At 42.8% G+C, this 120,491-nt stretch overlaps 2 protein-coding genes across 13 annotated transcripts; both read right to left on the bottom strand.

The window, feature by feature from the left end:
• Positions 1-5,620: 5,620 nt before the first annotated feature.
• Il18r1 (interleukin 18 receptor 1) lies at positions 5,621-39,717 on the bottom strand. Of its 2 annotated transcripts, XM_063266931.1 has the most exons (12): positions 39,682-39,717; positions 39,259-39,362; positions 33,459-33,542; positions 30,484-30,730; positions 26,484-26,649; positions 23,932-24,076; positions 20,986-21,044; positions 18,350-18,474; positions 16,667-16,806; positions 14,764-14,922; positions 10,008-10,166; positions 5,621-8,196 (listed from the first exon to the last, which is right to left on the bottom strand). In XM_063266931.1, the coding sequence occupies exons 3-12, from the start codon at positions 33,514-33,516 to the stop codon at positions 7,841-7,843; spliced, it is 1,614 nt and encodes a 537-aa protein (XP_063123001.1). In that variant the 5' UTR covers positions 33,517-33,542; positions 39,259-39,362; positions 39,682-39,717; the 3' UTR covers positions 5,621-7,840. The 2 variants fall into 2 exon arrangements, with proteins under 2 accessions (XP_063123001.1, NP_001100375.1); NM_001106905.2 differs by lacking the exon at positions 39,682-39,717 and having other exon boundaries at positions 7,395-8,196; positions 18,350-18,470; positions 20,982-21,044; positions 39,151-39,500.
• A 385-nt stretch (positions 39,718-40,102) lies between these two features.
• On the bottom strand, positions 40,103-105,665 carry Il1rl1 (interleukin 1 receptor-like 1). Of its 11 annotated transcripts, none has more exons than XM_039083070.2 (12): positions 105,405-105,665; positions 105,130-105,232; positions 58,326-58,524; positions 57,646-57,856; positions 56,504-56,678; positions 56,232-56,394; positions 54,551-54,619; positions 52,471-52,609; positions 51,495-51,640; positions 48,082-48,228; positions 46,506-46,673; positions 40,103-43,126 (listed from the first exon to the last, which is right to left on the bottom strand). In XM_039083070.2, the coding sequence occupies exons 3-12, from the start codon at positions 58,402-58,404 to the stop codon at positions 42,723-42,725; spliced, it is 1,701 nt and encodes a 566-aa protein (XP_038938998.1). In that variant the 5' UTR covers positions 58,405-58,524; positions 105,130-105,232; positions 105,405-105,665; the 3' UTR covers positions 40,103-42,722.
• Positions 105,666-120,491: the final 14,826 nt, after the last annotated feature.

Genomic DNA, 120,491 nt, shown 5'->3' with positions numbered 1-120,491 from the left:
GCAGAGTATCAGAAATACTGATGTCACTCTGTGTCCCCCACTCTAGTGTCAGGAGTTGACTCTCTCCTATTGGATAGGTCTCAATTTGGGGTGGTCATTGATTGACCTACTCCACTCTATCTTTATCCTAGTGCATCATGTAGGTAGGAAAAATTTGGGGTTGAAGGTTTTGTGGGTGGGTTCAGGTATCCTTCACTCCACTGGAAGTCTCACCTGGCTACAGGAGGGGGACACTTCAGTCTCCATGTCTCCTGCAGCTCGGAGCCTCAGTTAGGGTCAACCCCGTAGCCCTCCTCTGTCATAGGTCTCCAACGAGTCCCAGAGATAACCCCAACTAATTTCCATCTTTCTCCCAACCCCCACATCTTATCCCTCATCCCCAGTGCCCTCCTCATCCCCTCTCCTACCCAGTTCCCTCCATCTATCCACCTCTGACGTCTATTTACTCTTCACACTTCCTCCCTTGGGCCTTCCTTGTTACTTAGTTTCCTTGGGTCTGTGGACTGTAGCATGGTTATCCTGCGTTTGATGGCTAACGTCCACATGTAAGTGAGTCCACACCATAATGTCTTTCAGGGTCAGGGTTACCTCACTAAGATAATATTTTCTAGTTTCATCCATTTTCCTACAAAACTCATAACGTTCTTGCTTTTAATAGCAGAATAATATTCCACTGTGTAGATGTACCACATTTTCTGTATCCACTCTTAAGTTGAAAGATATCTGGGTTGTTTCCAGTTTCTGGCTATTATGAACAAAGCTGCTATAAACATAATCGATCAAGTGTCCCTGTGGTATAGTGTGGATCTTTTGTGTATATGCCGAAAAGTGGTGTAGCTGGGTCTTGGGGTAGAACTATTTCCAACTTAATGAGAAACTCCCAGAGTGATTTCCACAGTGGTTATATGTTTGCACTCCCACCAGCAATAGAGGAGTGTTCCCCTTCCTCCACATCCTTGCCAGCAGGTGCTGTCACCTGAGTTTTTTATCTTAATCATCTGACAAGCGTAAGGTGGAATCTCAGAGTTTTGATTTGCATTTCCCTGATGTCTAAGGACGTCAAACATTTCTTTAAATGCTTGTTGGCCGTCAGAGATTCCTCTGCTGAGAGTTCTCCCTTTAGTTTTTTAAATTGGGTTATTTGCTTTGCTGGTGCCTAAGTTCTTGAGTTCTTTATATATTTTGGATATTAGTCTTCTGTCAGATGAAGGGTTGGTAAAGCTCTCTTCCCACCCTGTGGGCTGTCATTGTGTCCAATAGATGGTGTCCTTTGCCTCGCAAAAGCTTTTCAGGTTCATGAGGTCCCATTTATTAATTGCTGATTTTAGTGCCCTAGTAAAGTTGGAAAAAGTTAATCTCCATCATTCTTTATGATCTGGGAATAAGTATATACAAAAAAAGGAATAAAAGGGAAACGATAAATTCTGGGCAATATTTGAAATTTACAAACACAAATCTTGTCATCTCTAATGTGGAAATTTCTTCCAGCAATGGAAATAAGATTAAACATCTCCACAAAAGTGTTGTCAGAAGGCAAAGGATGGATTCCCATGCATCCTTGTTGAATTGGCAGACAACACAGTCCCTGTTGGGAGCAATAAAGCAATGGAAATTAAATCACATATGCGCGTTTCCTGACACAGCAAGCCTGCATCGTGGACATGATCTGAAAATACTCAAGGAAAATGTCTGTGAAGATGTCTTTGAATAACATTGCCTTTCATAATATAACTAATAAGAGCAAACTACTGAAGGCACTTGGGACCTGGTTGAATAAACTCTGACGTAAGAATGTTCCGGGTATTTGTACCAAATAATGAGAACTATTTTCGTGTCTAATTACAGACTAGTTACTAAAATGGTTTCCAAAAAATTACATTAGGAAAACTCGCTGTAATCTGTGAGTGGTGAGAGACGTAATATCCACGCAAACTCATTTAAAGTATGGGAAATGCTCAAAGCCAGTTTTTAAAGTGTTTTCCTTTTAGGTACAGAGTAAACAAGAGGTAGACAGGAATGAGAAATGAATTCTGCATTAACTTCATTTTGTAGGTCTGAGCTTAAAATAATGCCAATATTTTTTCACATAAAGGAAAATTTTAAGAAACAACCACTAAAAATAAAAACATGAAGAAGGGGTCTAACTATATTGAGTCAAAAAAAAACACTATCAAAAGATGATTTCAAGTGACCATAGGACACACTTGACTTTATCTTTTAATGAGATATTCTTAAAAATGAAAAAAAATACTTAAAAATGTCAAATTGTTTTTGTTAAAAAAACTGCTGTGTAATATAAGTATTAAAATTATTCTGAGGCTATGATATAAACTGTACATTGAAAATGATTAATAATTATATTAATATCATCAAGAACTGGAGTTCTTGATGAGAAGGTTACCAAGGTAAAATGGTGACTAAGTAAAACTTGTAGTCTTAAGTGAAATTGTCCTCAGAGTTGATTTAAGATCTCCTCTCCTCCTTCCTTCTCTCCCTCTCGTCCCCCACTCCTCATGTGTCATGTGTCTGTCCTTCCTTGCTCTGTCTGGTTTAGGAAAACTTGATGAGCTAAGACCCAGTAACCCTAAGGCTGGTTCCTCGACCCTGGATACAGTTTCTCCCTGGCAACACATATGGCTTCACAGAGAAGTGTTTAAGAAAAAGGTCAGAGCAGTTTAGGCCTGTGGTATCTTCTCTTGTCAGGAAACCACAATAAGAGAAGAAGGAAATGATCAAAGTCAGCAGCAATAGCGAAGGACTTAGACACCAACCTGGGACTATCCAAAGATGGACGACTTTTTTTTTTAAGAATTATTTATTTATTTTATGTATGTGAGCACACTGTTGCTATCTTCAGACCAGAAGTGGGCATCAGATCCCATGGCAGATGGTTGTGAGCCACCATGTGGTTGCAGGGAATTGAATTAAAGACCTCTGGAAGAACTGTCAGTGCTCTTAACCACTGAGCCATCTCTCCATTCCAAGATGGACAGCTTGAGTGTCAGCAGATTACTGTTACTTTATAAAATGCTGTATGTAGAAAACACCCGTTTCTTATGATGTGGTATAGCAGTCACACAGATTTCAGAGGCTTCTTTAGCATGTTCCTCTATATTTACTATAGAGGTAAATTATTTTTTTTAAGGCAGGTTTTGGAGATCTCATCGGTCCACAATAGAGATGTCTACAAGCCTTAAACAATTTGCCCACAGGGCCATCCTAGGACCAAGATGCCTTCTAGTAAATCACCAGAAACAAAAAAAGAAGTTAAGCCTAAAGGCATTAATGACTCATGTCCATCCGATTATGGTGGTCATTTCCCAATCATGTTACTAATGTCCAACTGGAGAACACACAAAACCAACGACATGGTAAGAGGCAGTCCTTCAGTGGCTTCCTGTGTATGGAGTGATGGGGATTGGCATCTATGCCCAGAGATTCCTGGCTGCATGCATTTCTTGACAAGATCACCAACTCTGTCATCAGCCCTAGTATTTTGAATGTTTCAGGACATGTGGATAAAATGTTCTGCTAGGGTTGGCTTCTCCATCTCTCTAAGATTGTATTTTTTGACGCCTAAACTATGATCTCTTCAGAAGTATTTTCTCTGGATCTCACTCTGTAGAACAGGCTGGCTTATAGCTCACTACGTAGCCAAGCCTGGCCTCTAACTTATAGCAATCCTCCTTTGTCAGCTTCCCAGGGCGTAAATGAGCAGGCCTGCTTGGATTATCTTTCTCAGTAGAATCTTAGTGGTGAATTCAACACACAATACACAGCTGCAGCTTCAGTGTTTTATGAAGGAGAAAAGGTCGGGTGCGGATACCTGAAGCACAAGGTATGTTCCCCAGATCTGCATCTGCCATTCCTGGATAAGCCCCATGACACCTCTGAAGTACCCAAGACTCTCATGTAAAAGTGCCAAAGCCCATTGACTTACTCATGGTCCGTTACTGAGTACACACATCAAGTTGTAGCAGTTATGTAAGCTACGAGTACTGTTCTCCGAGTTTCTATGTCACCCACCAAAAATAGGTCTCAAAGAAACCTACAAGTTGACTGGAAGCTCCCAGCCTGGGCTCTGACCAATATCACCATGGCATGCAGATGCATTAAGAAGGGCCCCCACCCTTCCCACAGAGCACACATACACCATTTCCTGTTAGCTCTGTGGCTTGGTCACTCTGAAGAACCTCCTTACCTCAGCCCTGACCCACTGTGCTAGAGATCTCACATCCTTAAAAGCTCCTTCTTGAAAATATGACTTCCTCTAGCTTTTGTCTCTTCTTCAGAGCCACACTTCAGGAACTGGCGACTCCCAAAATCCTTCCCAGCAGTCCCCCACCACCACACTGGAGCATTTAAAAGTACAACTCAACCTGGCTTTGGACTCCTTTGCTAATGTTCCCGTTCCGGCACCGTGTCTGTACCTCTCCTCCTCACACTGCTCTGAGTCCCTTGGCAGCCCTCCTGGTTTGCCACTGAGCATTAGGAAAGCGCTTCTCCCCCGTGTATCTTGGGGTACCGTATTCAGTCATGCCTCACCTAGAAGATTCCTCCATCTGCCTTTGTCTTTTTGCCCCAAGCTGAATGGCCAGTCAGGCACCAGGACACTCACCCCCAATCTGAGCTATGCCTACCGCAGCCTGAGTGTATGGAGTAACCAACCACATCCAGTTTGTACTTGAGGACCATTGCACAGGAGGGAATTCACACCTGGTGTTATCAACATGCTCAAAAGCCCATGGCTGGGGAAGGCACAGACCCAGGGTAGACCCAACTACTGTTACCTTGCTGAATGCTGATACTGTCAAACTCCTTCTACATCTCTATGTTTGTGCCAAGACAGACCTGGGCTGCTCTCAACCTTGATTAAAGAAAGGTTTGTTTTGTTTTGTTTTTTGACGTAAGTGGCAGTCATTGCAAAGAAAGATGCATAACAGATCAAAGTTCTGAGAGCAACTGAATCTTAGTGCTCAGCCCTAAGTAAGACACCATTGTTAGCTCCGCCCTATCTCCTGCCAAGGTTCAGGGGGCATCCTGGAAGAGGAGGCAGGAAGATTATAAGAGCTGCTGTGCCGTCTTCTGCACATGACATGGCCGTGACATTCTGAACTCAGAGCGGCGCAAGACCAAACCAGCCAACACTGTAGCATTGATGGGAAAGATGTCATAAGGATTCTAGCGCTAACTGTTGGCAGATGATAGCTCCTGGGGGAGATAGAATCAGCCTTCTTTGTAGATGTGGTTACTAGTTAGTGTTCTCGTGGATGGCCCCTTGCAGCATCTACAGGAAACACTAACTGGACTTAGGTTATTTCAAACCTGAGAGCGATGTTTATGTGGGGAACGTTCTGGGGAACAGGGAAAGGTGGCAGGAAAAATGAGTGTGGATATAATATTTTATTGTATACAAACATGAGGTTCTCAATGAATAAATTATTCAAAAATATACACAGAGTGTAACAGGTGTAACGATAGCTGTCAGAGGGCCGTGTTGAATTTTCCTCATCTCCTTAAAACAGGTGAGAATCAATGTTGAAAACCAGGCACTGCAGTCTTAAAGAAAAAGGATGTCAAGAAGTCTTAGTATGATAAATGAAAAAGACACCAAGAGACATTTCAAATCTAAAGTATGTATTTGGCAAATTTAAGGCAAAATACATTTCATATGAAAAAACTTCACATGTCAAAGCATAAGTAATAAAAGAACGAAGCACGTCTCAAACTCTACAAACTCTCTTCTGAATCTAGGTTCTCACACACAGAACGTAAGACGGTGGTTGAATTTACCTTTCTTTCTCAGTCAGTCAAATAGCACACAAAGTCATGAGCTACAAAAATTACTTGAGAATCCCATTCTTCTTGCTTTTCTTTTTTGTTTTGTTTTGTTTTGTTTTGTTCTAGGACAGTCTCTACTTCAGACTTTCCTAGAACATTCCTGCTTAACCCAGGCATTTGCAAGCCTGCACACAGCTTTGGGCTTCTCTGAATCTTCTTTTCTATGCAAGGTCAGCATACACCCACATGGGCACACACACACACACACACACACACACACACACACACACACACACATAAGCAATTCTCACAGACAGCTACTGTTTTGAACCGTGGAGAAAGCCCCAGTGTGAAGGTTCCCTTTAGAGAAACTAAAGTGTCTTCCAGTGCCCAGAAATGCATATTTCAGCAGAAGGTGGTGTGTGTGTGTGTGTGTGTGTGTGTGTGTGTGTGTGTGTTTCTGTTGGTCTGTGTGTTTGTGCAAGTATATTTGTGGTGTCTGTATGTGTGTGTGTATATGTGTTTGTGTGTTTGTCTATGAATGTGTGTTTCTGTATATATGTTTGTGTATCTAGGATCATATGTGTTTGTGTGTGTGTTTCTGTTTGTGTGTGTGTTTGTATGTTTGTGTGTGTGTATGCTTGTGTTTGAATGTGTGTGTATGTTTGTGTTTGTGTATGTGTATGTTTCTGTGTGTGTGTTTGTGTGTTTTCTCTGTTGCTATGTCTCTCCTCTGTCCTCTCCGTTTGTTGCTCATGTGAAAGCTGTTGCCCTTTGCGGACCCGCTTCCCCGCCTACTCTCTGGCGCTCATTTCCTCCACTGAGCCAGCCATGAGTAAGGACCGGTACTGCTATCAACAGTAAGAGTGCATTTGCAGAGCAGTCCTTAGTCCCCTTGTGTGTATTTATTTTAAACTCTGTGATTTTAGCGATGAGGAAATTGAAGTATGAGAAGTTGGATAAAATTCTAGAGCTCACGATGGAAGCAGAAATCCCAAGATTGTCCATCAAATTTGGCTGCCCCAACCACACGGCCCCCACCACACTGAGACCGCCTGCATGCGAGGGCATTTGAAATGGCTCATAAAAACATCAAGCAATTGTTGTTCGCTTGTTACAGTTTAGCACATCATATGATCCTCCAGATAAACATCCACACAAAGCCAACAAAGGCTTTAAGGCACTAAAGTTGAAAGGCCCACTGAGTTCTCTGAACTTAAAGTTCTGTCTGCCGTGACTGATATCAAGGCTTCCATTTCAAAGGCCTAAGAAAAGGTTGAAGAAATAAGGAAGCTCTGTCTTATCTCTGACTGAGTTTCTAAGAACTACCTTGCAGCACCAAACACCCTGAAGCCAAGTTCCTGGAGCTTTCTCTCACTCAGCCTTCTCTTGTCTGGATCCAGACCTTCCCCTCCCTCCTTCCACCTCCCATGAGAGCCATGTACCCCTGAGAGGCAGTAAAGACTGGTTCATAGAAAATACCTCTGCCCATGCAAAAACCACCAGTTGGAATCCATTGTTGGCTGAAAAATCCTGATGAGGTCCCTTATTTGGGGATAAAATCAGTTTGCCTGCCCACCTCCGTCTTTGCTGAATGGAATAGTGAGAAATGCCAGCTCCGAGGCAGTGGTTCTCAACCTTCCTAATGCTTTGATCCTGTAATACAGTTCATCACGTGGTGGTGACCCCCAAGCATAAAATTATTGCCATTGTTACTTCATAACTGTAATTTAGCTACTGATATGAATCATAGCATAAATCTCTTTGAAGATAGAGGTTTGCAAAAGGGGCCACAACCCACAGGTTGAGACCCACTGCTCTAGGGGAAGGAAGCATAACAAACTGATTTCTCGTGAATCCCCAGGTCTTCTGGGAGTTCAGGATCACAGTCAAGGTTCTGTTTCATCTGTGATGACCCAATGACAAATCTCGTAACTGGGAGTGGGAGGGATATTCACAAAATTCAGTCCTTTGAACCACAGCCACCGCTGTGAAAAGGCACACACACATGACCTCTAGCAGGGCTTCACTTCCCTTTAACACTGAGCTAGTCTGAAGCTCAAGGTGCTGAGAGAACAGGCCGGGCCTCTGATTCTTCTCTCCATGGCTTGACGGCTTTGGCAGGCATCAGGTAAAGAAGATTCTTCCAGAATCGTGATTTCGAAGAGAGTGGCTTGTCAGCCTTCCACCTCAGAACTCTGTAGGACTTGAGGAGTTTCAGCGACGGCGGGAGAAAGGTGATGTTGCTGGCTGGAGTAAACTCGATTAAGATTATTTTAATCTTCCTCTCCACCAGTGCTTGGTGGAGTCCGCTCTCCAGCTCGAGCCTGGATCCATTAGTCATGTAACTCTTGCTGAGGACGATGATTAGCCTCCGGCTTTTCTCTATCAGTGAATGGATCTCATCAACGACAGCTGGGAGGGCAAGGTTTGCATCAGTTCAGAGAACTAAATGGCGGACACAGGAAAAACTATTGCATGCTCTCATTTTATGGTATTTACGGCATTTAACTTTTGGCTGCATTTACCAAGGTTTTCTTTAAAGATAAAACATCTTTTTGAATCTTTTTTTTAGACATCTAGCAAAATAATCATCTTAATAACTATAACGGTGAGCGCTCACTTGGCACTTTAAAGCTTCCTGCGTATTGATTCATTTCGACCCCACAGCATCCTCACAGAAAGGCTCTGTCACCCCCATTTTGACAAAGCACAGGGCAATGCTTGCCTGCAGTCACATAGCTGGGGAGTTACAGACAGACAACCCAGATGAAGTACGCTTTTATCATCACAGACTTGTTCTTCATGTTATGTAGGAAGGTTAAAGATGTAAAATGATAGCTACCTTAGTTGACCCAAAATACTGGTTATTTTAGCCCGGAGGTGGGCTTTCCCCAAATGGCTGGGTAGTAAACACTCCAGGCACATTCTTTCTTCCTACTCAGCAGTTCACAGAGATACTAATGACCACATGTGGCTGTAGTTAGGTAAACATCGTTAGCCATATATGCCAAGCCTTGCTCTGGACCCCAGAGAGTTTAACCAAGCCTAGTCATAATTTGGCAAACGAAAAAAATAAAAACCCTTTACTCTTTTTTAAAACTAGGAACTTAGAAGGAATCGAAGGAAATACAGTAAAATGGTAGTAAAAATATGGGTCCACACTTCGGAAATAATGACATAACTTCTAGAAACCAAGCACACCCGCATGGCCTGTGTATGGCCAGCGTGCTGCACCTTGTAAGAAGTGCTTTACCTCCAATCAGAACTGAACATATGCTTTGCGCTTAGTGCCATTTCACCTTTCGGATTTGTGCCGTGAGGAGGACATAAAGCTATTTCCTGTTTGCTGCCATATTTTCTTTCTGGTTCAATTTAATGCAAGTGTGGCACAATAAATGTGGGACGAATGCATTAATTATGGTGACAGTGATGACTGCTTTTCTTTTCTCTTCTTCCTCTCCTTTTCCCCCTCTCTTCTTTCTCCTCTTCCAGTTTCTCTTCTGCCACCTTCTTATCCCGGTTCTCCTCCTCCTCCTCCTCCTCCTCCTCCTCCTCCTCCTCCTCCTCCTCCTCCTCCTCTTCTTCCTCCTCCTCCTCCCCCTCCTTCTCCTCCTCTTCCTCCTCTTTCTCTTCTTCCTCCTTCTCTACATCTTCTTTCTCCTTTCTTCCTCTCTTCCTCCTTCTCCTTTTCTTCCCCTCTTCCTCCTTCTCCTCTTCTTTCCCCTCTTCCTCCTTTTCCTCCTCTTTCCTCTCTTCTCCTTCCCCCTTCTCTTCCTCATCTTCTTTCTACTTCCCCTCCTCCTCTTTCTCATTAGTTAATTTACTTAACATACACATGTGCCATGTCTATGTGTGTATGTGCACACAGAGGTCAGAGTTGGACCATGAGTGCCTTCCTTTCTTGCTTTCCATGTGGTTTAAGAGGCAGGGTCCCAGAAAGAGAAATGGCTGTGCCTCTCCTTAGGTGTCAGACCTGTGGTAAGAGTGAAGGGGTCAATGTGGAAAGGCTGGAGTTATTTTCTCAATATTTTATTACTGTGTGATAATGAAAAGTTGCTTATCCAGACTGACCTAGTTAACTAGTAACTAGTCATAAACTGACCCAATATCTCCTGACTTAAAGGACTTTGGCCATATGTACCTCCTTAAAGTAAAAAGACAAACAATCATTTCCTTGAAAGAATTATCTTCACTGGCTGGCTGTCCAGGATTCCCTTTCTTACCTCCACCAGGCACCACATCTCTTTCAAATATGCACAACTTATAGCCAAACTGTTTCTCCAGGACCCTGGGTAACGTCTCCACAGCAAAAGTGTACTCTTCTCCATTCTCAGGATGACACTCTCTCAGGTAAGACACAAAGGCATCATATGTTTTACCATCTAGGAGACAAGGCGGACTCTTTTAATTCATGATGATGAAGAAAAAATTAAGTAAAAACCTGTGTCATATAAAGAGAGCAGAATTGTTGATTGTCAAATCCCAGATGCATAACAAGCAACCAATGATCTAAATATTTTTTTAAAGCTTCTGCCTTAAGACTTCCACCAGAGGAGGAAGGAGCGGGGAGGAGACTAATAATCATGATATTAAGGCATGTATAGGGAGCCCAGAAGACCCTCATTCCAGGATTGGGAAGTAAGTTACACCTTCACTCATTCACGTCAGTCAATTCTACCACACCACTACTGGAAGTTTCAGTCTCTAAAGGCCTTTAAAACATAATGTCAAGGCAAAGTAAAATAAAGTAAGAGACTCAAATCAAATCGAGACTATACTCCAGAGCGCAGAAGAAATAGTAAGAGTATTTGGAAGAAGATGCTAGCAACAATGAAAAAAGAGGTCATGGGTTTAGAGGAGAGCAGTGAGAAGCATATGGGAGGGGTTTGAAGTTGTAATTATATTATAATCTAACACACACAAACACACACACACACACACACACACACACACACACACCTCTAGAGTGTCAAATGCCAAGAGGAGAAACCTATGATCCACTGGAAGCTCAGGAGTGATCTTCAAGCGGGCTCCCATTGAATCCTTGATAATGGAGCAACATATAGATGTCTGGGAGAACAACAAAGAGGAAACATGTTGCCTAACCAACAAAGGCAGTTCGTTCTCTGTACCGGGTGAGTAAGCGCATACAGGATTCTCCTTTTGGTTTCGTGCAATCTACTGAAGCGACACATACAACTTGACAGGACTGAAAAGAAGCACATTCACAGATGAAAAAAGGCCTGTGACATGGTCAGAGATGAACAAGAGAGTTTGGCTAGTGAAGAGGAGGGACCTCCTTAGTCAAGCTTTCCCAATAAGAAAAACTTGAGTGATGTCCTGCATAACGTAAGTGGTGCAGATGGGGGAGCAGGGTGGTGGCAGTAGACTAGTTTGTTTTTATCATACAGAAACTTAGATGGCCAAGGAGTCAGATCTGCACCAACTGAATTGAAAGGTAAACCATATTTGGGTTTCCTATTAAAGTAAAATGGGATGGAACAACTCTGGGTCTATCCCTCTATATACTGTGCAGTCAACACCCAATGGCCAGGCCCCATTTCTTTACAATTAAGTTCACAAATCAATGCTTTCTCTCTCTGGCAAAAGCTTGCTCCATTCTACTCACAGTACTCTGTTCTACCAATTTCTTAGGGCCAATTGCTGATATAAAACAACTGGTTTAGCAGAACTGCACGTGTAAGAAAATTTTGATGAAGATTACAGAATCATATGCTCCCCAAATGTAGGAAAGATGGGTGATTATAAAACTAGTTAGTAATGTAGACCGTAACTACTGCCTCTGGGTGATGCTTTTAGATGGCATCTACCTACCTATTGTTCAGGCAACAAAGAATTGAATGTTTGTAAATGGTTTTATCAAGTCACTGACGAACATGGGCATCAATGGGTAAATAAAGCAGAGGATGACAGATTTCTTGCAATCAAGATCTAACTAAGCATGGGAAACAAGGAAAGCAATCTCACATGCATCTAGAGCACATGTAACATGCCTTAGTTCTTATGCATGAAGAACTAGTTCCCAAATACTAACTGACTTCAAGTTCCCTATTTCAAGTAATTATTTTTATGATATAAATCAGCTAATTTTCATCACAATTTATTTTTTTTTAATGTGGATAGTGAGAGGTTTGGTGGAAAAACCTGATTTCCTGATGATTAGTTAATACTTTTGATCTCTAATTAATGATACTATCATTTTATCAGTGGTCATTTAGGATAATAACGAGTAAATTATGTGCATCATTTTGACTGTGTTTTGGTAGTTTTGGGCTTGTCGGTTCTTTTTGTGTTCTGTCAAAACACACAGCATATTGTTAGCTACAGAGTTTTCTTCCCTAGACATATCTTCACCTCTGCCCTTGTCACAGATTGCACCTGTTCATGGAACTCACTTGGAGTGAAGTCACCTAGCCTGTGTTCCTGAACATCTCTGTGCATTGCTATATTAACTGTGATAAGGATGAGTTGGAAAAAAATGACTGGGGCTGGAAAGATGGCTGAGTGAGCTTGAGTTCTTGCTGCTTTGCTGAAAACATGGGTTCAATTCTCAGCATCCATGTGCTGACTGACAGCCATCAGTGGCTTCACTTCCAATCAGATGCCCTCTTCTGCCTTCTGCAGGCTCTTGCACACATGCGGTGCACAAACACACACTCAGGTACACACATGAAATAAAATCGAAGAGTTTAAATAATTTTTTTAGAAAATTTAAACAAAAAAAAACAAGGATGTATAAGTTGGGTCAAACAAAATGGACAAAGGGAGACTATTATGGAAGCTCAGGAGAAAGGTTATTCGATGCCCATTTAAATACAAATATTAGTATTTCTGAGCAGGGACCATGGAGAAAAAGCAATATGTGGACCTTTTACTTCACTGTCTCATATCGTTTCAAAGGAAGGTGACATCCATACAGGCTGAGAGTCATATTCCTGAGCATACTGGCTGTTAATATTAAAGGCTGTAGACATAAAAAAAGATGATGCAGTTCTATTATACTATAATAAAAATGAAATAAGTTTAAAAAAAATCTCAGCGAAGTGTATTGAAGAATCACTTCATAGTATGCAGTTAAGGGATCCTTTGTCGCTATAACCCCAAAACTGGATACCAAAAAAATACATATATATAAAGATATACTTGGGTCTCCCACATAGCCACATCACAGCAAGCAAAGATAATGAGAACATGGCACATTACCTTTCTCAATAAAGATACTGAGGGAACCTCACCTGAGACAGTGTCTGGAAATAAGAGAAAACAGAAAGCGCTGGGCCAGAATGGGCCAGTAGTGGATATGTTGAAAAAGGAGACACACACACAAAAAAAATCAAATATAAAAAAAAGGTTGCTTGTATTTTTAACATCATAAAATGAAATACAAATTAAATCCACTCAGTCTCAGCTCCTCATCTATTAAATGAGCAGGAGTCTGAGAGTGTGTGGGTGAGGGTATAAGGGAAAGTCAATGCCATCCTTTCTATGTAGTAATGTAAACCTTCCAGAAGGAAGGCAATGGGACCACACCTGTCAAAGCCTCCATGGCATTACCAGAGATTCCACTGTGGAGAGCATCTCTGTGGAATTACAGCATGGCTAGAAAGCAATGGATGGATGCCTTCCTTCAGCACAGCATCTCTGTAATAGCACAGAGGCAAGAGTGCAAACACCCACCCATCTGAAGGGGGCATAAAGGGTGATGCTTAGACAGGAGCAAATTACTGGGTATGAGGGCACACACCTGGAAGCCCAGGGTTTGGGAGATGGATCAAAATGATACATAGTCATGGGGAGGCTAGCCTGGGCAACATGAGACTCTATCTCTAAGACAGGCAGACAAGCAGGCAGGCAGACAGACAAGCAGACCAACACACAGACAGACAGACCAATCATCCAACACAGAGACAGACAGGCAGGCAGGCAGACAGACAGACAGACTGACTGACTGACTGACATGCAAGCAGGACCTGAAAGATGAGAGATTTCTTCAGTAACATGAACAGATACATAAGAAATCATAAAGTAAAAAGTGAAAATAATAAAGTAGGGTAACTAAACCAAGAATCAGCTTCTTTAAAGGCATCAAGAAGTAAGAATCCACATTAATGTCAGTGGATGTAATAGCAGGTGGAGACATTGTAGGACTCAGAGATGTGGACAAGACAGGGAAGGTCTCCTGCTTTATATTTACAAATTTCAATTTTGACTTCTATGACATTTTATTCTTTTCTTTCTTTCTTTCTTTTTTTTTTGGGGGGGGGGGACTGAGAACCAAACCCAGAGCCCTGTGCTTACTAGACAAGCGCTCTACCACTGAGCTAGATCCCCAACCCCCCTTTTTTGTCTTTTTCTTTTCATTTTTTTCTATTAAAAATAACAACACACACATACATAAACCACACAGTTAGGTTAACTTCTTCAGAGCATAATAATCTTGAAATTTGAAGATTTGCAGTCACTTTAAAAAACATTGAGAAACATAGGTGTGATGGCCACAAAGAGCTAACGGATCTAGGAGACTGACACAGATGATTTTGTTTCTCCCCAGTGTTCCTCCACATAAATTATTTGACCTCCTTTTTCCCAGGTCAAATGATGAAAAGGATTATAGAAAACTCAACAAAAAACAAACTTTATTGGGTATAAAATGGTGCCTAGAGTGTGTAGTGGTGTGTGTGTGTGTACACACGTAGACGGACAGCACGGGACATGTGAGGAGACAGTTCACAGACATGAAGCACCAGAAGAAACACACCTGAGTAGTCACTAACAAGCACAGACTTGCACATAGCCCGCCTCAGTGTAAGCCACACAGTGTAACTCCTGACTCCAGGCTGGGAAGCAGTCTCAGATTGTTAGCAGCGTCATCCAAATAAAAGGAAGACCAGTGCGTCCTTTACTTGGTGCAGGCATGAAAACATGAGCTAGGACGTCCCTGTCACAGCGGCAGATTACCTGTTAGTGTCTCGTCTCTTTCTGCTACACGTCTATAGAATAAAACCAAATCAACTTTATAAATGATGCACAAAATCACCACGCACACTGCTGCCACAGAGGTGAGAACAACCATGGTTATTCCTCTCATAAAGACATGGCCTTGGATGTCAGGTGTTTCTGCAGAAAAAGTGTGAGAGAAAAAGGAAAATCATGAATCAAAGACTTGTGGCCAGCATTTCCCACCATCGCGTGTGGTGGCTAGTACTTATCCTTCGCTCTGATGTAGGCGTCTGTCTCCCCACTTGCTTCCATATTCCCCCTAGGTCCCCACACTCCTGCTAGTGGTTTAAGTGGGAAGTCTTCTTACTCCAACTAGAAAACATGTGCAAGGCTATCCAAAAACACGACATAGAAGCATGCCATTTCAGGCCATTCGTATCTGTGGAATTTAGATTTCTGAAGCAGTAACATGCTAGGGTGGGGCACAAAGGACTGGATTAAGAATCGCTGCTATCGGATGAGCCAACAGTGTCTTCAACAGGGGCACACTGGACAGAGAGAATCTGGGTTTCCAATACGGCTGCATCAATTGGTTTGTGTTTTAGGAAAAAGAATCCTTGAGGCTTCTAATCCCTAGTCTCGTTATGTGCAAAGTAAAAATTATAAATGAGCCTCCTGCTTAGCTTACAGTTGCTGATGAATGAGACACTCCACAGAGTGTGTGACAATGCTTGACGCACAGCACTTGGGGTTTCGACAAAATTGTAGGTAATATACTCTTCAAAAGAAGAGGTGTGTGCCCCAGATCCATTCAGCTTGTATTCACCACAGATAAACACAAAAGAGGTAAGAGGGATATAAAAAATAGAATAATTCTTAGCAGCCATCCAAGAAAGTTGCTGATGGCTAAACTGTGTCAAAACCTTCTGGGGAGGCAGGAGAGACAATTCAGTGATTAAGAGTACTTGGTGCTCTTGCAGAGGTCCAGGGTTTGGTTCTCAGCATCTACTTGGAGGCTCACAACCATCTGTAACTCCAATTCTAGGGCCAATCTGACTCCTTCTTCTAGCTGAAGTGAACACCAGGCTCATACTCGATATACGTGCTTACCACCCATACCCATAAAATACATTTAAATAAAGCCTTTTAACCCGATATTGTTGTTTAGCTGAGATTAAGTGTTAATCACAGTTTACTCCTCATTTGACCAACAACATTTTATTGATTCACAATATACTAATCTTTGTAATGATTCTAATTTTTCCATAAGCTTACCCAATGCTGCAGCAACTACCTACCTATACCCTGCCTTTTCCCTTTCCTTTTGCTTATTCTCCAAGAGGAAATACTATTGGTGTGGGGATTTCCACATCAAACAGTGTAAGCCTCACTGAAGCTTTTACCCTCCTATATAGCGCACTTTTAAAAGATAGCCTTTCCAGTAAAATCAGTCACTCCATCAAGTGAACAATTATGTATCTTTAATAAGAAAACTTAGAGGTCATACTCTGGCATTCCTACATCTTTGAGAGAGATCTATGAATTCCTGATGCTCCAGAGATGGGAAGATCCTATTCCCCAGGTGACATGCGTGAATTGAGAGGAGCAATGAGAGATGGGAGCTCTGAGGATGTGAGAGGTGTTGAACTGGTATTGAACAGTACCCAAGAAGCAGATCAGGGTGCTTCTGCTTCACAAGTGCACAGACCGCACAACTGACACTCATGTGACAAGAGAGGATGATGGAGGAACTCCCTGTGGGAAGAAAGCAAGTAGATCTAGACCTATGAGCTGAGACTTTTGTCACCTTGCTCTGTAACTTAGGATGGGTCTCTTCACCTATGAAAGCCTGTTGTCAAGACGGGCTGACATCACAGAGAGAGTCAGCGCAGCCGGTCAGGAAGAGCAACGTGTCTCATACCTTTTCTCACCAAGATGAAGCTTTTGGTGTCTGTGGCTTCTTCGTTGGCCACGGTACAATTATATAAAACATTGAGATATTTTTCTGTAACTTTCTGAATTCTCAGGATTTTTGAAGCATGCAATTTGCCTTCAAAAGTCCTGTAACGTTAAGAGAAGATAATTTAGCAACAGGCTTTGCTCATGAGAGGTAAGTCTGCTCAGGAAATGGGAATTTACAAGTTTAAAATATTGAAAGGAAGCTTTGGCCATGTTTCTGTTTCTGGTGTGAATTAAAATTAGTTTCCTGACTTCTCAAAGGAACAACAGAATTCACAGAAAGGCTGGCAGCCAGCTTTCATCTTTCATTGCCCTAAGTGAATCTTGAGCAGCCAGAGTCTACGAAGAGATGTTTAGCTTACAGTCAAAAGGCATGACGCATGCTCTAGCAGGGCCCCTGAGCTATGTCACAGCATGGCGGCAGCATCAGAAAAGGTCTTTTTCTTCCATGCTATAAAGCCATCAGACTTCAATCGCAGGGTCTCCACTCTTGTGGTGGTTTTGAATAAGAATAGCCCCAATAGGCTATTTGTTTGTTGTTAAAGATTTATTTATTTATTTCATGTACTGGGTACACTGTCACTGATTTCAGACACACCAGAAGAGGGCATCGGATTCCTACCTCAGACGGTTGTGAGCCACCATGTGGCTGTCGGGACCTCTGGAAGAGCAGTCGGTGCTCTTAACCAATAGGCTTATAGATTTGAATAATGGGTCACCAGGCAGTGACACTATTTGAAAGAGTTAAGAGACGTGGCCTTGGGGGAAAAAGTGTGTCACTGGGGGTGGGCTTTGAAGTTTCAAAGAGCCTTTTCCAAGCCCAGAGTCTAGCTCTTCCTGTTGCCAGCAGATGTAGCACTCTCAGCTCTTTCTCCAGTACCACCTCTCCCTGCATCTCCCATGCTCCCTGCCAAGAAGATAATGGGCTAAACCTTTGAAATTGTAAGCAAGCCCCAATTCAATGCCTTAAAAAAAAGATGAGTTGGCATGGTCATGATGTCTCTTCACAGCAACAGAACCATGACCAAGACAACTACCCAATCCAGTCAAGCCAAATTTTGAAGGCCTCATTCCTTTAAGGACAGAGTGGGTTTATTCTTCCATTCTCTATACATTCAAAAGATAATGGCACTCAGACTCCTGTAGGAGCACAGGAAATGACAAATCACATCAAAGCTGCATCAACTGGATATTCTCAGAGGTTAAGAGAATGGACTGCGCTTGCAGAAAACCCGCATTTGATACACCATTTTTCCTCTTTCAGAACATTAATAAAAATAAAGCATTTGACACAGTTCTCAAAAATCCAAGAAACTATGATAGCATTTGATTGCCCTTTTATGAGGAGCTTGGTGGCTTTCCTCCAGACTCTGCCTAGCTGGTGCCTTTATAAAACGATGCTAAAAAACGCTCACTAACTTTCTCAGGAAACGTCTTTCTTCAGGCTTAGACAGGTACAGCAAACTTCTGCATGATCGGTCACATTGGAACACAGTAATGATGGTGATAAACAAATTGTAATTATAGTTAAAGCTAGCTGAAACGTCCCCTCAGCCACCCAGGAGCCCAGCCTCTCTTCTGCTGTGCACATATGTGAATTTTACAGCACGCACCACCGCATCTCTTATATGTCACGTGTACACACCATGTTGTCTCGTTCCTGTCTTCATGCACGTTAGGGTCTAAGCTGTCCTCTTTCCTGATGCTCCAATAAAACAGATCATTTCTATTCAGCACAGCACTGCAGTTCAGCTCCACATCTTCTCCTAGGTAGAAGTCGACCGTCTCAGTTTTGAACTTAGAAACTCGGTAGACATTTCAAATATAACCAGTGTGTGGTTAAGTGACTGTGAAATAGCACCACGTTCAGAAAATAAAAATTGAAGAGACGCTTCATTTTAAATTTTTAAAAATTACAGTAACGGAGAAGAGTCTTGTAGTGATGGCTAGCCATTACCAAGTGATTAACTGACTTCTGTTTAAATATTCACCTTAAAATCATTTATTAAAATTTAGGGAGTCGGTGGACTTTCCAATCTTCAAGTGTAGACAGTGCCAAGCCAGTGTCTCTCTTAAACTACCAGAAAAACAAGATAGGTACACTGTACAAACTGATTACATAAAATAAAGGAATTACCACACAGGGGGCACGAACAAGAAATGGTGAAATTAAAGTGTAGTTAGAAAAGGTCACCTCTAGGTAAGTAAACATGGGCAGCCATTTATTGGACTTGAAATAAGCAGGAGTCTCATAAAGCAGAGAGTCCAACTTCTCTGCTTTGCTTGTGGGATGTGGGGGCAGCAGCACAGCTCTTGGGAATCTCAGCGAGGGCTTGGGTAGCATGAGGCTGCAGAGCGTCGCAGATATTTGCAGTGGGACCATAGGAGAGCAAGTGTAGACCAGCCAGGGTGTAAGGGATTCATGGCTCCCTTACAGCCAATAAATGTGGGTATACGTGGGTATATGGGTCAATTAGATAGGTCTATAAATTAAGCATTGGCTGAAAGCAAGAGAAGAGGAAATTTATTTTAAAGCAATTCTTTCTTATACACATTACTTTTATTAAAGACAAAAGCAAACATGCATGCAAATGAGAGGTGCGCTTGTTTGTTTTTATGTAAAGAATTAAACATTGGCTGAATAACTGGTAACTCATGATCTGGAACAGCTTCAATCTTACTTAGAAAGGTTCAAATTTTGGTTTTACAATCATCAAAGCTGAGACAACGTTACACAAATATGTAATACAAAATGGCAGACATGGATCTAGGGACCTTTCAGGAATTCTATCCTGATCCTGAACTAAAATTCCTCCAAACAATTTTGTTAAAAAATAAAATTCAAGTCTGTAACTCAAACAGCCAATTTCAAAAGGAAACACTCTAGCACAGTACAACCCAAGGGTTCACCAATGACAGGAGGGAAACCCCAAAGGCATTGTTTTCTGTCTTTGTTGTTGTTGTTGTTATTTTGTTTTGTTTTCTGTAATTAAGCCATTATGCATCTATAAGGCTACAAGCCTATATATACACAGTAAAGAGACTGAACCTTCTGATGCACACCAGTCTTGATCCTGGGACGAGGTGTTCAGTCCTCTCCCATGGTACACAGGAAGAAGGCATGCCTGTGCATAGTATGCATGTGTGTGTATGTGCATGTGTGCATGTGTGCATGTGTGTATGTGTGCTCAGAACGGAGCACATGGTGAGGTTGTATAAGTCAGTTCCAGTGACTGCTGCTCCTAGAAACATCTTGGCTTCTTTGCGGTTTTGATTTGGAATTTCCTGTCATTGCGTATTCAGAAAGATTTTACTTTTGCCAGATTTTCCATACTGTGGTCTCAACTCACACTCAAAGAAGCTGTGTTCTAGCGGCAAAGGTTTGCAGCCAACAGGAGTACAGAACTCACTCGAACCCCCGCTATTTAAGTGCACGACAGATTGCATATAGCACATCTGCTCTCAGCCAGCCTAGCTGAGTTCTGAGCAGTCTGAGATCATTATGAGTGGTTTGGCCTGTGTGTGAGCTATTCAGTAGATACTGGAAATCAATATTCCTGTACTTTGGTAGGAAAAGCTATCTCCAACCATTCAACCCACTATCTGGTTTAGATATGCAAATTTATTCCATCCGTCCTTGTTTTTATATTTGAAAGAAAGTAATTATACCGAGTCTTAAGAGATGTCTATACCAACAGTTCTCAACCTGCAAGTCATGATCCCTTAGCGATTGAAGGAGACTTTCACAGCGGTTGCCCAAGGCCATCCTTCATGTTAGAGATTTACATTATAACTATAGCAAAATTATGGTTATGAGGTAGCAACAAAATACTTTTATGGTTGGGGTCACCACAACACCAGGACCTGTATTAAAGGGCCACAGCATTAGGAAGGTGGAGAACCACTGCACTAGACAAATCCTACAAGTATAGCTGATTCCAACTGTGGCCAAACCACAGAACAAGATTGAATTATCCCTCCAGAATATCATCACCATTTTTTTTGTGTGTGTTTTGAAAGGTCAATGGAGGAAAAATAGTGGGAGGAAAACCATGGCTGAGCGCGTAGTCTACAAACCATAGACACCCCGCACTGAGTTTTGAACAGAAGTGTCATTTAACTGATCTAAAAGGTTCAACAATGACATGCTTTTCCACACTTTGTGATATTGATCAATAAATATGTAATGAGTTGTATCCAGTGAGCCAGATTTACTCTTGAAAACCCGACAATGGCCCCATATCATAAATTCAGAAAATTCACATTGTAAAACATACCTAGTTCTACACCAACCTTCGCAGACTTTGATCCAAAAATAGCCGGAGTTATTTTACTGTTCCCTGAAAGGAAAACAAAACAAGCAAACAAACAAAAACAAAAATCCATTAGAACTGCCTCGAGTTCCTTGAGGAGACCCGTCCATTGGAATGTGGTCATCCCATGTAACAGAGATTCCAACACTGCATTTCTAGATTATACTTGGTTCTGTTTTCTCTGGTTTAAGTGGCCCAAGAAATGTTAGAGGAACAACTTAAAATAACCAACTTGCCCTTTTTAAACTGTATGCCATTCTCAGTGTTCCATTCCATTCCATCCAAACCAGGACATGACTTATCCCCTGTTCAGTGCATCCTTACATTGTATCCCACCAGCCTAATCACCATGATATCACGGTACTTGTATCCAAATATCCTGCATTCTACATCATGACCACAAAGCATAAACATAGCAACTTTGACAATTTGGCTTCAGCACATTGCTACATTTCATTATTAATTATGTGTTGCTAATCTGTTGCTGTGCCTAATTTATAAACCAGATTTTACTACGGGCACATTTATAAACATAGCATGTATCAGTTTCAGTTCCAACTGTGGTGTCAGGAGCCCCAATAGGTTTTGGGCTTTTTCTACGGGTAACTGCAGTCATTGCTACATATTGGCCTGTGTCATGATCTTATTAACCCCTCATTAACACAGCTTGTATTATGGAACCTTCATAGCCCATTAGCTGTGTGTTTCTATTGCCAAAAGCATCATCCATTTAGAGTCCTTTGAACTCAAATATTGGCTTCTGCTCAGTGAACCTGAAGCCAAAGAAACATCTGGTCCAGGGAGACTGCTGCCAGGTAGTGAGAGAGCCAGATGTTTAGGACGTAGAAGATGGACAGCCAGTCGGAAGCACTTGCCTACTCTACATTGCCTCCCTCTGTCTGTCCTCCTCTCACTGATGGATTTAACAGAATATATCAAGACTAGATGAGCCACGTGAAGTACCCCTCCCAGGAACCAATTCTACTCTTGAGGATGTGGCGTCTCTAGTCCTATCCCTGCCCTGGGTGCCTTACTTGACTCTACCTAACCCTCCTGTACAAACCTGTGGACTCAGTACCATTGCTGTCACTAGTGATTTCTGATCCTAACCTAAAGTATATAAGCCTCTCCATAAATCTCATTATTGTCAAAATGGGTTAGGTGTTACAGGATAGGTTCTTGATTAAAAGGATGAGCCCAGTCCACATTTTCTGTCTCATACATAGTCGTTCACCCTCCAGTCAACTGGAGATCTTCTTCTCAGGGCTGTGGAAGTGATAGTGGATGGCAATGGTTGATGTGCTAGGGTGAGACCTAAGTTTGAATCCCCAAAACCCATGTAACAAGCTAAGCATGTCTGCATGTGCCTGTAACCCCAGCACATGGGGAACAAGGCAGGTAGATCTTGGAAACTCCCTGGTGAGTTAATCCAGTCATATTAGTAAACTCTTGGTTTAGCAAGGAAGGTATCTCCCAGCAATGACAGTGTGATTAGACAGAAAGACATCAGGTGTCCTAAACCACAAAGCACACCATAGATACACACTCATGGGTGGTCCCTTGATCTGGAATTTTCCAGAACTGCCAGTCAAGTAAACTTCTATGGTTTATATATAATTGGTTCAGTCCATGGCACTCTGTTCTAGCAGAAGAATATGGCCAAAAGGATTTTGTAGGTGTGACTACTTAAGGAGTTGGAGTACTTAAGGAGTTGGAGAAAGGGAAGTTAGCTTGTATTGTCCAAGAGGGTATAAATATATCTTCGTAAGAAAGTCAGAAATGTCAGGGTCTAAGGAGCACATATAATGATGAAAGTTGGGCCAGGGAAAGGAGGAGGAAGGAGAAGAAAGAGAAGAGAAGAAGATGAAAAAAAAACCAAAAAGACCAGCAGAGTTGTGCTCTTGGACTTGAGGATAATGTATAATGTAGATAAGATAGACTCTGGATACTGGTAAAAGGCAGAGAAATATATTTCCCTCACATTCTCCAAACTATACAATGCTGTGGAAACCTCAGCTTCAGCCCAGTGAACTTATTCAGACATGTAACCTCCAAACCTCAGATTCAAGGTAAGGTGTGTATTTGTTCAAGACAATGAGTCTTGGGGGGCTTTGCTACAATAGTAACACAGGCGCAGCTATTGAACCATAAGGTGGAGTTCAAAAGAAACACATCAGCCCAACTGAAGTATATCGTCATGCAGTGCAATACTCAGATCCCTGACACCATAGAGTCCTAGGTCTTCGATGGTCCTCTGGGCTCAGGGCAAATTGGGTTATGTGCAAACCTCCCCTCCAACTAGCACATGGTGCCCTTACTCTGTCAGCTGCTGGCTGTTCTCCCAGCATGCTCTGCACCTTCAGGTGCTGTCCCTTCACAATCCAGACTTGGTGAAGTCGTCTACACTTGTCTTTGTATAGTTACATAGCACACCATTGAGCCTCCCTGACAACCCGTTTCATATAGTTACAGCTTTAGTGCCTACTGTCTCTTCAAACCCATATAAAATTTCTTGACTACAGTGTAACTCATGCTTTGGTGAATCCTCTTGTGTCTTTTACCTTATAGCACTAAGTAGATCATATTGAATATAGTTACTCATAAATATTTGTGACCACAATAAATATTTGTTAAGCGAAAACGAAAGTTCAACAAGATTCTGCAATTTACTCAAATTCTAAACAAGAATGAGCTGACTTTCAAGAGATTCACCCATGTAAGCTTCCATTTGCTGCTAAGAAAATGTGTTTTCAGTTTTAGGAGAGCCCAAGATAAAGCTTTTAAACCTAAGATCTCAAGTGGTATTGTATCTCAAACCCTAGGAGGTACCCTCTCCACCCCAAGTAACTTCACAATAAAAGAAAGGACCTGCTTCTCTCATCTGTGTTTGCTTCTTCCGCAAACTTTCTCTTACCTTCAATAACCGTTATATTGACAGTCTTGGTGATGTTGTACTGTTGCCCGTTATGGTGGACAGAAAACACGCAGGAGTAATAACCTTCATCTCCAAACTCGGCATCCTTCAGGATCATTGGGGTTTTGGATATTTCCTTACAGTTCTGATTTTTTTTCAAGGCAAATTAAAATACTTTAGGACACTAAAGGCATCGTAGTTTTAATTGTTCCCATCCCTAATGCTTAAGATCTTTAGGGATAAAGGAAGACACAATAGATAACCAGCAATCCCCAAGTATGTGCCCCAGCCACTCACCCTTGCTTCCACTAGAGCAGTAAAGTGCCTTGTCATCATTGCTACTAATGAAGAGCAGGCCCTTACCACCACTGTTACCCAGTGCTAACACACATATAGAAAGAGAGAGGGAGAGGGACAAACAGAAACAGAGACAGAATACTTAAATAATAAAGTCCCTGTTTGGATAAAGACTACCCATGAAACACACCATTACTGCCTGATACTTCGGCTCCAATTCTGTGTCTAAGGGAAAGGTCAGTGGGACAGAATGACCAGGAGGACTGAGTAGAATTTGTTCGCTCTCTATTCTTGATGTCCTGTGTCAAATTGCACAGATGGACAGATTCATGGGCATACTTCAATCTTTCTCTTTCTCTCTACATGTCATAGTAACCAATAATAACAGTAGCAAAGCCACCATCTACAAACCAGCCCTCAGTCAACCACTGGTAGGTCCTGATCAGTGCAGGAACTATCAGAAAAGGAGATCTGAATGACTAATTTTGACCGTGTGTCTCTGTTCCTCTACATTTCCTAACAAGGAGAGCCTAATGCTTGTAGACTTTGCCTCTTGCTGGCTTCTGCTGGTAGCCTCTGTAGCTAGACCCAGGCAAATGTCTTGCAGAGTGCCCATGTGTACCACATATCTGGGAAGTGTTTCTGAGTATAAGTAGCATTTTAGAAACCTAAGCAGATTCTTTTTAATATATACAAAATGCTTGAGGTCTTCATTTTCAGTTCCAATCAGACCTTTTATGATTCAGCTGCCTTGCACCTGAGGAAGGTCACGAACAGCCCACAGTCTGAGCATGCTTGGTTTTTCTGGTCAGCTGTTCAGCCACAAACAGATGCATCTCCTAAATGTATGCATATCTGTATTGGGGCTTCCTCTAAAACCCAGCAACCAAGACTCCCTAATTTACATGTACTGCAAAATGTGTATATTTAACAGTAAAAGAAGGCAGGTAAACTCAAAACTGAGTCATGTGTTTTGAAAACACTTCGGATAGGAAGCTCCCCTGAAACCCCACACATCAAGACCTTACAGAAAGGCCTATAAGCATGCCCCAAGGAAACCACTGGTGGCTCAGCTTCTGTTCATCTTTTGACAGGGTCAACTGTTCAGGGCTTTCCCTCCCACAGATATGATACAGGTCATGTTGCATATGTGCATGAATGTGAATGTATAAACTATTTTATACATGCTAAACGTGAGACACAGGTGTAAAATGCTACTCTATAGCATCTTTTTAAAGAGCTCTTACAACTCAATAAGGGAAAGGTCCTCCAAGGAAGCAAACAGAAACCATACAGGCTGTCCACAAAAGAAGCTCTATTAGGATGCAGTCCACACACTTAACTTAAGAGTCATTAAGAGAACAACAGGAACATATACCAAGCTTCTGAAATGTTTGATGTCAAATCTTTAACCCTCTGAAAGTATAATTTCTCGTGTTAAGGGAGTGTAACGAAGGTAGGTAGAGAGTTGAACAATCAATTAACCTCTCTCTGGTCCAGTAATCCTACATGTGGGGATTTCTTGAATGATTAATCATATTATTATAATATTAATAATAAATCAGCAGAAGATTTACATAAATATCATCCATTATAGTCTGTAAGTAACAGTAGGACCCAGGACATTTACACCTGTCTAATAACAATAAGGTCAGTTAGTTTCAATTAAGCCCATACAAAATTCAGGCCAGGTTTGAAAGAAGGTTGTTCAAAGAAAGGTATAGATGAATAATCACATCATTTTAGTTAGAAAAAAATAGGCAGGCAGCAGAACACATCACTGCTAAGGACAGAGGTTCATCTGTTAACGAAAGAGGCCCAGCTGAGGGATTTTGCTCTCTTTGTTTTTTTTATTTTCTGTCCCCCAGCTTTATAAAGGAGACTCAAATATTCAGAAAACAGACACACCTGTATTTCAACATTTCAATGGATGCCACAAAATAAAATGAAAAAAATCTAAATCTGCATTCCCAAAACTGGTTGAATTAAATAGAAGGACAATGAAGGAAGATCAGAAGAGAAGAAGCAGTCGCTGTGTACTGGGCACCTACTACAAAGCAGGGAGGCTACAACACTACCCACGCTGCACACATTAGCTCTTTACACAAAGCATGCAGAAAGGTCTCTGACATAGGCCAAGTAAGCCGTGTGGCCTTAGACCCATTGTTTTAGTTGAGGTTGAAATGGTCCAGTCTTCATACTCTCTACATGGAATGCTACTTCCTGATTGAGTGCAGACATTTTCAACGTGTTACCTTATACAGCAACGTGTGGTTGATCAGCTCTCCATAGCTAGGATTTTCACAGGTAATCCACAGAGATTTCTTAACCTCCACATCTCTGTTCGTCACAAGCTTCTCAGAGAAGCAGCTGTGTTTGTTTCTTTTGGTGACATTTAAGGTCCAATTTTGACGATCATTTCTAAGAAACAAAGGTACAGAGAGATTTTATAATGACTGAAGAGATTTCTCAACTACTTCTAATCTTCCAATTTACCATAATTTCTATATGAAGAGATTTAATCATTGATGTGTAAGTTTTTCTCTCTGCCACCCCTTGGTTCAGAGCAGAAAGTTTATAACTGTCGTGGGGTGAAAGATTACACTCCAGTGCAGTCTTTACATACACACACACACACACACACACACACACACACACACACACACACACACACATTATCACAACACCATGTGCATACCATATACATAGCACACATACGTACCAAATAGACACACAGGCAGCCATTTGGTATGGATTAAGGAGGAACTAATGTTTTAAACTTTATCATCAGTGCTGGACAAATTCAGAGATTGTCATACCAGGATAGGAGGATAGTCTTCTGTAAGCAGATCTATAAGCAGCTACCAACCTTGTCTCTTGACAGTGTGTGCATACAGTGTGTGTTCTGTTTCTCAGGGCATGTAAGTAGTTTTCCTTACTACTGAATAAGTTGGAGTTTGGCACAGCCCTTGCACAACTGAGCAAAGGTGAGTTTCAGTAACTCTACTGCAGAAATTGGCCATCTTGAAGATGGTGCTAAATGTCATGTTTTTAAAACAACAGTGTTTTTAAAAGTAAAAACATTTTCAATTGGATGCTTCTTATACTGTGCATGTGACATATGGGTCCACATCCCCAAAGTAGCAGATATATTGCTAAATCGTCCTGTGACCTGGGAAATGGTTTGTAGACCAGGTCCCCTTTACATCTACAAGGAGGTGGACAGAGCAAAGCAAAGTGGTCTATTGCTCAAAGACTCCCACATACTTTACAATGTGTGTATGCAAGGAAAGTTGACCTTACATTCCTGTGAGAAAGCTGAGTCTTAGAATATCCAAACAACTTTCCCGTGTGTGTGTGTGTGTGTGTGTGTGTGTGTGTGTATGTGTGTGTTTGTGTGTTTGTGTGTGTGTGTGTGTTTGTGTGTGTGTGTGTGTGTGTGTGTGAGAGAGAGAGAGAGAGAGAGAGAGAGAGAGAGAGAGAGAGAGAGAGAGAGAGGGATGTTCTAGAGTAAATGCACATCGATTTGGCCCTAAGAGGCAGGATTGGATGGTGTAATACTACATTTTCATACTCCTTGAAGCCTTGTTCTTTACCTTGCAATTCAACATAGAGGCAATCAGTCAGGATTAGGGAGGGTAACAGACTGTCATGCACTACAAAGCAGTGACTAAAGTGGCCATGCACAGCAGAAATACTTGGCCTTGAAAAGAGCTCAGATTCCCATTGGCAGCATCCTCTTCTCTTTTTTTTATTGGATATTATATGTATTTACATTTCAAATGTTATCCCCCTTCCCTCTCCTCTCCTCCCCTCCCCCTCCCCCAGATTCTATGAAGATGCTCACCCTCCCACCCACCCACCCTCTCCCTGGCATCTCCCTACACTGGGGAAGTGAGCCTTCAAGGGACCAAGGAGACTTCTCCTCCTATTGTATATTTTGGTTAGTGGTTTAGCCCCTAGGAGCTTTGGGTGGGGGGTGTGGTTGGTGGATATCGTTGTTCTTCCTCTTGTCAAATCATGTTGGCCTCTACCTCTGCAGTTCTCACTTCCTAACATTCAGCAAATCTTGACAGAGCGCCTGCCATGTGTGGGACCCCCTCGGGAATGTTGAGTCAGGCAATGCTCTGCGCTCCCTGTCCAAGAGCAAGCTCAGAGGCTGGCAGGAAGTTGAGATCAAGAATGTCAAAATATAAGGCCCCCGACTCCCCTGTCACCTATGGCCATGGACCAATGCCACTCTGATTATAATGGCCCCTCTGGCTGGGTGCCGCTTGGGTTTAAGGAGCCCTGCTTAAAGACAGATTGCTCAGTTGTCTAGTACTTGCCGAACATGAACACAGTCTTGGGTTCCACCAGCAGCAACCTAAAGCAAGATGAAAAGGGAAAAAAGGAAAAAAGAGAGGAACGGAGGGAGGGAGGGAGGGAGGGAGGGAGGGAGGGAGGGAGGGAGGAAAGGAAGGATTTAAAAGGAAAGACTTATTTCCTTCTCTCTGGCTCCAATAGAAGCTTTTTGTGTACCAGCCTCAGGCTCCTACCTTCGTGTCTCCACCCCCACTACAGTAAACTCTCTCTTCTGTGTGACTTTCCTTCTCAGCTGATTTTCTTTCCTCTTCATAAGATTTTAATTTTTAGAATTCTGTGTGCACACAAGCATGTGTGTGAACTATCGGTGCTGCCCAGCCCAGAAGACGCCCTGGTGCCTAGAGCTGGGTTCCAAGTGTTTATGAGCCACAGAACGCGGGTGCTGCAAACTGAACTCAGGTCTTCTGCAAGAGAAGCACATTTTCTTAACCACTAAGCTCTCTCTCCTGCCTCCAGTGCTCTCAAAAAACGCTGATCCACCTGCCCAGTGGTGATTTCCTTCTTAAAATGTCATGCAGAAGTCAGGTTCTTCTGCTATTTGAACTGTATGTATCTAAGATGTACGATCTAAATTACGCTCAAAGCCATTGTCTTCAAAGCTTCTTCCTTATCATCGGCTTGTGCTCTTCTGACTTGAGGTCTTCCAACACACTCAGGGGCTGTCTCTGAAATCCTCTGAGCCATTTTATGCTCCGGCCTCCTTGAGTCTTCGTACTGCTTCCTCATATCGCCCCCACCCCTTATTCCGATGGTCTGCCCCTTGCTTACTAATGCAGACTGTGTTAGATGCCCGCTATATCAGAAAAGCAGATAGCGAACACCCCGTCTCCATCTTCTCCCCAGGATGACCATAGATGCCCCCTCCCCCTCAAATGGCTTTTCCCACCCTGTCCAGAATGCCCATGTCTGTAAGTCATGTACATGAAACTATGACAGTGAGGACGGCCCTGTTTCTCTTCTCCATTCACTTTTATCTCGCTCTAGAAAGATCCAGTTGCAATGTACCTTATCTCTCTTAAATACTTCACATAAACTGCACTTTTTTGAAAGAAAAAAAGAAAAACAAGTCCTACAACTTATTTCTGACGCTCAGAAGTTTCTGTGTCTAATAAACAACAATGACCTCATTTTGTGAAAAACCACAGAAGTGAAAAAAGAGGCTTTGCTGTGAAATCTCACTTCTCTTTCTCTAAGGTGGACTGATAATGATCAGGGCTCACTCTAGAATAAAAACAGATTTCTAGAAGAAATCTGCTCCATCTCACAGCTCAGTGACATACCACTGAGCTAACCCTGAGCGTCGTTTATAAGTCAATGTCAAGACTTTAGAAAGGATGTTTACCTACATGTGTGTGCATACATGCGTACATGCATGCTCCCCCTCCCTCTGACTTTGGCTATTACCTTGCAGCTGGTAACAACTATATCTTTACCCCAGCAACTCTGCCTCTTTTTTTTCCAGGAACCTCCAGAAACTAGACTAGGATGTCTCCCCCTAAATCTTCCCCTTTCTCTGAAGCCAGAATTGACCACGTGGGAGGCTGTCCCTGCTGCTCCTGCCTCAGGTGCTGTATCATCTGAAATCCTCACTCTAAACCTGCCTGAATTTGATCTCTACTCATCATCAACAAGAGTCCCCTCAAAGGAAATCTCATTAAACATCCAGTAAAATCACTAAAATAATAATAATAATAATAATAATAATAATAATAAAAAATTCAGAGTGACCAGCTTAATATTTCTCTATAATGAAACATTTGTTTCCTGTTGAAGAGAGAGCAAGAGAGAGAAAAAAATGCATGGGTTATCGGAGCTTAAAAATGTGTTTGACTCTCTAAGCGCAAGGTCAAGAGCCTCGGGAACGATGTTAAAACAAATTGGCTTACTCACCCCACTTGAGAAAAGTACGTTCCCTTGTCCTCCAGCTCAACTGGCCAGAATTCCAAAGCGTGACCATGAAAAGCGATTCTGGGCGAGCTTCTCATGTTCAGCTCTCTGTAGCCATGTGAAGCATTGCCTTTGAACCATCTCATGGTGGCTGTCTCATTGTTATGCATGGGTGCAGACATATCACAGGGCTTCAGATAAAAAGGCTCTCCCTCTACTACGTGAATTTGCGACCGGCGAATGCAACTTTCTGCAGCAGATTAAAACAGGAAAGGGAGATAAAACAGGACAAGGGTGATTTTTCATTGATTCGCTCCCTACACCGGTATGAAAAGCAAGGTCAACGAGAGAGAAAGCTACAAGAAATCTCGGCATCATGCTCCTGTGCTGTCTTTTTTCTGAAGAGAAGACATACTGGAGATAAGACACTTTCAGAAGTGGGGACAAAATGAAGATAGAGCTGACAGCTTCCCCTAGACTGAAAGTTGAAGAGCTTAATCAACCCTCGCTCAAAGGCATTGAGGCCACATCTTCAGAGTACGATGTTTATAACTTACTGTTAAGGAAAGACATAGAAGTCATAGGGTATTCATATTCCCTCAGAATGTCAGCACCATGTCAGACAAGAAACCTGTGTGTACCCCCTCATCTCTATCATAACAGGTCTCATGTCCCTTGTGCCCAAGCAGTCTGTCTACTCAATTCTGGGGAGGTTTGGGATGGACTTCTTGGGTAGCTAAGCCCCCATGGTGGCCTGTTTCCTCATAACTGACCAAGAACTGATGAATATACACCACCCCCTATACAGGATCTCTTTCTCTTCCTGTCCCTCTGTTTCTCAGCTCAGATTCTTTAGCTTTGGAAATGTATCTTTTCCCTTTTTTTCCATCTCCAAAGAATGACCTCCTGTTCTAAATTGAAGTTGTTGAATAGTTCTCAAACCCTCTGGATCTAGAACACCCTTAATCTTCATTTAGAAAAATGCAGTATTTCCTTAAGACCATATACAAAATGTTGCCTCTGTTGTTAGGGTCTATTGTTCAGGGAAACATTTTGGAGGGTGTTAACTTAAAGCTAACCACACCAGAAAAAGGAAGCGGTTCAGATGTCAGATCTACTTCAAAGTTTAATAATGACATTGCGCGTCAGCATCTTCCTGGTGCTTGTAACGTAATCTCTATTCTCCATCTCAGTATCCCAACATACTTGGTCCTAAACAGGCAAAACAAGAGTCTTTAGCACTTCAATAACTTTCCCCGGCGCCTTACAGGGCTCAGGGCTACACTCATACAGTCTATGCGCTCTTCCAAGCCTGGATTCCTCTGCATGTCACCAAGCCTATGAGGTCCAGTCTTTTTCTTACCTGTAGCAGAAGGGAGCTCTATCCTCATTATTATGAAGGGCTCAGCCATACCATGATTACATGATTCATTGTGTATGTGGTGGGGACTTAGATCTTAGAATCTAGGAGACATTTGAAGTGATCCTAGGTTTCCAAGTGCTGATTCATTGAAGGAACAAGCGTGCTACAAATCTAAGTACTTGTACTTTGGTTGATGAATGCATGAGTTCCTTTTTTAGGGATGCCCCCCCCATTTAAAAAGAAAAATAGTGGGTAGCGGGAAGTTAGAAATGTTTAATTATGAGGAACCTCACGTCTCAAAAATACCTTTTCTTGCGTTTAGCATTACAGCCTCACTTTGTTGATGAATATGAAGCTCTGGGTCTTATAAATGAACAGAGGTCAAGGTGCATGGACTGGGTGAGTAACCAGTCCAGTTCTTCCATAGCGAAAGTCAGTGGTTTAAATCGTTCTACACAGACAACTGTGAGAGGCTAGCACACAAGTTAAATGAATTCCACGTACAAAATATTGATGAATAGAGCTATAATTCCTATTCATAAAAGGCATCCTTAAGCCCCCAAAGGAACAGGGAGCTAGAACCTAAGCCCTAGACCTGGCCGGTTGTAGAGCTGGTTCTGTTCTAAGATTATGCTTCATGGTGATCAGGAACAGGTGATAGATGTTTGTCTCTCAAGCATGGAGCACAGAGCACACATCTTGTACTTTGCTGTCTTGCCCAGCAGTCCCTAACGAATCATCTCCTACCAAGAAGAATGAACAGTCTTCAGGATGTGTGTATCACTGCATTGCGTGTCAGATAGTATTCCAACAATGCACGGGTCCATTCATAAGCGTACCTCCAGACTGGATATGTATTATATGAATGCAATAATAATTGATCTCTGTTTTCCTTTCTCAACAATTCTCAAAGTGAAGGATATGGGTCCAAGTATCCCCTTTTGGGTGTAACATTCTGAAGTAAATTAACTGGCTCTCTCCTCCAAGTCCTGTGCAAATATTACTCAGTCATGGCACTTCTCAACAAAGAACTGGACCTTCCAATCCTTTTTCTACTTGGAGAAGATCCCCAGACAAGCACAGCTCATAAACTCTGACACTTGCTTTAGATTCTTTCTAGTCCAACCTTTCTCTCTCTTATTTTTCTAGCACTTGGGTGATTTTTAAGAGTTGGAAAGTATTTTTCTGTCTACTTTCATTTGAACACTATTTTTAAAATGAAGGGATTCTTGCTATCCTCTCTGGGAATGTAAGCTATACAAAACTGTCTAAAACCAGTAAAGAAGACAATTATTTCCTTCCTCTATTTCAAATGGCAGTCAAAGAGAGGTGATAGATGCCCTCTTCATCTAAAGTGTAATTTAGTGCAAAGTCCCTGCCTCTCCATATGTCCTCTGTGCTCCTTTATTTGGTCTGTTCCCAGCTCTCTTCCCCTCCCTACCCCAGGGACAGCAAGTATTTCTCAAACTTCTAAGGTAACATTTGAAGTTGCTAAATGTTAAATAAATTAGGCAACTTCACTAACTGCATTAGCTACAAGTAAAAACTAACCCCCATGATTTCCCTCTAGCTCTCTAAAGAAGTTTATTTGTGAATGTTTATAAAAACCACTTACTCGGGGCACTTTTAACAACGAGAACACAAAGTATCAAGATTAATTCTTCATGATGCATGTTTAGGCTTCTGCTTGCACTGGTCTCTGTAGAGAAAGAGTAATGTAAGGTTAAGCTCATGCCCTCAAACAAACCAATTCTACCTTATAGCACTCTCCGGGCACATAAGAAAAAGCATTCCAGCAATGGCTCATGATTTCTAAAAGAGTCACCAGTGCACCAAACTTTTAGCCACATAGAATTAATAAAATTCAAGGCAATGAATTTTAGCTCCCACAGAACATAATTATTTTTTTTAAATGTATACAATAGGGCCTGATGTCTTTTAACCTAATGCACTACATTTTGCCTTCAGGGGCCAAGCTTAACTCTAGAAAAATATGTGGCTCCACAGATTAAACAGTCCACGACGCAGCGAGCTGTGAGTGGCAGTTCCGTCTGCGTGGGAGTGTACGGGTGTGTTGTGTGTATGTAGGGGGTGTGGTATGTGTAGGTGTGGCATGTGTGTGTTGTGTGTGTGGAGGGGTATGTGTGGTGTGTGTGTGTGTAAGGTGGTATTGCATGTGGTATGTGTGTGTGTGTGTGTGTGTGTGTAGTGTGTGTTTTAGGACGTTGTGGGTGTTAGGGGAGTGTTGTGTGTGTTTTGTATGTGGATGTGTTATCTGTGGCGTGGGTGTGAAGGGTTGTGGGGGTGTTTGTGTATGTGTATGTGAGTAAAGGTGTGTGTGTGTGTGGTGTGTGAGTTTAAAGGTGTGTGTGTATGTGTGTGTGTGTGTGTGTGTGTGAAGGGTTGTGGGGGTGTTTGTGTGTGCGTTTGGGAGGGTGGAGGGGTGGGTGTGGTGGGTGTGGTGTGTGTGTCTGTGTGCGTGTGTGTGTGTGTGTGTGTGAAAGAGAGAGAGAGAGAGAGAGAGAGAGAGAGAGAGAAAGAGAGAGAGAGAGAGAGAAAGGGAGAGAAAACCTTACTTTGACTCACTGTTTCACAGTTTCAGAGATTTCAGAAAGTTTCAAAAGTCTAAGAGTTATGTTGCCCTGCTCAAGAGCAACACTTCCACGAGGCCTGGAGCACTGTCAGTAAAGGAGAGGCATGTGACCCTGGGCACCTGGAGCACTGACTCTAGAGGAGATGCACGTGACCTGGGCACAAGTCAGCATTGGCTCCCCTCTCCCTAGCCTCCCCCACCCCATGTGCTTACTTTAGGGACGACGTGGAGAAAGTAAGTAGCAAGTCCTGTACTTACGATCCTCCTTATAGGACTGTGACCCTAGGGCATTTGCTCTTTCTGCACTGGGCTCTGATCCTACGACAACCCAAGCTTTCTCAACAAGAGCAGAACAGGCATTCAGTCTAAATATTTCACAAATAATCCCTCATCTCCTGTTCAAGGAACCACCTAGCTCTTCCACCCCACTGCCTCAAAGGAACTCTGGGCTCATGGAACACGGAAGGACGTGAAGAGATTGGGTCTGTCAGAAGCACACAAAACGGACTAGAATCCCAGTCTGACGACACTCAGGGAGCTGTGGACCTTGGGCAAAGCATCCCAAGAACTGTTGGCCCATTCCCAAAACACAGAGACTTCCTCCAAAATCACTGAGGGATTGCGGTTTCTAATGTTCATGAATGAAGACGTCTGGGAGCCTTAAAACCTAGAGCAACGCCCCAACAGCCACTCACACCCCATCCTACCTCCTCAACCACAGGAGAAGGTTTATAATAAACCTACCCAAACCACCTACCAGTTTGCAAGGGATGACAGTGAGCAGTGTGAAAACACAAAGGGTATCTGTTCATGGAAAGTACCAACCATTCAAAGCCAAATTAGAATAATGAGCAACTCGAAACTTCCACTGCCCACTCTGATACCTTTATTACCATCTGATTATTTCCGACTTGGGTGGAATACAAAAGTGTGACTTTCCCTGTGTCATCCATTCCTCCATTAAGGCTGCCACAGACTGGCACGATCTCCTTCCTTCCTTCTTTTTTTTTTTTTTCAATTTTAACTTGTAACAAGAAATAAAATCACACAAGCATTCAACATTCTGGTAAGATACAGGTTTCAAAATGAGATGTGTTAAGATCTCCACATATAAAAAAAAAAAATTCCATGCTAACCACACCGCTGCCTGAGTGGAGGTGTGTGGCACTTTGATGTTCTACTGTGCGTCTTCAGTTGTGTATGTGGATTTAAGGAACTGGTGGTTTTTGCATGTAGCAGTTTTAAGGATTGTCAGCGTTCTCTTGTTGAGTTTTTCATTTTGCTTTGCTTTGCTTTGCTGTGATCTTGGAGTGACTTGCTTTTGTACTTTAAGGGTTTTTTTTTAATTTGCAAAGTATTATCTGCCCGACATAGAATATTTATAAAGCAAAAAGTACAAATAAGCAATGTTTCTCACAATGTACCATATTTCCCTGTTCTTATAATTTTTTATCCATTTTTAATAATGAAATGATGTCTCAGTAGTTCACTAATATTGTTCACTGAAGGTTTTCCTACCTTAGACTTTTCTTGGTTCTTGGTAAATTTAATTAATGCTTTGGATCCCTTCACACTCATGCACTGTCACTTACAAACTAAATTCTGTCATATAATAACCCATAACTGTCTTCATTTAGTTCATGGAGTACAACTGCAGGCACCAGGCCGTCTGGATCTGAACCTTGAAGTCTTTTCCTTTACCAGCTTAACAGTCACGGGCAAGCCTCCTGGCCTAGCCATGCTTAGAGTTCTTTATCCATAGGAGGGAATGACAGTTCTGCCTCCCTGAGCTGAGAGGGCAGCTAAAACTGTTCCTGCCTAAGATATCCAGAGAATAATGTCATCTCGATGTTGGCTCTTACCACTCTCCTTACTTCTTATCATTTTATTGGCATTGTGATCTGGAAGGACAGCCGTATTAATGCACCCTGTATGATTAATGCACACTGCCCAGCCACATTCTAGAAATGTCCTGACAACTTCTACCTGCCTCGAGAGTGCAAGACATAAGGCGCTTTCTACCACACCCAGGACAACATGCTGCTCCACCCCACCTTTCAGATCTAGCTAGGCTGTCCATCCTAGTGGAACAGGGCCTCTTGTTTATTTGAATCTGCATTTTCTTTTCATTATAAAGGAGGCAAATTACCACATAACACTAGCTGTTTTATTTCATGATTACCAACTTTTTCATAGCAAGTCATTCTTTCCCAGTTCCCCAATGTCTGGAATTCTACTCAATTGGTTTGGCTTACTTTTAATTTCTCTTTTGGTGTATTAGCACATAGAAAATGTTTGCTCGTGCACACACATCAATAATATTCTGTCTCTGTGTGTGTTTTATTATCTGTGAGTATAGTGTTTCCCTCAAAGGTAACACAATCAGCTATATTCCTTATTTTATGGTTTTCATTCTTACATTTGGCTTATTTATAAATTTATAAACATTTTATTTTCTTCTTTGCCATGAAATATAGTAGTACCTAATTAAACTTCTGCTTCCAAAATAAATACGAATTACTTCTCTGTCCAGTCAAATAGTGCTACCTTTCCTTTGAAGTTGGTTGATATTCACTTACAATGTAAAGGCTCTCCTAGAGCACTCTGGGAGATCTAGCACAGGTGCCTGCCCAGTGGCGAATGTGTGCATGAACACACTTTCTCTCTGTGCTAACCTAGCCATGGCAATTACCACTAACCAGCACGAGCCCCTCTATGTTGGCTTCTTTGCTGAATCATTGAGTGAACCAAATCCACAAAACACATACAGAGGGGAGTCCTGGCTGATCATTCAATTCATTGCACACCTACACCACCTGCAATTTCTCAGAGCATGACATCTTCAAAGGCATAACATGTTTTAACAGGCTTGTTGCCCACTAAACATACACAGGGGGTGGCCTGAGCCCTTGACTCCCCCAAAGTTCCCCCTGACTCCAGGGTGAAAACAGATGGAAAGCCACCAGTTTACAGGTCTTGCCCACACACCCAGAAAATAACATATTGTCTTAGAAACATTCACTCTAGAGTTGACATAATAAATGTAAAATTAATACATGTGCAAGCATATGTGTGTACCCATGAACAGAAAGGATAGTTACAAACTTAGTTACCCAATGACATGAAATTATCTCTAGATTAAAGTAGTTCTCTTCCAAACGTTATGTAATCTTGAGGCATAGAGTGAAGGCCAGATGCAAGGTGACCACTATCTCTGTCCCCAAAGACAAGGGGGCACTTCCAGGATGTCCTTTCAAAGGGTGTCAATGTGGTCATGTCCTGAGGTCCTGAGTTTCTGATTCTGTTCCATCTCCTTTTGGGTCCTCCCCATGAGAAAACTGACCACATTCTAGTAAAAAACAGTTCATCGGAGCACATAGATGCAAGCCCTTTAAAAGCTCCTCAGTAGGTGCTCACACACACACACACACACACACACACACACACACACACACACATTCACTCACACTCATGTGCATACACACAGTTTCTGAGGCTAGGAGAGTAGGAAACAGCCAAGCCCTTGACAGTTGTTTCAGTGACTCACAGGTAAACTTGTCACCTAAGTGTCAGCCACTGCTTAACAAAACATGACCCTGAGGTGAGGTATCCCTAACACTGCTTTGGTGAAAGTCCTGACACCCCATAAGGACACACACACACACACACACACACACACACACACACGTGCTGAGAACTGAGGGCAGGCTAGCAAGCCCTCTCCCACTGAGCTGGGCTCTCCTCCACTCTCCTTTTCACTACAGTGTCTAATGCATAAGTGTTTTACTTCTGGAGAAAGGCAAAACAGCCAGGTTCAACCTGCAAAAATGATCTTGAAGGCATCTATGCACTTCTGTTCTAAGACAAGGGGTGTGCACAGTGGACTTTAAGGAAAGTCTATAAGGAAAGTTGTTGCCACCTCCCAACACTTAGCATAAAAATACCTGCTGCTATTATCTCCCCATTTCCCCCAATGTGCCTGCACAAGCATTGATCTGGACATACAGACCATGTTCCCTACTCTCCTCCAGGACCCAAAGGTCCTTGCCATGTGACACAATGGTTGGCTTTGTCAGATTGCTTGCCTTCCCAGTCAAACCCACCTCACAGCACCCCCACAATTCTTGGACCAGCCTCCACTTCCTACTGTGGCTCCCTGTTCTTCCAGGATGTAATATCTTGAAGCAGATATTCTTGTGACTGTGTTATGCATGGGGGAGGGGGGGCGCTTGTGCATGCATCCGTGCACACACATGCATGTAAACATTCAAGGGAGTTGGAACTATTCCCCCAAATCTGCATAAATCAGTCATTCATTGATGTGATAACCGTGATGTGCCCTGCTAGGATTTCTTACTTCCGGAAGCCCCTTCATTAAGCACAAAAATTTCCGGAATAAGGAAAATCCAATGGAATCTCTAATCTATTACTAGGTAGATGTTCTTAGATAAATCCCTGCATCTTTCTCCCTCGACGTTGTTTATTAAACCTGATGATGTTGCCTGTTTCATTTGTCTTCTGGGGGATTAAGCGACTAGAATACAGCACACTTGAGTGTATTGTCAGCAGAGGGTAAGCGCCGAATAAACCAATTGTTGCTGTGTTTCATCTGTTTATACCTCTCTACAAAGAACCTATGCATTTGTAGTCACTAGTTACACACACACACACACACACACACACACACACACACACACACACAAGCACCACTCACAATTGATTTTGTTTTCAGGATCCTTGCACCCCTGGGAGTGGGTGGTCCCTTCCCCTTGCTCCAGACAGCAGAAGACAGTGAGGACTGGACATCAGAGCCTGCCCTTACCTTCAGAGAGGTGACTCACAATCAGGGCAGGACAGTGGCTTCTCCTTCACTTACATCTGCGGAATTCACCAAGCAGGTGAGACTGAACACCTCCGGGTCCACAACTGTGACACCAGACAGGGAAGGAGAGTATGGTCAGACAGGGCCAGGAGCTTGTTAGAGGGATCAGGCAACCCAAGGAATTATTGAAGAAAATGAAAGAAAAAAGAAAAGCTAGCGATTCCGGGGGTGGGGGATGGGGGAAGGAAGATCGGAACAGTAAGAAGGAAAAGTTAAGTCTTCTGGTGTACACCGCCCGGGATGGGAGGAGCTCCAGTCCTGAGTTTAGAGTTGGGGCACTCAAGTCTGGAGCTTTCAGTTCTGGGAAGCCCTGCGCTCCTGGCAGCAAGCCTGTGCCTGTTTCCTCCGCTGGTCCCCGCTCACCTATGAGCTCCACAGTTCTCAGAGCTAACCTTGACCCCCACCTCCAAGGCGATAGAAAACGCCCCTGGAGCTCTCCTTCCTGGGTCTCAGCTGACTCTTCGGAGCTCCACACCTCCAGGGAGCCACAGCCACCGCCCCTGGCTTCCGGGAACCTGCAGCCCTTCAACTCTACCCACTACGATTCCTTAAAGAACCACCTGCGCCCTGTACATGCTACACCCTTCAGGCAGAGGGCGCTGAGAACCCGCGACTCCAGCTGGGAAGGAGGGAGGAGAGTCCTTAAGACTGCCAAGCTCACAGAGACAACAGTGTCCAAAGGCCAGCACAAGATGCTCAGCTTCCTGAATGGGTGGAAATTCACAATTGGGAAGTAATAGTGAGATTTTAAATTGTTCAAAAGAAACGGAGCCCCAACAGAGAATTTCTGGATTTTTTTTATAATGAGCTAAAATTCTTCAAACACACATGAAAAAAAAAAACACTCAGGGAGTCAATGGCACAATTATTTTTGCCCATTGAAAAAAAGTTTGCTGTACAACAAATATGAAAAGCATAATATTTCTGGGATACATGGAAAACAAGTGTTTAACAAACTTCAACACTCCTACTGCAACTCACAAACTGGACAGTCGAAAGGCTCATTCGCTTCCTAGTCTAATATGGAAATGTCTACAAGCAGCAGCACGGAGAAACGCTTTGCGTTCCTATGACTAGTAACTAAATAACGTCAGCTCAAAGTCAGACAAGCACTCTGAAGACATGGGGGCAGGAGATGGTAGAAATGGGGGAAAGTCCACAGAAGACATTTTTACATGGATCACACTTTGAACCTTTTAAAACATAAAATAAAACTAATATTTTGAGTTTAGCAAAACCATCAGATGCTAGTTCGTTACAAAAAAGTCAATTATCTCTTCCCTTCCTCCTTCTTACTCCTTTTTTTCTTTTTTTTTCTCCTTTTTCCTCCTCTTTCTCCTCATTTTTTGAGACAGGGTTTCTCTGGAAGCTCTGGTGCCCTAGAACTCACTCTATAGACCAGGTTGGACTCAAACTGGCAGAAATCCACCTGCCTCTGCTTCCCAAGTGCTAGGATTAAAGGCATTCGTCACACTGCCCAGCTCAATTACATGCAAATCGTTTAGAATTGCATGCAGAAGAATCTTGAACGAGGACAAATAATAATTTTTGTAGGTCATTTTCAGTGAGTGGAGCAGCAGGAATGAAGGAGTATCTATTCCCAGGACTAAGACTAGGGAGAATTTCATTTTTAGAGGTCTTCATTCAGAATGATCACAGAATATGGTCAAATTCACATGGCTCACGTTGAGACTTCATAATCACAAATACTAATACTAGTACTCATCGAATTCTTTCTGAAATCCAAATACCTCTATTTTCTGTTAGCAAAAGAATCCAGCGTGGTATTGTCTTTCAACAGACCTAAGAAAACTACTATTTGAGGATGTTGAGGAACTTCCTGGCAGCCACAGAGCTGGTTACCCAGAGCAAGGATTCTCTCCCGATTCCACGTCCTGTACATGAGACACGTCATGCTTCTCATCAGTCAGTTTACACATCATGCGTCTCATCAGTCAGTTTTTGGCAGCTCGCTAAAGGTAGATGAAGCAGCAGAGGAACACACAGCTGTCCACTACAGCGGGGCAGGCAGATTTCGCAAACCGTCCACCCACAGGATAGATGCGCAGGTACCTGGCAACCCACATTAAAGGCACAGAGGGAAGAATGGGCTATCCTGGATCCTCTACACATGCTTCTGCATATGGAGTCTCTGCAGCCTCGTCTCTGAAATATATGTTGACCATGAGTTCAACATTCCCCTCCTTTCAAGAGTCTCCCGAATTCTGTTTTCATTGTCACCCCAGTGTGGAGTCCCATCGCCGACGGAGGCAGGACTCAACTGAGGCAGGACTCAATCTATCAGCAAAGTTGAAGGTCCTAGCAAGACACTTGCCTTGGCTCTGATCAGTTCCCTGAGTGCCTTGGACCCCACGGTGTGTGTGTTCTACTGGAGAAGACTGTCCAGGGGACCTCTGACTACAGATTAATCTTGTTCCGTCCAAATGCCCTACACAGTTCCTAGAAGTAGCCCAAAAGTAAGCTGCCTCGCAATGACATACACTTCAGTAGGGTAGCTGTGCTGTGGCAGACATGGTTTTCACGCTGGCTGCTTCAGTTGGAGTCTGCAGCACAAGCTGAGATGGACCATCGGAACATCTGTAAATGTTAAAGAAGTCAGTGACTGCCACCAGCTTTCATTATGGTAGTAAATTAAAAAAAAAAAAAAAGGTCAAGTCCATGTTGTACAAATCTCAGCTATGAAACTTACACGTATAAACTTTATAGTTTAAAATACAGACTTGACAAAATTAATCGTGAGAGTTGGGATTTTTTATTATATTTCCTTTCTCTAATTTTATATTTCATTCTATTTTCTTTTATACTTTACATTTTCTAATAAATCTTTTGTTTCTTTTAAAGTGAGAAGGTATTTCTAAGGAGAATACAAAAATATATAAAAGATGTTTAGAACTGAAAAATGCTCTATTGTAACAGCAATTTGAATAAGGTGTTCTACCAAATCTGGCAATATTGACACGGCGAAACTCGGTAACTGACAAATAAAAAGTAAAAAATCCTGGTGTGTTAGGAATGAGGTTTACTATTGGTTCTCTGCCTCTGGGGATGAGACTACTCTTTGGGATGAATCAGAACTTTATTCTAGAAGTGTCAGCTTGATGTTCTGAACTTAGGTAATTGATGAAGACTAAAAAGAAGGAGCAAAGAGAGAAACAAAAGAAAAGGAAAAGATTCAGGGTTTGATCTTGTGCCACAAAAGAGCGAGGCAGGCAGAGGAAACCGGAAACAAGGGATGGATGGCTCCTCCCACAACCAGGAAAACAGACCAGAGTCTCTTATTAGCTGAGACGCGGGGCCCCACCCTTGGCATTTCAAGTCTTCACACCTTCACTTCTGGGGCCTACTGCTGGGATTCCCCAGCTCTGAGTAGGCAAGTCCACGACTCAAAAGTGTTTCAGGTCCAAGCACACCTTGCCACTCAACGGAGCGGCAACAGATGCCATCTTGGGGGGTCTTTTCGGGACTGGCATTTGGTATCTCACATGCTTCCAGAATTTGGAGCTTAGAGACTGTTTGTCGGCCACGTGGTCTTCCCTCCACTTGATGGTCCCCTGCATTTTCACAAGATGCTGGAGAGAATCTTGCAGATCCCCAAGCTGCAGTCGGCTTGCCTCACCCATAGGCTCCATTTCAATCAGAATCACCTTGGAGTTGTTCTGGATGAGGGCGCTGTGCAGGGCGATCTCCTGCTCATAGGCAAACTCTTTGCTGTGCATCATGTGAGGGGCCAGGACAAACACTTGCCGTCTACTATTCTGGATACTGCTTTCCACCACAGTGGCCGCATCTACAATCAAGAGGTGGATGGAGACTTCCCGTCATTCCTTTTGTGAGTTTAACGTTTGAATCATAAATGTTCTAGACATAAAAACGATGGGAGACTCTGAGCTGATACAGTCGTATTCAGAAAGTAGGAATGAAGTTACCAATTTCGCTACCAAAAAATATCTTTCCAAGGGCCAAATATTTACTCGGATAAATCATTGCTAATGAAGAGTCTTCCCAGCTACCTTGGAAAGTGAAGGCCTCTTAGTCTACTATTTCATTGGAGATGCAGGGTAAACTACAAGGGAGCATAGAAGACAGGTAGCCAGAACCTATGCACAGGGTACTGGCCAGCTACCAACTTTCTCTAAGGAAGAGCCATGTTCTGTTGGCAGCTTTAATTTAACTGGTTGGAGGAGAGATCAGAGCTCATGCATCGCTGGAGGGAAAGTAGGAACTATCCAAGAGAGTACTGCCACCTGACAAAGGCAATACAAGCTTGATCCTTGGAGAAAGACCATGCATCTGAGTTTGGCTGCTATGGAAGTAGGAAGGAGAAATAAAGATCCAGCAGCTAGGTACAGCCCCATAGACAAATGGAGAGCCTACAGGTCCTTAAAGAGATTTGAGACACAGAAAGATCCCTAGTGAGCATTGCCTGCGATTTTCTACCCATACTACAGTCAGCAGGAGAGCTGATGAAGCAGGGAGGGGCCCCTAGGAAGATTAAGATCATACCCTTATAACTTGGGCATCTTCAGGTCTTTCATAACAATGTCAGCATTATTCAGATATTTAAGAAGAAACCAGATTGCCCTTTGCCCATCCCTGCCAACCTATTGGTACTTAAATCCCTCTCCTTTAGTAGACATGTCAATTTTAAAAATTATGATATTCTGACTTTGTTCTCATTCTAAACCTTTGCTGGTTTCTGAGGAATCAAGGAAGAGTTGACAGGAAGGTGAGAACACTCCTGGCTTAAGTGGGAGGAAAAAAAAAACCTTTGCTGACATGGCTGGAGTTGAGATAAAACTGTCAAAAGTCCATGAGATTAGCTAAGAATACTAAGAAACAGAAGCCGATGTTCTGCTGCCCTGGAAATACAGATTTGTAAACTGTGTCAGCCACGTGAAGAAAACCAGCAGGACATCTCTCAGGTCTTTCTAATAACTTTGCCACAGGCTTCCTGAATATCAGAATCAAAACCTTTTTCTCAATTCTCTGTTAGGTCTCCTGGAGAGATTTAGCAAATTTCAGAGATGGCTCTGGCCACCTGTAAAGGATTATGACCTTCTCCTCCCTTTCCTAGCCTTCAGACTCTGAACCCTTCCTTCCAGAGATTTCTAGCTAGTCCATGGGGCACAGAAACACAGATTGGAGACCATTACAGAAAACCACAGCTGGTCAAAAAGCAGAAAGCAAGCAATTGTGAGTTCCAAGTCACAACTGGTAATCCACAATATGACCCCTTAACCTAAGGCACGGGGGACATCTGGGGAGAGACTGTGGAATGATTCTAAGACCCAGAACACCAGGTCAGCTGCTGTGAGGTTGTGTCTCCCAGAAATGCCAAGGAAACTTCACCCATGATACCTTATCATGAATATGGCCTGAATATGTACAATGCCAACAGATATGCTATCAAAAAATGGAGGAAAAAAACCTAATGAGGCTCTAACCACAGTCAAAGAACTACGTACAATTAAGAAATGTCAAAAATAGAAGAGTTGCTTGAATGAACCCTCTAATTGATGACTGAGTGGTCAATACTGAGTGGTCAACCTGAAACCATATATATATATATGTATATATATATATGTATGTATGTATGTATATATATATATGTATGTATGTATGTATATATAAATATACAAGAAACACTACATTGGATAAGCAGACTAGAGTATATGTTTAGGTGTGGGTGCATGCATGTGTGTTCACATGTGGTTATGTGTTTGTACGCATGTCTGTGTGTGTGCATGTGTGTGTAGGCATGTGTGTGGTATGTGTATATATATGTATGCATATGTGTGTATGTGTCTATGTATGTGTGCGTATGTGTGTTATATGTGTGTATATATGTGTGTGTTTATGCAGCAATAACAAATTTAAAAAGGTCATGATTTAAAGGCAGCAAGGTAGAGGGACTGGAAGAAGGGGGAAAAGGTGGAAATGATGTAATATTTAGTTTTTATAAGGTTCCAAGTTATTCCAGTGCGATGCATTGGAAACAAAGTCAAGGCAATGGTGGCTAGTGCACAGCTGAACCCCTTAACTCATCTGCCATGTTCCACCCACATAGCCGTGGACACCTCATTGTTAGGACAGGAGTGGGGTGAGAAAAGTAAACGGTGAGCATCTCAAGAAACAATCTAAATGCTCTGATCTTGGGACAGCAAGATGGCTCAGTAAGTAAAGGTGTTGGCCACCAAGCCTGAGGACCAGAATTGGATCCCTAAGACCCAGATGATAAAAAGAGAGAACCCAGCTCTTTGGAGGTTGGCCTCTCACTATCACACCCATGTCTGTAATTTAAAAATATCTCCAGTCTAAGTCCAGCATGGTGGCTCATGCTGTATCATAATCCACGTGTGTTTAAAGCCAGCCTGTACTGCATAGTGAGTTCCTGGCCAGCTAGGGGAACCAGGAAAGACCCTGCCTCAAAATAACAATCAACCAACAGTAAATCTCTGGTCTTGAATTTAATATGAGATGACTATCAGTGTAAGTCCTTCACCAATCAGCAAAGAGGCCAAATCATTTGCATAAACTATATTTTGTTAATGAATGTGTTTTTTATGAAGTAGATATTCCATGCTAAATTCCTTATTGTGATAAAGCATGATAATATAATATAATGTATTAACATTATATATGTAATAGTATGTAACAGTGTAATATATTATAATATAATAATTATATAATGCAACAAATAATTCCTATTACATGTAGGTTATGAACATCAGAATTACTTCTACTTATTACCATGAAGTTACTATGATCTTTAAAACAGAATGTTAAGTTTAAAAAAATGCAGCATAGAGAACACGTGTGTATGGTTCGCCTGATAAACTGAAAGGCTAATGTAATATATGTCTACTTACTCCATGTACTTAAAGTTAAAAAAAAAATTAAATCAATGCATAATGTGTTCGACGCCATAACGACATTTTGTAACAAAGTGTGTTCCCCTGGCTCTCCTTTCCCTATCTCTCACACCCCTTGTTGGCTGTCCCAGGTTCCTTCTGTCCATTAACATCTAGGAGTCTCCCCACCCCATCCCTCCTCACTACCTAACGTTATCTACTCCTAGTCTCCAGGACTGTTGTTGTTGTTGTTGTTGTTGTTGTTGTTGTTGTTGTTTAAGAATTTCAACCCCCGACCTGTCTTAGTGTGTTTACCTTGCCCAGGCAGCAGGTCTCTCCCGTAAATGCACAACTTGTAGCCACATTTATTTTCGAGAACGTCGGGCAGAGTGTAGTGAACAAAGTACTCCACAGAGCCGGTCCCTGATGCGCTGCCCCGGAAGACCCGAGGGTAAATGATGTAAGCATCATAGAGCTTTCCATCTGAGAAGGAAACCAGGAAGTTAGACTGCGTTTACTGCTTCTCGAACCTTTGGTCTGTCTTTTGAAGGACAGCTCTTACCAAGTTCCATGGCTGTTAGTGATGGTCCTTCGCTTCCCCCTCACTACTCTAAAATCAAAAGACACCAGCAAACTATGGCTACAAAATGTGACCAGGAAATAGGAGATCTGGACCAAAGATTTTTTTTATTTGTTTATTTTTTACCATCTTAGTTTGAAAAGGATCAGAGTCTATTCAGAATACTTCAAGTTTGTTTATAAGCTATCAATATCTATTATCATGGGCAGGTGGGTCACTCCTCCTCTGCCTATTGGCTGTTACATTTTCCCCACACTGCATTCCTCTTTTCAGCCACAGAGCATCGGTTCAAAGACCTCCTGTGGGTACCTGAAGCCACAGAGAGTACTGAGCCCGCTATTCGACACTTTCTCCTACATGCACATACCTAAGACTAATTTATATACTTGTCACGGTAAGAGTGTAACAACCATAGCTAGTAATAAACGTGGAACAATGGACTAAAACAAAATGCATGGCGTCACCCCTCCAACATGGAAGGCCGAGACCTCAATGTAAAACTACTCTTCCTCAAACACAAGCACCATGGAACTTCAGCGGTAAACCTGTTAACAGGGTAATTGGCTAGTGTTGGGTTATTACCACATAGCTCAGACTTAACTCAAGGTCTATTTCTTTTATCACCTACTTATTTAAATCTTTACAAACTTCAGTTGACCTTAGACAACTGAAACCCTGGAAAGCAGAATCAAGGACATATGGTAACCATGCTACTTCCTTGGAAGTTAACGTGCCAATGACTAATAGGGGCAAGGAAGTAGAAGTTCTTAAGGGGTCTGAATTTGCCACAAACCCAACAACCTCCTGCTAATTGATGGCTTCACGTACAAACAGCTTTCAAACGAAGGCTTCACACTCCTACTTCCCCAGAATTCTTCTCTTACGTGTGCAAAGTTTGTGCAAGGATGCCTCACGCAATGAGGATTCAAGGGAAATGAGCATCTGTTGTGACCCCCCTCTGTATCTTGCTCAAATCCGAAAAGCAGGTAGGATTGTACTGTCCTTTTGTAAAGTTTTATTAACATGCATTTTCCAAAACATGGAAACCTGTCTGGGCCTCAGGCAGAGTCTGTTATGGGGACTTGCTGGGCATAGCAGTCCCGCCAAAGAGAATACTGGAGATGAATGTCTGAATGTCAGAAACACAAACAGTGACAGAGTGGCATGGAAAATTATCTGTGAGGACTCAAAACTCTCACAGATGAGGTTTACAAAGAAAACGGAAATTGGGTTTAGCAGCAGAACATCATTAAACAAATAAAGTCTAGGGGACTTTTTCTTGAGAAGAGAATCTTGAAAACAGATACTCACCATTCTGGGTTTTGTAAGGTGCCATTATATCTCTCCAGAACAGAGCAACCTCAATCCAGAACACTTTTAAGACTATCACCAAGACATTGATAAACATTAGCAATAAACTACATCCGGCAACTATGTAGTAGGTGCTTTGGTGGTCAACTATCAAGAGATGGGGAGATGGGGAAAGCTATGATTAGTATTAGTAAAATAAGACAGAATGGATGGTTGCATGAACTTTGACATCCCCAGAAACTACAAGGCGTTCCTACCTAATAAACCAACATTGAATTTTCAGGAATGCTTTCAAAGTCAACAAATCAATTTCCTTCGCACGTACACTGTGCAGGTCTTAAGGCTTGGTAGCACAGAGGGTGCTTAAAGGTAACGCACACATGTAAACCCAGCTAACGTAGGAGGCATTGTGAACAGAGAATGCTCCATGCTAAAGTAAGGGAGCGAGCTTCCTATTGAATAGATTACTAACGGATGAGGAAGACTCAGAAAGGTCTAGAAAAAGCAACACTCCCCTGTCCAGAGAGGGTGCTGAGGCTATGTGCAGAGGTGGAAAGTGTGTTCTCTGAGAACTAGAACTCCCTTTGGGGAATTAGTGAAGGGTATGGTCAGGGCTGTGCATGATCAGAGACTCTTGCTAGGGAATGTGTTCTAATGTGAAAGGGTATTAGAGACGAAAGTGCTTTTCAGCAAGATTAATCTGACAGTAGTGAAATATTCATTTGTGTGGGAAGGGATGACGTGTTCAAGGAATATGGCAGGGTGGGTATTTGTGGGGGACGATGAGGCTAGGGAACTCATGAAATGGTAAGAAGGGGATTGGTAAGGTCAGTATTTGTTGGCAGCCCTGAGGAGAGTGAGTCAGTACATCAGGGAGCTTTACTGCATCTAGGGAATGGGGAATATAGAAAGGACCCACTGTTGCAGGTCACGGAATATTGTGATGGAGACATCAAATTGCTGTTCTATAATCCTGATGCCTCCCACTATCAAAATCTTCCTTCAACCATCTCTGAGCTGAGTCCCACATTCCTTGTTTCGCAAAACACACCAGAAATGTGGCTTCCAACTCCAGGACCTTGTAAGACACATATATATATATATACAAGTTGGACACAGGAACTGTCACCATTCATAGTACACTGGTTGTTTTAACCATATGATCCTCATAGATTTATTAGAAGTGGTGCTGCTTATACAGGAATATGAGGAGATTCTTAAGTCGGGCCTGGTAAATCTTTTTTTTATCTTATTTCTAAATCCTCATGGTGATAAATTCCTCTACCATCCTTGATGGGTCACCATCTCTGTGAATCCAGGAAAAGGAACTCAAGACACTAAAGTCTCATGACCCAAAGGTGAGGAAAGAGCTCAAAACTGGCCAGAGCTTGCTGTCTTCCCTTCTTCAGGTTTAAGTAAGAACTTCCCAATGACCTCGTTCAGAAACATCGTCTAAAAGTCCTGCTGGATACATGCTAGGGAGGTACAGAAGGTGGGGAAGATAGACTTCTTATAGGAACTGTTGTGGGTGAAGTAACAGTGTGGGTGACTGAAATGTTTACACCAGGCAAAACCTTGATTCAAGGTGACACAGGAAGTTGATGTTCAACATTTACCTATGTGCTTATGACTTCGTAAACTACACGTGCTTTTTGTATTAATATCTACACGCAATGCCTCTTGACAGTGTTTATAAACAGGAAATGCCATCTGTGTTAAATCCTGGGTCTAGTATTACAGTTCTTGACAAGGCCTTCGGCTCACGCTGCCCTTGCTTCCTTGACTTAGTAAAATTGACGAAAAGTACGGGGTGAGAAGATAGATGAGAAATTCTAAGGCATAATTGGATCTGGCTTCAACATAGAAAACATTGAATATAAGTATGCATTGTTGTTTCCAGAGACATCCTATCTGCACCTAATGGTGTTTAGAAATATGCAGAGGGTGGTTTTATTTTTGTTTTTTTAATTTAAGAAATATCAGAATTTCAGGAACAAACAAATTCATTATGATCATTCAACAACAACAGACACGACTTTTATTTAACAGGCTGTGTTGATGAAGCAGTACAGATACATTGATTTGAATAGCAACAGGTGAATTAAAAATAAACTGGAAAATACAAAACCACACACAAACAAAACAAATACAGAATTACAGATAACACAAATATAGTTCCAATACAAATGTAACTAGAGAATACTCAGAAATCTGGACAAAAGGTCCTGTTGGCAGAGGAGAGCAGTGAGGACTCAAGGTTGTGCCTGGTGAGACTAGGGGCTTGGCTTCTCTTTTCCTATAGAATGTGCCATGACCTCCACCATCTCATAACACAGTGCTGTGGTCCACAGTCACCCTGGGTAACAGCATTATAAGGGGTGGATGCCTAAGACCTCACTAAAACCCATCTATGAGTCACAACTCTGGCCACCTATGAATCAAACTCTACTTTATAAAAATCTTACAAGCCAGAGGCTCTAAAATTGAAACCAAAACAAGAAACATCCTGGCTGGGTAAGGTGACATATGGCTTTAATCCCAGGACCTGAGAGGCAAAGCCAGGTGGAACTCTAGGAGTTCAAGAGCAGAATGGTCTCTATAGTTAAAACAAACCAAAGAAGACAAACAGAACCAAAAAAAAATCCCAACTACCACTTCAGGCAGTGACACAGCTTGATGGTATCCAATAGGTACCCCCACCCTAATCATTTAATCAATATCTTAATCCCAATAAATGCCCCACATATCACTATGAGCTTAGAGTCAGTGTCTCTCTCCCTTCCACACCCTCTTGATATTTGAAAGAAGTTAAAATAATGTTTTTACATTAGTTGTATTGCCATTGAGGCAGTGGTTAGTATCATAAGAGAGTGTTAAGGGTAAAAATATCATGTTTTCTCTACTCTTTTAAAATGGGATCAAGTTGGTCATCCACCTAATGTGTAAGTTGTTTTCTGTGACAAGAGTCACAAAGGGAGAAACACAGTAGGGTTATTACTGCTTCCAACCCAGTATCAACACCAATGTCCCTTGTAGCATGTGCAAAGGGTGACTGAAGAAGCCACTAACAGGTGAGAAGGAGCCCAGAGATAAGGGAAGAAGAGTAGAGAGAACATGAAGGAAGGTGAAGGGATGGGGAGGACCGTGAGGAGAACAAGGACGAGGGGAAACAGAGAGAGGAAAGATATAATGACAGAGAGTCCTTCTAGAAGACAGAAACATTCTGGACAGACCAGATTTAAGGAGCTTTCTCAACATGAAAAACACATTTGAGGAAACTGGCCAACTAATCCCACGATCATGATGAATCCCCTGGGACCAAGCTATAACACACAGTCCTCTGAGAAAAAGGATTGTGGTTTGCAGCAAATTCAGCCAATTTTGTCAAGCAATTTGTGAGAGACACTCCTTACTTGGTTGTTTCCTTCTCAGTCTTACGGGGTGCCTTATCACTCCGTGATGGTTCATGGCCACACAGTCATATTTCAGGGAGAAGTCCTTGTTGGTCACACCAGTTATCCTTAACAGTGAGGTTAAGCAAATCATGCCATTGCTGGAACTGAGAAAGAAACATGGTTACTGACGTTTTCCTGGCAAGTGACTGCTGTGAGAAGGCAGAGAGGGATGTTTCAACTTCAATATAGAAATTCCTAGGCATGGTAATCAATGCCCATATTAATCCCAATGATGGAATATAATAATCCCATCATTCAAGAAGCAGGAGGATCTTTGTGAATTTGCAGCCTAGCTGATCTGCATAGTGAGTTCTAGGACATTCAGAGCTATCTAGTAAGACTTTGTCTTGATAGATAGGTAGATAGATAGATAGATAGATAGATAGATAGATAGATAGATAGATAGATAGATAGACAGGCAGACAGATAGGCAGACAGACAGATAGACAGATAGACAGACAGACAGACAGAGGACAGACAGACAGACAGACAGATAGATAGGTAGATAGACAGATAGACAGATAGGCAGACAGACAGATAGACAGATAGACAGACAGACAGACAGATGACAGACAGACAGACAGATAGATAGATAGATAGATAGGTAGATAGACAGATAGACAGACAGACAGACAGACAGATAGACAGATAGACAGACAGATAGATAGACAGATAGACAGATAGACAGACAGATAGACAGATAGACAGATAGACAGATAGACAGATAGACAGATAGACAGATAGACAGATAGACAGATAGACAGATAGACAGATAGACAGATAGACAGATAGACAGATAGACAGATAGACAGATAGACAGATAGACAGATAGATAGATAGATAGATAGATAGATAGATAGATAGATAGATAGACAGATAGATAGATAGACAGATAGACAGATAGACTGATAGGGATAGATGATAGATGACATGCCTTTTATTTGGGCCTTTCTCTTCTTGAATTCTTGCTTTGCCAAAAGATCCAATTCTCGTTTTGTTAATCTGCCACAGGACAGCAACGAACTGAGAGGCTGTGCCAAAGCAAGCTGAGCAGGCAATGTTTGCTGTTTTTCCTAGATAAGAAGTGAAGAGATTCACTACAACAATTCAGTTCTGCAAGTGGCATCCAGTTTCTCTCAGTGTAGTAAACCTGCAGTTGTGTTCACATCCCTTCCTCCTCCCCAGTGGTGAGCTCTTTGTTCTTCACACCTCCTCCCCAGTGTTGAGTACTGAGCTTGCTCTAGCCTTGCATAAACACATAGGAATCACTGCTAGTTAAAACCTTCCTTTTCACTGGTCCCTTCCACAACTTTCTCTTCCTACAGAACTCCCCTTAAATCTTGATGAGCTACCTCTGGAGATAAAACAGCTTTACCCAACCCAACTATCAAGTATCCTGGATACCAACATTCACAGAGTGCTCTTCTTACCAATACAGATATGGATCCTCACAGCCAACCATCGGACAGAGGATGTGGACCACCCCCTCTCCCAGTTGGAGGAGTTAGGGAGGGGACTCAAGGAGCTAAAGGGGTTTGCAACCCCATAGGAAGAACAACAATATCAACCAATCAGACCCCACCAGAGTTCCTAGGGACTAAACCAACAAACAAAGGGTACACATGGAGGGACCCAAGGCTCCAGCTGCATATTTAGCAGAGAATGGCCTTGGTTGTCATCAGTGGGAGGGGAGGCCCTTAGTCCTGTGGAGGCTCAATGCCCCACCATAGGGGAATGCTAGGGCAGTGAGGTGGGAGTCAGTGGGTGGGTAGGAGAGCATCCTCAGAGAAGCAGGGGTGAGGGGAGATGGGATACGAGTTTTGTGCAGGGGAAACCAGGAAGGGGACTAACATTTAAAAAATGTAAATAAATGAAATAACCAATTTTTTAAAAAGAAAGAAAACATCAGAGCTGAATTTGGCCACAGTGATACATTCAACCTTCTCTCCCTGAACCTAGGACTCACGCCGGATCTTGCCTAAAAATGAGGCACGTGAGAAGCTTGAGGACCAGAGAGTCTCTGGAACAGCAAAGCAGTGGAGAAAGGATTAGAGGCCACCACACTGCAGGTGAAAATCTAGTGGCCAAGATGTAAACTGATGATACAATTAGATGTTGCTCGTTGGCAGAAAAGGGGAAGCAGGAAGGATGACACAGAGAATGTTATGTATGACCTTGCTCCACCGAAATGAGGAACAACTATGTGGGCAGAATAGGTAAGAAAGCAAACATGCTGTTCATTAGGGAGTGGTATGCTAAGGTCAGGAGTGTGACAGAGTTATAGGTTACAGAGGGTGCTAAGGGAGGCATGATTCATCATGGTGTTTCAGACCCAAAGTCCTTTCCATTGGGCCTAGCTTCGAACCAACAAGAGCAGAAGCACACATTCATAAGTCAGTATTCTCGCTCTTTTGCTATCCATGACCATTGTTGTGCCTTTGAGCTTTTCTGAGCCTATGTTCCTCAACAGTGAAGTGAGGACATCTGCTCTCTAGGCAGAACTGATAATGACAAGAAATGCTTCTATGAGAAGCATGAACTCCAAGCTTCAACACAAACATAGGGTTGAATTATGCTGTGATGGTGACAGGTGTTTCCATACTGTCATCTCACATGATCCCCCAAGTTCCCCTCTACTAATTACATGACCCTTGCATAGACATGAAATCCTAAGGAAATGTTTTCCCAGGTCTACAGAGAGTTGTTTAAAATCTCTTACCTAAGAGCTTCTAGGGACTAAGCCACTACCCAAAGACTATACATGGACTGACCCTGGGCTCCAACCTCATAGGTAGCAATGAATAGTCTAGTAAGAGCACCAGTGGAAGGGGAAGCCCTGGGTCCTGCCAAGACTGAACCCCCAGTGAACATGATTGTTGGGGGGAGGGTGGTAATGAGGGGAGGGAGGGTAGGGGTTAGGGGGATGTTGGCCCAGAAACCAGGAAGGGGAATAACTACCGAAATGTAAATAAGAAATACTCAAGTTAATAAAGATTTTAAAAAAAATCTCTTACCTATTTCCACTTCCACTGTGTAGTTGTGTGGAGGGTTTGTAATTACTGGAAATGTAGAGAAGCCTTTTTCTTAAAATTAAAAACAGAAATAGAATATAATTACTGAGGTACTGATCAGCCATCAATATAAAGCTAGACTTTCCATGGTTCTATTTAACTTCACAGCAGTGTGTCAACTCTTTTGAAAATAACCTTTGGTAGTGCAGACACACAAATGAAAAATGTTTTCTGCAACCCCTTTTTCTGCTTACGATGATACTTTTTAATATCTTCTATTCTTTTCTATATCATTAAGACAAATACTGTCTGACCCATTGATTCTGTGACTTATAAATTATTTGAGACCCATGATTCTATAGAAGAAGTATAAAAGTACAGAGAAGATGATGTCAATATATTCGTGACGATGTGTTCACGAGCCCCACGGGTCCACTGCTCACAGATCTCTACCACTGTGCTCATGTGTAGATGGAAATGTTTCTTCTTCCTCCTCAAGAGTTTTCTCTCCTCTCACCACTGTGATTGGGTAGGGGTTGGAAGCAGGGAGGTCTCTGGGGATGTAGATGTACCCTTCACCCCTATGTGCTCATTTATTTTTGGGAATTGAGATTAAGAAACATTGTAGGGTTTGACATTAAACAGTGAGAGACACAGACACAGCTATGGTCTGGTGATGGTTATTCTCAAGCAATGGAGTATAGAAGGCTTTAAACAAAACATTGTCTCTAATATTACTTAGTCCTATTCTTGTTCCACGCCACTTATATAGTGAGACCCCATCCCCTTGATAGAGGAACTGTCCCTAGAAAACCTCAATTCTATGAATGACATCAAACATGATTAGGAAATCTTCTCATTAAATAGCTTCTCTAATATTGAATTCATATTTGGAAAAAGTTCTTTTCTAAACAAATGACCTGCTTGGAAATTACTGAGGATGTCTAAACATTGTAGACCAGGACTGAAAACCACCCAGAGTGTATATAAAAGCAGTGTGCCTTGTTACACTCAGGCCTCTTCATTTATGGCTTCTACATCCATGACCGCAACTAGCTACATACGGACATTAGTGACTTCTTTGACAACTGTTGTGTAGACTTTGTTTTGTAGACTTATTATTATTCCCTACAAAATAGCATTTCTCTTTGTGCAGCATTGCACTGGTTATTGCAAACAATCCAGAGATGGGGTAGAATTTAAGGGAGGAGGTAACTTCTGAGAAAATATATGAAACTTGATAATACAGAATTAAAGGAGGAAGAAGAGGAGGAGGGGGAGGGGGAGAGGGGAGGAGGAGGAGGAGGAGGAGGAGGAAAGAAAAAAGAAGAAAGAAGAAGCGTAGATGAGAAGAAAGCGGGGGAAGGGAAGGAGAGAGAGGGGAAACAGGAGGAGGAAGAAGAAGAGAAAGAGGAAGAGGAAATTCAGATTGGGTTATCCTTGAAAATTAAGTCTCCCAAAAAAGAATAGCTATGGCTTTGGTTCAATAATATAATATCTTCCCCTGGAATTTTTAAACCTTATGCTGCATTGTAACTTCCTGCCATGGTAGAGTATGTGGAAGTTAAGAGGAAGCACAAGGGAATAGAATATGGAGAGAGGGTTGGAAATACAACCAGAAACGTACAAGTCTCCCTGATTGCGTTTGTTTGAATCTTAGCCCTTCTTGAAGCCAAGAGCTTACCTTCAACTGTGAATGATCTGGTGGCAGTCACAATGTAATTGGTTCCGTTCTCCGTGTGAGTGAATCGACATGTGTAGTCACCTTCATCAACATGACTCACTTTGTCAATGAACAAATAGGACATGTGTGCCCTGAACCTTGGCCCTTGGAGAGCTTTGCAGTTCTGAAGCAACAACAAGAAGACATTCCAGTTTTCTTCCACTTAATTTTCACTCTCAATTACATCACTTGTGCAGATTTTATCTATTTCTCCCCAGATTTCAAACTTTTACCTTAAACCACTGAACAGGCGCTGTCCAATTATACAAGGCAATTGTTGGACATGTTATCTTGGAATTTTTATCTGATCCATCTACTGTCGAGTACATCATGTAATCAGGGATTTTGCAGTTTGGTGGTCTTTTATATATGGTGACATTCAAAGATCCGGTCTTAATCGATTCAGGGCTATTAAAAGAAGCCAAGCACTTATTACCATGATATAGTTTAATCTAACTGTAACCTTTAGACAATGTTGCTTTTACAAAAAAAAAAAAAAGACATATGTTGGCTCTTGTCTTACTGCAAAATAATCATTGAGACCTTAAGCTTTAAAGACTTCTTTTGTTACTCTTGAGATGGAGCAAAACTGCAAAAATGGTTCCCCCAGGTCCTCAATCCTCACACCTGCTGTACCATTGGATCCTAACCGAAATGTGTGCCAGTGTTTGTTGAACCAGATGCAGAGTTAAACTCTCTTCATGAATTCTGTCATTTTATTTTCACAGTGGTGATTTGGAGCTAATAATGACACTACTATATGAATTTTACAGTTAAGGGACCAAGAGACAGAGAGAGCACTTGGTGGCAGCACATACCTAACTGGTAGAAGGCCATGGATTGGAAACTGTGGTCACCAAACCTAGACACCAAACCATACCTGGGCTCACCTGATACTTTGTGAGTACCAGAGATGGTGTGAAATCTAAACACACGGCAGTGTTTAGATTTGCCATTCAGGCTGAGGGATTCGCAGACACTGACCCCAAGTCTCTGCAATCTGCATGTTTGTCTTGGGCTCTGGCATCTAAACCTTTTCATCCAACACAGATCTTTGTGGGCTTCCATGTGGTATGCTGATTTGTTCTTAATCCCAGAGAACATCAAGTGATTACTGGTTGTTCTTATGGGTCACAAGCTGGATATTCTTGCAATTGGGTAGCCAATTACATATCCTGCTGTTATATATTCAATAGCCAACCCATCAACCCTCAGTCTCTGGGTCTTCTCAGTTGTACTTTCTTGTTCTAATCACTTCATAAACATAGCAATTCTACTGAGGAGCAGAACACAGAGAAAGCAAGGACAGCTGGGCTATTGGCCATTGATGAAAGGGGAATGGGCACAAGGCTTATAATGGTTTTCTGAATGGTACCTTCTGATAACACACGTATAAATCCCAGAGTCTTCCACTTTGGCTGGTAGAAACTTCAGACGATCTCTTGAGACGAAGATCCGATTTCTCTTTTGAGTAGGAATTCTTTCATTTGTATTTGAATAATACCATTCCACAGGGTTAATCGCACCTCCTCTTTGGGGGCATCTGACAATTAAAGCCTCGTTTTCTAGACCCCAGGATGTTTTTCCTACAAGTCAAAAGTATGAACGTGATTCTGAAATGTCCAAGTGAACAGACCACAGTCCTTCATATAACTTAAACTTTCTGTTCAGGATTAGATTTTTAAATGAATCCATTTGTCTATTGTAATACTTTGGGGAAGAATATGTCAATAATTAAATCCCTTTACTAAATGTGCCACTTGGTGCAATAGGCTAAGGAGTTATTTGAGTCAATGTCCCTGTTTGCTCCTAGTCAATAAATGCTTGGAATGACTTTTATGTGCAGGTACTATGTCAAATCTCAAAATTTATAATCTACCCACTATAGGGAATTCCTTCTGAGAGACTTACAGTAAAGAATGAATGAAGAGGAAATAATTTCCTAGCATAAAATGCAACCCAAAACAACAGGAAGCAAGCAGCTTAAGTGAGGCCAAACATTCCCAGAATTACTTAAGTTAAAACCATCCCACCCATCTGAGAATCAGTACTTACTGCCCTCTGTCACTATGAAATACATGGGAACTGTCAGAATTGCCAAAGCCCAAAGCCCCATTCTCCATTTGCCAATCATGTGCTAGTGATTGATGGCCGAGATCTCTCCGATGGCAATGGCACAGGAAGGTAACGGTGAGTCCACTAGGCGGTTGATGTGTGCTGTCTGATGTAGGGTCCAAAAGAGAAATCAGTGTAGCTGAAAAATAAACCATGCAAAACCACAAGTCAAATATTTACTTGCCATACTGGGCCAGGAAGGACAGTCCATCGACACAGATTTATTAAATTCGCACATGTATGAGAATGGGTTCCAGGTGTGCAATCTTGCATTCATTCCTACTGAATTCGAAAACAGCCAGCAGTCCTCACAATGACTAGGTTGTTTTTTCATAATTATATCTTACCAGTCTCTTGAATGTTTCCTTAAAAAAAAATGTAAACGAAAAGGAAAGGAAACAGATATTTGCATATGAAACAAATTAAAGCCATAGACTTGAGTAGATGCTAGAAAGCACAGTATTCATCCAAACCACAGCTACGTAGGCAGGCTGGAGCAACATGTACATGTTTGCTGTTTCACACACCAGTACACACAGATAGCCATCATAAAAGAAAAAAACAACTAGAGAAGGAAAGATTTGGATTAAAGCATCAGCCAGGAGGCCATCCAAGACTGTCTCCCCAAACTTTCAAAGAATAGTCCCTGCCTGGGCTTGCTCTCAAAAGCCTCAGAGGCTTGCCAGAGGTCTGAGGACAATAAATATCCTTTTGCCTTTAGAGACTCCATCATGTGGCTTTCCCCTTCACCCGTCAGAGGAGGGGGATACAGAAATCCCCAAAGCTAGGAATAAATATGAAACTTCTTAGTCGCTTCAAGAGGACACGTTTCTTTGAATTGCGGGAACTTTTCCTTTTACAGGCTTCAGACAGTTAGGGATTCTTACCCCAGATGAAGGGCTGGGAAGAATAAACCCAGGGCCCTGAGGCTACTTGGTGCTCCTTCCTCTGGTCTCTTCAGACTACCCATGGAGGCATGCTCCCGCTCTCTTTTTAAATACACAGATGTCTTGGCATTTTTTTAACCCCGCCCACCATGAAATTTGAGTTTTAGCCAAAATCCATGAGTTGTTCAAAAATGCTGCTGTCTCACTTACTGGGAATTCTTAAACTTACCACATAAATATTTAGCCATAAGGACAATGTTATAATCCATTTCAGGGGAAACAATCAACTCTCCCCTGTTTCTGCTGGGTCAGTGAAGCTAATATAAACAATGCTGTTTATCATAACATTCAGTCCCAAATCTCTCTCTCTCTCTCTCTCTCTCTCTCTCTCTCTCTCTCTCTCTCTCTCTCTCTCTCTCTCTCACACACACACACACACACACACAAAACACAGCTGTCCTCCAGCTACTCCCAGACATGACCTCTGTCTGTTACCTGTGAGGGGACACAGTCGGTTCCTGTGGTATGGAGAGTCTTACAAACCACCACATGTTAGGGGAGAATGCAGGCTGGGAGGGGCGTGGAGATGATCCCTGAATGCAAGAGGACTTCACACTCCATGGGTGCTTAGATATGTTCTATAATGGAAAGAGTGTTTCGGGCTCAGTCCAAAGAGCAGTCTAGCACCTCAGATTTCGATCTGTGCTGGGATGACGATAACCAAGCTGTTCTAAGGAGGCCATCATCTTTTGGGGCTTTGTGTAATACAAAAATTAACGGTTGATTTTGAGATGTGTTACCCATCATTGTCCTGGCTCTATTATGAGGCTTCAATTGCAGGAAGGATTGGAGGACCATACCCCACACCAGCACCAGTAGGAAAAAGAATTCAGATCTTTATATGGTGGTATCTCCTTTATTCCTTATGTGGCATATGTATACATATATCGACTCCCAAATCAGCCAATGACACACTGTTGTCCTCTCCCTTGTACAAATGATGACCCAGAGGCACAGAGATTAAGTAAGGGGTCTGCAGCACAGCGCTAAGAGAATTAGAACCCAAGCAAGCTGGCTCTAAGGACTAGCACCCAAATCCAACCGAGTCAGGTATAGAAAGCCAAGCCTGGCCGTACTGCTAGCTAAGAACACAACCTGAGCTAGTCCTGTAGTGCTCCTTATAGTGGCTGGAACTGCTCCTGACATCTCTCCTCTTCTGTTGGGAACTGCTGACAGACTGGGCAAGATGGAAATACCAAGCATTTGCTGTCTAGGAGCTTGACCTCAAGTCTGCTCCTTGCTACTCTTGACTCTTATTGTCAGGATCATACGTAGCATGAGTATGAGCAAAATCCAAGAATACACTAGCATCAGACTGCTTAAATAATTCAACCAAGCTCACTCAGTTGGGGCTGGAGTTTAAACCAAGTTGTTGGAGTAAGAGAACCTACATTCTTTTCTTTTTCCGAGGGTCAACTAAAAGAAGAGAGAGAAATAGTCATGGTCAAAACCCACTGGGGGTTGGGGATTTAGCTCAATGGTAGAGCACTTGCCTAGCAAGTGCAAGGCCCTGGGTTCGGTCCCCAGCTCCGGAAAAAAAAAAAACACCCTTTTTCTGATCACCACGACTGAGTTATTAAAGTAAGATATTTCCCTTAGCCAGGTTCTTCAAGAAGCAATAAGCCATTCCAGCCTCTATTTGGGTTCGTAGACACGGAATGCAGCTGTTGGTGAATACATAGAACACAGCACGGAGAGGTGTGTCTGAATGAGGAGGACCGCCGATCCATGAGCCCAGCAGGAGATTTAAGGTAGCCAAGTCCTTCGGAATCCAGCTAGCACCTGTCAGTGCTCTTTATGTCTCAGAACTACCTTGTTTTCAAAATCAACATAATAAAAATCTAGCATAATTTTGCACCAGTTCCCCTGATTTGGGATTACAGTTTTGAACCTGTATGTGAAGCTACTTATCATCTGGTTCCCTGACACTTCTACTATGACGTAAATTAAAACTAATCCCCCTGATACTGCTCGGAGGGCAGTCATTTCCTTCTATTTGGACTGGACACGGCATGTTTTTTAACAGGGGTATTATGCAAAGCTTACTCATTTGACTTGGCCAAAGGTGCAGTTAAGCTGAAACTACAAATGTTGTAATCCACCCGAGCTGTCTACCTGTATCCTGATCTTATCACAGGTCCACTGTAGGAGTTGGGAACTTGTTTTTTGTCATATTAAAACAATATGACCAGGTCCATCACTTTCAGGAGATCTTACCAGAACAAGCAAAGAATAGATTGCTTTACCCTCCTGTAATTAAAGAACATTTTTTTAAAATTGAGTTTTCTTTTCTTTTCTTTTTCTTTTCCTAATGAAATTGTGTTTGGAGGTTTCCATCCATCAGCCACAGATCTCACACAGCCTGTGTCACAGGAAATGCGCATTCTCTCCTAGATCCTTCAATTCACCCACTCTGGGGCTACTCGAGCTCTGTTGCTTTCTGCTGTTTGTCTTTCAGCCATAACTGCCTCACTACCCCAATAATAAGAAATGCAAGCATCAAGAGAAAAAGTCCTCCTACCCACAGAGCCCAATATCCAGTATCCTCTAGCCTTGTCTCCTGACCCCCATGAAAAATGGCTTCCCCACAGTTTTTCCTATATCAGCAATGAGCACATCATCACTGGCTCAGAGCAAAATTCCTCATGCATGACCTGCCTTCCTCCATATATGTGGTGGGCAGTTAGCCCATGTGGATGAGTCACCAGTTTCACCACCCATTAACCCTATCCTACCTGCAACATCCCCCCACCATCTTCATCCACAATATCACCCTGTCCTTTTGTTTTATTATTAGTTCTGTGAAAGCTTTCGGGTACCTCATCAGTATTTTCTGGGTACACCGACTCCAGAGAACCCCTAAGAATCTAAGCCAACTCATGCAGCTCTCTGGTACCCTTCTACCTTAGCCAATGTCCTAGAGTATCCATGTGGACTTGTTAACAAAATGCTATTGCCTAACAAGTCTGTGCCCTGTGTCTTTCTGCCCTTACTGTTCGTTGAAGGTATAAGCAGAGTCCACTGTCCCCCTTGCTCCTTCTCCCAAGATATCCCACTGCAGCTACCCGTGGACTAACTCTTCTCCTCCAGCCTGGGTCTAAGATAGAGCTTCTCCCCGAGGCTCATCCTGGTATCCTGGTGTGCTTTCCAATGCCATAATGAAACTACTCCGACCAAAAGCAACGTGGCAGGGAAGAGAGGGTTATTTGGCTTGCAGGGTACAATCTATCATCAAAGAAATTCACAGAGGGAGCTCAAGACAAGAACCTGGAAGTAGGAGGTGAAGTAGAGACTAAAGAGGAATGCTGCTTACTGGCTTTCTTTCCCTGGCTTGTCAACTACAATTCTCATACTGCCCAGACCCCCATGTCCAGGGGATAGCACTGCCCTCATCAGGTTGGGTTCTCTTGAATCAAATAACAATTAAAATGTCTCACAGTCCAGTCTGATGGTGGCAACTTCATAATTGAAGGTCTCTCTTCCCAGTAGTCTCTAGTTTGTATCAAGCTGATTAAAAACTAGCCAGCTCACCTAGAGACTCCGTGTTCTGCCTTTTCTTCTCTTTTCTCTCCTGTTCTTTCTTCATTTTATTTACTTTGCTTCTAGTTTTCTTATATATTTATTTACTTATTCATGTATGTATATATGTATGCATGCATATATATGTACATATGTATGTATATGTGTATATATGTATTATATATGCACATATGTATGTACATATGTGTGGTATGTGTGTATGTATGTGTGTATGTATATATGTATTTATATATGTATGATGTGTATATATGTATATGAATGTATATGTATATGCATGTATGTATAGACATATATGTGTATGTGTGCATGTATGTATGTGTATTATATGTGTATATGTCTATATGTAGACATGTATTATGTGTGTATACATGTATCTACATATATATGTATTATGTGTGTATGTATATATCTATGTATGCACATATGTATTATGTATGTATATAGCCCAGGGAAGCATGAGTGCCATGAAACACATGTGGGAGATACAGAACATCTCACAGAAGTTTCTTTTTTATTCCAACATGTGGGTTCTAGGGCTCAAACTCAGGTTGTCAGGTGTGGCAACAAGAGCCATTACCGGCTGAGTCAACGCACCAGTCCTTCTAATACTGTTAGCCCTTCAATTTTCTTCTTTTGTTGTTCCTGATTTGGAAGTGGATTAACATAATACTAAATGAAGCATCTTAAAGCACACAGCTCCCCGACCGTGCCTTCACAGCATGGATCTATCACCAATACTGTCTAACTGCAAAACCTTTACACTACTGCCAAACTAATCCTTGTATCTGTAACAGTCACTCCCTGTTGTTCTCTCCCCACCTTCCCAGATGAGTGCTAACCCTTTCTGTGTCTGAATGTGTTTGCCTAGTCTGAATATTCCATATCAGAAGACTGAGACAATGTATCCTCCTGTGTCTGGTTTCTTTCACTTAAGATTATGGTTTGAGATTCCTCCATGATGAACATGAGTCAGCTATCATTCCTTCTAATGGGTAGATAGTATTCAACTGGGCATGTGTAACATGATTTGATCACCTATAGGTCCAGCTATGACATTTGAGCTGCTTCTGCTTCATGAACACTCCTTTATGAGTAGCTGGCCCATCAACTTGAAATTGTAATATCCCCTTCCCGACTTCCTGTCTCCTGACCCACATCAGACTTTCTCTGGGTTATCTGCTACTTGCTAACATCCCACTCATGAGCTGTATTTGTTGATTTTCCAATTTCCTCTACTAGCTCCAGAAGGAAAGTTATTTTCCATTAATTTATTTGCTTCACATCCTGATTGCATCAGCACCTCAACTCCCAGTCCCCCTTCATATAGCCATCTCCTCATCTCCTCTGAGAAGGGAGAGCCCTCCCTGGTATCCCTTGACCCTGGCACATCAAGTCCCTGCAGGACTAGGTGCATCCTTTCCCACTGAGGTCAGATGAGGCAACCCGGTTAGGTAATAGGATCCACAGGCAGACAACAGGAAGGAAAGTAATTTTGACATTTACAATACTGTGTGATTTGTGTGTGAAACAGGGAAAGCTACACACGCATGCGTGCGCACACACACACACACACACACACACACACACACACACACACTTGGTTGAATGAGCCAAGACAGCCGTAAAGGAAGCATTTTGGATCAGATACTCAAGTCTCAGGGTGTAGTCACCAAGGGAGAGATATATATTTCCACCCAGAGACCTCAGCTCTCCTAAAACATTGACTTCTCTTTGCTCTCTCATATTCGGCCAGGCCCAAGTCACCCTTGGATGATCCATGGGGTGATCTTGGCCAAGGAAAAAGTCATCAGCAAGAATCAAGAAAGAACTCTGTGGGGGTGTCACTCATGTGGAGAAACCCCCACCCAGCAGACCTAATTGTTTGCATGTGTACGGTGACTAAGACATAAGTAAGCTATTCAGACCTCGGAGCAGTTACTGTGTCACATGCCCCTGACTATGTGTCACCGTAGTGTGAATTTGTCACACCTTAATTGAGTCCAGGTCTATCTTCCTATGGGTAACAGTCACTGTGGCTGTGATTTTTCCCAGCGTCAGGAACTCCCCTGTGGATTAGCCTGAGAGAGAGAGAGAATAATGTGTGCATAGAAAAAGAGTGCTCTGTGGATGTCCACAGTGGCTTGATTTGTAAAAGAAACTAGAGGCACACAGCCATGTCCACCAGTGTGCACATGAACAGCCCCCTGTGCTCGTGAAATACTGCACAGCAAAAGGAGAAAGTGAAGCACCAATTTGCACAACATGAATCAATCCAAAAACAATTATAGTGAAAGAAAGAAGTCACACTTAAAAGAATTCAAAGATGCAGTCTTTCAGAACGACGAAGGATTAGGCAGTGTGGAAGAGGAGGTAAGGTGATTATCTCTGTAAAGGAGGATGTGAGGAATACAGGGCAGCATTGCCATTGAGGTGAGGGCTGTAGTCTACACATTAGTGGAAACTTATGGGGCTTCATGTGTAAAGTGTATATATTTTGCATATTAGATGAACAAGATAATATGGCTAAAAAAAAAATCTGCAACATTTCTCAGTACTTTAACTCCTGGAGAATTAAATCACATGTCCACAAACAACCCTTGCCCGTAATACTGGACCTGAAAATGACCCAGAAGCCTATCAACAGAATTGGTAAAGAAAAAGCATAAATAGTCAGTGATAAAAGGAAGGAATTGATGGGGACAGATGTCTCTCAAAGACAGCATGCTCTGGAGAAATGCAATTACTTCCAAGTTAAAAAATATCTCAAGCAAAAGACACCAGAAGACAGAACAGTTTGTGCTACTCCTGTCTGATGTTGAGCAGTGAGGATTGCAGAGTCTGGGGGTGGAAATTAGGAGCTCTGTGGATGGTTTACTGAACAGGGAAGAGTCAGAGGTTGTTTCTTGGGTAGAAGAGATGCAGCCTGTGCTGGATGTGGCTCAGTGGACAGAGACGAGGTCACATCTCACTCAAGGGAGCATTCAACCATCTCTTTTTTTTTTTTTTTGTTCTTTTTTTCGGAGCTGGGGACCGAACCCAGGGCCTTGCACTTCCTAGGTAAGCTAAATCCCCAGCCCCGCATTCAACCATCTCTTGACCAGAGACTTCCTTCTGTACATGTGACGGGAGGGAGATCATGGTACTAACGTTCTGGGATCCTTCACAGCAGGAGAAAACTCTGCTTGTGATTGTTGCCACATTTTATTACCCCTTGCCACAATCCCTGGAGGAAAAGGTGACTCTTAATTTAAAACAATTTCCAAGAACAAGTTGTTTTAGGAAAAATTCTCTTGACCCCCATTTTTAATTGATTACCATCATTATTGTATATGATGTGATAGCACACGTGAGGTAACCAGAGGATAGCTTGTGTGGAGTCAGTTAACTTCATTCACCTTTACGTGGGGACTTGGAATTGAACTTACAAGGTTAGGTTTGTACAAGTGCCCTTACCTTCTGAGCCATCTCGCTGCCCCACCTATCCTGGATTTGTCCTCTTCAGATCTTCAGATAAGTTTTCCCTTACCATTTCTTTCCAGTTTTCTACTTAAGAGCAGTCAGCCAGATTTATTTACAGTTTCTTAGATAAAAGTCAAGATGACCTTAAAAACATCTACCAGGTCTACAGCACAAGTACGAACAAGCCAGAATGTCAGCTTTCCACAGTGAAGGGCGGGCCTCATCTACCAGCTAACGACCAGAAGAACCAAGACGTAACCTCCAGAGAGTACACTCTGCCTTCACTGTGACGGAAATCCCGCCTCCGTCTGCCACCTGCTGCTCTTAGGATCAGATTCAAGATGGCTCCATCAGCTCTGAATAGTTAAGCCTGCCAGACTTACTGATTCTGGACTTGCAAGATCTTCTATTTGCACTAATCAAAGAAAAAAAAAAGAGACTCAGAGATGCCAGGTAGAAGGATGTGTACCTATTGCTTCTGCTGCTTCAGAGATTACTAATATCATATATCAATGTAACATATATCAAGAGCAAACCAACCCAATACAATGTGTTTGATCTCAGATGGTTTTTAATATAACTGGTCAACCATAGACTAACTTCTTTACTTTGAGCATCTGACAATAATGCCAGTTTCTCCAAAACCTTCATTTCCACGCTACTGCCACTGAAAGGTAGAGATGCTTATTTTCTATGAATGCTGATGTCTCTATGAACCAGGTCCATTTTGAGTTCTATAAGTCACTTTGTTGGGGAGACGCAATGCTTGGAGGATCTGTGATTCTGCATGGGACATGACTAGCAGGAGAGAGCCGGTCACCTGCTGCCATCATGCTACCTTCTCAAGTCACGTGAATAACTCTCAGAACTGTGATGGCTAATACTGACTGGCAACTTTAGAAGAGCAAGAATCAACTGAAAGATGAGTCTTTAGGTACAACCAGAACAGTTCCTACTGGGTTCAGTGAGGTGGGAAGACCTCAATGAAAATGGAAATAAGCATTCATTTTTAATGAATGCACACATTTAAAGTAAGATATGTGGAAATAATCTTTATGAGATAACGGGGGTGGGGGGAGGATGGGAAGTGATAAGAGACGTCAGAAGTAAGCCATGTCAAGCATCTGGATTTTGAGGGATTCTCAGGGAAGAGTCATGGGGAGTATTCAGAGGACTGAAATGGGCTAGTGACTCATTGGTAAGGATTTCCAGGCCTTAGCATTTTGTAGAGTGACAAACCAACTCTTCACGAAACAGGCTTTCAACTGCAACATGTTGAACCTCAGACTGCTATGGGGGTTAGACACAGGTCACTGCTTCAAACACTGGAGCTATAGGAAAGTACCAGGCAGAACAGAGGGATACAAAACTACCTTACATTATAAACTTTATATATGTTATAATAGACATCATAAGTAAGTAAAAGGTGATACATGGTCTAAAGAGAAAGACAATGAGGACAGGTATAGGAGGGTAATTTTATGACAGATCTAAGAAGTCTACCTAGGAAAGGGGCTTGCAGAAGAACTACAGAAGCACAGCTCAGGCAGGGAGACCAGAAGAGGGACGTCCCAGATCTGAGAGTCAGAGAGGTCTTGTGGCCCAAGTGAAGCAAGGAAATATGGAGTCATAAGAGCAAGTCAGAAAGTCATCAAGGTCAGATCTGCTGAGTCCTGAGCACTTTCACACTAAACAGATGGAAAGCAAGGAGGATTTTAGACACAGGTTTGTATTTTGATGTAGGTTCTAGAACATTCTGAATGGTGAAAATATTTTTAAGAACACTGACATTAAGGATAGAAGTAATTGTGGAGGCAGGAAATCCACATGCTTCATGGAGCAAGGGAAAGCATCATGGATAATACCCAGCTCACTGCATTTAGGAAGGTACATTTGCTTTGAAAACCTGTCCTTTTACAGTGAGTTAGGAAAAACAAACAAAAACAAACAAACAAAAAAAGCAAAAACAAAAAAAAAAAAAAACAAGATGAACAGAAAAAAAAAGATCATTGCTTTCATTTGGATTGGATTTATTTGAGGATGCTGGGAGTTGACCAGGTCATTAGATGTGCTAAGCGTGGGTTTGACCGCTGAGCTCCATCCCCACTGCCTAGAGTATGTGCTCAGAAAGAGAAGAGGAAGCGCTGTAGTGTTAGTACTTGAGAGGCTAAGGCAGGAGGTTCACCTGTCCGAGGCCAGCTGGGGTTACATGGCAAGATTCTGTATCAAAAGGAAAAGAACAGAAAGATCTGGCTAGAAGATAGAGAGGAAGGAAGGAGGGAGGGAGGAAGACAGAAGGAATGAACAAATAAACCAACCAATGAATGAAAATACAACAGGTAATCATGCAAATGTTTGTAAGGAGCAGAACCCATACACATACTAGCTTATACTAGTAATGTGTGGTTAATCTTTTTTTCTATCATTATGGCTCTTAAAACCAGGGACATGCCCTTCCAGCCCATCACTCATCTGGTAGATTCAGTTGCTCCATGGTTCCACAAATATGTAGACACTAGGTAGAAAAATGCCTTAGGACCAAACTCTTCCCCCCTTAAAAACTTTATTCAAAATAGGGAGAACCCCAAGCCACTCTGGAAGATCTGTCCCTTTCAAATTTGCACCTCCAGTACCCAGACAGCTGGACAGATAGAAGAACATGCTCAGAGCAGGATAGGGAAACGTAGCAGTGATGAACTCTGACAGCATTGCTTTTTCTCCCTTACCACAACACTAAGAAATCTACACCCAATTCATCTTTAGAGAGTAATCATTGAGTTTGGTGTTATTGTCAACATGCTGGCTGGCTTTCTACAGAACCAAGCTGCCTAGAGCCCAAGCAAATGAATACAAGAACAGGAGTTAAACAATAGGTTGGGGATGTGGCTCAATGATAGAGCACCTGACCAGCATGCAAAGGTCCTAGGTTCAATTCCCCCTACCCCCAGTGGACAAGAAAAAGGACATGGGTTGGGTGCAGGATTGCATAAATCTGAATTTTCTGTCTCAGTTACTCTCCGTAGAGAATGGTCCAGGTGAGATCTAGATGTTCGTAAGGAGACTGGGGCAGTGGTGTGTCTAAAGTCTGGCAAATAGAGAAGTGCACTTCCTGTTTGTTTTTTTCTTTCTTTCCTTTTTAATGTCTGAAAGAAATGACAATGAAAGACAGATGTTCAGTGGGAACATTGTAGGCCCAGTTCTGGGTTAATCTTGCTGCACACACATTCTGGACATCTTCAGAGGAACAAGATGTGGGCTGTCAACCTGAATGTCAAAGAAGGCACCAGATCCAGAACAGGGGCCATCTCAGTAATTCCCGACTCCTACATGGACTGCTCCTGATTATCCCCCCACCCACCCACTATCCCTCACTGTCCTCCTCACATCCCCCACCCCCACCCCACAGCCTCTTACTCAACACTTTCAGCCAGAACACTTCACCTGGTCATTTCCAGAATTATCTGGTTCCCAGGGATGGTTCGGGAATCCACGAGCCCTCTAAAGGCATGCCTCAAAGTTTCACATCCTTCTACACCCTCACTCCAGTCCTTCTCAACACTGTAGACCAAAATCCTATCTCATATGCTAGAGTTCAAGAGCTCAACCTTATTGCTCTGCGGTTTGGTTTTCGTTTTACTTTTATTCCCATTAATATCATTATTTTTTCTCACAAGCAAAGGTTATAGTGATTATTATCTTTAACCTAAGTGTGTATTGGAAAAGGCTTTTCCCTTTGAGAAGAAGCCATCTTTGATTAAACAAATTAAAAATGAATGAATAAACCCTCAAAGGTACTCACCATTAGCCAGAGGTCCTAACCGTCCTCCTTCCTCAGCTTCCCACCACCAGAATTTGTCAACTCTAAAAGGTAACTTCTCTAATAGCTCTATGCAAATACAGTTGCCACCCTATCTCTAAACACCTCCCCGTTTCCTTATCAGTTACGATACAGGAACCCAGTTGTTGATAGACAGAAACTGGCCCCAGTAACTCAGCAGTAGCTGTTAACCATCTTCACTGGCTCTACTATGTGTTTTAGAGATTCGACACAATGCACTTCCAGTTTTAACCTTATCTCCATGGACCTTCAAGTATCATCAATACAAAAACCAGCACAATTCCTGCTGGGTGGTAGGTCTCTTGCTGTCCTCAGAGAGCTGGTAGACAGACTGAATTCCCCACAGCTGTGCTCAACACAACACAGTTCTGCAGCCAGTGTTACTCTTGAAACTTCTGTGTCAAGGTTCTGAAGACTCCAGCACATGCCATGTACTTAAGTGTGTGCAACCAGCCTTTTGTGCACTGACTAGGCTCCCATTATCCCTTGTAGCCTCCAATTGACAGGATACTCAGAGGATAGTTATCTTACTCAAGCCACTCGTTGGTACAAGCAAAAACAGAATCCAAAGCCCCCATAGCTGAGTTCTTCCCACATGTCTCCAAATGGCTTCTCAAGTCCTTGTAAGAAGGATTTTATAAGTTCATGTTAAGTGTTCTAGAATTCTAAATATGCAGGCTTTTAGTTATCTATATAATTGTTTTTCTTCACGTTAGTAGTTCCTGAGCCAATGGGATGTGCAATTCACCAAAGCCTTCCATGCAGAGAAAGAATGGATGCTTAAGGGGCCATCTGGTTTGTCTCTTGTGTAATTTGGGCAAATTTTTGTTTTGATATCTCAAAATAATCTCTTGTGCAAAAGTATAGTTGATATTAAATAAATAGCCTATATAAAGATGACCTATAGTAAAGGTTTTCTGCCTCATACGTGCACATTCCAATTGGTAACACTACATTTTAAAAGAACAAAATGAAATAAACACCTTTAGGATTTATTTGACCAGGCAGAGCTCTTAAAAGCCCAACAGATGTCACATCTGGTCAAGTCAGTAACAAGAGTCTGAGATAGAGCCTGGGTTTTGATCTTACTCTTCATTGTTTTGTTTTGGTTGTGTTATTTTGGTTTTGTTTGTTGTTGTTTTGTTGTTGTTGTTGTTTGTTTGTTTGTTTGTTTTTTGTCTTTTTGTCCTTGTGTCAAGAGACCAATTACTCACATTTCAGCCAAATCCTCTCTGCAGTTACTGGCATCATGAATAAAAGCTAAAATGCTGGCAAGCAATGGCAAAAGAAAACTTACTGTGCAGTTTCCACACAGAGTGTGGCTTTAGGTGGACTCACTTACCCTTTATTCTCCACTGCAGGAGAATGGAGAAAACACACACAGGCAGTTAATCACACACCACCTACTGATTGACATGCCCAACATTATGCCAGACACAAGCAATCAATCACACACCACACACTGACTGACATGCCCAAGATTAAGCTAGACACTCAAAGATGCTTGAGCATAAGGCACGTTCTTGGCCTCACAGGATACAACGTTGTAGAGCAGGGGGAGGGGACATAACATTTCATAAGCCTGAAGATTTAGAGTCCAAACTAAGATATTTGCAACAATCAAAATCCTTCTGAGGACTAGAATGGATTGTTCCAAGATTATATGTTTGTATTTGTCTTGCTTTGCTCTGTCAATTTGATACAGTCTAGAATCTTCTGGGAAGAGGAAACCTCAAATGAGAAATGTCTCCATCATATTGGCCTGTGGACAAGCCACTGGAAAATCTTCTCATTTGATAACTAATGCAGAAATAATAGCCACTGTGGGTAGTGGCACCCCTAGGCAGGTGGTCCTTGGTTGTATAAGGCAGCAGCTAGAACAAATATGGAAAGCAAGTCAGTAAGCAGCGTTTCTCTATGGTCTCTGCTTCAATTCTTGCATCCAGGTTTAAAACTGAGTTCCTGTCCTGGTTTCCCTCAATTATGAACTTGACAGGGAAGTATCAGATGAAACAAGCCCTTTCTTCCCTCAAGTTCCTTTTGACCATGGTGTTTATTTCAACAGAGAACAAGCTAATGTGATTGTCTTTCCTTGTGAGCAGATCATTTCCCCATCTGCTGATGTGATTGGCCTATGGTTCTACCCTAAGGCTAGATCTCTTGATATCATTTACTGTCATGAGTGTGACAGTAACAGTGTTTAAAAATGTGGCCCACATCTGTCACGACTATTTATCTTGAGAACAGTCTGCATCAATCCTTCCCACTTACGTCTTTGGTTCTATCTAAATGAATAGTGGTGATCTCAATGCTACCACCAAAACCTAGAGAGACCAATGTTTTGGTCCTCCAGAGCTAGAAATAAAAAGATCTTACTGAATAAATGGGTGAAATGCCTAAGTGTTCCTGTATGGGTTTGGTATGTGTCTAATTATGGAGGCTTTGAAAAGTGTGCACCTCAGAGTGCACATCCACCTCAAATGAGAGTCCAGTACAACTACCTTGGACAGTCTCCTCAAACCTGAGGTCTTGGATGTCCTGCATTCAGTCTAATGCAACCTCATTTTCCACCTAGTAAAAAGAACTGTACCTCTTAAACCTAGGACTCCCTAAAGAAACCAGATGCAATCAAAGGTATTTCTGAGGATGGTGAGATGGTTCATGGGTGAAAGCACTTGTCCCCAAGCCTGACAACCAGAGTTATATCCCCGGAACCAACATGAGAGAAGAAAAGAGGGAGGAGCTCCTTGTAAGCTGTCCTCAGACCTCCACAAGTATTCTACACATACACACACACACACACACACACACACACACACACACACACACACAGAGAGAGAGAGACAGAGACAGAGACAGAGAGACAGAGAGAGAGAAGAGAGAGAAGAGACAGAGAGAGAAGAGACAGAGAGAAAGAGAGACAGAAAGAGACAGACAGACAGACAGACAGACAGACAGACAGACAGACCATCCCAGCAACAAAAAAACAAGCAGTCACAGATACAGCCCCACAAAACAGCAGAGAGGGAAAAAGAGTCTCAAGACTTAATGTCCTAAAGCCAAAGATAAGCTGGGGGGTGTGTGTGTGTGTATGCGTGGGGGGTGGCTAATAAAAGTTCAAGGCTTTTCTGGACAAGAAAGCCAAGGAGAATAACATCTGCAACAAATCACCAATTAATGATACCTTCTGCTGGTGAATGCCATGGAGGAGCAGCTTCGGGGGGAAGTGAGCTCCCTGGAGACGGTTCACCATTTTGCACAGCTATGATGAATGTACTTGGAGAGACACAGCCTTGGAGGCTTCGTCACTGGATTGCCTCTTGCTGCTGCTGTGTGTTCTCACTTTGTCATTGCTATATTCCTCACATATCTAGCATGGCCTGATTAGGCGTGGAGAGACTCTCATTGCCTATAGTCCGGTATGATCTTTTCTTGGGAGATATAGCCCACTCTATTGGGCAATTTTCCTGTAGATCAACATGAGGATGAACTTTCATAAAAATAATAGTTTATATTAACTAAAGATTTTCAGAATTACTGACTTGGTTTGAACAGTTTTAGGAAGTTAGGGTAAAAGATAGAAAGTTTAAGGAGGTCTGGAGAGATGGCTCAGTGGTTAAGAGCACTGACTGCTCTCCCAGAGGCCCTGAGTTCGATTCCCAGCAACCACATGGTGGCTCACAACCATCTGCAATGAAATCCGATGCCCTCTTTTGGTGTGTCTGAAAACAGCTACAGTGTATTCATACACATAAAATAAATAAATACATTTTTTTAAAAAAAGGAAAAGAAAGTTTAAGGAGATGGTTTAGGTTGTTTTGCTCAAAAGAGACAATAAAGTTAGAATTAGGAGTGGAATGTGGACCTTCCTTGTAGAAGAGTGAGGGCTGCAGAGCTTAGAAAGGGAATACATGGGGGGCTTTCATGCATTATATGTGTGTAGTTGTACTTGGAAATGGAAAATAGGCTAGGAACAAGTTAGTGATCAAAAAAAAAAACATTTCGTTCTAGGTTGGGTCTGAGTTTGTGGATCTTGTGATCTAGGGATGTGGCCCCAGGGTTCAGTGTGCACCATGAAAAGACAGTTATAAACAAAGAGTAAATAATTCTGAGTATTTGGCCCTATGAAGGCTCGCTTCCCCAATGTAGTGGAATGCCAGGGTATTGAGGTAGGAGTAGGTGGGTGGGAGTGGGAGCGTCCTCATAGAAGCAGGGGGAGGGGGGAGGGATAACATTTGAAATGTAGATACATAAAATATCCAAGAAAAATAAAATTAAAAAATAAAAAAATAAAGAACAGATGACTAGCCAGTTTAGCTAAACAAGATTTCAAAAATGATAGGTAAGAGAGATGATCTGTTTCTTGGGAAATACAAATGGTCATCAGATAAACATAGGGAAAACCTTGCTACTACAGACTGGCTTACTTCAACTTCATTACTCAGTGACAAAAGAGTGTTCACTTTGGGGTTATGATGAGCTTGTGGAGACAAAGGTAGACGGGAAATGTTTAGTTAGGAATGAGCTTCAAAACTAGAACACAAAATCAATAATTCTGTTGTAATTTCATTTTCTGTGATGATTTTAATCTGGTTTCAAAGGATGTTTCCATAATGACTATTTTTAGAGAACATGTCATTTGTGGCTATGGGGAAATCTTTTCCTTACCTAGAGAATTTTGTTTAGGTTGTATTTAAAAAAGGTTATGTTTGTTGTGTGGTGTGTTGGTTGGTTGTGTGCTCAACCTGTGAAATGTATGCTGCCAAGATACTTATCATCTACCTTGGTCATAGTGTTTTATGATAGCAAGTAAAATATAATTAAAATAATTCAAATATTTAAATTTATATCATTCAATTCTAGTTGAATATTTAAATAGAGAAAACAGCTATTTATTTGTACCATTTTAACACCAAAGAAATAATTACTTATTTCTATAATTTAAATATTTTGTATTTACTTAAGGAAAATATTTTTGTATCTTCCCCTCTTCCCCTCCCTCCAGAATCTTCCATGATTCTTCTCCTATGGTCTCTTTCAAACTAGTATCATTTTATTGCTTTTATTTATTTTTATTTCCTATCATTTTATTTTTTAGTCATTATTTTTGCTTATATATCAAATAAATAATATAGCTGCAAAAAAAATAAGAGGCTAAGGGGGAAAAAGTTGTTGGAGCCTGCTTGTTGAAGCTTTGCTCCATCTACCAAATGTGTGTGTGTGTGTGTGTGTGTGTGTGTGTGTGTGTGTGTGTGTGTGTATGTGTGTATGTGTGGTGTGTGTGTGTGTATGTGAAGCTGTAGTTTTCTCTTTATCATGTTTCGTCCACTGAGTGTGTATGAGTGGGTGCCTGCTTTACTTTGTCTCTAACCCCCACATCACCTCCTGAGATCATCAGAACTGGTCTCCAACACTTTCCTAGAACATTCGATAGGAAATGAAACCTGAGTTTTGCTTTGTGCATACAGAGTAGTAAATTCATTTGGAACACTTACAGTTTCATATTGAAAAGGAAGTCTCCTCATGGACAGAAATCAAATTAGCCTAAGCAGTTGCTCTTCGTGAATTCTAGTTTGCTGGCCTGGTCTGCAGAGGGGAAGACTTTAGAGAGTTAACAGCAATCAGGCGAGAAGGCTAGGTCTCTACCCTTTACTCTTACTGTCTCCCCAACCACTCCAAAGTTCATATGGGTTTTGAAGATAGGAACCATGTTTGCTTGGTAAAAAATAATCTTCATCTGAAATTTTATACTTTTACATTCTCTATCTCAGGGCAAGAGAAAGAGGTGGGAGGGAGAAAAAGAGGAGGGGAGAGGAGAAGACAGAAAGGTGAAGGGAGAGGAGGAGCATGGACAGAAGGGGAAGGAAGGGGAGGGAGAGGAAAGGAGAACATGCAGCCCTCCTTAGATTTAGTGGTTTCTATGAAAACTTTCAAAAATCTTTCCATGTTTTAACAAGATTCTCATCTCTGCCTATTCTTGGATAGATCATGCAAAAGAATGAGCACTCGGGAAGCTAATCACAAGCTCTCCAGAAAAGGCGAGCCTCTGAGAAGCTCTCCAGAAAAGGTGAGCCTCTGAGAAGCTCTCCAGAAAAGGCGAGCCTCTGAGAAGCTCTCCAGAAAAGGCGAGCCTCTGAGAAGCTCTCCAGAAAAGGCGAGCCTCTGAGAAGCTCTCCAGAAAAGGCGAGCCTCTGAGAAGCTCTCCAGAAAAGGCGAGCCTCTGAGAAGCTCTCCAGAAAAGGCGAGCCTCTGAGAAGCTCTCCAGAAAAGGCGAGCCTCTGAGAAGCTCTCCAGAAAAGGCGAGCCTCTGAGAAGCTCTCCAGAAAAGGCGAGCCTCTGAGAAGCTCTCCAGAAAAGGCGAGCCTCTGAGAAGCTCTCCAGAAAAGGCGAGCCTCTGAGAAGCTCTCCAGAAAAGGCGAGCCTCTGAGATACTTCCAGTCGAAGTTTCCTGTTTATTCCTTCTGGTCTCCGCCCCACACTGTACCAAGGCAGGTCAATGAGAGCAATAAAAACTGGAATGCCTGGCCTCCTCAGAGCTGGGCTCTGACAATCACATGGTATCATCTAGTCTTCTCAGGAACTGCTCGCCCTCAGAGCAGCTCAATGGAGTGCTTAGGCAGACAGGTACAAGAGCCTCTGACACTCAATGAGTGTAAATTCTCCAGGTTCAGTCAAGTCTTCAGAGATGGACCCTAAGACAGAAACACCACCTAATTCTCTCTAATTCCAGACTCCTGGAAATCATGTTAGATATTAAATGTTTAATTAAATGTCATAAGATGTTGTAGACAAGTAATTCTTGTTAACCATGTAAATCTATAGCTGGTTTCTTGTGGATCTCCAAGGACATAGAAGCCAAGAGTACCTGACCAGATAGAATAACTCAACCCTTCCTTCTTTCTTTTTGTTTTTTTTAACTTTATTACCCTTACACAAGGTCAAAAGCTCAACCTCTACTCACACCCGTGGGCCTTGTGACATCTGTGACATCAGGAAGCTGGCAGTGCTGAGGTTTCCATTATCAGAGGAAGCTTCCGCTCTTAGAGATCAGTCCATCACTCTTCAAAGAATATCTGGCCCATTCTGATAAGATAAAGCAGGTTCTTTCTATGTGTTCATTCTGTACATTTGACAGAAAGAAATTCATTTCACACTGGGAGGAAATATTGTACTATGTATCACCTTCTAACTGCCACATCCTTTCCAGTGCTAAATTGCAAGCTGGAGCCCCCATGCCTGGAGGCTCCATACCTATATTCATTTTTGTCAAAGTAGATGTTATATAATATATATATATTCATATATAATATCACACATTAACACATTCATTAAATATATAATACAGTTGGATATATTTTAGTATCATATTAAATATATAATGTATTATATATTTAATGTATGTATGTTAAAGATATATATTATATGTACATATATGTTATACACACACATATCCTAGAATAAAGAGAGCGCCACTGAACAATGATAAAAGAGTCAATCTACCTAATACGCTAATAAACATACAGTTTTGTTCCTAATCTCAAGAACTTTGAAACAGGAGGAGGGAACTTGAAAATTCAATGGCAAATACAGAAATCTTGAATCACAGCCAGGAACTTTAACTCTCTTCTCTCAACAACGGTTAGACTAGGTAGAAATCTTCTATATCCTAGGATACAGAAGAGTTCGAAACACTGTCCCCACAAGATCACAAAGCTGACATTTGATTGGACAAAGTAGACATGGAATTCTCCATCTAATAATTGCAAAGACTGCCATGCCACAACAGTCAAATCAATATGAATAAAATCAATAAAATAATAAAATAAGTTCAATGACAAGATGCAATGAAGAGGGACTCGCTGGCGCTGACTGCCTGAACAAGAAGAGAACAGTGGTGCAAAGGAAGAGTCTTGACCACCACCTAATAAAGTAAGAAAAATTGTTAATGAAGAAATTGTGGGGGGGGCAGAGGGGAGTCAGGAGAAAGGAAACAACATCAGTGCAGAGAAAATGGAACAGAAAAACAATCAAGAGAAGTCAAGGACGCCCAAAACTGGGTTTGTTGAAATCACAAAAGTGGAGGAATCTCCCTCTAGCTGTGCCATTGAAAAGAAGAAAGGAAGAAGACACAGGCGAGCCACCAAGTCAGGGGAAAATCATTAGTGCTGTAAGTTCCTACAGATAGTCAGAAGGGAACTCCACAATCACTGAAGAGAACGGAGTAGTAGGCTGAGAAAGGCAACACGATGGGTGAGTTTCCAACGAACTATGGGGAAGGACAGTATGCTGGTATGCTCCCTTCTTATAGGAGCTCTGGGAAATCCTTGCTGACTTACAGTGACAAGCACAGATGCTCTGGGGAGCAGGGGGCAGAAGCAAGGGGGAAGGATGTCACACAGGTAAGTGGAAACAAACGTTCAGCTTGCTGTGCGGGCTCACCAACGTCACTGTGGTAATTGCTGTGTCATATATAACTGTGCCGAGACTTGCCAGGCTGTACAGCTTAAGAGGGTACAACTTATCACGTCAGTTATATCAAATAAAACTGCAGATTCTGCAAGTCTTTTAAAAGGCAGCTTGTGCCGTGGACTTAGTGTGTACAATACATATTCATGTCAGAAAATGCATGCGTACAGCACATGCACACATATGTACATGTGAATGTGTGGAGGTGTGGTGGTAGAAAACATCTAAGAGCCGAGAATCACAAGTTCCCAGCAATGTCCATCTACGAGGATAAGCTGGTAGGCAGCTCTCCCGTTTCATTTCACTCCTCTGGATTTACTGTTTCCAAAAATGCAATGTTCATTTTATGAACATAGACTCCCAAAAATGTGTTCACTCTGCCAATTTGTCAGAATTCGCAGTAGCACACATGTTTATATTGGTTCTGCAGAGTGGTGATGATGGCCACTTCTAATCCCAACTGTGGGAAAACAGATCACGGTTACTGTGTCAAGGCAGAGTCTAGAGCACAGAAGAAGCCCACAGCTAACACCTCAAGTGCAGTGTCTGGGGAGATGATCAGCAGCAGCCTGCCTGCTGCGTGGGTGAGACCCAGCTCTGGGTTCCCAGCATCCCAAACAACCAACGGTCAAGGATACATCCTCACAAAACAGCACATCCTTAAAACGTGACTCTAGATCAACTATCCCGACGCCAGAGAGAGGCCAGAGAGAGAGAGAGGTGAGAGAGAGAGAGACAGAGAGAGAGAGAGAGAGAGACAGAGAGACAGAGAGACAGAGAGACAGAGACAGACAGACAGACAGACAGACAGTCTTTTTTTAATGTGTGTGAATATGCGGACATGTATGTATGTGCAAGTATATGGAGGGCAGAGACTTTTGTCAGTTAATAAAAATATATAGTGTTGAAAAAAATCACAATATCCCAAAGAATCAAACAGTCCAAAACATATAGATATTCTGAATCCTCGTAGTAAAACTGCATTTTAGACTCTTGCTATATTTTTGTCTACCGAACTGATAAAACATAGGACATACAGCTATTTTCATCACCTTTGTGTTAGTAAAAGATTCCATCCTAACAGTTCAAAATCATGAAGTGATTAAAAATAAAAATTCTACATGCAAATATGTTTATTCTACATCTACATCTATGTGTACATATGTATATATAGGTATATGTATATATACATACACACGTATACATACATATATATGTATACACACACACAGAGGACTTCATGTTCATCTTCTGATCAAATGAAATACTTCTCTGGGTGAAATCAGAGAGGATTTCTGAGCCTCCTTCATGGACACTCCATCAGCCTAGCAGCAACCACTAGAGTCCCAGCTTCCAGCACACCTCTTGTTAAGTAATGCCAAAGGCCAAGGTCAAGCAGCAGCCTATTGAAACTATCACACTGTTCTTTTTGAAAATCAGCTGATGTGCCTCCAGATAAGATAAGTTTCCTGGTAACTGGTGAGGAGGGTGAGATAAGTTAGTGCAATGTTTGCAGAAGTCAAAGTTGAGGGAGGGAAAGGGCAGACACTAAAGGGAGTATCCGCTTAGGAAACGCTCATCCTCAACTTTTTCCTCAGGATAGACACTGACCCCTGAGGAAGTCTCAGGTCCAAAGACACACATTAATTCTGAATAAGCTCAGATGCAGCCCAGAGATGAGAAAAGTTGGGAAGCATGCTGTGTAAGCTTGACTGTCAACTTGATTGGATTATTAAGATAGGCCTCGATTCATGGAGCTCAGATCTGGGTGTCTGTGATGGTCCTTCTCAACAAGAGTAAAACTGAAAGTGCCCAGGACTCATTGACAATTATCTTTTGTCCACTCATATTATCTTTTGTCCTCAGGAAGATAGTAACGACTCACATAGAGGGTCTTTGGGGTATGTCTGGGGCTATCCCTTCCCTAAGCCTATTCCTGGATCCCCTTCTGTCTGTCTGTGTCCTACAGTGAGGTAGGAGAGTGTCTTTACCCCATCCTTCTGGCTATATGATTTTCTTCTGCCCAAGTACATGGGGCCAACATGTTCACAGATTGAACCCTTAGGACCATGAGCCAAAGTAAGTCTTTGGTCCTTTTCATTGCTCCTCATTTGGTCCTTTCATTTCAGAAGTAACAGATACACAAAAGCTGAAGAACTTTCTGAAGTAGTGGTAGACATGTGTATGGTTATTTCAAGGAAAAGTTCCCTTCTTGGTTTCCAAGACAGTGATTGCACATAGATTGAACCTCTGGCTGAGCATAGGGTAATTTCTTATTCATCAAGCAAAATCTTTGTCCAACTCACAAAACTATACAAAAATCAAATCTTGAACTGAATATATTCACCTCCAGAACAGTGTAACATACTGCCCCTGTTTCAACCACAACAATAAGGGCCACAGTCCAAAAGAATGAGGATCGGTGAGCCAGCAGGAACCCAGAAGTCTGAGTGGCCTCACGGTCCAGTTCCATCTACGTTTAGCACTCCACTCCCCAGGCACTGTTCCCCAAGTAAAGAAAGTTAGATTGAGATCTTGTTTAAGCCAACGGCTTTAGACTATGACTAATGCCCAAGACATCATGTGTACACAGAGGTCACTGTTAAAGACTGACTCTATGAAGTACAGTTTGTCCAGGGAATGTCTAGACCCTTCTCCCCAGCTATATGTGGTAAAGGAAAGGAAATGACTGAGACTTAAGACTGAAGAGAATAGTTTGTAAGCACCTCATTTTCTTGTCTTCATAATGTCTCCTTCTCCTTCCCAACTAGTTTGAGGGTTTGTAGTTGCTTTGATCTGCTTTGCTTTTTGGAGATGGATTTTCCTATGTACTTCAGGCCTCAGACTCAAGATCTACTTTCTTCAGCTTTCTGAGAGATAAGGTTACAGGCCTTGGGACCAACACAAGCCACCTTTGTGAGCACTAGGCTTTGTGGAACATTTACACAGCAACATTATAAGGCAATGTATGAGCATCTTTGGCTTCTAACACAGTAAGACATGCGGTATGAGGAGGTATAGTGTGGGGGGAGGGATTGGTGGGTCTGTAGGTTCATTTTGTTTGTTCTGTGTGCTAGCATCTTGACCTAAGGTCATGTGATGTTCAGAAGACCTGTGAACACCTATAAGACAGTAGTCAGTATTCTTATGTAGCAGTTGGGGCTTTTCAAAATCAAAGGAGTTTGTTCACTAAGTTTAAAAATGTGCTGAAAGACAGAACAGGGAATTGCTATGTGTGTAGTCAAGTTGTTTTCAGTAGAATTATCTTGTTACTTTTTAAACTGATTTCATTTTTGCTTGTGTGTGTATACCTGTATGAGTTTATGCATACCATGGGAAGGAGCCTTCAGGGGCCAAAGAAGGCATAGCTAGGATTCCCCTTGAAAGTAGAGTTACAGATAGCTATCAACCACTATATGGGAACTGGAACTTGGATCCTCTTCTAGGAAAGCAACATGTGAACCACCTCACAATCCCTGAACTTCCTTGTTTTGTGTCAAAAAAAATCCATCCCCAAACTCCTCAAGTCTTCCCTTTTTTTAGGTATAATTAGGTTTATAATCTTAAATCAAATTCTTACCAAGCTTATATACAATTTTAAGCCTATTTATAACATTGAAATTCTTAAGAAAAAAGTAACTTTGTAAAGATTCGTTGCCCGGGAGGGTCTTAGTCAAAGTACTTAAGAAGGAAAATCAGATACATTAAATTAATAAGTAGAGTTTAAAATAGTTATAGATACTGGGTGTGATAAATTTATAAATGTATATTCATGTGTTATGATTTTAAAATGTGCTAGACTTAAAAATGCCTTAATATTATTTTAATCTTCTGCTTAGAAATTTAACTGACAAACTGAAACTAAGATAAATACATGTTTTTACCTCTAGGCATGCCTTTAAAGGAACTTAGAATATTAATGAATTTACTTACATATTTATGTGTACATATACCCAAGTATGTATGTACATCACATGCATGCAGAAACCCTCAGAGGTCAGAAGATAACGTCTGTCTAATCGTTTGGAATTGTAGTTCCAGACAGTTGTGAGCCAATATATGGATACCAGAGAGCGAACCAGGATCTTCTGGAAGAGAACCCAGTGCTCTTAACCTCTGAGTCATCTCTCCAGCCCTCAGAGGAACTGAACTCTGACTGAGCTATGGCTATCAGGGATAAGCAGGGGCTTTGTTTGCTCCCTACTTCCCAACACTGTGAAGACAGAGTTAGACTTAACTCAGCAAAACCCTTTTGCTCCTCCAGATCTCTGCTCCTGTGGGGCATTTCCTGCAGACTTGGGGAGATGCCATACACTGCATTTCAGAGGAGACATTCGTATCCAGCAGCAAGGGTCTGCTTTGATACTTTACCCTTCAAGAGAAAAGCTTGAAGCTTCTACCAGGCAGGAAGTACCTCTCCCTGATGGTATCATTTTGCACTTCTCATGCAACACCCCACAGGACTACTTCCTCTGAGAAGTCACCAATTGGCTTAGAAAACTTCAGCTGGGATCTGCAGTGTGTTTTCCATCCATAGCTCATGCCAGTCTGCTGCCTTCTCTCGCCTCCTCTCCCATTATATCATTCCAGGCCTTCCCTCCTGGGTGGCTGTTATCATCCCATCTCCACACCCACCCCTCCAGTTGCAATGCTCTGCCCCCTTTTTTTTTTTCAGTTTTCCTGTTACCTCAGTTTTTCAAAGTTAATAAAAACAGCTGCCATTTCTCTCAGTCATATTTTCCCTGAAAGGGAGGGAGGAGCAGGGGTAGGGGAAGGACGTGGGAGGAGAGGTGGGGAGAGAAAGCGCTGATCGGGATGTTACTTATTAATTAATTAATTAATGAAAAATAAATAACAAAAAATCTCTCTCAGCATGAATTTAGACATTCACTACAAATCTAGCTGGGTGCATGAAAATGCTTGAGATTCTGACCTCCTCGGAGGAGAGGATGCCTCAGAGCTGACGGATGATCTGAAGGATGGATCTGAAGAAGAGTTACAAAGTAAGTAATACCTAGGAAACCAGAAAGATTACAAAGTAACTACATCCTAGGAAACCAGAAAGGCCCCTTAAGATTTCCTCCTGTAAGGAGATGACTGGGGTTTAAGTCCCCGACCCTGCTACTTAGCAGAGCAAAGCAATCTTTCCGACCCTGGATCTGCAATATCAATACAAGGGAAGTACTTACAAGACTGTGGAGAAAGATGTACTGGCATCCTGTGCAAAGAACACTTTATAAAATTAGAATCCTATGGCCATAGCTGTGGCTACTAACTCACTGACCTGAAAAGGTTTTAAAAACATTCTAAATCAATGAATGATGTTGGCATGTTAACAAATAAAGAGTAGAAGGTACGCTTTAATCAAAACAAACTTTTTCCTGTTCCAGATAATGGTTCACCAAGCACGAGCTGTGCCTCCCTCTCTCAACAGGACAGGGGCCCTCAGCATCCTGACATAAACATCAAGGAGCATCCCTGTGTAGACAGAACAAGGTGCTGTGGTACTATCAGAGTTCATACACACTCACGTTCTAGCATGAATGCTAGAACACATGCTAGCACAGATGTGCTCTGCTCAGCACGTACATTTTCTAGATAACAGAAGTATTGGTGGAATTTCTGGACTCTTGGAGCAGTATTTCTCAGCAGGATTCCTAAGCCAAGTGAGATCTTTTATGTCATCATATGAGAAAAAGCTTCCTGAAAGTCTTCCCTTCCACAACTTTCCCACAACCCTGTCCCACACCAGCATTTCCAGGAAATGAGAAATGCATCAGTTTTGAAAGCAAATAACCACAGGAGGCTTCAGACTTCCCAGCTCGAATGTGACTTTGAACAAAACACTGAGCTAAAACAACTTTCTCTCCTCACAAACCCCAGGGCCTCAGCCCATGGTGACCCACTGGGAAGCACAGCCCTCTATCCTCCTTGGATGGGTGCACACATGGGGTTCAGCACCTTGGGAGTGGTGCACATCACAGATCTCGGTTTCTGGTGTCAGCGAGCACAGGGACTGTGTCCTACACTTCAGAAGGCACTTCTTCTGAGCAGGGGAAAACCAGGAAGAACTGTGGGTCTTTCCGTGGTGAAGTAGTTTCCCTAGAGTCCCAGCAGGCTCTCCAGAGCTTATCTGCATGCAGAGCCTGGGTTGGGGATCATTATAGCAACTGATTTTAGAATCTCCCAGAATGTCTGTGTCAAGCTGGATCCTTAGAACCTCTGCAGGAAGCTGGGTACTGGCCCGCCCATCCACCCTACCTTCCCCTCAGTGGCTTTGCCCTAACTGTTTTGTCCTAGCTATCTCCATCAATCAGCCACCCTGCCTGACTCTCCTTTGCTTTGTTTCTGGATCAAATCCCTCTCTACAGGTATCCCACATTTCTTCCATCATGTTCAAGCATTAAGCCACACCTTACCCATCTCTGCAGCAGCCAGCATCTGCTTCTATGGGACTAAAATAAATCCAGGTTTCACTGACCTTTTCACCTCAGTCACCTCTTTATCTGTTTCTTAGCTTCATCACCTGCCTTGTTCTCTTCTCAGGTGTCAGGCAGGCCACCTGCCACTGCATACATGTGTGATGCATGTGTGTGAGACTGCTTGTGTGTGAGACCACATGGGTTTGGGACTACATGTGCACGAGACTGCATGTGTGTGACCACAAGTGTATGAGACTGCATGTGTGTGAGACCACATGTGTATGAGACTGCATGTGTGTGAGACTCATGCATGTGAGTGTGAGACTGTATGGGTATGAGACTGCACTGTGTGAGACTGCATGTATGTGAGACTGCATGTATATGAGACTACATATATGTAAGACTATATGTATGTGAGACTTCTCAGTACTGACTCATAACAATACTACAGAGTCATAGGTCCCTGAATGTATTGTTTCCATTTTCCACCTTTCCCCCCACTTTCTGCTAAGGATTCTTAGTCTCTATCACCATATCTTTAAGTCCTCTGGTATTTTTCATCTGAATAATCTTAGTTTGGACTCTCTATTTTTCTTCTATTTACTGGCATTGCTATTTCCCTAATCGAGTCACCTTTTTATTACAGATATTGGTTTGGGGCTTTTTGGTTATTGTTGTTGTTATGCAAGTTTTCATTTGCTTTTTGGACTTATTTAATACCATTTCTGTTAGATGCCCTACATGGGCCTCATTATCATTTCTTTACATCTTTAACCGAATTAAAACAAATATGTGTAGTCTTTATCTCCTGGTTCCATTATCTCTGAGATCTGTGTTTGTTTCTACTTAAGAGCTTACCTCTTGATTTAAGAGGCTATATTTTCCTGTCTATGAATGTCTAGTAATTGTAACCACATGTTGAATGCACTGGATGTGAACTTACTGTATTTCTGAATTTTGTTGCATTCATTTAATTTTAAATCGTGTCTAGTAAAGCAGTTTGGTCATCACGGTCCTCTGAAAGCTGTGTCCTGAGGCACTGAGGCCTTTTTGCATGTTTACTGCACCCTGTGAACATCCCTACTCAGTTTTCCAATTGCTTAGAGTGACAGGTCTAATCTAATGCTGGTTACCCCGCTCTGGGTGCTCCTGAGTGTTTTGATGTTAATCATGGTATTCTCAAGATCACTTAGGAGATCAGTGTTGTACCCAGAATCCAGTATTCCGCACATGGAATCATGTCCAGTCACTTACTGACTATAGCACCCTGGTCTAGTGATTGAACCTCTGTAAACCTCCGGTCTTCCATTTGAAAATATAAGAATGATAACAATACTTGTCTCACTGGGGTTTGAAGAACAAACCAATGAGTAGAAGTGCCCATGATGGTGACCCCCACAGGACAGAAGCTTTGCTAGCCTGTAGGGGTATGTAAGGTGCGAAGGCCCTTTTCAGTTGGCCTCTGAGGCATGCTTACTCTCCCTGTGAATGCATTCTCAGTATGTGGTACATGCTTAGCTACAGGCACTACAACAAGGGCAGTAGGAGAAACAAAAGCCATGACCTCTTCCCAAAAGACCACCAATTATGGGAAGCACCCCTAACCCAAATAACCAACAAACAAGGACATGCCATTGTTTAAAAAAATGGTTCCCCCAGAGATCCCAGCTACACGTTTGATCTCTAGTAGACTGACAGCAGTATAAGGAGGTAGCGGAACCTTTTAAAAGGTGCGGGCTGGAAGGAGAGAGTCACACCATAGAGGACATGCCCCCTACAGAACTGCGGGACCCTGGGGGTGCTACCTTCCTCTTACTTTGTTCCTCGGGAACATGGTCAGAGGTGTAATTATATATCAGCTTAGAAGAGGGATCAGAAAATTGATGAGAAAGACATTTGTGGGAAATAAACAATGGAAGATCTCTCCAAATGGTCAGAGGACATGAAGTCACTTAGATTTCATGTAACTGCTATCAACCTCTTTCCCTGACAATCTCTGTCATTTCTCCGTGAGCCTGGGAGCAAAGTGGCTGTGGCGGCAGGGTTAGAAGCTACACACACACAGTAACACAGACTTCCACCCACCAGCGCTGACCAGAGTACAACCTGCTGTTGACGGCCACATCTGCCAACAGCAGAGACCAACACTGAGCAGCCAACATGGCAGCATTTCCTGAGGTGCCTAGCGGGCAGCTTGGTGCCATGTTCACTAACTTGGCCCACTTCCGGTGAAGCGAAGTTTGACATTTTGTCTTCGCTGGCCCAGTTATTCTTGGTGTGGCTTTGCCTGACCTGTGTGTGATGCTTCAGCCAAAATAAAACCACCCACGGACTCAACAGGATGTCCTATTTCCCCATCTTGCTATTCCACACAGCATTGCTCCTGAAAAAGGAACTTGTTTTACAAAGAAGTGCGACAGCGAGCCAGTGCTCACAGTGACCTTCCATGTCCCCCACCATCCTGGAGCAGCTTGCCTGGAAAAAGATGGTGAAATGGACTTTTTTTTTTTGGTTCTTTTTTTCGGAGCTGGGGACCGAACCCAGGGCCTTGCGCTTCCTAGGTAAGCGCTCTTCCACTGAGCTAAATCCCCAACCCCTGAAATGGACTTTTAAAGATAGAGTTAGAATATGGACAAGTGGCAAGAGCCTGGAGGCCTGGGCAGATTCTTCAAAGGGCTGTATCCTCTGCATCAATATCCAGCATGGAATCTGTATCAGCATCCTACATTATAAATTCTGCATTACCATCCTAGATGTACTCTGCATCAGCACCCTATATGTACTCTGCATCAGTACCCTACATGGATCTTACATCAGCATCCCACATGTGTTCTATATCAACACCCTACATCTTACATTCTGCATCAGCATCGACATGTGGTACGGTTTCCTGCTTCAGCCAGGAGGGAAAGTCAAACTGATACAACCCGTCATCATTCATTGGGACCCACGAACTACTTGTCTACATCTTATACCCATTAATATATGCTTGCCACCCATATATATTTATTCCAAATGGAGAACTTCTGTCAGGTATACAACAAGTATTCCATTGAACTAGATGTGAAGACTTCAGATTTCCTTTGGCCACTTCAGACTTCTGATGCCCGAAAGTCAACCAGCTAAGAAAGCAGTTACACTGCACCCAGGAATGACCGGTCTGGACTACCAGGGAGAAACTGGGCTGCTTCTCCACAAAAGAGTATGTCTGGAGTGTAGCAGATTTTTCCATGTGCTGTGATTAAGAGCAGTAGAAAATGACAACAACCCAATCCAGGCAAGATAATAAATGCCCTACAGCCCTCAGAAATGAATATGTGGGTCACTCTTCCAGGTAGAGAAACAAGTCCTACTCAGGTACTTGATGAGGGTGGAGGAGGTACAGACTGGGAAGGTAGCTATAAATACCAGTTAAATGGGAAGGGGGGTTATAACCACCATTTTTACACATGTGCACTTATACACATACCTTAAGCAGAAGGATGCTTCCCCCTACTACCTTATCATGTAACATGACATCCATTAGATAATATCCGTAATTAACTGTTATAAATTTAGATTATCACACTTAAGCTACAGAATACAGAAAGTCTAAGTGTTCCCCAAGAGCCCTCTGGGACACAGAGATGGCTCAGTGGTCAGCAGTGTCCACTGCCTTGCACAGGATAAAGTTCAGTTGTCAGTACCCACATGATGGTTCAGAGCTGTCTGTGACTGCACTTCTGGGGGATCTGATGCCTCTCTGACCTCCTTGGGCTCCTTCCTGTACATATGTATACACTCAGGCCCACATATATGAACATAAATATATATATATGTAAAGAAGATTTATTTAAATATATTTAAATGTATATTTAAATATATAAATATATATTTAAAGGAGATTTTGTCATCTGTTCTGGAAGAAAATGGTGTGCTTTTTTTTATTACAAGTGGTACGCTGTGTCTTATTAAGAAGAATTATGGGGCTGGGGATTTAGCTCAGTGGTAGAGCGCTTACCTAGGAAGCGCAAGGCCCTGGGTTCGGTCCCCAGCTCCGAAAAAAAGAACCAAAAAAAAAAAAAAAAAAAAAAAAAGAAGAAGAATTATGACCTCGTTGCTTTTTTTAAATTTGGAAATTAGAGCAAGGACTCAAGGGGCTTCTTCAATGGTGCTTCTTTGACCTATGCACTTGCTAGCTAGCACCTGAGACTCAAGAGAGACTGGCTGCAGACCTCACTGTTAATGGAAATGCATCAAGGAACATGAGGGCATGGTTGAATAAAATCACTGATAAAACCATTGCCATTATATGGTGATCAGCAAGAGGACCTTGAGTTGAGATGGTGGTAACAGCAGTTGGGGAGTGGACAAGAGGATAAAAGTAGCAGGGCTTCCTGATAGAGTTGATGGCAGAGATAAGGTGGCGTGCTAAGGATTGATGCCTGTCAAGGAAGGGCATGTTTTGTGACCAGGGAAGAGGGTCTGATTCATGTGCTGCGATTTGTGGGGAAGCTAGTCTGAGTGGCTTGGGAACTGTGGGGTCAGAACATTAAGATGTCAGAGCGGGGCTGGAGAGATGGCTCAGAGGTTAAGGGCACTGACTGCTCTTCTAGAGGTGCTGAGTTCAATCCCAGCAACCACATGGTGGCTCAATGCCATCTGTAATGAGATCTGATGACCTCTTCTGGTGTGTCTGAAGACAGCTACAGTGTACTTATATATAATAAATAAATAAATCATTTTTTTAAAAAAGGCGTCAGAGCAAAAAGTCTAGTAAGCATCAGAACATATGACCTCAAAAGTTAGCTTTATAGATGTCAATGTAGAAGTTGTCGGTGTTTAAGGCAATGTCAGAGAAAAACCATAAAGTGATAAGGGGGAAAAAACTTAGCATAATACCTAGCCCAATGTTTTCAGTCATGGGCCGACAAGCGATGGGGTGATGTAAGCTGGAGGTCACAGGAAGAGCAGTGAGGGTGTGCATAGATAAGCAGGGGCAGCTTTGGCTTTTAGTTTGCACATCAGCCTTGGGGAAACTCTTAAAGAGGAAGAACAGTGCCTTGTGGATGCTCGGCCAGAGAAGCCCGTGGATGGGGCACTGATAGGTGTTGTGGCGGTGCTCCTTGAGTGGGTATATAATAGAAAGTGAGAAATGGGTGACCGGAAGTAAAAAGTTTCATCCTGTGATGACCCAGTGACGCTAATGTGGCCAAATCCAGTGAGTGATATATTTGCTGTCTTCTTACTTTCTTCACTAAAACCTAAAACTCAGCTGAACACCTTACGCGTGTCTGCAGGCAAACAGTTCCTAGGCGACTCCCCTCCATTTCATTTTCTGCCTTCTGCTATTTTCTATTAACCTGTGAGAAAACCCCAGGTCTTACTCAGTTCAGCGCCCACTCTGCAGCACAGTGTCCACATGCGCATGCTCACTCTGTTGCCTAGTCTCCTGCGCATGCTCACTCGTAGTCCCCACACAAGACCACACTTACCTTGGGATTTCACCCCTGCCGGGTAGGTGCATCTCTTCTTCATCCCAGGCACTTCTTCCTCTCCCCCAAAGCCTCTATGTCTGTCTATTTTAAAGACCGCGCATACCGCCGCTTGCTGGAGCTAGCAAGCTAGCATATCCCAGTCTTTTCTCCTTGCTTAGCATTGTTCTCTATTTCTAGTTCCCTATAGCTCAGAATCTGATGTCATTTTCTACTTCCTGTTACCTCCCTGCTTCCTGACTCACCCACCCTGCTTCCTTTCCTGTGTAGCCATACAGGGAAGCTTCCTGCGTGATCCTACTATTCTATGGTCTTAGACGCCACATCCAAGGTCTCATGTACAACATGCAAATCCAGAGACACGAGCCAGGCTCCTCCATAGTGCTTTCTCTAAATCGTCTTCTTTAATGGTACTACTGTACTGCAGTGTGGTAGGTGGCTTAAGACAGAAAGGGGAAGAGTGAAGAAAATAAAAGGATGACTAACGCCATCCAATGTGTTCAACTTTTGATTGCTTGGGAACTCTGTGCACTTAATTCCCTGAGGTACTGTCCTGAGAAAATTTCAGAAATTCCTGCCAAACTTGGCTTTAGAGCACTGTGATTGACCACAATGCTGTATGTTAGGAAGAATGACCAGAAACCCAAAGAGTAGGCCAAGTTCATTCCTTTGTAACAGAATTAAATTACCAGTAAGTCTGTGGTTTTAATTCCAAAAAGCTGTGTCATCCACACTAATCTCGAGAGTTCTATGAAGCACATATTTTTCTAAATGTATATTGTGAAGTAATATGGTTAATGTTTCCTTTTTACCTTATAAATTACTTACTGTTCTTTCTATAGTTATTTTCTTGTTCTTTTGCAGAGTTGTTTCTGTTACAGATAGCTCTTTAAAGGGATGCCTCTACTCTAAGCAATTTAATCTTTATGAACCAATTGTCACTCACCAATACAATACCTCTTATGTCTGCTCCAGTGTTTTGTCCAATATATATGTTTATATTCATATACATGTATAATACACATATATATGTCTATATATGTGTATATATATTCATATATATACATGACATATATGTGTGTGAGTCTGTGTGTGTTTGTGTGTGTGTGTGCGTGTGTGTGTGTGTGTGTGTTGACTGGAAAGTTGAAAGTTAACTTAAAGTCAAGTGATACCATTGATCTGCATGTCATTCAGGCTTAAAAACTACATTTCTTGGTTTAATTTTCCATTGAGCTGCTCATGTAGTCTAAAAACTCTGGACACCAGATTTTTTTACATTTCTATTACCCATGAAATGTATCAAAATGGCATCCCATTGCAGCTATATAAAATGTCCGGATAGCTTTTCTTATCTGTTTTTAAGTCGATTGTTTTCTGAACATAAAATGGTGCATACAATATATAAAGATTTAAAAATGGATATAAACCACATCATAAAACATAACACAATAACATAGGACATGTATCATAACATATGATAACTCCATAATAATAAACTCATATTGACTTAAGTGTAAGATCAAAGAGGGAATAAAAATCCATGGCTCTGAAGGAACCTGATCATGAGATAACTCCTTCCCCTCAGCCCAGCCTCTGCTAAGGGTCAAGAATCTGTCACTGTTGAGACTCAACCTTGAAGAACTAATGCGGTGAGATCCTGGACTGTGATGATCTTTCTCAGATATAGGCAGGATCTAGAAATGACTTCGGCTCCCATGCACAATGAGCTTATACTTGGAAGCTGACTTCAGGTGTCATCATTAGCATTAGGCTTGTTCCCATTAGACCACATCTGACTTGGACCTTCAGCCAAACACCCTGCTGTGCCCAGCTCCTTCCTGAAAAGGAACGCCTACTCTCTACCTACACGTCAGACCATAGAGTGTAAGCTGCACTTCGCACGGCTGCTCACCTCTCCAGCACTGGGTATTGCTTTCCACATAGCCATGAAGTACTAACTCAGATGATCTCTTGAGGAACAACAACCTGGACCTCAGAAGTATGGAAGTTTCCACATGGCCTCTACACTTGAGATTCTTTTTTTTTTTAACATCATTACATGTGCCTTGACCTTGAGTTTCACCCATGTCCATTATTAGATTCTTTGGACCCTAACAGTACTGCTCTTAACCAGCCTTGCGCTTCATCTGAATAGACTTGGGTATTTGGCTTCTGACTGATAAGTCAGGAGGCATCTGCTGTCAGTCAAAATACGCAATCAGTTTTCATAATAAGGCTGAACTGGAGGAAAAGGAAAGCAGAAATTTCCACCCCTTTCCTTAAATACAAGCCTGGAATTCTAAGCCCTGTCCTGATTCAAAGGCTTGGTCCTAGTTACAAGAGGGGAAAGTTGGGGAAAAGAGTGTAATAACCCTCCCCCACTTTAGTAAGGAGCTCCTCACCCAGGCTCATGAATGACAGGAGCCCCCCCCCCCCCGTGGGACCCAAAAAGAAGCAGAGAGGAGGTCTTGGCAGTCTTCGATGCTCTCTAAGCCATTGGGATTAACAGCCAAGACGGCTTCTTTCTATGATTGTCATATGGGCAAGGAAGGTCATACTTCCTGCTGCAAGGTCAGAGAAGCCCCTGCTAGCCCTCTCTTCCAGAAGAGAAGGAGCCTGTGTTTTTCTCAAATATCTCAGCCAGGGGTTGGCACAGTTAACAAATCAAATACATTACTACAACTGAGACAGTCCAGTCTCCTCCTAATCTCCAGCAGCACCCAGTCACAGTCTACAAATGAACCAAAAGAAACTGAACAGCAAATCAACGAGCAATATAATACTGTCTGTCCCCGTCCCCTCAGAAGTCAAACTTAAGGGCTCCTATATCATTAAACTACAAAGGAGAAATAATTGCAGATTAATGTACTTTGAAATAAAGACCAATGTTATCTCCTCCTCTGGGGTTTCCTTGTGAATCTCAGGCAGATGAGCCTTGAACTTCCTCGGTCCATCTTAGCCCTACTCAGGTTATTTCAGGCAATTCCATGCTCTGTGTATTCCTTTACCCAGGAACCCCAAGCATCAAACCCACGCATTTCCAGGGAAGCCAGCCAAGCCCAGGTTGTGTCATAAGTTGTTGTGTTGTAAGTTACCATAATCATCAAATGACTGAATACCACACCAGGATACCAGGGAGACACATGCCAGATTACTTAGCTCCAAACCTCTGGCCCTGTGGTCACTAAAGTGGCCAATATACAAACTTGTTTATACTTCATATATATTGTTGGTTCCTTAGCATTGAACTGGAAGCCAGCAGAACTACGTATTCTTTCCATGAGGCAGTTTGTTGCTTAGCGACACCAGAGGGCACTTGATGCTACTTAAACAGTTAAATCACCAACTAAAGAAAAACACAGAAACATAAATCAAAGTAAAACAGCGTGGTGAGCATGAGGAGTTGTTTGCTCCATAAGGCAAGACTCAGGAACTTGGTTGATCTTAGCGTGGAGACAGTGCATGGCAATTGCTTGTCATTCTGTGCTTGCCCATGCATAGCCATAAAAAACACTGAAGTTATAATAAAAGTTACACACTTGTATATATGAAATTCATGAATAAAGGGGATCAGTCGTAAGCTCTGAGAGCCAGGGGCCTACATGTTCCAGACAAACACCTTCTAAAAGCCCCAGAAAAATTGCTCAACTGAGGGAAAGAGCATGGACAGGACACACTAAGAAAAGGCAACATGTCTTGTCAAGATACCAGGGTGGTGGCCCTTACTCTCTGTCATTTATCTCTGAGCTATACTCTAGTAGGAAGTCTACTCTACAGAGGGTGAGTAGGACATGGCGCTTACCACATTCCAGAGGGGGTCGGATTTGTACCTTACCTTTGAGCTCAAAAGAGCTGTTTTTGGAAAAAAAAAAAAACTCTCAACCACATAGAACACAAATTATGTCAATCAAAAAGTTTCCAGGTGCATGATAATAGAGACACTGGGGAAACAAAGGCCTACCCAGACAGCATGGGCATGCCCTGGGTGTGTGGACCACTGGGTGGGACATCATAGGTGTCGCAGTCAAACTTCCCTCTGGATGGCTACACATTTCAAAATCGGTGGGCGGTGTGACTTGCCAGTCCCTCAAAAAGCTGTAGCCTGCTTCCCACCTGGGGATCACAGGACAAAGCCTGGAGTCGGCAGTGTGTGGGATAATGGAGGAGAAGCCATTTATTTTTCTTCTTATTCTCTGTCTTATCTACCAGTAGTTATAAGTGCCACCTACCATTTTCTGCTCCATCATCAGCAGTGGGTAGGGCAGGAGGTAAGAGCTGGTCTCCTAAGTGTCCTGCCCACACATGGTTCCTCCCCATAATAGAAAAGGGAGGCTCCCTGTTGGGGGAAGACTTCTGGGTTTCACTGCCCACCCACGGCCCTACTGAGTGAGAGAAGTACTCTCTGCCTTGCAGCCTTAGGTTGTTCTAGACCGCCATTTACATAATTTCTGGTAAAGACTGGTTTCAGGAACCCAACCTGTGGGCTCCGCCCCCTGGAGGCGGCTGTTCTTTTATCTCAGAACAGATAACGAGTCTGATGACCTTATCACATAATAAGTTAACTATCTTTTGGGGGTCAAATAAAAGAAATGTGCACACACACACAGACACACACACACGCACATACACAGACAGAAATACACAAACACACACAGACATACACACACACACATACACACACACAGAAATACACCCACACACACACACATACACAGACACAGAAATACACACACACACAGACACACACACACACGCACATACACACAGAAATACACACACAGACATACACAGACACACAGATACAACACACACACACACATGCACATACACAGACACAAATACACACACACACAGACATACACAGACACACACACACGCACATACACAGACACAAATACACACACACAGACATACACAGACACACACACACGCACATACACAGACACAAATACACACACACACAGACATACACAGACACACACATGCACATACACAGACACAGAAATACACACACATGCACACAGACATGCACAGACACACAGATACAACACACACACACACAGACATACACAGACACACAGATACAACACACACACACACACGCACATACACAAACACAAATACACACACACAGACATACACAGACACACAGATACAACACACACACACGCATACTCAGACACAAATACACACACAGACATACACAAACACACACGCACACAAGGAAGAAGGAAAAAAAAACTTCAACAAGAGGATTTCCTAAACAAGAGGAAATCCTAAAAAGTTTTGTACTGTTTCTTAGAATGTAGCTTACCTGGAGACTACAGAGGGATGGCACTTTTTAAGCAAAGTTAGAAGCCCGTGACACTGCTCAGTTGGTAGCTAGCCTTTGCAGAACAACAACCTGAACTAGAACCTCAGAACCCATGTAAAAAATAAAAAAATGGTTTGCTGGTACAGACATAATCCCGGTGCTCGAGACAAAGATGGGGAGAGTCCAGGGGCTCCTGGCCAGCAAGCAGACTAACCTACTTAACTGGCTACAGGATAATGAGAAATCCTGTCTCAAAAAAAAAAAAAGAAAAAAATGGACATCCCCTGATGAACTATACCTGAGGTTCTCCTCTGCCTCCCACATCATGTCGATGCACATATTCCCCTACACCCCAACACATAAATACACATGTACACAAACATGTGTAAATCAATAAATGTCGAGTACCTCTGGAAACTGGGTGATGGCTCTAGGGTCAGCACCAGTAGAACCAGCATGGCCTGCTTTTCTTCTTAAGTTGTGGAGGTCTTGTGGATATGTTAAAGAACAGACAGGCTTTACAGGAACAAAGCACACTAAAGGGCAGAGTATTTATTGTTATAAAACATAAAGGAAGATGCATTAGGCAGAACTGATCATGACCTTGGTGCCCAAGACAGTGAAGAAAGAAATAAAAACTCAAGGGAAACATGTGGTGATGCCCATGCAGAGACCACAGCACCGAGGAAAGCAGGAGGTTCTCTCCTTGCCCAAAGATGGGTTCAGCACACCCTGTCGGGGAAATTTTGCTTGGAACTGTGCAGGTGACTGTAGTTCTTGGGCACAAGGGGCTAAAACAGAATCGTTCTAAGTTCCTCTGGTGTGTTTCAAGGTCTCCGAGGCTGCAGAATTGATCACGTGCTCTGAACGTGCCCGGAAATTGTGGAGGAAGATTTTCAAACCTCCTAGAAGGAGAAATAAATCCCCATGTTCAAGGAGAATAGGCAGCCCTGAGCCACGGAGATGAGATCATTGCCTTTGAGAATGTGTTTTAGGAAAAACCCAAGGAAAATGGATGTGTTTCAAAACTATAGGTATTGTCCTAAAATTAAAAAAACTACTTGACAGCCACAAAGCATGGAACAACTATTTTTTACAGAAAGCAGGCATAGCTAGAAAATGTTTAGGCTCCCTCAGGGTGGTACCTCTAAGAACAGGAATGGCAAGATGGTGCCCAGACCAAGTGCCATCAGCTCTGGTGCACTTGAAATGTTAGATAAATGTGCACACTTTGGTGTGGATTCACTTTAGGACATGCTAACATTTACAGTACTAGTTGGAAAACATGCTTTGAGAAGTTGAGCTCATGTCCTAGTGATTTACAATCTGTCGCTGCCCATAAGAATGGAGTAAAGCCTTCGGGGGACTGAAGTGTCCTCCTGAAAAGCAGGAGATGCTTGATCTTGAACATGCCCAATGGTTCTGAAATCCCGGATGAGGCATCTGTTAGCTCCACCCAGACTGATGCTTCTGTGGTTGTTTTAGAGACTCCATGGAGCTATTTTACTCATGCAGTTAAAGGCATATTTTTAGCTCTCTTTTTTTTCCTTCAGATCTCCTTTTCTTGAGGTTGCCCGCAGCTATGCAAATTCTATTACATTACATCATCTTCAGTTCTCTGACCTACCCCTGAGTTAACCTGCAAGAAGGGAATCTCTAATCCGCCAGTTAGAACAGGAAATATAGCTCTTGGCCACACTCAACTGGAACAAGCCAGTCAGACAGATGAGCTGTGCTAGAACTCGAACAGGGTATAACAGTGGTATAGTCTGTGACAGTATTCAGCTTCTCCAAACCTCTGTTAACTAATCTGTAAAATGGACATTACCATTATCATTGATATGTATCTTAGTTCGGGTTTTACTGCTGCAAACAGATACCAGGACCAATGCAAGTCTTATAAAGGACAACATTTAGTTGGGGCTGGCTTACAGGTTCAGAGATTCAGTCCAATATCATCAAGGTGGGAACATGGCAGCATCCACGAAGGCATGGGGCAAGAGGAGCTGAGAGTTCTACATCTTCATCTGAAGGCTGCTAGCAGAATACTGGCTCCAGGCAACTAGGATGAGGGTCTTAAAGCCCACACCCACAGTGACACACCTACTCCAATAAGGCCACACCTCCAAATAGTGCAACAGTAGTTCTTCTTTATAACACGGCAGGAAAAGTGTTGAGCCAGAGATGTTTTCAATCAACCTTTATCCATTTCTTCTGCTTCTATGACAAATTACCCCAGGTCAACTAATTCATGAAGTATATAGATAATTCATTTAGCTCAATTTTTAGAGGTCCACATCACACTGGTATGTCTGTAGAAGAGCGTCTCCAGGAAGATGCTAATCTCTCTTACAACCCAAAGATCTTGTCCCACAAGAGTTGGCACTCCCTTCAGACAAGACATAATCACCTTGTTGTTGTAAAAATATAATAAATAAAAAATTATTGGTGTCTTTTACCCCGCTAGGTCCGCACCACGGTGCCCCAAGATATCTGCTAGATATCTTGGCGGAAACACATCCCAGCCGCACACTTTCCTACACGCAAACCCTCACTTAAAAGAACACACAACACAATAATCTTTGACCCAATTGATAAGATATAATTGCCCACTTAAACATACAAAGCCCGGGACCATCCATCCCTTAAGAACATTGATAACAACCTGTAAATACACAGAGCAGAATCTTAACATCACCTGCCATGGCTTCTCCCCTCTCTCTCACCTATCTCTCCTTTCTCTCCTGTCTCCTTCAAACTTATCTCCCACCCATCCTTCCTTCTCCTCCAATGACAGGCCTCCTTCTATCCTGTACCTGCCCCTCACCTGTACTTTACATATTCAATGGGGAGGTGGTTCTGGTGAAGTCACCTGAGTTCTGAGCATGTGACTAGGCAGCTGTCCTTGGGGCAGTGAAATTAGCATCAAAATACAGATAACTTCAGGACAAACCACAACATCACCTCTTCTTAAAGGCCCACTATAGGGTTATGGGGTCCCATGTCCACTCCACCACAGGGCTCAGCCACTCTGGGAGGTGAGCACTCAGATAGGTGGGACTCCGGAAATTAACAACACTTACCCCATGCCATTGCCGGGCAGGTGTCGAGCTGTGGTAAGCAGCAGGCAGGTGTCTGGTAAGCAGCAGGACACCACTCCAGGAGTGAGAAAGCACAGCCTGAGGTGCAGGACACAGCAGGAGCTGTCTTGGGGGTCACCAGGGCCTGCAAGGGGCCTGGGGCCATTGGGTCCTCAGGCTCTTGGGCATCCAGGTGCCACTGGGGTGCCACGGAAGAGCTGAGAACAGAATGGGGCCCATGGGCTGAATCTAGCCCAGGGTCAAAGGAGAAAAAGGGGACTCTGGCTGGTCCCACGAAGAAGGTCCTTGGTTTGATAGTGATGGGCTGCAGGCTTGGTGGTAGAGGTAGCTGGGAGCTTATGGAGGCCTCCTGCAGGAGATTAGACAGCAGCTCCATAGGGGAAGGCCTTCTTTATGGCTCCCCACAAACAGTCCATGGTCTTAAGACATTTATTGTCATGGTGGAAAGTGGATGAGTAAAACTGCACCCTACTTCTCACGGTGGACCTGAGATTAAATACCTTTTGCAAGGAGGAATGTCTGAGAAGGAAAGTTCATTGGCTAAGCCCCCAGGCCTTTAGGCCTCATTATAATGGAGATCTGTCTTGAACCTATATGACCTGTGGTCTTGCCCTCTACCAGTGGAGGGACTTGGGGAGTTGCCATTACGTGACTGTTGGTCACAAATCTATGGAGGGCTGTAGGCTCGTGATGGGCCTGGTTTCCTAGGAGTCAGGCAAGTGCCTACAGTCCATCAGGTTCACTGGGGTTTCAAACCTCCTCAACCGGGAACCAGGGTGCCTTTCACTGTCCCACAGCCTCTATATTATCACAGAGAGAAATTGTCCTGATGGGGGTTTTGGTGGAGTTGAACTCAAACTGTAGCATGATCCTAGGGAATAGAGAGTCCTAGGAAGTAGGCAAATGAACAGGGAGGAAATGGCGTCTCAGAGCCATAGTTTGAGTCCTCAAACGGCGCCACCAACAGGAAGTAGATGTTCAAATACACAGCCCTATAGGGAATGTTCCTCACTGAGAACACCACACTGAACTGGATTTGCAGGACCATCAGATAAGCCATCCCCTGGGAGAGTTCCCTTCACAGCAGCTCACTGTATGCCCTTCTGGCTTCAGTCCAAGTCCTCTCTGCAGCTGCCTCGCCAACCATGAAAGACAATGGCCTCTCATTTGCACAAAGCACCCTCAGCCTGGCAAGCCCATCTGCCAGACTGAGAGCAGCAAGAACAGACCTGCATGCAGAACTCTTGTCTCCAAAGCAGAAATCAGCTTGGGCGTAGACAGCTACTATTTACGTTTTCCAACACGAGTTCATGTTCAACAAGTGGAGTTGGTTTCAGAGACATGCTAATGGCTGATACTTGAAATATATTGATGGGAAGTAGCTTGTGGATTTATACGGATGAAAGACAAGGGTGCAGGCTTCTTCCTATGCCCCTTTTTGATTACTCCTAAGCAGCAAGAGTCTTTGTTGAAGCTGAAGAATCGGAAGGGCTGAACTTCCTTATTTCTCTCTAAGCACAGAGAGGGCTTGTCTCTGAAGCTACTTTGTGTGATACAAGAAATTCCAGACGGTAAAGAGGGCAGAGAGAAAAGATGAGGGAGAGAGAGAGATAAGGAAGAAGGAGATGAACAGGGAGGGAATGGCGTCTCTGAGTTCATTCCTGTCCTTTATCCCTTTGCTCCAAGATGTAAGAGGAAACCGTCCAGCAGCGTCATATGCCACAGTTCTCTAGAAGCTTTCAAAATATAGAATAGGGAATCCGTCGATCTTGCTCTCAACAGTTCACACCATGACTTACCAACTGTCTCCGTCTTACCAGGGGAGACCTTCAGCAACTTCAGGAGTGAATTAGACAGCCAACTCCAGATACCACAAGCCCACAGGAAAACTCATCCCTAAAATTCTGTTTCTACAGAAATACTCCTGATACCAAAGTCAGCATTAGGTGGAGTTCTCTAAAAGAACTGAACTAATAGAGTGGGGGGGGGGGGGGTCTGAACCTGAGGATTCGTGACATATTTTAAATAAAGGAGTCAGAGAAGCATCCAAAGAGAATGAGACATTCTAGCAGAACCAAAGAATGCCAGTGAGTTTAGCACAGACAAGTATAGCTCATCCCCGACTAGCTTACAAATAATTGAGACTCAGTCTCTGGTTATTTTATTTGGCTTTGTTCATTACCAGAGGTAACCCCCAATCTACACTTCTCACTGCTGGCCTGGCCACCTCCCCAGCCGTGTACCCCAGATACTTGCTGCTTCTCCTAGCCAGGTGCTCCTGGTCCATCTCCCTTCATGGTGGCTTCCTCCTCTCTTTCCTCCTCCTTCTCCTGGTCTCTCCTCTTCCAGCCAGGTGTCTCCAGACCCACCTACCTCTAATTCCTCCAGTAATTGGCTATAGCCAACTTTTTATTTAATCAATGGTTTTAAATTGAGGAATGAGGTTTACACAACAAAAGCTTGTCCACGTGAGAATTCACTCTAAGGCCTAGACCTTCAGGTATAAAGTTTAGCATTCCAATATGCAGCAATAGACCTAACCTCATCAGGGAGCACGTTACACTATCCCCAAGGACTGGCACTTAAGCACAGTGACAAAAGCAGAGGGATACTGTTCCAGGCACTGCTTAAGGTGCAGAAGGGAGTCTCCAGGAGATGGAGGTATTTTTGTTAGAAGAAAATACTTAGAAGTGTTTTAACACCTGGCAGTTGGAATCGACAGGAGTGAAACCTACAGTCATGTTACCATATTGGGGGGGGGGGTTTCCAAATAGAACACAGGTGATTACATTCAGACCTTAGTGCAAGGAGATGGAGGACCAGAGGAATGGCTTCCAAGTGAGGCTGGCTGCTGTGGGGGAGCCCTTGCTGGCTCGTATGAGAATGTTATGAACTTTTTGGTTCTGTTAAAGTGTGAACCTTTAGAGATTTGGGGAGTTTGATCTAAAATCTTACTTACTAAAAAGATCACACTGGTTCAACCATCTAGAGATGAGGGGAGAAGCCCAGAACTCTAGCTTTAGGAGTCATTAGGATGTTCATTCATTCTGTAATTCATAAAACTACATGAGATCAGCAGGAAAGAGAAGGTTGACAGACACAGTCCTGGGGCACTCAGAAGGAAAAGAAATAACAACGGGTACAGAGACAGACTGTTGAAAGTGGAAGAAACCCAGCAATGGATAGAGTCTAGGAACCAAGTAAGAAATAACTTCAAGATGAAAGGATTGACCAACCACAGCAGATGATGAAAGTGATCCAAACATTGGATTAAAACCTTGAATTTATCAACGGATACTGTGAAAACAAGAGTTCGAAGGAAGCTTGGGGTGAACTGGTCTAAACTAGTTTTAAGGGCAAGTGGAAGAATAATTTAAAATAACAAGTATATGAAACTATCAGTAAGTCCCAGGGCCCCGTGTGTGGAATTTTCTCTCTCTCTCTCTCTCTCTCTCTCTCTCTCTCTCTCTCTCTCTCTCCTTCTCTCCCTCTCTTTCTCCCCCCACCCTAGATTCCCCCCCCACCCACACACACACAGATTAATGCAGCTCTCAGACCTCATCAGAGAGGTTTCTTTGGGCAGCGGAGAGTGGTTAATGCAGAAATACACAAACTGGTCAATGAGCAGAGAGCAAATGTCAGGTGAGTGTTCAGCCACAAATGGAATATCTAAACTACTCCCTTCTCAGTCCCTGACCCTGAAGTGGGCAATTCTGTGGGATGGCACACTCCTGCAATTATATGCTGCTGCACGCCCAAAGAAATGGGGACTGGTGCATCATGGGTGAACCCATCCAAGCCGTGACCAGAATAAGCTTCTCAATTTAATTGTCTCGTGTATATTCTATAGGAGCAAACATCAAATTACCCCCATATTAGTTACCAATGGTGCCAAAGAGCAATTTGCATACATTCACCTGACACTGGAAAGTGCTTCTTTGAAGAGAAAATGTGAAAACGTTTAAGGGGGGGGAAAAGCAAATGCTGAGTTAGCTGTGGTCTATAGTAAGTTGCTGTGAATCTCTTGTAGTGCCTAATTTGAAATTTAACTTAATCATAAGAATATATGTATACGAGAGGCTAAAGACGTGGTTCAAAGGTTAAAAGCACTGGCTATTCTTCTAGAGGAAGTAGTTCAGTTCCTAGCACCCACATGGCAATTTAGAAACTCCTAGCAGGATACCCACTGTCTTCTTCTGCTCTTCAAGGGCACATGTGACACTCATAAACTCGTACAAATACATAGGTACTTCACAAAAACCTTTTTAGACAACATATGTATATGAAAAGCATAGTATGTCGCAGAGAACTTCCACAGAGCTCCATACTACTCCGGTTCAGGATTCCCTGGTCCCCTTGTGAGGGACACTCAAGGAATGCACATGCACGAAAGGAAGCCACATGAAGACACAGGGGAAAGGCAACCATGGACAACAAAGATGGGGGTCCAAAACCAGCCTGTCCCTCGGTAACCTCAGAGGGAGCCAGCCCTGTCAGCTCTTCATCTTGAACCTTCATCCTCCAAGGCCACTATCAAATAAATCTGTTGTATGCCACCCAGTCTGTAATGAACTGTCATAGCAACCCAAGAAGACAGCCAGACTTAGTCTCCATGTCAGGAGATTGGAAGTCAGGTCATAGTCAGAACTCTTCCAAATTGCCACTGTCCCAGGTCTTAGAGGTGGTAAAGAAGACACTGTCTACTGCCATCTGCATTTGGTGGCTCTCGAGGGAGGGATACAGGTTTCAAGGCTGACCTCAGGACAGAGTTTTGTTTCCACTGAGGCGGCGCTGCAGCCATTGGCATCATGGCTTCCATGGATTCACTCCGTCTTGCCACCAACCGCACTATCCAAATTCTCACAAGCTCACCACAGAAACATGCTACTTTAGTCATCATGAATCATCTGCCTTCACCCCAATGCACCGGAGCAGCGGGGAGCTGAACGCTCACAGAGAAAGTGACATGGCATGACGCCACCAGTCTCCTTAAACATGCGAGCAGACCCACAGGTACAGAGTAACTGTATTTCTTCATCCTTATCATTATGTGTGGGTGCCATGCTTACCGACGAGTTTGCTTTTGGGGAAAATAGGTAGATAAAATTTTGCCTCCGGGGTGAGCAGGAAATTGAGTGGCCCTGGGAGGAGTTCAAACAGTTAGAGAGGGCTGCAAGGCGGATGTGTGGGTTGAGAGACAGCTGGAGAGAAAGGTAGCCTCCCCTTTCTTACCCAGATGAGGAAGGAGAGGGTTCAAAGGTTGTTAACAGGAGCCTCACTAGGTAAATTACGCCCCCCAAAGGGATCTTGGATATGTACAGCCAAACACAGCCAAGCAGAGAGAAGGTGAGGGTCCTGCTTCCAGGGAATGATATGCGTGAGCTCTCCTGTCAGCTGAGCTCAGGAGAACATCAGCTGCATCAGTGAGCCAGAGATTTCCCTATCAAAGCTCAGACCCTGGGCGGGGAGGAGGTCTTCATGCTTCAAAGACCAGAAGAGAAAGGACATAGAGCCCGAGAGTAGTAACGAGGGCAAGAAAAATAGGAAATTAGGGGATGGAAATGAAAACCGAACAGAAACTAAAAGGGAGAGAGTCTTATTAGCAGGAAGAAGAGCCCAGAAGAAACAGCTACAGCCTCTAAGGAAGGCTGGTCCCAGGTGGTTCCCAGCCCACCATCCATGCAAATCCAAGTATCTCATCATGCAAACCTTATGTACCCCAATTATCTACACGAATGGTGCACCTCATCGAGTTAGGCACAGTTTAGAGTGGAGATCTGATATTCCCCCCATTCATCTTTTGAGGCCAACAGAGCAAGGTGGTTATCCTCCTTGTCCAAAGGACTATACATTTGTCAGTGGACCAGGGCAACGCTCTTCCTTGCCTTATGTCTTGCATTTATCTGGTCTTTTGTTTCTCCACTGGCCGCTAAACAAATACTGGCCAGACCTAATTTTGTATCCAGCACTGTTATGGGATATATCCATTTAATAGCTGTCCAGCCAAGCTCTCAGCAAGCACTTTGTGCTGGTGAAGTAGAGACATGACGTTAATGGAATGGCACACAAAATAACGCTGGCATAGCCAAACAGAACCTAGAGACCGAGGTTAGCAGGCTGTATTGGGAGGGAAGGTGATACACCACAGACTAAAGACATCGTACTTAAAGACATCGTACTTACCGTCATATTCCTTTCCATTCCGAACACCTTTCTGGATGTTCTGTTCAACCCAGGTGTGACAACCTCAAACCCGTGCTAAGAGCCACTTGCCTCCAATTCCTGTCTGAGGAACATCAGCCCCTGTTAGCCAGCATTTCCCACAATCCTCTGCTCCCTCCTCATTGAGAAATGTGTCTCCTTGTTCACTCCCGGCTCCTGGGCTTGCACGGCAAGCAATCCTTCGACCTCCCAGCTCCCAGTGCAGTCTTACATGGAAAAGGAGTGAGAATACCTACCTGCTTCCACTTGGACTCACCGTGAATGGCTTAGTTCTACTCCCCTCTCCACCATAGCTAAAACCCTATCTATCTGTCCTTAACCATCATGTGACACTTTGACCTCCTCCTTGTGTTCTTACTCAACTTTTCACCTAGGAACCATGCATCAGCCTTCGCCAACCCCACCACACAGCTGCCCTTGGAGCCTGGGGTCAATTTACCACGGAAGAACTGAAGTGTTCACCAAAGAGAACATGAAACTTCCTACAGCCTCACTAACAAAACCTTCTGTTCTTAGTTCTCCACTGGCACCTTCTGTCGTTGTGACCACTTCCTCCTGGTGCTCCATTCTTGGCCTTGCTAACACCCTCCCCCCCCCACCCTTGTTTCCATCACCTTCCCTTGAGCCTCTTCACTCTCAGGCTTCCTCATTGGTTCCTTTTTGGGTGTCAGCCTTCTTCCAAGATCTAGGCCCATTTCATTCTTGAGGGTTCCGATAGATTCTCACGACTTCAGGCTACCAATAAATGTTGATAGTTTCAAGATACGTTTCAAGGGGGGCCTTTTTTCCTCAGTCCTCTCCAGATTGGTTAACACTGCATCGGACTCTGCACCAAGCAGTCCATCTTTGTCCCTCGACTCATCGTCTCTCACAAGGACTCTAACAACAGCATCCCAATGATCCTCCATGTATAACCTCATCTCAGCGAAGTCGGTTTGGTTTCCTTCTTGAAAGCCAGCCATCACTAGTTCACACAGACCCCAGATTACTTCTTAAAGCTCTTTATGCTAAATGCCCGCCACTGCACCAAAGGATCCAAATTTGGGGAAATTATTTGTCTTCCTTGTTACTTTGTATCTTTGGTTGTTCTGGTTGCCTATGTATGGAGTATAGAGTGCCCTGCGGATATAGTAGAAATAGTATTCACCTCATCATCAGGGTCAGCTCCGTTCTCAGGGCTAAGCATGAGTTTGATCACAGGAGAAAGCCCTTTTCCCTGCTTCACCCAAAGGCAGAGTAAGAGGCGGGACTTCTCCAAATCTACCCTAAACGCCTTAAACCCTTTATTTCTCGTTCAAACTCAATTTATCTTCCTAAAATATGCTTTGCACATTAACAATCCAGTGAATATATTTCTGCTGCCTCTACCTAAGATCTCCTATACGCTCTCGAGAAAACCTTTTTTTTTCAGTGCCTGTTGGTCAGACTCTGCGCCTCTCTCTAGCTTGGATTAGTTCCCCCGTGTTTATTCTATGGTGCTGGAGGTGGGACCGAGGACCTCAAGCATATAAAGTATGTGCTCCACCACAGGGTACCTCACCAGCTGTGGAATTTCCCCCGAGTCCCACATCTTGGTCACACATCTGTTGAACATGTCTTCCTTTGGTTGGGCCTGTGCTTGACATTAATATGTTTCTTCCATTTGCTTCGGGTGATCTGAGGGAGGAAGCATTGTGCAGCCCACTGATGGGTATCCGTTTGAGCTCAGAGTTGCAAAGTATCGAATTGTAGCCATGTTCTATCACATAAAGTATGGAAAACAGAACATTCACAGGGAACTCTAAGGGATAAGGATAATGCATATTAAGTAAATATATATTTATATATTCATAATGTAATATATATTCATAATGTAATATATATATATATATATATATATATATATATATATATATATATACCACCTGCAAATTAAAGTACTTTTCAGTAGCTAAAAAATGTTATGCCTTTAGGCTCTAACTTGGTCCAATAGAAGTTTTGTATTTGTTTGAGACTGTACTCTGTTCAAACTGAAGGTGAATCTAGAACAGAAAATTATTTTTAAATAAACATCATAGAAGCATTGTCACAGGATGGCCATGGAATTTTGAGAAATCAAAATGGCTTCTCATTCCCACTGCAATGATGCTACGGTGCTATCATTTTGCTTTACAACCTCACAAGTGTGAGCTCATACATATAGATTTTAAACCCCAAAATTTTTATTTTTTTATATTTTTTCTATAATACCCAGGAGCATTTTTCCTGCATTCCCATGATGTAGCATGTTTTCCTATGGCACTATCCATTTAATGGTGGTATAATAGTATGCAGCATTACATGATTGTACCATCACTGTTTAGATATTCCCTGATTCTCACTGTCATCCACATATTCATGTAATTCTGGAGCCAACATCATTATAACTAATGTTTGACACGACATCACAATTATCCCTCTACACCAATGAAATACTGGTTCCAAGTTGCCCCACAGGTACAAAATTCCAGCCATGCTGAGGTCTCATGTAAAATAACCTAATACATGTCTATGACTGATGCACATGCCCCCACACGCTTCGAATGATATCCAGATTCTTACAATAACTAAAGAAACTAAAGTGATAATTAGGGGAAAAAGCCAAGAAATAGCCTGTAAGCGTTCAGTGCAAAGGCATTTTCTATTAATACTTTTATCCATAGTTGATGGAATCCATAGGTGCATATACAGAGATACAGACAAACAAGTGTAATTTAAAAAATAGTTATGAGACTGGGAAGATGGTTCAGCAATTAAGAGCACTGGCTGCTCTTACAGGAGACCCAAGTTCAGTTCCCAGCATCTACCTGGTGGTTCAGGAGTGCCTGTAACTCCAGCTTCTTGAGAGCTAGAGCGCTCTTCTGCATGCCTAGAATGTGTATACACACAAACATACAGGCAAACTTCTACATATAAAAGGAAAGTAAATATTTTTCGAAAAAGTAAATAAATCGCAAGGGTGCAGTGCATGGTGATGAACTTCAACAATTTTAGGACTCAGGAAGCTGAGATAGGAGGATGCCAAATCTGAGCCAGTCTGAGCTATACAACAAAATCCTGTCTCAAAAAAGAAAACTATAAATAAATAAATCCTACAAATATTACTTTTGGGTCAAAGGTTAGGCTAATGATATCTATAAATACACTGGTTCCTAGAACCAACTCACCAACCTCAACATTCCGTTTAGCACCAATGACTTGCCAGCATGGCTACCATTACCCACAGAGTAGTTGTCAGAACACAGAATGCCAATCACAGAAATAGCCTAGAAGATTGTCTGTGCTGAGTCTCAAGCTCGCAGCCACTGGACCCAACCTGGTATCAGGTGTTTTCTTAAACTCTCCAGGTCACTCTGTGCAAGCAAAAGTCTCATGAGCCAATAGTACAGTCCAAACAGTTCAGCCTAGAATTGGAAGACACTAAGGATTAGAGATGGTGACCAGTGGAAGAACAAAAACGAAAATATCCAAAAGTTAGAGGACAAGAAAATAGGAATTTAGATGAAAATCACATTGTGTCTATTTATAGTTAATTTTCAATGACACTAGCTGTTATTGTTTAAAATCCTACTCTAGGGGCTGGAGAGATGGCTCAGTGGTTAAGAGCACTGACTGCTCTTCCAGAGGTCCTGAGTTCAATTCCCAGCAACCACATGGTGGCTCACAACCATCTGTAATGGGATCTGATGCCCTTTTCTGATGTGTCTGAAGAAACGACAGTGTACTTACATACATAAAATAAATAAATATTCTTTTTAAAAAAGTTTAAAATCCTACTCTATCTCTGCAAACTATTTCAGAACAAAGAAAAATGAAAAGGAGTAAATTTATTCCACTCTGTGAAAAACCAATAACTGCCAAAAAAAATCAGTTTATACCCATTTGTTCATTTTTAAGATTATCTTTTTAAAAATTATATCTATTATGAAATTGGGTAAGGAAATCACAAAGATCCAGATATTGGCCAAGCATTTGAACATTCAGAAGGAAAATCAACCCTGATGGTTCAGGTCCAACAACTGCTCGTCTAAAAGAAAATAAAAGCCCAGTTTCATAAAACTACAATACTCTTTTGTTAAGAGGTAGGCACAGGTCTTATGCCTTGTAGAGGAGCTCTTAGTAATAGCAGAGAGAGGGAGTGTCTTTTCTTTAAGAGTGTTGCCCCCATGGTAAGTGGTAAGTCAACCACACTCCATGTTTCCAAGAAGTTTGGCTAACACAAAATGGACTTTATGGGTGGAAAAGGAAAGAGAACACAAAATCGGGTGGGTAGGAGAAAGGGGTAGATCATGAAGGCATGGAGGGGTGTGACCAAAATATACTGTTCTAAATTCTTAAGGAACAAGTAAAAAATTCTCTCTTGTAACAACTCTGTACAATCTTCCTAGCTCTGAGACACTCTAGTTCATGAAGACTTTGGTTTTATCAGTGATGACGCTCATCTTAGGTTAAAGAGAAAGTCAATGACCCAAGGGTGAGCATGTACAGAACACACTCACAGGCTGTGTGTGTATGTGTATGTATGAGTGTGTGTGTGTTGTGTGTATGTTCATGTGTGTGCATATGTGTGTCTCTGTGTACTGTATATGTCTGTGAGTGTGCATGTCAGGTATGTGTGTGAGTGTGTATGTGTGTGTTTGTGTGTGTATGCTTGGTCAGGTGTATGTATGTGTGTATCTAAGTCTGTGTCTGTGTATCATGTGTATGTGTGAGTGTGTGTAGTGTATGTGTATGTGTATCTGTATGTGTGAGTGTTTGTGTATGTCTGTGTTCGTGTGTTTGTGTCATGTGTGAATATATGTATGTATGTGTGTGTGAGAGGGTATGTGTGTGTATGTGTGTGTATGCTTGGTCAGGTGTATGTATGTGTGTATCTAAGTCTGTGTCTGTGTGTCATGTGTATGTGTGAGTGTGTGTAGTGTATGTGTATGTGTATCTGTATGTGTGAGTGTTTGTGTATGTCTGTGTTCGTGTGTTTGTGTCATGTGTGAATATATGTATGTATGTGTGTGTGAGAGGGTATGTGTGTGTATGTCTTGTCTGTGTGTGTATGCCTGAATGTGTGTGTGTGTGTGTGTGTGTGTGTGTGTGTGTGTGTGATGGACAGGAGAGTGGAGAAGCCCCAGAGTTGAGGGATCAGCATCTGCCGCTGCATGTCTTCTAGAGAGCCGCTGAACTAGCAATTATGACCAATGATTGGGTTTTTATTACCACTTTACAAGAAAAAGTGATTTTCACACTTTTTTTTTCTCAGAAAGGAAATAAAATCTTTTCACCTTGTTTTTGTAGCTCTCAGGAGATGTACCCAATGTGGTTTTGAGAGTCTATTTGCTTGTCCCTAAGTCTACCTTAGTAGTGCCAGGTGTGAAATGAATAGTCATTTCTTTAGTATTAGTCAGTGAACAGGGGATTCTGTAGGTGAACTTCATAATGCAGGCTTCACCAAATGCTCCAAGCACAGGGTGGAGAAGCCGTAGACCTCTGTTTCCATAGACCACCCCATACTCCAGGCAATGAGGCAGTCTCTTAAGTGTTCTTTAAGGAGATATATTTAAAGTCATTAGACTTTTGTATGATCACATAGGATCAAAACTGAGGTTGTTTGTATTCTTTCTGGCGTGACTCATAATAGACAGGGACAGTAAGACATGGAGGTCACAGAATGAGCCAAGATGAGTAGACATCCTAAACACACATGACGTCCTCCAATGGGCATTGGCATTGACTTTGAGCAAAGATGTTAAGTTTAGAGAAAGTGTTCAAGAATGGTGTGGGGAATGCAAACAATATTAAAGAACACTACGAACAAAAGCAGCCAAAGCCCAGGCTAGAAGCTGGAAGACACTAGTGTATTGTTAGTGGGCTTAACAGAAACATTCTGGAAATGCCTATTTGTTGTTATGTAATGTTATGTCTACCAGAGAGACACCCAGCCAGACAGTAGACTTGAAGACCCTACCAATGAGAACATGGGACTTGAAGGCCCTACCAATGAGAATACAGGATCATTAAACAACCTCTAGGACTCCATTTTGTTCTCATTCTTTTGAGTCACAGACCATCTTTTCCATAAAAGAGTTGAGAGTCAGAAGATAAAAGCAGATATTGTCCAATGAGGGGGTTACCTGAGGGGGGTCTTAAGGGTATTGGCCAGGAAACAAAGGCAGATGGGAGCGAAAATCAGGAGCTGGCCTGCTGTGGTATTTTTTATACATGCCAAGAAGGTATTGTCAGCCTCTTCCATAACATTCTGGGCCTGACCTCCTCTATGTGTTTACTCATCAGGGTACATCACCTGCCTGGAATTTGAACCACACTTCTGTCCTCTTGCTGGCTCTTCTCCCAAGTAATCTATCTTATTGAGCTACTTACAACACAGCTTATAATGTTGGTTCCCCAAATCCGGACCATCCCATGGCCCGAGGTGATCACCCATTTACTCCTCTTGAATAGTGAGGAGGCTAAAGAAGCTAGGGGTGACGCCCCATTCACCTCTGCCCCATAGCATCAGTCATGTGACCACACTTAGACTTTGTGTCCCTGGCATGCTCCGCTCAACCCAGTGCTGTGGACTTAATTGGAAATTTAAAAACATGAAAATCATACATGAAGTAAAATAAGTAACTTGCTTTTAATGTTACTCTAATGGTAACTGTGCCCAATATTTTGTCTAACTCTGTATTATGATTCCTAAGAACTTCATTTCCACATCAGAGCACAATAAAGCTGGATAGGAACAGTGTTTGAAGTTACATTCAAAGAAACTGAGCCAGCAGATCATGCTTGTGACACCAATCCTGGCTGAACACAAAAGCAGAAATAAAAAAAAAAATCAAATCGAGTGTGTCTCAACATCAGTCCTATGCAAAGAAGAATCTCCAGGCATCCTGCTCTTATGGTAGCATTGGGAGGTCACCCCAGGGGAAGATATTTCTTTCTGGTCAAGAGCATGGGATATGTCTGACTTGCTGGAGACGTGACATTTCAAACTACCCAAACTATAGGAGTTAATGCAGTTGGGGAAGTCAACGGCCTAGCTAAGGGATCACCCTTCGAGAAGGGGACTTGGCCTTAAGCTGTCTGAAGAGCTGGGAGAAATACTGCTCCCTTTTACCGTCCCTTCCCAGAAAGCCCACCCCTGGTGCACTGTAAGGTCTGTTTGACTTTGCAAGTCCTGAATTCAAAGGACAACTTTTCCTTTCGCATTTTCCTGTCTCTGTCCCTCCCACATTATTTGCCATGTCTTAATCATATTTGAAACCTTAGATATAAAAAACCAGGAGGGATGTCAGGAGACACGGCCCAGAGGTTAAGAACACATGGTTGCTTTTGTAGAGGACCTCTTGTTCTACTTCTAGCACCCACGTTAGGCAGCTCACAACCGCTCAAGCATCCAGCCCTGGGAAGTCTGATGTTTCAGACCTCCCCTGACCCCTGAGTTCACGGGTACATACAGACACAAAAACATTACTTTTTTTTTAATTTTAATGTTTATTTGTTTCAAGTGAGGATATTTGAAACAAATTGGTTGGTTCTATGAGGGGAATTTGCAGTCTCGTTCTACAGCCAGATTCCAATCACCTGTCAACAAAATGTCAATGAGTAACACTGGGGGTGTGGAGAGAGTTGGGGAATCATGGAAGAAGGGGCTGACTTTCATAGACCCCACCAACATGCAGGTGGCTCTTTCTACACAGGTAGGACACACACCCTGACTCCACATGAGCCCTGTAGCCCCAGTGAGTACAAGCACCACCATATAAGTTCTCATGGTGTCTCCAACCCTGTATTGGTTAAGGAGCGCCTGTGTATGCATACCTACAGTTCTATTCCGGCACTCCACACAACACATGCGGAAGCTCCCCAGACTGCCCTTTCATGCACAGGACACCCTCAGAAGGAGAGAGCACCCAAAAGCTCATATCACCCTAACTCATCCTCAGCTACAACAAAAGAGCCAGAGAGCTCAAAGCTGGGGTGACAGTTCTCTCTGAGGGTCTCAGCCTTTCCCCTATGATGAGCACCAATTATGTTTTCACATCAGTAAGAGCTGAGTTGGCACTTCCCCTAGTCTCTGTCCCCAGCCTTTGCCCACAGAAGCATCCTGATCTCCGACACCTGACTCAAGACAAGGTGATACACATTGAAAGCGAACTCTTGTGAGCCCCCAAGGAGGGCTTTTTGTTGAGATGTGCAGCAGAGGTCTGCTGACAACCGTGGGCATCCCTAAGTGTGATCTGATGTTCAGAGTCTCTTCTAGGAAGCTTCCTGTGTGGCCTCTCCCACTGTTCAAGCCTTCAGGAGGTTCCTCTGACTTCTGCTACCGGTATCTCGTGATATGTCTCTTCTCTCTTCGGTTTTTACTTTATTTACTTGTTCAGCAAAGGGAAACCCCTCAGTGTGAGACATGCTGTTATAAACCAAGGAAGTGAGAGGGAGAGAAAAAAAATCAACTCTTTGTTCAGAAACTGTGAGCAAGCAAACACACCTTTGTGGTGTGTGACTTCGCACATGCTGACAGTGGTAAGGCCAGGGCTTCCTGGCTGGAAGGAAAAGGAGCAGAGTTGGACATCAGGCATGACAGCAAATACTGTAGTAGACTCAGGTCTGAGATGGGAGGGTTGGCCCCGAGTTTCCAGGTTCTTATACCTTTTTATGATGAATTGTGGAGAGACGCGTGGATAGGAGACAGCTCACTAAGGAAAGGAGAAATAGAGGGGTGAGCTACACCTCACCATGACCTGGCTCCAAGGTGGCAAAAAGGAAAGGGGTGGGGGGCAAATCGAAGAGATCCACTGTGACTTTTTCTGGTCACTAGTATAAGACCTGCCTCCCCTGGGTTTGTATAATGGGGGCTTCCTGATCATGGCCCCTTGATTGAATGATTGAATGAAACCCAGGTATAGTAGAGGTAACCACTCTCCCAGGGAGGTACCCCTCATATGTTAACCTCTGGACTGTTCTCTTCTGTCATTTCCTTGTCTCCTGTAATCCAAACCTAGTGATCTGTGAAGCATGAAGAATTGGAGTCTAGGCTGCACTCCAGAGTGAGACGGTAGATTCTCTGCTCTACACGAACCATCCATATCATACCTCCTGTCCCACAGTTCAGGGATCAGCACAGAAGAGGGGGCAGAAAGCTTGTAAGGACCAGAGAAAGTCAGTGTCTGCAGTTAGCCTGGGCAGGACAGCACAATTGCACATATGAACTAAGCTGCTGAGACTGGTGCAGAAACCCACACAGTACTAAGCCAGGCAGAATTTCAACATGGAGCATGGAGTCCCAAGCCTAGCCCAGGATGATTGAAAGTGGACAGCCACTGGGGGTGGGGTAGGGAATGTCAGTTTTCTTCCAGGCTGAAGGAGTTTTAGTAGATGGTCTCACACACACAGACATGCAGGCTACACTAAGCGGACTCAGTGGTGTGTGTGTGTGTGTGTGTGTGTGTGTGTGTGTGTGTGTGTGTGTGTGAATGGTGTGAATGTGTGTGTGTGTGTTTGTTTTAAAATCAATGGGAGTGTTTCTGTGTGTGTGTGTATTTGAAAGTGTATATGTGAGTGTATGTCAATATGTGTTTGTGTGTGTGTTTGTATGTGTCAGTGTGTGTGTATTTGTTTTAAAAACACATGAAGTTGGAAGGATAAGTGGTAAAGATATAGAGAGAAAACTGGGAGGGAAAGAGCATATTTGATAAAATACATTATATGTATTAATTCATTCTCAAATGATAAAAAACTATAAAGAAACACATAAGCAAGTAAAGAGTGATCAGGAGTGCTGGAAGAAGAAGGGGAAAGAGGAAGGAAGATTAAAAGAGAGAGAGCAATAAAGGGAAAGGGAAAAGAGAGAGAGAGATAGGAAAAAGTGTGGAGGGAAAACAGAAAAGTAGAGTTATCATGTTCCAATATTTATAGCACACAGTTCCAGTTAAAAGAAACTTTTTCACATGTCCCAGAAAACCATTTCCACACCTTCTCCTTTTCCTAACAACCAGAGCAAACAAAACAAATGGACCCAGAAAAATCACAATTTTGCCATTACAGAAATGGTTACACAGTAACAAGTCTGATAGGCTTGCACAATAGCCGTTTTTCATTCCTGTGATAAAATACTTGAGATTGGGCAACTTTGTAAAGAAATTGGGGTTATTTCTCCCACCTAGCAGATTCCAGGTTGTAACATGTAGATGGTTTTAACAATGGTGGAAAGACCAAGTCGTGCAAACAGGAACATGGCAAAGATTCAATGGTGTTACTCTTACAATTACTGGTTCTCACAAAGCCCAGGGGTCTCTTCAGGACTACACTAACCTCTTCCTAAATGGGTCCTTCAGTGACCTGCTAACTCCCTCCAGTTCCCGTCTCCTAAAGGCTCCACCACCTCTCACTGCCAAGAAGGGACACAGGTCCCCAACACATGAGGGGGGGGGGTATCCTTCAAATGTATCCAAACCACAAAACATTGAAAAACAGAAAAACAATCTCATCAGTTTGTTTGAATGGGAAGCACACCTGACTGGTACAAGATTTTCCGTGATCACTGCCTGGGCGCTTATCTTCCAGACGAAGGACCATGTACTATTAAATACCCTTCTCAACTAGTAGCTGTGGTTGGTTTGTATTTTGAAAGCAGCCTGGCTCACTCTGGGAGATGCTGCTGTGTCTTGAAGAGCCGTACGAATCGCCAGTGTGTGCAGTGGCGGTCCTGCACCTCTTGCTTATGTGCTTTCTCTTGCTGGGCTTTCCCCAGCCAAGAGAAGAGACCTGCTAGTCACTCAGCTTCGTTCAAGGCAAGGATAACCGTGTCTACCCAAGGCTAGTGTTTCTGAACACATGAAGGGGCTCAGTGAAGAAAATATAACTTCACCAGACATATCGAAGATCTGGAGACACAGAAAACGTCAGAAGGGGGAATCAGGTTGTCAGGGGTTCAACTTTAGTTGTCCTGACAACAGACAGCAATTGCTAGCTACATCGAGTAGGTGCATTAAAAGTTGCTTCCGGAGCCGAAGTGATTAAGAGTATATGATGCTCTCACAGGTTTGGTTCCCAGCAACCAGACTCATGAATAAATGTTTTATAAAAGTTGCTTCTGAGCCATTTTGTAATTTAAATCAACTGCACTTATAGTGGCCCAACTTAGTGTGACATTTTAGCAATCTCTTGGGGGGGGGCATATACAATAAACTTCAGGGGGGGGGGCCCTTTCCCAGTCCTGTATCTCCTGAGGTGGTGCTGAGAGGAACAGTGGACACAGGCACCTAACTCTTATACCATGTCTACCTCAAACCTTCTGACTGTCCCGATGTGAAGGTTGGAGACAAAAGATGACGCCATTGGTGTGGTTTCCTCTTGTCCCTGATTTTCAGCAGAGCTGATGTTGAAGTTTTAGCTGAGGTCAATGGCATTTCATAAGAACGAATCACACCCAACAATGACCACCACCTCCGCAGCCCAATGGCCAACTTTTACTCATCTGAAGACATCGAAGGTTTTCACTGGTGTTCAATTTGTGGGGGGAAAAAAAACAAAAGACAAAAATGACAACAACAACAAAAAAGTATCTCTTCCTCGCCCAGCCAGGCAAATAAGGAAGAAGGATTTCTAAGATAAATTTTCCTAGAACTGAGTACCAGGAAAAAAAGAGGAACTAGGTAGGTAACCCTGCCTGTGTCAGCTCATCTGGCCAGTTTCAGATCCTGTGCCTCCAAAGCAGACATCAGTAAACTACAAAAGAGGGGGTGCTGCCTGGTGGGGGACATGAGCATAGGCAACTGCTCATCCCTGCGGGGCGTGGGGTGCTGCCTGGAGTCCTGCAGATGCACTTAGGCAATTGCTCATACCTGGGCAAAAAATTTTCTGGTTTCTGAAAAGCATGGAAAGGATCTTGAGCAGACTGGTGTATCAGAGTAGACCACTGCAGGAAGCTGGGGCAGGAACTTCTGGTACACAGAACTGCGGGAGCGCCAAATGCTGCACTGCTACCATTAAAGGATTAATGCGCTAGAAGTAGCTGCTTGCCACGGCCACAGCTCAGTGCACTCTGCATTCTAGAAGGTGTACTTTCTACTTTCTTGGCTGATCAAAATAACCCTTGACTACTTGCGTGCTCTACCTGTACCCCTAGAATGCTTCTCTCTGGGGAGCACAAGACCCAAGATGGTTACCACATAGCATGGCAGCCTAAGCATAGATATATTTCTCCCAGGACCACCTCTGTCAGAGCTCTGGGCAGACTCAAATTTGTCAAAGGACATGAAGGTGTCACCAAAACCCATTTGATATCCTTGGCAGTGTACCAGGGCAGCAGCTAAGAGTATCTGAAAGACAGGGCTGACACCATGTGTAGTTAAGGCTCTAGTAGGCATCTTGTAGGTCATGATATTCACAGCTTGGTGAGACTAATGGTTTCTCCACTACCTCCAGTAATGTGCATAGAGCCTTCCAGTACTAGTTCCAAACAGATTCTATTCAGACAGAAGGGAAAGAACGAGGGTGCCCCCTGCAGGACAAAAGGAGCAATCCTGTACAATGTGGAAAGGTTGGGTTTGGAACCTACCAGCTGCCCTTCTGCTGGGGTAGGATTGGGCTGGAGAGAGAGGGAGGGAGAGAGGGAAAGAGGGAGAGAGGGAAAGAGGGAGAGAGGAAAAGAGGGAGAGAGGGAAAGAGGGAGAGAGGGAGAGAGAAGGAGAGGGAGAGGGAGAGGGAGGGGGTGCTCAATGGTTAAGAGCACTGACTGCTCTTCCAGAGGTCCTGAGTTCAAATCCCAGCAACCACATGGTGATTCACAACCATCTGTAATGAGGTCTGATGCCCTCTTCTCGTGTGTCTGAAGACAGCGACAGATGAGGACAGCGACAGATGAGGTAGTCTCGGCTGCTTTCCCACAGTCATGCTTCATGGGTTGAGCAACCAGACCACCACTTGGCTCCTCTACCAAAATTATACAGGAGCTACTACTACAGAGGTGCTGCTGTTGTGTTTGGAGCTCCTGCCTGACCCATTGTACCTATCCAGTAAACATCAGATACCATGTAGCAATAAAAGTCATACTAATGCAGTAGGACTAATAATTATTACAGTTACAAGCCGAGCCAGGGTTTCAAAAAGAGTCTGAAATGCTCTCAAATCGGCAAGATTTTTTTTTCACTTACACAACATTACCTCTCACAGAAAAGTCAGCCTGCCCTCATGAGATTTGAAATCAGAATGAACTGAATATGGAAACTAAATTACCTGGAGGTTGTGTGTACGTGGCATATCAAACATAAATAAAATTTCGTTATCAGACTTGGGTTCCAGCCCCAAAGTATCTCATTATTCGTATTTAAATAGTTCAAGGCCTACCCCCCAAAATCAGCAGTCTTAAATGGATATGGTCCCAACGGTCTTACATCAAGAGGACCTCATCTGTGACAGCAATATGTTCATCGAGGCCTCAGCAGCACATTTTCTTACAAGGTATGGTGAGGGTGGGGTGCTCTAACATAGGCAATATGGCTTGCCTAAGAAGCAATTCAGCCTAGAAGCAGGGACCTATCCGCATAATCCAGACTAAAGAGAAAGAACACATTTTTAGCCTGAAGTTCAAGAACCTTCTAGAAACAATGTGTCCTGCCTAGCCACCCACCCCCACTTACTCCCGTGCGTGAACCCCGGGGGAGCAGAAGCATTCCCATAATCCCCACGAGAGGGCGCCACAGTGCCGTGGGGGAAATGTCAAATGGCTTCTTTGCTCTACTCTGGCAAATTAAGGTATGACTTTCCCCCCCAGCCTCCTGACTTTTTTTTCCTCAGGGCTCTTTTGTCCATGAACTGTTTTCTTTTCCTCTTGATGTCATTTTTTACATGAGCAGAAAATTATAGTCACTGGAAACAAGGTTGACGGGTAAACTGCAAGGTTACAAGTAACAAAAGCAAATGCGGTTCATTAAAACAAAGTTACTAAAACGAAATAGAACAGAGATCACAGACCCTAATTTTTTATGTCCTGTGTTTGTACGGATATATTGAATTCAAAATAAAATGTGTATTTTCCCCAGACGCTTTGTCACAGTTTACAAACTGTTCTTTTCTGTGGCTCTCATGGGTAGTTGATGCCAGTGTTGGCTTAAACTGGGAGTCTAGCCTTTGCACCTCCATGCTACCTTGCTTCTGGGATTCGTTAGGAGAGAATGCAAATACTGCCGTGACCTGACCGTAACCGTATGACTTTTGAAGAATTACCCCAATTCTTCCTCGTAAGTGGCTCCTTTTTTATTTTCTTCAGAATGATATTAATTATATTGCCGAGGGAGGGGTTAAGTCTTAATGAGAAAAATAAAGAAAGGGGAGAGAAAAAAGGGGCCCGGACAACACCAGAAGGTAAGAATTTGGGTGTGGAGAGTCCCCCAGGTTCATAGACAGCAACACACAACATGAGTAAACCCAGCCACGCATGTCAGTGTGAAAAACAGCTCACTCACAGGGTGCTCCGTATATCAACCTAACTGTTTCCTGATATCTTTATTAGCAGGTATTAATCATAACCCAATTGTCCATGACACCTTCAGACATGCATATCCTATGAAGGTTAACCACACCAGCTACCCGTTACTCTCTTGTGACCTCACGCTGATTCCCTGTGTAAGAAATGAATGGTCCCAGTACCTTTTCAGACTGAGGCTCCCCAGAGAATCACAGATGAGCCGGGGGCACTAGGACCCTATGCTCCCTCTTCATGACACTGGTGCCTGTTTGGCTAGGTGCTGTGGGGTTCAGCCTAGGCTCACCAGAAGTTTGCTACATACCACAGGTTCCTCAAACCAGGAAAGGAGAGAAAGTCAAGTGCCAGGCTATTAACTGATAAGACTTGCTGTCCTGAGCCAATAGGATGGGAAGGGGACAATACTAGGTAGGCATTACAAAAGTTTGTATCTCTTGGAAGAACTAGGGGATATAAATACCATTGTTCTGCACCCAATCTGCAGGCTGCCCGTTGTACCCTTTCTCTGGCCTGATGCAGTTTCCAACTATTGGCTATATGACTTCAGTATCACAACTCTAGGCCTTCAAAACTTCTATTATGAAGCGAGGGCCTCCAGGACTCTTATTATGAAGTGAGGACCATCATTTTCCCTGCCTTCCTCTTCCCACACAGTCTCCTTTCTGCTTCATCCTTTTGCAAAATGAAGATCCCCATATGGGAGAAAGTCCATGACATTTGTCATTCTGCGTCTACTGTTTCCTGAGCACCATGATCTCCAGTTGTCTCCACTATCCTGCAAACAGCAGAATTTTGGTTCTTCTCCTATGGCCCCTTGAAA

The sequence above is a fragment of the Rattus norvegicus genome, chromosome 9, assembly GCF_036323735.1.
Source record: "Rattus norvegicus strain BN/NHsdMcwi chromosome 9, GRCr8, whole genome shotgun sequence".
Lineage (NCBI taxonomy): Eukaryota > Metazoa > Chordata > Mammalia > Rodentia > Muridae > Rattus > Rattus norvegicus.
This window is presented reverse-complemented; position numbering and strand designations above follow the sequence as displayed.

What these genes read in the sequence shown, in the direction of transcription:
- Il18r1 (XM_063266931.1), bottom strand. Translation starts at nt 33,516, where the DNA reads ATGCATCATGAAGAATTAATCTTGATACTTTGTGTTCTCGTTGTTAAA. An exon ending in CGTTGTTAAAAGTGCCCCGA is followed by an intron (nt 30,731 to 33,458) that starts GTAAGTGGTTTT and finishes AATCTGCTGCAG; the next exon opens with AAAGTTGCATTCGCCGGTCG. An exon ending in GACAGGAACGAGACAACATG is followed by an intron (nt 16,807 to 18,349) that starts GTGTGTACACGT and finishes TTAACGTTACAG; the next exon opens with GACTTTTGAAGGCAAATTGC.
- Il1rl1 (XM_039083070.2), bottom strand. Translation starts at nt 58,404, where the DNA reads ATGATTGGCAAATGGAGAATGGGGCTTTGGGCTTTGGCAATTCTGACA. An exon ending in CAGATCATTCACAGTTGAAG is followed by an intron (nt 54,620 to 56,231) that starts GTAAGCTCTTGG and finishes TTTAATTTTAAG; the next exon opens with AAAAAGGCTTCTCTACATTT. An exon ending in ACTGAGAAGGAAACAACCAA is followed by an intron (nt 48,229 to 51,494) that starts GTAAGGAGTGTC and finishes ATCTCTTGATAG; the next exon opens with TTGACCACCAAAGCACCTAC.